Genomic DNA, 144,179 nt, shown 5'->3' with positions numbered 1-144,179 from the left:
CTGACCCCGACGTTTTCCCCTAGGCCCCTCAGACATGACCAGAGAGCCATCAGGCTCTCATTACTCGGCTGAATAATTCAGGGCTGACACTCCATCACTGATCTTTTCACTTGACCTCAGGGGACACCAATCTCTGGGTGTCTGCTTAGAGATCCGGAGGATGCTGGGACCACACAGCTTGAACCCAAGAAGCTGTTTAATGGAGGAGTTCAACCGCCTGTTAAGTGTTTTAACCTTAAACAAACAACTAACAGACCTGTTTGTGCAGTATAACTACACTGGTTTATGGGGTTTCTTGTACATAGAAGCTTCTTTTGGCTACCCCTCACTGAAATGTTTGCATTTTGCGCAAAGCTCACTCTTTATTATTGCACCATGAACACTTTTCTTAACCAGCTATCAAGAAACTTCATGATGGATCCAAATCCTCTTCCTGTCTTCCCTGCCCTCCCTTTCGTTCTTTACTCCCCTCCTTCCTTTGCTTTTAACAGACTGATTCTGCATCCTTTTGACCAATCTTGTGTTGAGTCAGGTGGTAAAAGGGCCACATCAAGCCCTTGCTTTCCTGCAGCACCTGACATGAATTAACATCTCATCAGCATGCAACTACCTTCTGCCCCACAAACAGTGAGTGAACAAGTACATCTCCAGGGTCCTAATGCTTACCTTCAACTAATATAATTTCCCCCCTTTTTTTTTACACAGTATTGCTTTGCTGCTCTGTTTTTGGCACGGTCACTGAGAAATTATAGTTTACATGTGGTTGAAGACAGTAAAACAGAGAAAGTCAGTTGTGAATCCAAAAAGGCTCTTTGAGGTCTGTGTATATTTGAATGAATGGTGAGGAGAACTAATGGACTTAGTCTAAAACGCTCACATACTTAAACATGTCAAATCCTGCTAAACAAACGTCTGCGTTTGCACAGTGTTTTGCGAGACGATGGTGTAAATTTTCTTCCACACCAGTCCGGAGTCATATGACACAAAGAATGGTGTTAAGTCTCTGAGACTCAGAAGTGGTCCAGAACGTGCATAAATATAGAGTTGCCACTGGTACCAACTCTGAGGATAACAAGAAACAATGTGTGCACATTGATAATAGCTCTAGTTCAAACATTTTTCACAGTGTTTATTGCTTAAACTCAACCTCAAGTACTTTTGTTGTATTGTCACATTATAGATTCTTTGCCAGTGTTCAGTATGTGTCTTACCTACTCCTATTTGTGGCCTTTTTCATTCACTGTTTGTTTTAGTTCTTATTTCTGTATAGCTTCAAGAGAGAGAGAGACAACGTACACCTGTACTTTTTGAACGTATGTGTCTAAAACTGAACTTTAACTTGGCTCATGTTTATGCAGTTTGTGTGTATTTATATCTGTTTGTGTCTATTTTTAATGTGTTGTTTTAGCAGTTGGACGTATTGTGTACGGCTATCATGTATGCTGTGTGTGTGTGTGGGTGTGTGTGGGGGTGTGTGTGCATTGTCGACACCCTGGCATGTTTGGCTCCGTCCTTTTAGGCCAGGGCAGGCTGTGACGAGACAAGGAAACCGGGATCCTGTTTCAGCCTGGATGAGGCTATAAGAGAGCAGAGAGCACACTGCACCGTCAGAAAGACAGAAAGACAGACAGACAGACAGACAGACAGACAGAAAGGGGGGGAGAGGGGATCTGATGCAAAACTCCTTAAAACGAATATCGAGAGAATTAAGGGGTGCTAACTGATTTTAGGATATCTAGAAAAATCAAGCTGTCCAAGGACATACATCATTCTCTGAGGCAGAGGAATCTGTCTTCCAGAAGAGGGGGACAGGGACTTGGAGACTGAGCGCTCCTCCTCTTCACCTTGATCTCTGAACTCTGCCCTTGAGGGGAGGGGGCACCCTCTGGGGCCATGCTTGCCGCCCGAAGCAGCGGAGGGGGCGTTGGGCACGGTGGCGTGCCGCACAATGTGCACCGAAAACAATCGGTGGCCTCTCTCAGCGGGACTAAGCGCAGCAACTCCCAGGATGCCAAGCGAGGTTCCTCGGCCGGGAGGCAGGTGGTGCAGCTCCGGCACAAGGCTGTGCTGATCAGAGAGTTGGAGACCAACTGGTACCTGAAAATGTTTGGACTGGGCAAAGAGGAGACAGTGGCGCATAAGACTGGCATGCTCTACAGGTCAGTTAAGCCCTGCGTGAGTGTATGTCTGACAGAGAGCTTAAATACTGCCCATGTGGTCTTACTTAACACACAGCGAACAGATTGAAGGCCTTATGTGGTGTACAGAGCCACTCGTTGATGCACAAAATCATTTGGTTCCACTCACAAGTACAACACAGAGCAACGCTAACAGACGCAGACACATGGAGGCTTCAAGGGCTTTTTGGTTCTCTACACATCATTAACAGTAGGATCAGAAGGTTTGTGAGGGTACATGTCCCCCCGTAGATAATTCAGGTATTTCTGAGCTGGACCATCAGTGCTGTCTGATGACAAGCGGTTCTCTCTCCGTCCTATCATTTCACTCGTGTGTCGCAGGAGTCACGCTGGTCTTAACGACCTCCAGCTTAGCATTGTGTCACCTGATCTGACCATAATGCTAATAGCCAGCATCTGTCTTGTTGCATTAGGCTGTGTTGACATCTTCTACCGCCATGGTGACCAAACACATGGAGGCAGGAGAAAGGTTTTTGACAGCGAGCACCAACAACATTGCGTTTTGAAGTTGACTTTCAGTGTGTCAGCTGTTGGCAGTCTATTTATTTCCATTCTTCTATCTGATCTCTACGTTTTTCCCTCATATAATTCCAGTATTGGGCTCCGACCATGCGACCCCCTCACCATGTCTTAGCTCTCATCGCTCTGCTCTTTTTTTTCCTGTTGCTAAATGCATAATCCGTCCGTGTCCCATTCCAATCATTCAAACCTAAAGCTCCTCATTCATCACTCTATCTCCTCTCCTCTCTTCTTCCCTCGCTCTTCTTATTCTCCAGACTCCCCTGCTGGTTTTTGGCTTTGTTCGTTTGCTAATATAGGAAAACAAAGGAGTGCAGAAGCAAGAGACCAGGATGATAAAGAAGTGAGGACACGTCGTGGCAAGGAAATGTCTACCAAATACTCGTGGATCGGTGTGGGTTGTGGAGCTATAACTCACAAGGATTTCTGTAATCCAGATTTGTTTGTTAATGAATAATGACAAATAACAGAAGCAATGACACTTTTGCCCAGTGATTTTCACAAAAATGTCACAAATGTGAAGGCATACTTACTAATGAGTGCCTCCTTGTTTCCCCTTACACAGGCTTATGATGGGATGTTTAGCATAGGCTTCAAGTATGATGCATAAATCAGTGAGGGTTCTCTGCCTTGTCACTGTGGGCCTTGAGTGTACCCCAGCAGATAAGCACATGCAAAGAGATAATGCACTTGTGGGATTGTAGCCTGCTTGTGTTATTACCACAAACACTATGTCAGGTTATTTAGGAGTCGTCCCGATGACATATTGGTGGCTGCACTGTCCTTATTTACAGACTCATAAAATATGACCAAAAGCGTCTCTTGGACTAAAGGACAGGTGTGTGTGTGTGTGGCGTGAGGATTCTGTGTAGTATGTGTGAGCGTGTTTACTGGGTATATTTCTGAAGTGATGAGCTCAACGGACCAGCAATAAAAAGGACTACACAGTGTGAATCACTGTAAGATTAGCACAACCTTCCTCCTTTCCCTATGGGGAATTGATACCGATCGTTTTCTCCGATCACCAGGACTCTTTTATGATGTACTTGCCAGCTTTGTACTTGAAAGAACAACTAACGACTGGCTCCGACCTAGAAAAGACGCGAGCATGAGCTGAACCCTTCCAAAAGTCCCAGATCTTGTCAATCAGCCAGTTCGTTCTTTACCCACACAAACGTACGTCTGCCAGCTCTCCTCTCTGAGCCCCTGACATGGATGCCAAGCAGCGTGCGATGGCTGGATATCCTCTCTCTCTCATTTAAATCAGAACAATTGCTGCAATTTTTTTTGCTCTCCAGTGATTGTGCATAAAAACTGGGGCAGAATATAACCACTGAAATCCTGGGCTCTATAAATAGCATTTCCTCTCCTTTAAATATGCACTTTTGTTTCCCACAACTGCAAATTAAATGAATGCTAATTTGTTTTTGACAAAGACAGAATATTTAAACAGTATTTTCGCCTGGTTGCAAACAGTGAAAATCTCATTAACAAATTGTGCCCCAACAAAGAAAGGGAACTGAATAAAAATTCCTGTCACAGGAAAATAATAAGACAAACCACCTTGTAAATGTTTCTTTTGCAAGGCATTGTTCATGCATATCATGCTATAATTGTGCTTTTTAGAATCACATTGTGTTTCACACTGTTATGTTGGCCTTGAAGGGTCCACCAATGATTTTGGACAAAGAAATCAAGTAAGACCATGTGATGATACCAGACCATGAGCAACAGATTATGTGAACTATTGTATCAAATACAGCTATATGAGCTGTTATTTTCAGATGATGTTAGTGATAGGCTACCGGTCAGTAACAAGATGCAGCCTCTCTTTGTCCTAATACTGCTGCCTTTATGAGGAAAGTTCATGTGAACGACCCTCTTGTGTTATTCACAAGCTCATAAGTGGAAATTTTCTTTAACATCCAAGTTTACGAGTTGGTGAAGGCAGATGGTAACTTAATATATTGTCTGTGAAGGTTTTCAGTCATCCAGGTCATAGTATATCCAAAATAAAGTTGAGTAACAGCTTTATTTTGGATATAATTTAATACATTGTAATTTAGTTTATAATTTTGTAACATGTCTAATAAAAATGATGATGTTCCCAACACCCACACATAGTCACCCTGTCATTATCTTGCTAAACAGTTTTGGTCTCGGAGACGTCTAGATGCCAACAGTTGCCTTGCAGCGGTGTTCTCACGACTTATAGTTGATCTTACCACTTGAACTCCAAGTGTTTTGTGTACATGACTTTCCATGTCGTGACCACAAGCTCTCAAGTTTTGTTTGAGGGCAGCACGTATCTTTATAAACCCACTTACTCAAACCCATTTTCATAGCGTACAGCAGCTCAGCCAGTGAGCAACAGTATTCCAGGTATAATGGGTTCAAATGATAATAAAAGCCAACAGTATCACTGCCCTTCTCTGAACAGGTACTGGGATTATGTTTCCTCATACACCTTGGCACCGGGTGTGACAAAAGGTGTGGTGACATGATAGTATTACATAGAGAACAAAAACGCATGTTGTGGCAGAGCTTGATGGATGAAGCCCGGAGGTGCCAAGATTAGTTGTTTGATTCATAGAACGGCCTTACTCACATGCAGCTGAAAGTATCCATTCCACAATACACAGGAACACTTTATTCTGATATAGCCTGACAAAAAAAAATAGTGTGTTCTCTTTTTGTTATATCATTAGTGATTGAAAGTATGACTTAAAACCCAAAGATATGAACACACCTGCTCTATTTTAAATGCTATATATAGGCTCCCAGTAAAACTAATGACTGGTTTTAAAATGCTTTGTATAGTCTCTAAATCCATGAAGGGTTTACCTCCTTCCTACCTACATGTTTGACATGCTCACTGTGCTCTGTTTAGAATAAAACTATTATGTATATGTTCCTTTCATCTTTTTTACTCCCTTTATTGCCTTCTTGTAAAACCTTTTAATAAAGTTACTATGTAGTTCTATAAGTTCTGTCACGTGTGATTTTATTTTAAATCACATTTTGTAGACAGGTGAAATTCCATTTAAGTTAAGCTGCACCTGATGTACTATTCATTTATCTGTTACTGTTAATGTATATATTATTATCCCCGCTCTACTCTCACCCCTCAGCATTAATCCAGATTTTCAGTGATAGTAACAATGGGATTTGGTGGAGAATGTAGGCCAACACGCTGGTGTTAAACAGGAGCAGGACAGTCCCTGAGGGCTGGAGACCGATCACTGACATAATTATAGCTGCCACAGAGTCAGACGGCGTAGAAAGAGCTTTATCATTCAAGTAAACAACACAGAGCTGATGGTTGAATACGCTGCGGATTGCTCAGGCGACGTGCATATAGATTATTAAATCCTACCATGTGCTGCACTGCTTGTGAGGTCTCTATCATATTGTGCACACTGGATAATTGTCAAATACAGTATATGCAACCGTTATACAGGGACTTACTCACTGCAGGGAGTATACATGGGGATTGTGGGGGCAGCAAAGTGAAAGAGACAGAAAAAGACGACTAATTAGTCTCAGGAAACAAGAAGCTCATTGTAAAAGCTCTGAATGGAAATTCAATAAAATACTAAGTTAAAGAGGGAGAAAGTATAAGAGGCCAGAGTTATTGTGGCATACTGTAACAAGGACTGAGAGGAAAGTGTGATCTGAGCCTTAGTTTATTTTGTGTAGTTCTCATTAGATCTGCATTCCCCAAACTATCCTCTTTGAATCCATGTGCCTCTCTGCTCTCTCCTCTTCCTGCTCACTCTCTCTGTCTTTTCCTGTTATTCTCGTCAGTGATTCACCTGCCCACTTCCAGAGCAGCTCAAAGGAGAGTGAGTGTTCTGAAACCAAGGAAGTGAGAAACTAACCAAAAGAAAAAAAAAGAAACAAAGCTAAAAAGCAACAAGAATCAAATTCATAGTGTTTGTCATTTGAACTAAGAGCTGTAAAACTTCTCTGAGCTTGAATTAAATGTGCGTGAATGCATGTGGATGGATGTGTATATCCAGAGTCTATAAATACACTGTAAACACAATGTGGCGTTGCATAAGCTCAGATGACATTCCTCCTGCCAGACGGGATCAGTTTTTCCACCGACCCTGCTGGACAACGGACACAGCTGCTGCTCTATCGGCCTCTCTGCCTAATTCCGAGTTTCGGGACGTGAGTGCGCTCGTTGTCATCTTTGCACGGATAGTCTGCCATTGTGACATGTTGTTCCAGGTGCAGAAATACAGTAGATGATAAGAGCTGGCTGTGGGAAAATGTACATGTCCACGTTGTATGTGAATAAAAGCTTAAATATTTTAAATGTGGCAAGTTTTGGGTCAGTTCTGCTTGTATAATTTCTTTTATCAAATGCTTTTCTGATCAGTTTTGACAAGGAAAATATACTGCATGCTGGGCAGTTTTAGTGTTTTTTAAAGTTTAAGAAACAATACACAGTCAGTCAGTTGGCAGACAAGAAAGAAAAGCCAAAGTTTGAGCCTGGGTAAAATTTATGAAGTTTTATTATGATAGAGAGCACGAGCCGAACCTTCAAATCAATGAATCCCAAAGCAGTGGGAGAACCACATTCCACAATCTGTGCGTGTGTGTGTGTTCCTAGAACAAGTGTCTGTGTGGGTGTATCTTAAATTTCCTGATATGGTAGAATGGCATTCCCCATGATTCCCACAATTCACTGGAAGACCAGACGTGATGTCACTGAGCGCTCCCTTGAGTCTGTGTGTGCATGTGTGTGTGCGCGTGGTGCCTTGTTTTTATGAAGTTGTGGGGAATGCTAATGCTGTGGGGCCGTTGTGTGATTGTGGGGCCCTGTTAAAATGGTTAGGGGAAGGGGTTGGGGAATGCTTTATGTCAATGGAACGTCCTCGCAAAGATAGAAAGGAGGGAAAAGAGAGAAAACAGAGGCTTTCCCCTTTTATTTTGTGGCTCACTTCATCACAGAAACGTTGCCCTCAGACTGTGCGCTATTGTGCGTAACATGTTGCTGGCTGCGTGTTACAGTGTGTGTTACAGTGCGTGTTATGGGCAAAAATCCAGAGTACACTTTGTTAATAGTGTGGAAAAAGAGAAGGCAGGGTAAGAAAAGAAGGGCAAAAGAGATAAAAATAGAATAAAAGGAAATGGTACATGGTGAGTTGAGGATGGAGGCTAAAGAAATTACAAAAATGTACAGTAACGAGTGTCTTTGTGGCAGATGAAGGGAATACTAAGATGACATGAAGAAAAGCAAGTAGCAGGAGATGTAAATGCTGGAAGAGAGGCGAGAGGAAATCAGGAGAAAGTGAAAAGGCTTGTGACGGAGGGAATACTGGGAGACAAAGGAGGGATGATGAGAGGAGAGAGGATAAGAGGGAGTTGGAGAAAAAAAGGAAAGAGAGAGAGAGAGTGAGAGAGTGAGAGAGAGAGGGAAGGAGAGGGAGGGAGAGAAAAACGTCCCAGATTCCCATGCCATTTAATAGGGAGCAAAACCAAACTGAGCTTATAATGTAGACTGGCTGAGCAGGGGGCAAAGTGACAGCATGGGTGTGTGTTGTGTGTGAGACAGAGAGAGAGTGAGAGAGAGGAGAGAGGGAGTTATCTGTGCGTGTCTCTCTCTCTTCATGTGTGTATGTATTCAGACAACATATGTGGCACCGCGCATGGAGAGCCACATGTATGGGAAAAGCCTGTTTTTCATGTGTGGACGTGCAGCCTGCAGACAGACTGGACTCAAGTTAAATTGTGGACTCTTCCACTCAGAATGCCTTATTTTTCCATGCTGGATTTTTCTAGACCTCTTCTTTTGTTTTTTAAATAAGAGTGAGATACTTTACGTGGAGCTATATCCAGAGGAATATTTCACGCTTTCATTAAACACTCACACACACACACATTCCTCTGCTCCATGTAGTGCTTGCGTGGGCAAGGGGCCTACCTGGATTACTCAGAGCGTACATGTTTGTGGGACACGCTAGCAGAAGAAGGGAGAGGCTGAAGGAGAGGATAAAGTGAAGAGGAAAGCTGGAAGATGTACCTGTACAAAGCGACGTGCCCGGAGATTCCCAACCCCAAGCAGAAGAGCGCCAGGGGTCAGGGCGGAGGTCAGGGCGGGGTCCAGGCTCAAGGCCTGGCTCAGGGGAGGCTCGGCAGGCAGACGTCCACGGGGACAGTGCCGCGACCCTACCCACCTCTCATGCTGTGGACGGCGAACAAACCCAACAGTGTAGTGGAGCTGAAACAGCTGGAGGGGTTTCTCAACTTCCACTCGTTGTCGCTGCAGGATACAGTGAAGAGTCAGACAGGGATGGTCTACAGGTAACCTTACCTGACTGTGTGTGTGCAAATGTTGACAGACCTATGTTTTTTTATTATGTGCTGCCCTTTATACCTGAGTTGACTATACAAATAGTATGTTCTGTTTCAGTTAGGTGTTGCTGGTAGTTTTTTTCTAAACACAGATTAAGACATTAGACATCAGGCTCGTTCAGCAAAAGTTGTCATGTTCCTGTTATTTTAATTTAAAAACAGAAGTCTGCCCATCACTAACTGGAATAATGAGAACCAACTTAAATCTAATGTGTGGAAAAAAGGGGTCAAAAAAGTTATGGACTCATGATTTCAGAGAGCAGAGAGTGAACACATTCAGTGAGCCTGGCATTAGTCCCACATGCTGCATCTTAGTGTCAACAATTTTAAGGTCACCCTTGTTATATTATGTAAAGCTCACTGCATCATGCGGACTATTGATCTCTCTTTGAAACCCACCAGCAGATAGATTTCTCTCTGAAGGTGTGTATTTCAGCCTGGTGTCTGCATAGGCAGAACTGATCGGATTCTACTAATGATTGACAAATACTTTATTAAACTCAAAAGCACAGGAAAATTAGATGCCCTATGCTAATTTTGTAATGAGTCACTGAAATGTTTTTCAAGTTCTGGTACATACTCGACTGAACCTTATAGTATTTTATGTAGAGACATACACACATGCATACAGATATAACTCATGAGGCAAGACAAAATGTCAACAAACATTAATCTGAGCACAAACTTTCTTCACACATGCACATGTTTTAACAGTTGACATTAGAGTAATTAGAGTAAGTTTCAGTGTCCGTCTAGTGCCTGACAGAAAAGAGGGATTAAATCATCCAACAAATGTTTCATGTTAAACAAAGGTAAAGCAGTTTTATTACTGGGGCGGCGGAAGAATCCGCTGTCATGGGTTCATTGTTTCTCTCGTACTTCGTCATCTGTGACTAAGCGTCATGTTGTTGAGCGGTTTGAGTGAGTGCGACTGGGACATTGTGGCTTGCTCGTCAGCCCTCAGGCTAGACAACAGTGCGTAGCAACACTGCCTGCTCTGGGTTGTTATCTCCAGTAAAATAGTTTCTCTGACAGACTTGTTAATAATCTTTATCCTGGATGCTCTCTGCAAATATTTGATAGCTTGATGTTTAACGACACCAGAGAACATCAGTTTGTTCTCAGTTGCGTTCATCTGCACCAATTTTAGCAATCAGAATCAGGTTACAATGATCTAAAGGCATGTCTTAAAGAAATATGAATGTATTAAGCCATGCGTTGTCTACACTAGTCTACACAATGTGCTTTAAAATTGTGTGTCCATGTAGGTTTTATATTTGGTAAGGCTGCTGATTTAACTTTTCCATGAACTGTATTTTGGTCATTCGAACAGCCCATCGAGTCCCCAAGCTCTCTCATCAGTGATTCCGTGCTAAATTCTCCCCGCATATTTGACTGTATTACACTCAGGGTAATAATAACGTTGCCTAAACTTATTCTGTTGTTGTGTTGGAATAGAAGAAATGGCAGCATAGAGCGTGACTTTTCCATCACACCTCTGTGTCGACCAATGACAGAGAAAGGAGGAGTAGAGAGGAGAGGAGCGATGGCAGTCTGTATCCCTGCTGGATCAACCTGGCTATGGGAGCTCATATGGCCACGCGCTCCTGGCATTTCACCTTGGGACCTTGGCATATTTGTGTCCATGGGCCTGTGCGTGTTGAAAAGTTTTTGGTTGTTGCCATGGCAATTGAATAAAACAGCTGGCTGTCCACATCCTTTTCCAGGTCAGTGTGTATCAGTGGACCAGACCCATGCTGTGCCGTCCATCATCTGGGCACACAAAAATGTTATTTTAGTGGATAGAATATTATTTGTTTTTCCTATAATTCCTAAAAAATAAATCCTGTTCCACAGCTCTAATCATAAAATAACAAAAAACAGCCACAACATTAGTCAAAAAAGTGTTCTCCTTGTTGAGGCTGACTGGCCTTTTCAGTCAGGCTCAAATGTACGGGTAAATATGTGCACTCAAATAGCACTACGATAGCTGTTTCAAATAAATCTAAATTTTTTGAAACCCCTAAGAATGGACACAATTTCACACCAGAACGACACTGATATAGTCCTGGTACACTACCAAACTACGGTCCCAATATGAAGACCAATGTCCTCACTTATTCCTTTCCTTTTCTATTTGGCAATTAATCCTTGGAAAAGCACAAAATCAAGAGTACACACACCACATTTACTATTTCTACACTTTTCCCCCTAACCTCGGCTTCCTTCAAAATTACACAAAGAGCCTAAATGGGAAGAGGAAGAAGAGACCACATGCAGACAAGAGCCTCGGCTTCACAGCTTGCCCTCGCGTACCCTACAATTCATTATTTATGAGTGTGTGGGTCTGATTCTTGGTGTGTGGGTGTGTGTCTTCAGTTGTGAAAGAGCATCTGCGAGGGTTTGTGAGACAGCAAATGCTCCTTCTCATGTGTGCATTCTCACTGTATCGTTATCTATCTGTTGTTCGATTCAGAATACATGCATACAACATTTAAATTGGGCTAATGTGCCGAATGGTGACACTAATCAACTAGTTAGAGCCAGATACTGTCATTGTGTGGCACTCTTTGTGAAGCATGTTAGAGAAAAAATTATCAGCCACAGACTTGATTTAAAAAAGCTTCAGGAACTGATTTTGACAGCCAGTTGGCGCATGTGCCGGCCCTGAACGCCTCACGAGTGAATGAACACACGACAGAGATTCACTGAGGTGCTTCCTTTGGCTCTGTCATTCCCAGACTTTGCTGTATTAGATTTCTTAATCTTCTCACATTGTACTTTGGAGGGTGCAGCTGTTACAGTGTGTTATCAGTCAACACCATCTGCCATTTGTGAATTGCCTCAGTGTGAGGAAATCACTTTATATTTGTAAAATGCTGCATTATGTCTGCTGTGATACAGCGATACTTTCGGTTTTGCAGTTTCTCTATTGGTTTGTTGTAAAAAAAAAAAAGTGCTTTGGTGAAATAATGTTTGTGTTTGAGCTGGTATTTATTACTGTGGGACAGGAACCCTTATTTTTATTTTGTTAACTTAATGAATATTAAGCTGAAACATCTAGTACATCCCCTATTAACCTGAGTAGTTACAGAGGCACTCTGGTGATTTTTAAATACTCACACTGAATTAAAACGGACGTCAATTCAATCAGCCTAATGGGGAAATAGATTAATAAAAAGGTCATGATATTATTGGATACAGAGCAGGGGAACGCTGGGTAAGGGAGTGACATAGAAGGGGCATTCAAACCTTCAGGGGGCACAGGGTCACATTATGAAGCATATGCCATGTGCTCTTGGGTGGAACAGTGTGCCTCTGTGTGTGTGTTGTTGTGTGTGTGTTTGCTTGTATTTATCATCTTATGGGAAAATGAATCTGTTTTCACACAAAAAGTCCCCATTATGTAAATCTGTAAACTTTAGCATGAAGACTTGGTTTACTGTAAGGAAAAGACAAGTAGCAGTCAAGGTCAGGACTGGTCTCCAGGAAATGGATGTATGCCAATATAAAGTCCTCTGAAGCGTGTGTGAGTAAGCAGACAGTCTGGATGTCATGGGTCCTGATAGATGACTGTGGTGTGAAAGTGACAGAGTTACACTTTCCCTTCAGTTGCTTCTCTGCTTCTCTGTCACTCATTTTATTTTTTGTTTCTGCTTGTTTTCCACATTATGTGTGGAAATGTCTTTGTCAGTCACTTCAAATACTGCAAAACAGGTGTCATGGATCTCACTGACAGGAGAAGTAAATAACACTGACCGTCTTGTACGAATGCAGTATTCTGCTGGGAAACTTTTGGACCTGGCATTCGTGTGGATGTTACTAAGACCCAGCAGGGTCAGTAGCACCCACCTAGACCAGACCAGAGGCCCCCACAACATAGCAATGACACTCCTTGATGACAGCAGCCATCCCAGCAGGATGCAGCCTGACACACACACAAAAACGCCTTAGGAACAACTCAAAAAACATGAAGAACAGCACAAGGTGCTGGCCTCCAAATTCACTAGATCCCAAACTAATCTGTGGGATGCACTGGAAAAAGCCTGATCCACAGAGGCCCCTCTCCTCAACCCATAGCAACATTCTGTTGCCAGACACCACAGGACACCCTCAGAAGACCCATGTCCATTCTCTGATGAGTGACAACTGTTTTAGAGGCACAAGGGAGACCTACATTAGGCAGGTAGTAATAATGTTATGCCATATCTGTGTTTAAGCAGCCATGTATTTTATTTATAACCTTGACCTCAGAAAAGTCCAAGCTCACTGATGACTTTATCAGAAATGGTTAAGGTGAAAGGCTTTTTTCTGCAATTTGAAAATATGTCAGAGGAAAATGTCCTCATCTTTCATTATGGACCCCTTTTGAGTTAGTAGTTAGTAAACAGATTGATGTTTTTAGTGGGCGGGGTTTAGCAGGATTATTTATTTAGCATTTGTTAATACGGACTAGCGGCTTCTGTCACCTTGTGTTTGACAGTGGTGGAAGACTCCCCAGAACCACAAGTGTTACTTGAAAAAGTTAACACTAATAAACGGGACCAGATTGGCCCACCCATACTCAGTAACACAATGGATGGAGGATCTGACAGGACTACCTACTGTGCGGTCGGACACTTGGCATAGAAACCAAACGTGTACACTAAAGAGAAAATTAGGACATTTAAATATATACAATATGTTCTGAATGGCCAGAAACAAGACGTAACTTACAAAGATTTAACAGATGAGTTTCGTGTTGTGCCAGACGAAGTTGTGTCTAGCTAGCGGCAAGGCTGGAAAACAAACCTGCATCAGACCTGAGTTATTGTGAACAAACCTAACGGCTACGTCTTGACTGCTAACGGCACTAGCATGACTGGGTAAGTAAACTACATCTCTTATTTCCATATAGTTAACTACAAACGTGTTATATGTGCGATAGATATATAGGCTAATGAATATGCCAACGGAGACTATCACACAGGCTAATGGCTAAGAGGCTAATGTAAATGTTGTTAGCTGTGTATGTTTACAGTAAAATATGAAGTAAATGAAGCTTGCTATCAAGGTATCAGCATAGCTAACGTTAGCTAACTTTCTAGTGGGAGCTAGCAAATGCTATTTTGTGAAGACACACACAAGCATCTCTCAATTTAAAAAGTAAAAGGGTCCATAACGTCACAATTGGCATGTTAATTTAAGAAAAAACTACTTGGATGAGTGTTGCCTTTGACTGAGCTTTGTTTTTTTGATATACCATGACCTGGATGACTGAAAATTTGTAAAAGTGCCAAATTGTTAAGTGGAATTCAGCTTTAGAGTACCACCAAGCCTAGACCACTTTCAATGTCCTCCTGTTGGATCTTAATTTTGCATTTTGCACCTTTCCCCTTATACTACATGACATAAACTCCAGCACGTTATTTGTAGAGGAAGTGAAGCTTTTACGTAACAGCTGAAATTGTGTTTGTTGTAAACTCATCATACTGTTAACTTATCAGTTTTGTTTGAGAAAAAGTGATTAAAATCCAACTCCAAACCCTGTTTCTCTACTGGAGCAGACTGGCTAGTCAGTCACAAGTGCATCCTCTCTGGGCTGGAGCCTTGTGTTTACTGACAGTGTTTAGACTGTTGCCTCTGTCTATGTAAGGAGAAACTGTCCAGGCACGCCACTTTATTTATTATGCTGGCTGACAGAGAGAAAAGGCGCGAGTGAAGTATTGGCGGGCAGTAAGTGGAGATGGACAAAGCTAAAATACAAATAAAAAAGGGATTTTAGAATGAAAAAGAACAAGCTGATACTATAGTTTTGGTCTGGTTAGTGATAAGTCAGTTTTTCTGGATGTGCAGTAATTTGTGTGTGTGCGTCAGTCTGTGTAGTTAGGAAGCTGTAGTTTGTAACCAAGAAAGATTTGGTAAAATTGTGCAGTCAACCAGTGATTCATAAAGCAAAACGCACACACAAAGAACTGACACACACACACACACACACACACACACACACACACACACACACACACACACACACACACACACACAGGCATACAGATAAATGCATGCTGATCCTTTATTCAGGATCATCCTTCCATTGCTCATCCTTTATTCATCTTGGAAAACAAGTGAATATTTAACAGAAGAGGTGGTATCCTTTCTAAATACTTAATTGGCGAGGCACTCACAAAAAAATGTGTGTGTGCGGGCGCATGTTTAGTTGTGCATCACAAAGATTTACATTTCTGTACGGTTTAAAACGTACTTATCGCCGTAACTAAATGACGGGATGTATTTTAAATGCCTATCGTGTTCAATTAAGTTACACATTGCTAAACATTACATTATAATGCATTTAATTTCACTGGAGAACCTAATGTTTTGGCAGGTGAGCGTATATTTATGTTGTTGATATCGCATGTACCCTTGAATTGATAACGGGTTGTCCCATGGCGCTCTCACACACACTTGCACACGTCTCCAGTTCATTAGCCTGGTGTTGAGTGTACTAATGCGAGTTCTTAAAGTAACTCTCATCAATAAATCAAGTCCACGGCTTTAAAAAAAATCAGCTGGACTCTGATCACACGCCGTTTTTTCAGCAAGACACAGAAGCGCACCCATGCACAGACCTCTGGTGTTTCACTTGTGTCAGCACTAGCTGGCTGTGCGAATCGATAGGGCGTCAGATTGCCCTATTGACATGGTCAATTAGTAGAGCGCCGCACAGGAGCTGGCTGCTGTCGGTCAAACAGTCACTGTGGATCACCGTGCTTGGCTGATCAGTCTCTGAAACTCTCTGAGCTTTAAAAACGGTGAGAGCTTTAGAAACGTAATCTGAATTCAGCCTGAGAAAGACAGCCAATCTCTGCTTTTTATACCGCTTTAATGCCTCTGTTACTGGTTGCAGACTGTGAAAATGGGAAAGGTGTCAATGATCCATCGCTTTATTTCTTTCTCCCTGTTGTTTTGTCTCTCCATGTTGGGCTCAAGGTATCACTGCCTTGCTCCTCCCCTCTCTTGGCATTTGTCCATTATTGATGAGGGCTGATAAGCGGTTATTTAGGAGGCGGTGCTCTCCTTGGGTCTCAGGGAGGTTGCTTGAGGATAGCCCTTAATGTAGCTTCAACTTAACTCTCCCACACTGGTTCACGTAAACTGAAAGGATCTCAGCCAAGTCTGACTTTGTTGCTCTTATGCACACCCATCTTTTTACTTTAAATATTATGAAGTGTTGTGCAAGGTGACTCTGTAGCTCTCTTTGGAAAATCAGCCTAAGGTACTACAACTCATAATGATAGTCTGTAAGGTCTGAGCACACTTTTGTGTAACTCAATAAGAAATCCCCACAGGGATTCACTAATAAGTGAGCGTGTCTGCGCCAAGTGTTGGATGTGAGACTGAAAGTCATTTCCTGTTCACCCGTTTTTTTTTAAGATAAGAGCAGCAGTTAAATGTATCATTTGTAATGATGGTGCAGTGCTCAGGAGGGGTAATAGAGGGGTGTGGGTGTGTGCTGAAACCCTAGAGGGGAAACATTTACACGGTGCATGTGGGTGAGCTAGCTCCAGTGGGTTACTTATAGAGAGAAATGAGAGTCTTGGGAGACAGAGGAGGACATCAAAAGAAGGAGGCAGAGAGATACTTGAAGTGTCTTGGTACTTTGTTTTACAGTGTTAGTTGGTGTTGTTACCACAAGGGGGAGCCGTGGACCTGCTGTCATTTTGACAGTAGACATGAAAATACCAGTGTTTTTTATTTGTGTGTTTTTTTCTTGTCTGCAGTAGATTGAGGAGCAGTGAGTGTATGAAATCACTTCTTTTGAAAAGCTGAACATCATCACAAAGAGTATCACCATTGACATAAATGCTGCATTTGTCTGTGTCTACTACACTGCCTGGCCAAAAAAACATATAATGTTGGTGAACCTTGACCTGACCAACTGCAGCAACCCCAGATCATAGCACTGCCCCCACAGGCTTGTACAGTAGGCACTAGGCATGATGGGTGCATCACTTCATCTGCCTCTCTTCTTACCCTGATGCCCCCATCACTGGAACAGGGTAAATCTGGACTCATCAGACCACGTGACCTTCTTCCATTGCTCCAGAGTCCAATCTTTATGCTCCCCAGCAAATTGAAGCCTTTTTTCCTGGTTAGCCTCACTGATTAGTGGTTTTCTTAAGGCTACACAGCTGTTCAGTCCCAGTCCCTTGAGTTCCCTTCACATTGTACGTGTGGAAATGCTCTTACTTTCACTATTAAACATAGCCCTGAGGTCTACTGTTGTTTTTCTTCGATTTGTTTTCATCAGTTGTTTAAGTGGTCACCGATCACGATCAATCAGGGTTTTTTTTCCTACCACATTTCTTACTCGAAGACGCTGGGGAACTAGTCCTTCCAGTTTTTAATAATGCGTTGGACAGTGCTTAACCCAATTTTAGCAGTTCCTTCAATCTCCTTTGATGTTTTCTGTGCTTGATGCATGCCAATGATTTGACCCTTCTCAAACAGACTAACATCTTTTCCACGACCACTGGATGTGTCTTTCAACAGGGTTGTTTAAGAACTGTGAAGCTACTTATTGCATCAGTTGGGGTTAAATAACTTGTTGCCAGCTGAAAGATAGTCGCCCATGCAGTAATTATCCAACAGGAGGCTCATACCTATTTGCTTAGTTAAATCCAGGTAGTGACTTTTTTTTGGCCAGGCAGTGTATTTCCTCTTAGTATTTATTGGCACCCAGTCGCGCAAAAAATCCTCTGATGGCACAGCTGATGGCAGTTAAAAGTTCCAGTGCTCCAAGACCGACTCTGAGTTTGCCAAGAGAGGAGAAAATGTTGGACCAAAGTAAAATGTTCCTTTGAGAGGTGCTGCAGTGCTCGTGCACAGGTGGAATCAGTTGGCGTGTCGCCTACTGTGAATTTCAGAGAGACTTTTAAAGCCATAGCTCAGCAGGGGTCAATAAAGACATCCAAACTAGCTCCTTCAGCAACTACAGCAAGCGCTTATTCCTTCCCTCTCCACTTCTCTCGCTCCCATATTCCCTCACTTCCACTAAACCAAGTTCCTCAGAGCCCCTTTTTATCTTACTTCTCTTGTCACCCTGCTGCCTTTCACTTTCTTTATTTCTCTCTGTGTGCCTTTCTCTCCTCCCTTCTGTCTGTCATTTTGTCCTCTTGTCCTCTACGCTCCCTTGGTTGCGTCATTAGTTTTATCCCTCTATCAGGGCTTTTGCGCAGTCATGCTTCCAATGGACACTCAGTTTTAGTGACACCATATATCTCCAGTTTACAGCTTTAAGCTGATACACTGACGCAGCCAAAGTTTATACTTCCTCGTCTCAGCACTTTTTCTTGTCTTTTTTGTGTGTCTTCCCAGATAGTGATATAAAGGAGTGAGACTTCGGCAGTTTGTGTGTTTGTGTTGAGTGTGTTCTCGGGTGCAGTGCTGTCTTAAGAAAAGCTGTGTGAACTGTAATTTCCCCCAAGGCCTATTGAAAGAGGAGAGGTGAGACATTAAGGGACAAAGAGTGGGGTATGAAAGATTTCTGTCATAACTACAGCACAGTGTAGACCTATTACACACATAGACACGTGCACATACACACTCTGTGGTCTGCAGTCACTGTGTGTCACTGTTTAAATATCGCAGGAACAGGAGAACACTGTGCCCTCAGAGTCACAATACGCTTCAGGTATGAATTCATAACCATAGATGAACACTTAATTGTTTTAGTGGTTTTAGTGCAGCAATGCAGCAAACCAGGGCTGGTAATGCAGCTCCTCACAGCGGATCATTCTATACATTTTCAAACACAATCCAAAATAGTTTAGCTCACTTCCACACCAATCTCCGGATGGATTTAAAAGCATCAGATTTTTTTTCTAGTGCTATTCACTGACTAGTATGGTGTGTCAGTATGGTATCCTGGTTTGTTGTTAAATAGTTTCTGTTTAGTGTGATGGAGTATCTTTTTTAATCGTCATGCGAACCACATTGGATTTTCCCCTGTGTACAGGATGTGTGACAACAGGCTTGAGCCCTATTGTCACACATTGTCTTAACATACAGCATTGTTTAAATGTAACTTGTAACCATGTATGTTTTCATTTGTACAAATTTTATTATTGGATTACTTTGTGGTGATGTGTCACTGTAACATTATAGAAAAATGATTGAATGGCCTCTGCTGGAACAGTACTAATGAAAACAATCTTACCTGTTTCACACTGTCAATAAATCTCATTTGATGACTTGTGTGTTGCGCAGATGATAAATGGCACGAGATGTGCTGCTGAAATTCCCTGTCAGCATACTGGAGTGATGGGGAATCTCTTGACTGTAGATCATACAGCAACAACTGTGTGTTAGCTCTGTGATAGACTGCCGACCTGTCCAGGGTGTACCCTGCCTCTCGCACAATGACAGCTGGGATAGGCCCCAGCCCCCCGTGACCCTCCGGACAACAAGTGATTACAGAAAATTAATCAATGAATGAATATACTGCACTGCACATCACTCTAATGGATGCCTTTTGTTAGTGTCTGGCCTTTGCTGAGCGTCTGTGGTTCTTGTTTTTGAAGTTTGTCCAGTGCTGTTGCCACAGGTTGGACCCCTGTGGGTAGCTTTTCAGACAATTCAGCCCCGGCAGAGTGCGTCGGGAAGAGAGATCACTCTGATTTGCTGTTCAGCTAAGAGAATCACTGAAGGAGAAGAGAAACATAAGAGACAAAGTAAACTAAAGACAAAGTTCTATGGGCACACAAATGCTCATATTGTTTTTTATCTCAGCTGAACATTTATATCACAGAATGAACATGAATATATCTAGAATGCATAAATTGCGGATCAACTGATTAACATGATTCAGAAGAGGCCTGAGTTAGCCCTGCGATAGACTGGCGACCGATGACAGCTGGGATAGGCTCCAGCAGACCCCCGCGACCCTTAACAGGAATAAGCGGGTACAGAAGATGAATGAATGAATGAAAGAAGAGGCCTGAATCGTTAGCTTTTCCCTGTTTCCCTTTTGAATTAAAGACTAGTGCCACCTACTGGTATGGAGAGTTACTCCTTTTACTCAGGTGCGTAATGTATACACAAGGACTGCAACCACGACTATTTTTTCTAAAAACCGATGAATCTTTCAGTCCTTTTCTTTAATGAATGTGTTAAATGTTCTTGAAGTGTTGATTAATCTTTTGATTAACGACTAAAATATAACAGAACGTTTCCTAATACATTTTATTCAAACATATGATGACATATTGATGTTGATGAAAACCCAATTTCACACCTGAAGTTTTACCAATTTATATTATTCAGCAAAAGTTCAGATTTATTCAGTGTAATTCGGAAAGATGTTTTTACGATATTATGTCCTTAATTAGCATAAATGGAGTATTATTTGACTTGAGTGATTTTTATAACCACTACTAAATGTTTCTTACACCCACCAGTGTAATGTTGAAATTAACGTTATTTAGTTTTAGGCTTACAACTTGTTAACACGCTAGGGGTTGTATATACTGTTGGACTAGTTGGTTTGTCGACATCCCTGCTGTGTCATGACACTTTAAGCATCATGCCGACTTGCCACTGATCACGTGACAATAACAACATGCCTCAGAGAAAACAGGTGTGTTTTTGAACCTGGCTTCACTATCCCATCTTACAACGCACTGTGGAATACTATTAAAGGCTATTGGTGGTGCTGAGTGCCAGCCTATTTTTATACAGGCTATACATATTTGCAGCGCACAGTATGTAGCGGATAAGCTGTCTGTTCTCAGCGTATGTATTCAGGTTAAGAATATAGATTTCATTGTTGCAAAGCATTACTTTCTACTGTGTTTATCATCAGCAACTAGCTGGCGGCGACTTGACTTTCAGCACATAACTGTCGACTTTTGAAAAATATGAAGTCGTGCAACCCATAAAACACGCTGGAAGTAGTGCTACCATGCTAGTGATCAGCACTGCGATCAACATCTGCTTTTCAGACTCTAGATGAGTCTTTTTCTCAAAAACAACTGATGAGGATACAACAACTCCCAGGATCTAACCACCAACCAATGATCAGACTAAATCCATTGTAACAGTCCAAATACTCAGCAGCTCAGCTACAGTTGGGAGTAGTTAAAATTTTAGTAACTGTGCAACCACTTCATCTTGTTTTTTGGGGGGTTCTGGCAGTTATGAGCTACTGGTTATATCACTGCCCTCTGAAGTATAAAAGTATGAACAACAACAACAACAAGCGTCTTTTACCGACTGGGCCCCTGTTTAATGGATTTCCTCATTTTTTATGTTTGGGTAAGGGCTTTTTTAATAAGCAATGCGACGCGTTGACATACTCTATCTAAACCAAGGTATTTAGGTAGTCATAGATGACGTTGATGAGTCGTTGCAGCCCTAGTATGTAATATCCTTTTGGTCCTGACGCAGGCATGGAGGTGAGGAGATGTCACAGCTGGTACTACTTTTAGGATGATTTGGTGTGTCAGATACTCACAACTGATCCCATTTTACTGCAATGTAGCGTTACTCTCTAATTAGCTGCACAAGTCCACACTGGTTTGCCAAATACCGATAAACCCAAAAAGGAAGAAGGCAGGCAGCATTAGGTGCAAGTTAGTTGACTCTTAAAGGCGGTCTTTTGGCTCTGTTACGCCCCTCTACAACCCGCTGGCCTTGCAGTGGCAGTTCAGATGTTAATGGTTGGTGCATGGGCTAAATCACCTTAACCAGCCACAGCTGACATTTATTTTTGTGTCTCCACTTTATGTTGCAGCCCTCAAGCTTGGTCGTAACAGCTCAGAGAAGTGTTGTAGATTCAGTGACTGTCTGACATTTTAAACATTGCATCTTGGCCTACTCTTGGTTAGAAAGACATTTCATGCAGCTCAACCAGCCAGTGAGATGTGCTTATCTGCTGGAGCACCATGTTCTACATCTTTATTTTATATAGCAAGCTCTGGGTATATTTTGGTCAGGATTTAACTGTCTCATTATGTGGCAGGTCATTATTTGTTTTTCTCATGTGATAATATTGCAGATTTATCTGTCTTTTAATTCTGTGCATATTTCATGACACCAGGAGGTTACTGATGTTGGAAAAAAAAAGAAAATCCTAGTACAAGTCATTTCTGGAAAACCCAGCTAGTTTTAGCAGCAGATCAGATTTATTCAATGGCAAAGAATTTTGTGTGGACTTTCTTTTCAACTTTAAAGTAACCTCATTGTCCTTTAAGGTTGTCTCACTCTGTTGATTTACAAAGCCATGATAAAGCACCTCTCAGAAGAGCCAAGTTATTTAGCAGGACATAAAAGCTCTTCTTCATGTGATTGCTTCACTTCTCCATTATCTTCAAGTGGTTTCATTACAACACTTTAGCTGAATTGCTTAGACCATAATTATTATTTTCTTTAACTGAGGAAAGAGATGAATCTCAGATGGAGAGCTATCACTTTATAAAGCTCTAGTTCCAAAATCGACAGTAGACACTTAATTTGAAAGATACTGCTTACAGTGCATAATGTGAAAATAAACAATAAAGTGGTAGAATGTAATTTTAGAGCACCAGGTAGCACTCATGCACAGTATGTAATTTTTCCAGCTCACATGAGGGAGATATCAATCAAGTTCAGTATTTAAACATCCTCCACACTAGTCCATTTGCCTGATTTAGCTGAATCTATTTGCAGAAACTGAATATAGAACTGATTATGTTTTCCTTAGTGTACAGTCAGCGCCGGTTACCATGAATCATTGGATTTGTGACTGCTTAGAACGAGGCCTTTACATCTACACAGCTGCTTTGTCCATATTTCTACAGATCTATATCTGTGCTCTGTATTGTTTTTCACCAGATTGAAATGTATAACAAATGAAAAAGGGGTTATTTAGCAAAGAAAGGACCTCCTCACCTGGAAACAGACAAACTGAAAGGGTTTGTGTCAAGTTAATTTAGAAAAAAATTGTGTAAATGCAAAGTAAAAGTCTAAAACTAAGTTAGTATTTATTGACCCTGCCAGTAATGATCATGTAATTAGAATATGAAATGAAACCAGAGGGAGACGCACATTAGACTAGACCCAGGTAAAATCTAATTAACAACATGATGTTACTGAAGTTACTAAAACACTGATATAAGAGTGAATGTTCATGATGAACACATGAAAGCACAATCACAATCACATAGAGACACAAACACATTCACCATATGTTTGATCCTCTCCAAAAGGTTTTACCTGCAGTACATGATGAACAGTTTTCATGAAAAATGAACTTTCTACTTCACTGAACCTCAACCCTTTATAACAGCCTGAATAGAATAGAATTAAATACTCCTGTCTGTGGTTCTCTGCCCTCCAATTTACAGTACATGTTCCTGCTCACCCAACCAGCCGACCACCGAGTCTTTTTCCAACGGTTTTTATATAGCAACGCTGCCGTGCACCAACTTTAATTTAGCAACTGAAAGAGCAACATGACTCTGAGCAGCCAAGTCTCCTGAGGAATCATTTTGAACAATACCACTGTACATGATTTATGTCCAAATCCAGCTGTTAGGGGCATTCATGGGTCCTTTCTTTCCCAGTAACTTGATCTGGGGCCCCAGTCTGACTGGGTGCAGGTTATATTCAGTCTAACAAGGTCTGGATCAGGCGTTGTTCCCTTGGTGCGAGCTGTGATCCAGTCTTAACATCTGAATCAACACAGAAACAAAATGGGGTTTTAGAGGAGAGGATGGCAACATCTTGTTGTTGTTTTTGTCTGTTGTTGCTTGTTAATTGGTGGTTGGAGTGTATTTCAGTTTGTTTGGGAGAACTGCATTTTGAGCCTGTTCCTTTGTGACCATGTGACAACCTCTAGTGCAGAATGTAGTGTGCTTTTTCATTATCATACTGTGACTTGCCTCAGACCACCAATTGGCTGCAATATACAGTACCAATACTGTAGAACATAACAACAATGTATATAAATAGAGCAATGTACTGCAACCCCAGCTACAGCTTCAGTGTTCAGATAGAAAAGGTCATGAAACCTTTAGAGCCCATTTAAAGTCTTGGTGTGCTCTGCTGTACAGTACATAAGGCACTCTGACCTTTGTGTGCACAAGCTAAAAATGCCACACTTCGATGTAAAGAACATAGGATGACTACGTGTTACTTGGTACAGTATGTGCTTTGATATTTTGCTACACTGATTTGCAATTATTTTTTTTTACACAAGTTAACCCAAATGTCACCCTGTATTTCCTTAGTGCATATTTTCAGCCGAGCACTTTCACATGAAAAACACAAGCAGCACAGAAAAAATGTGTGTGTGCATGTGCACGTGTGCATGTGAAAGGGAATGATGGAATAGAAAAGGAAAAGAGACAATGGCCTGCTAGAGAAGTGACAAGAAGGTCACCAATACGATATATTAAGTAAGATTAAGAGCATCCTGGATCAGTACCAGTGCTGCATTCTTGTCGCCTGTTTTCTGCTGTATTTTGTGCAAATTCTTCATTTTTTACTCAGGCTTGCGCAGCGATTCCTCTTAAAGCTCAAAAGAGATGGTGGTGAAGGTATTTACAGTTTATGGAGGTAAAGAGCACTCACTAAATTAAGTATTTTTAGGCTGTATGTGCTCCTACAAGACTGACTTCTTGGCCAATCATCACAAGTGTCTCCCAACATCCTTTGTTGTGACACTATGTGCCATATAGTTCCTACTCTACCGTAACCACATCCTTCATTCCCACAGTTGCTGCCTGGTTGCCATCTGGCATCTTTCTTCTTGGCTGGTGTTATTTTATTGCTGCTTTTTCCCACACACATAACGCCTCCATACTGTTTCCATAGCAATGCTATTACTGAGATGACGGTTTTCTCTTGTTGTTACCGCTCTTGACTATCAAGTGTCCATATCTGGAGACTCTCTAGCAGTCAGGAACATTGCTCTCTGCAACAAATAGCTAATTGTGGTGCAGGTAGTGTAGGCGTTTGAGCTTATTACATGGTACCCGTTGGAGAACCACCTTGCTATCATGCATTTAGGGACAATGGACAAAACTTTACAAAGAAAAGTTTGCCTTACATTTATGTTGTCAGAAATTCTCTATATAAGCACTTTCTAACATTATTTCAGAGACATACTGTAATGCTTAATGACTGATGTGAAGTGTACACTTTTTTTTTTTTTACTTTATAGAGGAATCACAGAGATGAAAACTTTATTTCCTCTATTTTTCTGTCACTTGCTTCATATTAACAGCTGTGACCCTGGATGGATACAGCTATGACCTGAGCTGCAGTGGGAGGAAGTGTGGACAAAGACACACAGATTTATCCCTCAAGACAAACAGCCCAGATGAAGCTTTACCAGAGAAAAACAGTGCTTTGCTCACAGGCCATTTATAATAAGTACATACGCAACATCTGTCCAGTCAAATTAATTTAAATATATGGCTCCATGCACAAGAGATTAGAAGTAAATTCTAATTTATTTACTTTATATACTCTCATTTATTAGTCTGGTGAATATGGAATGAATGCTATAAATTTATAGGACAATTAAAACTTAGCTTTGTTTTTAATTTTACAGATTTGGCAGTTCATTGCTGTCTGTTATAAGCTATACAACTAGTTCATTCAGATTGGCCTAAACGCTTTTCGGAAGTAAATCTTAATGGGAACAGAACAACAGAGTAACTTATGCTGCTCTGATGGAACTGCTGAGCTCGTAGTTATGACATGGGACGTTGTGCACTCAAAACTGTTAACTATTGGCCACAGTTTGGACGTTGGGCTTTAAAGTGGTAACATCATCAGTAACATGTCAAAGCAGCGCTGCTAGGCAGCTGTTGGCATCTATAAACCACAGAGGCTAACCGTCCAGCAAGCTAACGACAGAGTGACAATATGTGGCTATTGGGAACATCATCATCTTCATTAGACATATTAAAAAATTACAAACCCTGAATTACAATGTACTAAGTTATATCCAAAATAGAGCTGAAAACAAGGGCAACAACTTGTAGAGTTTCTGGAATGACTATGATGATTGGCAAAACATCTTCGAGGAACTAGTCGTTCAACTCTACAAGTCCAATGACTGAGAACCTTGAAAGGATGCAGCGTTTGGGAATATCAGTATATTCTTCAGACATATTCTAAAATTACAAAGAAAACTACACTGCTCAAAATTAAAGGAACACTTTGAAAACACATCAGATCTCAATGGGAAAGTCATGCTTAATATCTATACTGATATGGACTGGGTAATGTGGAATAGACCAAAACATAATGTCCCAGAGACACGGTGCCAGGCAGTGAGCACAGGGCCCACAAGAGGACGTCGGGTCCTCAGGCCCCCCTCATGAAGTCTGTTTCTGATTGTTTGGTCATTTACACCAGTGGCCTGCTGGAGGTCATTTTGTAGGCTCTGGCAGTGCTCATCCTGTTCTTCCTTGCACAAAGGAGCAGATACTGGCCGTGCTGATGGGTTAAAGACTTTCTACAGCACTGTCCAGCCCTCCTAGAGTAACTGCCTGTCTCCTGGAATCTCCTCCATGCTCTTGAGACTGTGCTGGGAGACACAGCAAACCTTCTGGCCGTGGCATGTATTGATGTACCATCCTGGAGGAGTTAGACTGCCTGTGCAACCTTTGTAGGGTGCAGGCATCGCCTCACGTTACCAGTAGTGACACTGACCCTAGCCAAATGCAAAACTAGTGAAAAACTGTCAGAAAAGATGTGGAGGGAAAATGGCAGTGGTCTTTACCTATAGAAGCATTCCTGTTTTGGGGGTTGTGTCATTGCTGTCCCTCTAGTGCACCTGTTAATTTCATTAACACATAAGCAGCTGAGACGGATACTCTCCACTACTTAACTGACCAGATCAATATCCCAGCCCAGAAGTTTAATTGACTTGATGCTAGAATCTACTACTCTGTTCCACACACACACACACACATATGTATATATCACTAAATACATGTGCTAACTTACCATCCACCCACAGCATTTCTGAAATGTCAGAAAACATGTCACAACTCGTGAATTTACCAAAAATCTCCACTGACAAGGTTGTGAATACCACAACAACATGGTAAACATGGCCCCATTTGAAGGCAGCATTAACAACAGGCCGAGCTGCTCATTTAATTCAGTGTCCAAACCTGCCACAGACGTTGCTTGGTGATAACATAGAGAACTGTGCATCCTGTTTGCATCAGTCTTCGATGGAGCAATCTGGCAAACCCACCTAATCCAGTAAAAATGACATGATAGTAGCACATATGGAGGATATGATCAACAATACTGGACTATTAGACTAGAGGGTCAAAACAACAGAGTGCTAGAAATCACATGACTTCACCTGAAGTCACCTCTGAAGGAGCAGTGACATGTGACATGCAAATGTACATAGTTTCAAAATAAAGCATTTTCCCATAGAAGGTCAAGTTTTCATTTAGGTCTTTTTTTCCCTCAAACATGCACTCCTGTTTCCATATCACCATTTACAGTGACAAATTTGAAATTCAGATTTTTTTTTTTTAGGCTTTTGTATTTTCAATTACGTAATGATATTCATCCCATACAAGTCCTTATCATGTTTTGCTGTCATCTGCCAGTGGTTTCTTACATTAGTTGTCATTTAATATGATTGTTTTTATATGTATGTCGTTACACAGCAGGAATATAGTCTACACTGTAGCAGCTACTACTGGTGAACTCACACTTTATCGTTTCTTGGACTGTCACTAATGTCACTAATTATAGCATGAAAGGTAATGATTTCTGCATCAGTATATGCTACTGAACTAACCTGTCTGTCCCGCAGCCATCTTGGCGTTAATGATCACACCATAAGTGCTGTAAGACTGTTCAGAATACAGCGACGATGGGAACATGTGGTAGTGATATATAGAGGGTCATGACACTTTGACCCTTCTTCATCAGCTGTCTCAAGTCTAAACTAACTAGCTGTAACATAATACTTCACTGAGAACAATGACAGCCGCTTAATGGATACTCTCAGGATTATGACCCAGTGGTGACCTGTGTGAGTTTGGTTGTAAGTCACTGGATGATACAGACATAGCAACAAAAAAAAGAAAATATCAGAAATGTTACCATGTTCTTAGGGGTGTGATCATATGCGGCAGTATACTTTTTATTACGAGAGAATTCAATTTTAGTTCGTTTTTAATTGAGTTAAGTAGTGTCATCTGCTGTAGTAATTAATCTCATACACTGTTACATAAGCTCCTGCTGTCCTGGAGGAGATGTGGTTTTATTTTCAAGGGTAATGTTGATACTGCGAGTGGAGGTGGCAGCTGCAGACGGCCTGGCATCTTTCCACTACGACACACCTCGGTACTCTGCCACCGGTTCTCTATCAGCTCTGTCTTCACGCTAAGCTGAGTGGGGATACCACTGCTGAGGAGTAAACCTATTAACCCAGCTGTGAGATGTGTCAGTCATCCAGGTTGAAACAAAGGCAACTGGACTGGACATTTACCTTTGTTTTTTGGACTGTTTACCTGGCATTTTGTGATACTGATTCCCAGCACTATAGGCAACAATAGAACAGTGAATGGAAATAAAAACATCTGTGAGTTGTGGGGTGATGTCAAGTGGGCAGTCACAAACTTGATCCACTCCCAAATTTGAGGCAACACGATAAAGGTGACAGCCAATCGGAGCATTGGATCTAGTATAGCCACAAGGAAACACTTTTGGTTCATGCCACCAAATTCATCATGGTGATTGCTGGTGAACCCAGATTGAGTGGTGGGATTTTTCTTTTTCTTTTTAATAGAGAGTGGTGACAGCAAGTAGCTTTAGCTCTTATTTTGGGGTGGGAATTATACAGGGGGGTTACCTTGGTAACCAGAACCTTGAACGTCCATTAGCGTCCAACTGTTAGCTACAGAGTAATTGATGTCGGGCAAATTGAAATGGTTTTATATTTGGACGGGGCTAAAGTAACATGAGGAAGATGGCTTTAAATGATATTCTGCTAAACAAATAGTTTGATGTATTTTATTTTGGGGGCGGGGTATGTTTTTGATTTTATGGTCCTTGTTGTGGTCCATAAAATGAAAAGGTGGTAATTGTTAAATGTTCATTAACCAAACGAAACAGTTTGTATGAATAAAATACAATCATACAGCTCAGTGATGCGTCATTATCCGATTGCAATCCATCCTTAACTCACTGTGTGTCCTCTCACTGTGCACGCTATGGAGGAGAGAATGAGTGATATTCATTTCACTGTGGTTGACATGTGTGATCACTGTAATACGCTTACAGCTATAGCAACCTTGACCCATGATCTGCCCTGGTGCAGTAAAACTCATGCTTTAATGACACGAATGATACGGCTATAAATCCCTCAGAGTAATGTTTGACATTCAGTTACCATCAGCAACGTATTACTCACGATGTCCTGCTAATATTAAAAATCTGCAAAGGAAATGAGATCATGCTCCATTTCCAGCAACACATATGAGCTCTGACCAAGATTATCTGAAGGCTCCCTAATGGTAATATAGCAATGTGCTGATGACTGCAGTATTATTTATTTTCCTTATTTACATTTTAACATTGTTTCCATAATGGTGTTTCAGATATTCTGCAGAATAATGTATGTGTAATAATATTTGCACACGATATGAGGGGAAGAGGCATAGGATATAACTCCATGAATAGATCTTAATACTGATGTGATGTAAATTATCCTGTGTGCTTGAAAGTGTTTTAAAATGCTGCTTCCTGATCTTGAAATATACAGTCCAGTTTGGGATCTAGTGAATTTGGAGGCCAGGTCAACACCTTGTGCTGTTCTTCATGTTTTTTTTAGTTGTTCCTAAAGCGTTTTTTGTGTGTGTGTCTGTGTCAGGCTGCATCCTGCTGGGGATGGCTGCTGCCATCAAGGCAGTTATTTACTTCTCCTGTCAGAGGTTTTAATGTTGAGGCTGATTGGTGTATTATAATCTATTCTATAATATATGCTATATAAATAATATGTAGAATATATCAAAAGAATATTGTTGGCACAATACAAAATCAAACATATAGCTGCCATCATGTTTACTTGGTTCAGCCTCATGCTTACTGCTGGCAGGGAGTTAGGTATGACTGCTTCATGGTGCCATCTGAAAGCGAGATCACTCTCCTGTGACAGGGGTGAAATTGAAATGCTGGCTTTATGCATTTTAATAAATATGATTGACTAATGAAATGTTCATGCTCTCCTCCTTGCCTTGTCACTTTGCCCTTTGACTTGTGATCTCAGTCATGCCTGGAAAGACTGGAGATATGGCATTTAATTAGTTTCAAAACGCACGCACATAACCACGCACGCGTTATGAGTGCTGAGAACATTGCCCGGGAGCGGAAGTTCATCCTTGCGACGAAGTGCAAACTTGACCTTCCCTACGCACTCGCGACCTCTCGTCGCTCGCTCGTTCTTCATGTTGACTTTTAAGACTTTAAAGGCGGGGCCAGTAGCTGATGTCTCTAACTTTCGAACCCTTTTGTACGTCACAAAGTAGATGTTAGAAAAGAAAGAGACTTCTTCTATCCAGTTAAGACAAAAAAAATAAATGTGCGAACCAACATTTAACATTTTAACATGAGCTATTGGTGTGGAATACATTGGTATATATGATCCGTGGAGTTTGCAGCTGCTGTGAACAAGGTCAGCGTTTCTGTGGAATCAGTATCAGTATTCTGCTTCACCTTGTGTTTAGACAAATCTAATCTGTGCTTCAATCAGCTATTTGGTTAGCATTCACTTTGTCTTAAACCATCTGATTTTTTAGGCCTGGTTTTAGAACATATTCATACTGTAAACCAGGGTTATCAAACATACAAATCTGGCTAGCTAGTGGGTCCAATCTGGCCAGCGGGATGAATTTGCAAAGTGCAAAAATGACATAGAAGACACTAACTTCAATTTTTCAATAACTGCTATTCCTAATTTTTACAGTGGATGTTGCACTTTTTAAATAAGTGTTGCAGACATAACATTACACTGAGACCCAGAACTAAACTGTATAGATAGGCAGGAATGCGCAGATATTGCACTTTTTTTTCTTAGTAAATTTAAGGTCTTCATAAAATGTTTTGTAAAAGGATAGTTCATTACATGTAAACATTACCATAGTGTACTTGTACTTCTTTGCACTAAAACAAACGGTCAAAATTTATAGTCTATTATACTGTTATGTTACTGGTCCGGCCCGTTTGAGATCACAGTTTGTACGTTTCTTTTCCTTTACTAGTTTTCTGTTGTTTCTGTTGCATAATCTGCAAGTATAGAACCACAGCAACTGTACGCCCCAAAATCACTTTGCCACACTTTAGGAAATGTTAGGTTCATTCGGGGCATTATTCAACTTATTACTGTCTGCAAATCTCATGGAAAAACAGTGCTTCCAACCTAGTTGTAACACCTGGAGTTGCTTATTAAAGTGCCTGACTCTCCAAGGGGTGGCACTCTGGAAGTTTGGCACTCTGATTAAAATAAGCCTTTGAAACAAGCTCTAACCTCAATATCATTTCATGGTGTTAAACTTTTCCTACGTGGTTTCGTCGACAGTTTGTTCTTTGTTCTACTCAGGCTTTGCTTAGCATGCAGTTCTGGTACTAATATGAGGACACAAGTCAGACCTGACAGCAGCATCATATCTGACTGGTAGCAGCCTCCCTTGCAGCTGCCACTGTAGTTCAGTCCGTGTTAGTTCGAAGGGCCCATCTTATGGGCAGGACATGAGTAGCTTAGAGTCATAAGGAGGCCACACATCACTGATGCTGCTGTGTAGACATGTATCATGACGCTCAAAGCAGAGCCTCAGTCAAAGGGCAGTAGAAAACATTGGTAGTTAACTTTTTTTTTCATACTTAATGTTTCCATCACCTGTAATTATTATAAATTTAATATGTACATAATAAAGTCATACTAAAAGTGTTTTGGTGCAGTCTGGGATGCTGTTAAACCAAGCATAGTGTCATTGCTTTATAAACAAACCACAGACATTTCAGTATAATGAAATAAAATGAAATCTATCTATCTATCTATCTATCTATCTATCTATCTGTGCCTCAGAGCGTAACTTCAGTGGAAAGACACGCTTAGTTTTATATCCTTTATAGGTAGAAAAAATACAAATGCACTAGAAAGCAGCGTCGCTACACTAGCCACTGGCATGTTGTTTTCTTGTCTGAAACACGACAGATGAGGACACGATGTCAGCTTCTGGTCATGACTACTGATAAAGAATCAGACAAAACTCACTGTAACAGTCTAAATACTGAGGCTACTGTCTTAAAGTCTGTATCTTCCTTAAAGTGTTAATCCATGCCGCAGTGGTCGTGTTGCTGTGGTATGCCATTTGGCTTTTATGAAGTTTCTATTTTGTTAGGTCCCCTTTTTAAAGAATCATTTTCAATGTGCCTGATAGTGGAAGCTGTCATTATTGGGTGTGAATGTAAATTGTGTTACTTCACTGTATTACACTCAGTTGATTTGCGCAATTGAAATAATGCAGCCCGATATTTAATTATTTAAATGTAGTTATTTATTTAAATGTATAAATTATTTTGTGAATGTTCGACTCCAACATACACAAACCAGCTAATGTTTATAAAAAAGATTTTATTAATGAATTAATTTTTTAACTTACATGGATAAAATTACTTAAATAAAACAGCTAAACAACCGTCACAGATTTCTGCTTTTTAGTCAGACAGCGACCATCAAAACCATGTAGCATAATTGTAGCTTATGTTTCATTTGCAGCTCAGTGGGCAAAGGACAGGTGCAGTGGTTTGGAACACAACGCAGTGGACGCGTTCTCTTTGTCAGAACAAGAGTGACTTCAAAATTGATTCTGAATTGAATCAAGACGCCGAGAACTCGAGTCAAATCAAATAATGAGATTGCCAAGGATCCCCACCTCCACTATACACGCACTCTCGTAACATGAGGTAGCATCCCGTGGGGATTTCAGGATGCAGTGCGTGGGCTTTTGCTGACAAAGCTCATAACCTAGTATGAACACGACGCACAAATACACACACACAGGTGCAAAAGTAGGACACACTTACTACCTTGCGCTCGGAGTTATGAGTGTGTCATCACTTGCTGCTTACGGGGCAGCTGCTGGGTAAACAAAAAGACAACAGAGATGATAATCAGAAAAATAGTGAAAAGGGCTGAAATAATGTGCAGCCTGACTAATAGATCACAGGAATCGGGGCGTATTTTAAACCTACAAGATATTATTTTTAGCCACAGCCAGCAGATATTGTAAGTCACTCTGACACTTGGTTAGTTAGTTGCTTCTAAAAATTTCACACACGTCTGCAGTACATGTGGCGTTATGGGATACGGCTGCAAAGACTCATACAAACTGACTGCAGTATCAGATTGAGGTTAACTCATCCGGATGAGCAGAGCCAGGGATCCCAAGCTGTAATAGAGTTGCTTTAGTGGTATGTATTTGCAGTCTGACACAGATTCTTTGTTGTCTCGTTGTGCCTTAAGTTCACACACACGAGAGGCCTATCATTAATGTTTTAATCAGAGCAGTGTTGATGTGGTGAATTCCAGCAGCACAACAGTACACTATAAGTGACATTTACATGTTGACTAATGATCTACTCTGACTTCTCAAACTCGGCTGTTATTGGTTGAAGGGTCTGACTCATTTCCACCAGCTCTACATGGTTCTCATTGACCCAACTCGTCCTCCAACCTAAAAGGTCATCTGGGTCATTTGCCCCTCTTCCTTTTACAGTAATGTGATCCATACTGCGGCAAGAGACATGCTACAGATACACTGTTAAGTTTAAACACTAACAGTTTGGTTGGGTTTTTGTAAGGATAATGATTTGAGAACTTTGTCGTCATAGTTATAATAATAAACACAATGTTGGGTTTATTAGTTTTATTTCCTGATGAAAAGACACAATGGAATGGCTCTCAAAACAAGAAATGAACTCCAGCCCTCCATGTTAAAGCCCAATGATTTGTTGTTTGTTGACCCATCGATCCACCCTGACCTCCTCCCTATAATGACATCACCTGACTTGTCTTGTCTGACTGACGCCGTCTAACTCAACTGCTTGAGGTCACTGAACAGTAAAACATTACCGTGCTTTTCACCAAGCTGTGGGAACAAATGGGCCGTGTGTGTGTGTTTTATGGGAGGATAATCCCTGCTGACCTGTCTGACTCAAATGATATAATGTGTAGGTCACAGCAGTGATTCACAGTTTGAATATCAAATTAGTCAGGCCCACAGATGTGATAACCTTCATTTCAACAGGCTCAGTGTGTTTAGATTTTAAACAAGTGTACACCCACTTGCTCGGGATTTTATTCAGCTGCCTTTTTATTTTGACAGTGACTGTTTGGAGACTGATGTGCAGCGCAGTCGCTCTTAACACAGTCACAATTGTGTGTCTGTATCCCCTGTGATGCACTCACTCCATCACACGTCGCACTTTGTGACCGCAGTCCTTTAAAACTCAGCACTTTCCCGCTCCTTATTAGAGGAAAGAAGATTTAAGCCAGCTCCGATTCCATGTGTGGAGTTGGTTGGGATTCTGTGGCTTCCCCAAGGAGCAGGGCGGTATTGATCTGGAATGTGCTGCTTTTCCATTTGGTGTGAGATGGAGCTGAAGATGTGTACATCCTTTTACTAAGTTGAGAGGAATGGTTTAGGTGGAGTCAATTTTTAAACTGAAATGGGTTTGCAGAACAGTGAACTTGCTATATTTGTATGCTGGCATGATACAAAAAAAAATCTACAACTAGCAATAGAAAAAGCACAAAATGAAATACATCCAATCAGGGATACAATTATGTTGCTTTTTTTTTTTTAATGTGTACAAGTTTTTGTAGAGACAGTCTGAAGACAGAGTGGTGTAGATGTCGATGATTAAAGGGCTGATTGCAGGATTAAACAATGGGCCTCTAAGCAGTAGAAATCAAATAACTGAAACACAACAGCCTAAAACAATGCACCATTTCCACATCAATCATAGTCAGATGTAACCAGTTACCTCACCAATCACCTCTGGCCTTGGTTTCCAGGGGCCACTTTGTTACAAGACAATTACTGAGTGATTCCAAAGCCCAATTTAGACAAGCTCAGTTTATCAGGAGGAGTCCCCGTAATGGGGTCAGAATGAATGAATTTATCATGTCACGTTTATAGACAGCGCATGAATTTATATACACACATACATTCATTTTACCTCAGTCATTTCCTCTGTATTGATGACACCACAGTCTCAGAAATGTTCGGTATAACCCCTTGGTTTTGAGGTTACAATAAAATTGACCTCAAGAATTTATTGCTACTGGTCACTGTGTCAATAGCATACAAACTGTCTAGAAGTACAGAAAACACTGAAGGCTTGGTTGTATGTCCACCATTTGCTAATCATCAGACACTACCTGGCATTTAGTTTTATCATCATTGCATATTATTAATAGAAAGAACTGCATTAGTCCATGTGTTTTCTGGATCCAGCTGTACAAGTGTTAAGTGCTCTCATGCACTTAAAGAACAACATACAGTATGTTACTTTTCAGTTCTTTCTGGGTGCTCCAGCTTCCTCCCACTGTCCAAGGACATGCTCATTAGGTTAACTGGTAAATTGGCTGTGGGTGTGCATGTGAGTGTGAATGGTTGTCTGTCTCTCTGTGTTAGCCCTGTGATAGACTGGTGACCTGTCCAGGGTGTACCCCACGTCTCGCCCATTGACAGCTGGGATAGGCTCCAGTGACCCTTCACAGGACAAGCGGTTACAGAAAATGAAGGAAGATGGAATTTACTTACTTAATGATCACTGGCAAGGTGAGAGTGGCTTTCAGGATTGATTAGCTGCTGTAATCTGACATGGCATATTGAATTCTGAAGAACCTGTTTGGTCTGTAGTATTGAATGGGTTTGCTTTGGAGCAGCCTGGTTACCAGCTGCAGTAGAGCGGCGGTATTTAATAGTAAAAGTAATCGTGGGCAGACTTACTGTATTCGAAACTACCTCAATGTCAGCTTCAAGTATGAAAGTCTGTGGAAAGATTTTGTCAACGTGATAGCATCAACATGCTGAAGAGTCCCAGCTGGTGAGGAAGGTCTCTAAGATGGTCCCTAATGTCATTTAATGTGACTTCATAAAGATAAAACCTGTAGAAGATATGCTCGATGTGACACTTCTTCTATTAGATTTGTGCAGATTTATATCTCTCCTGCTGCCTTGAGGTGCCTCAGGGATTTAATGAATTGCAGGATAAGCTTTTATACTTTTATACACAGTATAAAGCAGTTAGTTTTCAGTTTCAAGGTAGCTGCTCTGTGAAGCAGCTGGCACAGTGGTGCTTTGAGGTAAACGCTATGACTGCAATGACAACGATAACATGTTGACATTAGGGAGGTATTTTATGTTCACTATCTTAGAGTATGAGCCCGTTAAAGTAGATTTAGCACTACTTAAAATGTATAGCACTTTTAAACAATATCCAAACCTCAGGAAGGGCACTGACCTGACCGCTAAGCTAGCATACTGTGGAGGCGGGGCTAGAAGGTTAGGGTTTAGGGGGTAGGGGTTACCAGGGTTAGGGTTGCAGGGTTAGAGTTACAGTTAATTCCTTGTCCTTGGCTCTGTGCCTCCTCCTCCTGATTCTGAAAGAAGAGCCACAGGGATAAGCATGCAGTTAGCGTGACATTCCCTTGGCATTCAGAGCCACATCCACTTGTGTGTAAGTTACTATTGGTGCAGTCCTTTTTCTTCTTTTTCCATGCATGTCAACGTGTGACATTTATTTGCATTTAAAGTAAAAGCATCTGCAGAGATGACGGTGATAACCACACTAACAGACCAAACCAGAATGGACTACATCAGTACTGTATAGACACAAACACTATGTATATGTAGATTTTTTTCCTGTGGATTTTCTGAGTCCTGATAATGATATGGTCTGCCTGTTCTAGCCAAACACTTGGATGTATAAACACCGTCGGCAGCGCTGACATTTACACCACATGTGCTCACACTGTGCTCAGCCACTCTGTGTGAGCGCGTGCTTCCATGCGCACCCACAAACACATCTACACACAAATGGAAAAAAAGAGAGTGTTAAGAGACCCTGCAGCAAAATGTTCCATTTACCGCCGCTTGACACCCCTTATAGAATTACTGGAAAGTGCACAACATTAACACCTTACTGCCTGAACACACACACAAATACACACACAAAGCCGGTCGCAATTGGGTGTACTGCAATCAAACACTCGCAGATGCAGTAATTCCCGCTCTTCTCAGGTCTGTCATGCCTGGTCTTTTTTGTCGTTTCCTTTCTCCTGATTCCAAACACTCCACACCTCCCCCATCTCATCCATCCATCCATCCTCCTCTGGTTCACTTTGATTTGTAGCTGCCTATGGGGGTTGTGTGTACAGTGTGTTGAGGGATTTGGGGGGAATATGATGACTTTAGGTCTGCAAATACATACATATTTCTGACTTCCACATACAGTAACTATTTGATGCACAAAATATGTTGGCTTCAGGACAAGATGAGTTTAATCCACCAATTTCAAGGCATGCGATCTCTTTCTGATGGGCTGTGAAAAGGCTTTAGCATAACGATTACTGCTACTATTACATTTATCACTGAGTCCAGTAAACAAGACAGAAAAAGAAGGAAGAAGAAGAAAAGGGAATACCACAGAGAGAATACTGTGTGCAGAGGGAATAAAAGGCAACGGCTTTCCTGTACGGACATTACAGGAGGAAAAGGAGAGAAAGGAACCTTCAAAGATGTGTGACAGGTGAGAAAATAGAATGAAAGGGGGAGTGAGACAGGTAGAGTGGGAGCTAAAGAGAGAGTGACTGAAAGGGAGTGGGAGTAAGTGAGCGAGGGAGGGGGAGAGAGAGGGAGAGAAAGCAGTGTGTTGCACCACATGCCTCTCAGTTCCCTGAAGGTGCGCTGTCGATGCAGAAGCTGCCCCGCTGAGAAAAACAAAAACAACAGGAAGAAGGCAAAAAGAGCTGAGCGTCCACATAACGGATAGAGAGCACATATCGGGGAGCAAGGGAGCCAGAGGCGGAGAGGGGAGAAAGAGGGGGAAACTGGGGCACAAGCACATTAGTGACACACATTAACATCGGCAGCCGGGACGGAGGGAGCGCTGAAGAGGAGAGAGGAGAAGAAGTGACAACACGGGAGAAAGTGCTGATGGCAGAAGTGCTGATGGTGGTGCACCTCTCCCGGACCTGAGAGCGACTCCTTTTGTTTCTGCCTTCCTCTCTTCCCTGTCTCCTCATCCGTTCTCTGACCCTGTCCCCTCCTCCTTCACCCTCCTCTCTCTCTCTCTCTCTCATGCTATCGCTCGCGCTCTCTTCCCACATTCATACCAGGCAGAGCGCAGCGCCTGGGTCGCATCTCTGCCTTCGTTCTCTCTCTTTCCTTCCAGTGCCACTCTCTCCACCTCTTCTGTTTGTCATTCTGCAGCTGAAACCTTGTTAGAAACTAACTGTGCATCAGAAGCTCTGGAGGAGAGAATAACAGCGGGGGAATAAATTGGGGATCCCTCAAAGAAGTGAGGAGTCTCTGTTCTTCTGAGATGAGTGACCTGTTCTTCTGCCCTTCTTCTACTTGAAATGGAAGACTTGATGTGAGCACACACAGAAAAAGAAAAGCTTTTGCAGGTTTTAATTTGCTTCTCAGAGCAAAGTGATGCGCACAGAGACACAGCCTTTGGAAGTGAGCAACTGAAGACTTAATCCACTCAGGGAAGAAAAAGGAACTTCAAAACAAACAGGACACAGTGAACGCGGACTCAAACGAAGACGGGGAATCGAGACTTCAGGTTTCCCTGCCAGCCTCCGTTTCCTCCCCTCCTGTCCCAGCCATAGTTTTTCCTCTGCGTCTCGGACTCCGCTCCCTCGACTGAAGCGCAGCCATGCAGGTGTCCATCGCCTGCACGGACCACAACCTGAAGCGAGGGAATGGGGACCACAGCAAGCAGAGCGCCACCAGCCCCAACGTGGTCAACCAAGCCAGGGCCAAGTTCCGCACCGTGGCCATCATCGCCCGCAGCTTCGGCTCCTTCACGCCGCGCCACATCTCCCTCAAGGAGTCTACGGGGAAACACACGGGCATGAAGTACAGGTGTGTGCGTCAGAGTGTGTGTGCATAATGTGTGGGGTTTAGTGAGTGAAAGGAGAAGATCCCAGGAGAAACCCTCCACATTTAACTGTGCAGCTGTCCAGCTCAGGCTTTTTGTTTGTATTCTCTCACTCATCCACCCGCAACTCATCAGCAAAAATCTTCATTATTCTTTCATTATATTCTTCAGTTTCACTTTTTGATCAGAAATATATTATCCACATCTACACGTGTGCGACTTTAAATGCAACTTTTTTTACTGTTGTTCCTTTCTGGTATTTAAATCTTAAATTTTTCAGGAGATACATAACAAATAAAAGATGATTGGCAACAATTCTATGCTGTTAGTCAGAATTTATTGGGATAAGATAAAGACATTATAAATGATCATATTAACTTTTCACAAAAGGTTTTGGTCCAAGATACTGATCCAGAATGACTTGTTTTACACATGAAGATCTTTACATAATACAGGATTTAGGATACATTTGCTATAGTGTGGTCAGTATGAATGTCTGAAAAATACTGTAATTTACATCTTGACAAATTTCCACCATATCTCCTAGCCATGCTTATATTTGAACCAAGGGAATTTGATCCTTCTTTACGGAAAAACCAAAACTGCTTCTAATCTTCTTCATGATCTACAGTACTAACTAAGGCAGCTACATCTCCCTCCCTCGTGCCTTTCGTTGAAATCATATTGTGTCATTTCATAAAGCCGCTGCCAGCACCATCTGAAGCACCTTCTGCCAAGCCTGTTTTATGTTGTCAGTGAGCTTGGCGCTACACATTTCAAATCTGATCCGCAGTCACCACAATGATCAGTGAGACACAGAAGCTGCTCATTCAAAGTGGATGTCACAATTAAAGGATTTATGAATAGACGCTGTCGGCTGAGTGTTCGCAGGCAGTTCTTACAGGTTCATTATCTGTTCTGTCACTCCTTTTTTCCTCCACCACACTTCATTTTCACCTACTTTGTTTCTCTCACAGTCACAGTCTTAAAACGCTCTCTTTTCCCTCACAAATACAGAAATTATGATGCTTTCAAATGCCATGAATGGAAGATCACTCTCCAGCTTCTCTCCCACACGCAAAAACACTTCTACCTCTCTTCCCTCTGCCTCTCTGTGTGGTTTGGTGAGACAGCTCTGCAGTGTGGGCAGAGTGTCTGAGTCGGATTTGACCTCAGCAGTGCGGCTGCTCAGCTGACTTGTGTTTTTTGACTCTCATAGCCTCGAGCTGTGAATCTTATGTAAAATGTGGTGCCATTAGTTTCTTTCCGAGTCCTGCAGATCATGTTGAAAGCAGACTGGAGCGTGTGTGTGTGTCAAAATGCCTGTGAATGCTGTTACTTTGTGTGTGTGCGTAGAGATGAGACGATGACAAACTGTCTCAGTATCTTCAGCCTGCAGAGTGCCAACTATTTATGATGTTGTGGAGTTAATATTCTTCGAAAACTTCCAGCGTCAAAGCAGATTCTATCAGACCTCAATGTGGCAGCAGTTTTGCTGCAGTAGGTACATTGTGGAGTTGTTCTGGGACTCCTGTTACTTGTCATACTCACTCTGTGGTAAAATTGGTTATTGATGCAAAGTTGTTTTTGCAAGACTTGCAGGCAAATGCATTTTTTATTCAGTCATTTCTATTGCCAGAACGATTTTTCTTCCTCGTTTTTTATTTTTAACCTAGATGAAAGGCGTGAAATAACACATACATCTCAGAAAATTTGTTTTTATGCATCTAGATTTCCTTTGTTTCTGTTTCTCAGCTTCATCTGCTCAAACGCTGCTTTGTGCTATAAATGGAAATATGAGTGTTCTTGACTCCTGAATTGTTGACCATGGCAACACATTAAAAACCTGAATATCAACACAAGATACAGTAGGTAACATCATACAGTATCTTCAACAAAGACTGAACATGCACCCGATGTGAAATAAGGATGTGGCATCTTTTTAGTTTAGTGAAAAATTTATCAGGCAACCCATTAGAAATTGCATCCCGGGCATTGTGATAGGATTATTATGACACCGATCAAGACTAGACTTACATTACATATTGTCTAGACTCTGAAGTTAGTCTAGACAATGTGTAATATAAGCATTCTATGATGCTGCTTGACCAGTAATGGGAGCAGGGAGACAGGTGAGCAGTGTGCATCTTGTGGCTCAGTGCTACTGTACGTCACTGTGCATTGGAAACCACAGATCGAAATATTAGGGAAAGTAAATTCATATGCTTGGACCAAAAATGGAAATTTACAGAGCTGCAACTGGCAGGTGCATTTAAAATCTGGCAGGAAATTGATTCAGTTTTAAAGAACTAAAGGCATCCAAAAACGTCCTTGAAGACTGTCCTTAAACTTCACAGTTTTGGGTTTCTCATAAAGGACCATAGAGTCTGCGTGAATTTCTAAAGTGACGTTGCTTAATCATGACGATGTGTCAGCTCTGCTGGGAAGAACTGATCTGGACGCTGCTTTATGAAGTGAACTTTAGAATATTAACATGCTCATGTCTGTTTGCGGGATGTGTCATGACACGTCCTGACAGGGTTCGATAGGGTATTGACTGATCTGCCTTGAAAGCAGACATGGCTGGCAACGGTTCTGACAATACTTAGATGCCAGTTGTTGGGGCCACTTAAAATAAATTACAGTGACACGTTCTCGTGTGACACATTGCTGTTAATAAGCTGATGGAAGTGGATGGAGAATGTATTTAAACTCTGGCACTGCACCAGCGCTCATGATGATTTGGTGGACAGTAGTGTGTAAATTATTTTGGTCCAGGGAGGTTTTCAAAGGTCATATCATAAATAGCGTTTATGGCATAACTTTATTCAAGTGTTGTAAAGGGAACAGTACTGTATGCTGTCTTACATATGTTTAATGTGTCAGCGTGTTAATGCCACGATGTACGGAGATGTAAACGGAGCCACATGCCAACAGTCATGATGCCATGAGGATGCTAGTGTGTGTGCCAGGATTTTATAGCATTAGTCATACATTTGTCACTACAAGGATACCCACGTGTCAGGGGGGTGTGGATAGTGAAGAGAACAGCAAGACCGAAGTTGCCTGCATGAGCTTTAGTGATTTTAGTTCAAGGGGTTATTTGTCAGAAAGACATTCTCTAACTTCCTTCAGGGTTAGAGAATCCCTCTGTGGATTTTGAGTTCAGGTACAAAGTGAGCTCAAGCGGCAAACCCGAGAGCTGAAAAAGTAGGCTAAAAATGTAAGTTCCCAGAATTCTGATGACAGCTGTACGTTGGGTGAATTTTAATTGCAGGCTTAAGGGTTATGCCTAATTAAGGGCCAGGCCTTTTTGAGTGGCATTTTGCTTGCTGTCTGCCCAGCTGTCACCCACCCGCCTTATCTCCACTCATGCTCCATCTCTTCGCAAATTTTTGGATAACAAAAATAGTTGGGTGGAGTCAGGCATAAACGAGATGACGATGGTCAGAGCTTAGAACAGCGGTCTTTGGACAGATGAAACTCGGATTAACTACGTATATAATACTAACTAATTCATTTCAGAATGAGGTGAAGAAAAATGTATGAAGCAGGCTTAGAATGGCACATGATCTGAAGCATATAACATCGTCTGGTAATGCCAGTGGATGCATGCATGGCTTCCAGCGCCCCCGGGTCACTGGTGTTTATTTCTGATGTGTCTGATTTCACTTGCTGAAGACAAAACTAAAGGCTGAAAGACGGACAAACAACCGCTGAAGACAGCTGGAGTAAGAATCACATTCTTTGGTGACTTTATTTCCCGTAAATGATTCTGGACAAATAATTAAAAATGATTACAAGTAGTATTCATGATTTGGTGAATCAGTCTTGAGCCTCTGAATATAGGAGACTCTGAATATAAATGGTTGTAATTACAACTTCCCTCCAGTTTGTATGTGAATACTCTCAAATTAAAGCTGAGCATCTACACTTTATGCCCATAATCATTATATAACTTCAGTATGATTTGGTAAATAACAAAAATAACAAGAATTGTGTCCAAACACATATGGAGCAAAGTGTGTCCAACTAGAATCAACCCTAGTATATACGGTACACGACACATACACAAATCACTTCTGTACACACTCCCCTCACAACAGCTTCCTCTATAGGATAGCAAACCATATGCTAGAGCAGTCTTAATGTCACTTTGACATTAAATGTTCAGGAGGCAGAGGATGGTGAAAACGACTAACGACAATAGATGAGTTGGAGGAGATGGAGAAAAAAGAGGAGAGAAATGGAAACGAAAACAGACAGAGAGAGCAGATACCAGTGTGTGCGCTAATCACTCCACGCTGCATTGTCTTCTCCTGACAGTAATGCTTTGAGACGGACAGTATGGGACGAGATACAGTCTCTACGCCCTCCCGTATCTCTCTCTCTCTGTGTTTCTTTTTTCTTTTTGTTTCAGGAAGCGAACCCAGGGTTGCACACACCATCTGCTCTGGCACTGCAGTGTAGGTGAAAGCACGGCAACTGAGGATGCGTTGGCTTCTCAGCGTTTAACTTTGTGTGTGTGTGTGTTTTATTTCATATGCTTTTTAGAGCACTGTATAGGCCAATAAACACACGCACAGTGGGTTAGGCTTTTTAACTATTTATCCCTTTCAAACATATTAGAGAAATGGGTCAACCTAGCACCTGGCTCACGCAAAAGAAACATTCATGAATTTCTTTATGGTTTGTAGAGGATAACTGCTGAATGAAATTGGGTGCTCGTAAAATGCACCTTTACATTGTTTTGAACATATAGTTAACCCTCATTTCCATTTAAAGCTGCAGACATTTAAACAGCCTGTCTGGAACTGGGCTAAGTCCAGGGGCTTATAGGCATGGTAAAATGAACCAAAGGTGCAATAGTTCGAGCTGAAACTTCAAAGACACATTCTGGGGCCATAGGAGAGTTACATTAGCTCAACAAAAATAGGTGTAATATGGGACCTTTAAAGCACAACAATCTTCAGGCAGGTGACTACTGACGCAGTGTCTGTGGTGATTTTATTGTAAGTGTTATCATATTCGCTGCTTCAAAACTTTTTTAGTACTTAGCTTATTAGTATATTGCTTGATTTAATGCATTGTTTAGTGGCGCCCTATGCAAGCTTGGCAGAGTAGAAATCGTTTAAATTTTAATAAGTTCTGACCGCTGCAGAGCAGTGGAGCAGTGCAAACCTAGTTTGAGCATGTGTGAAGCGGTGGGGGTGGTGGATGAATTCCTTCACATCTGAATACAGCAATGATCATGCTGCATTAATGGACGCATGCTTTGCGTTTTATTCTGAAAGTGCATCAAAAACAAAAGGTCTATTCCTTCAGCGTGTTGCAAAAACCTCCCGCCGGCGTTGTGACAAGAGCTCATTGAACTGATAACGATTTCTTTTACTTTCAGTCTGAATAGACAACATTTGCATCAGTCACATGGGTGAAGTTGATGCACAAGAGAGAGGAAAATTAAATGAGATGGCTCTCATGAAAGGATTCAAAGGCCTCATTGAGGGGTGACTGTGTACTTATACAGCCTGAGCCACCAGGGTGCAACTTGTCTCTCGTGTCCTCTTTCCTGAATTGCTGTGTGTTGTGATAATGAGCTCTGAATCGGTTCCTAGCTTGGCAGCATTTAAAATGAATTAGCGTTGCGGTGATTGTTGTGTTGTTTCCTTGTTGGGCTTAGGTCTCTGTGCATGCTTTACTGAGACGGAAGAGGAGGAGGAGGAGGAGGAAGAGGAAGAGGAAGAGTAAGAGTAGAGTGTGTGACTAAGATAGGAAGAGTACAAACAGAAAAGCTGAAGAAGACCAGCAGGAGATAGGTGTAATTGATAAAGGGATGCATTAGGATCCTTGACTTGACTGCTTGACCTAATATAAAATCTATTAATAAATCATTAGACACACTCACAGACATGCATGCAGCATCAAAATGCTGTATTTAGTTTACTACGTGCCCTGGTTTCTAACAGGACTCACCATAAGCGCCGTTTTGCTGAAGCACTTTTCAGCCTGACGCTTCTTCTTTGTATAGTCATTTAACAGACATATGTGATTTGTGCAGCTACAATCTGTCTCAGAGGGATATAGAGTGACAAGATGTGCAATAACATAATCTCTGACAATTTAGCTTCCACTATAGCAGCTGTTATTTAACAGTGAAGCGTTTACAATTTGAACATCTTATAAATTGGCTCACTTCATGAGCAGAAAATCTACAGATGATTCTTCCTTTTTCAGTATCTGTAATATTCCCAATCTGACTCATGGCTCGTGGCATTTTATGAACTACTTACCATGTTAAGTCATGGAATATGGTGTGCCAAAAAAAAAAAGAGAGAAAGACAGATATAATGAACAAACCCCAGACTGTAGTTTTTACGGCGTGTTCAAGTGCATTTTTTTTTATTTATTTATTTTTTGATCCACAAGCAGGCGACGTACTCATGACATGCTGGTTAGGTTCATTGGTGAGTCTAAATTGGCCGTAGGTGTGCATGTGAGTGTGAATGGTTGTCTGTCTCTCTGTGTTAGCCTTGTGATAGACTGGAGACCTGTCCAGGGTGTATCCCGCCTCTCGCTCGATGACAGCTGGGATAGGCTCCAGCACCCCCACAAACCTTCACAGGACAAGCGGTTACAGAAGATGAATGAATGAATGAATGAAGCAGGCGACGTGAGGGGACGTCATAGCTGGCCTTCGTTCTTTGATGTTGGTTTGTACCTTTAGGGTTCTCAGGCAGATCCACCCCTTGCTTGGCTACAAGGCCACACAAAAACCAATAGGTGATGTCTCTGCGTCTACATTAGTCCTTCATATGCAGTCTGTCTTGTCCAAATTATGATATTTGGTCATTAACAGTGACACAAATGTCGGTAAGAATTAGGTTTTCTTACTTCTGGCAAAGAATCTGGAAGTTGCGGCTTGACTATGTCTCTCCATACATTTCCTGTCTTTATGCCCCTTTTCATAGGGATTGAGTCAAAGGTCTGTTTTTTTCATGCGTAGAGTAGATTCTGAAGAACATCACAACAGCATTTGACTCCTGTTTTTTTTTTTTTGCCTATAGGACAGCCTGTTAATAGTGGCTGCCATGTGTTTCATAGGTAGCATTTACCTGAAGTGACTCCAGTTGTATGGTTATGTGTGTGGCCCTTTAACAGCAGCTGGCCATGTGTTCTCAGGTCACTGAGTGAGTACACAGGGAACAGGATGGAGCTCTCTTCTGTGTTTTGCAGGGCATGCTACCACTTAACTGTAGCTTAAGTGGAGAGTGAGTAGTTCTGTCTTGGGGCATCAACAGAGCCATGAAGGAGTGTTTCATGTCAATGTTTCACGTCAACACCGAGTCTCATCTCAGGCTTTGACAGACACGCATGTAAACACCATTCTCTCACCATTTTTTGCTATGGATATATAGCTGTGTATATCACATTTTTTTCCCTTCAAGAGAGAGAAAGAGAAGAGAGGGAGGCGGGAAGGTGTTGGGTGGAGTTAAACAATAGTAAATGTGAGGAACAAATGACTGAAACCACTGCAAAAGTAAAACGTAGTCATTGCAGGAAAGAGGGTAGGCATTAAGGAGTATTAAAACAGTTGAAATTCACATTTATTTATATTAGTAGAAAAAAAGATGATGCGCCCATGATGTTGGGAATAAAAAAAAAAACAACAACATAATGTTCAACAAGAAAAAGCAAATTCCTGATGACGACGTTTCGATGTGTTTTGCCGGAGGCTTTGTGAAACTGGGCAAGCTTCTGCAGGAGCTAATTCACACACTGCTAATTTGGCAGAAGAGTGTTGGTGTCAGTTCTGTTACTGTACATTGCCTGGTGAGAGCTTGCGCAGCACAGTGGTGTGAAGGGCCACATTAGCAGCTACAGTAAACGTGTCAATGTGCCATGCCATTCTACGGAGGAGCTGCGAAATGAGAGGAAGGATAATGAATAAAGGAAGGAATTATTTGCCTTCTGGTTGAGATCCAAACCATCAAACAACAAACACACAACGGCCCTGACCACGGCATTATCTGTGCTTGTTGCTATGGTAATCGTGTCCTTGGCTCTGTAGTGGCATCTTTCAATTTGGAACACTTTAAAAGACATGCACGCAAAAAGCAAACATGTTTAAGCCAGACTTGGAGCCAGTGGGCTATACTAAAAAAACAACTGAACTAAAGAGGGACGGGAAGGCCGGGTGATATCATGTGATGGGAAGTGATAGATGAGGTGCAAATGTTAACTAAATAACCAGAAAAGTGACAGTATTAAATGTATTTAATACCCGTTTTCATGTAGCACCATTATACAAATATTATGAGTAGGTTCACTGAGATTAACAGCTAGCGGCGCTAAATTTCCAGTCAGATGCCAATAAACAGATGCAGAAGAAGAAGCTGCAAAAAGATGTCGTAAATAAAAAAAGTCTTCATTTTTGAGGCACGTCTCTTAATTGAGCCTGTGACAAAGTTTACTCTCTTTTCAAAGCTAGAAAAGAAGCACTTGTATTTAGCTCACTCAGAATGATACAAGTGAAAAGAAAAGAGGAGAGAAAGACAGTAAGAGAATGTGTCAAGACTGTGAATGAGGTTAAATCCCTACAGGCTCCTATCATTTTGGACTGTGGACAGAATTACTAACTCACTGGTTGTTATTGGATGTCTGTGAACTGCTGGCGTGCCCTTGAGTGTCCTGTAAGACACTGATAGTGTTATTAATTACAGTGGCAGGTCTGCAGCTAGCGCTCCGTTCAAACCTGTTATCTTATATGCGACAGCAACCGGTAAAAAATTATACCTCTCTGTGCATAGCTTCGACAGTTGACTTTGAAGTTAGTATTTATACACATCATTTAGCCTTGTTATCCGCTCTGATTTAATCAAAATAGCCTACTTGATTTCTGAGGTAAGTGTTTTGCTCTTCTCTTGGATCAAGTGGAGGGTTTTTCAGGTTTGTTTCAAATGGAGAGAGTGGCAGAGGTAATGCAGACAGACATCACACATTTTAATGGAGTCGCTAAGGAGTTTAGCTGTCCATCAGTATACAAGAGAAAGGGGAAAAGAAAGAACGAGAACTAAGAAGGTTATTAGTAATTTGACTTTTTTTAAAACTCATTAGTGCTGGCTGTTTAAACGTTAATCACATAAAGTGTGTTCTTTCAAAATCTGTCCTTCCAAGGAACATTAATTCCTCCCTAAAGCTTTAGGAACTCTGTAACTAATTCTTTGTCACAGAAATACTGTTGCAGTAAACATGAAGACTTCTTAGCAGTTAACTCAAACAGCTCTCCAGGCATTGTTAAAAGAGTCTATATTGGGTTTCTACTGTTTTTAAAGTACATTTACATGCAGAATTTAAGTAATCTGCCTCCTCGCTACCATCCCAACATCTGCAGGGAGTTTGATTGACTTTGGCAGCGAACCAGGATGAATATAAATTTGAAACTGCTAATGAATTAAATGTGCTTCCCTTGTTATTATCGTGGATGAATAATCAGAGGGGCATTAATAAATAATCAGCTGGATTAGATGCTGGTGCTGGATCGATGCTGCTCTCGACTTGATTCCAGCTGAAGACGATTGGCCTATAAAGAAGGTGCCAAGTGTGTGGATCATTTCAGGAATCTCAGAGCAGATGTTTTTAGGCAGGCTGAGCTTGAGCCCACTCTCAAGCCTGTCACTCTCGTGGCTGCAGCGGATGTATGACAAAAAGCAAGCTTTGCTCCCCTTTTTCTTTGGTTGTTGAAAACCTAACATGTTGAAAACGACTTCCAGAAGTCAGAGAGATCGGTGAGAAAGAAACACAGTTCCCTCTTGCTTCCAGCTGAAAGTCTTGTCACCATAATTGCGATGCCAGTGTTGAAACTCCCGGCCCATCAGGCAGACAGTATGTAACAGCTGATACCCTCTAGAGACCTGTCTCTTTCACACTACATCACCTAACAGCTCTTTTACTGGACGTGCCACGAAGAAGTGTGAATGTTGTCCTGCTGGTCTAAAATGTTGGAGGTTGTACATTTGTGCTCAGTGGACCCTGGCAACTTGATAAATACCTTGATGAATCCCTGCGTGGTGCAGTGATTGGAAATATAAATGTGAACACATCACCTGAATATTAAATCTAATGCATAATACAAAATGCGCAAATACGCTAACAAGTGCTTTAAGTAACTCCATCTTCTGTCATTTATGTTGTTTGGTATAAAACATTCATTCATCTTCTGTAACCGCTTGTCCTATGAAGGGTCGCGGGGGGTGCGGGAGCCTATCCCAGCTGTCATGGGGTGAGAGGTGGGGTACATCCTGGACAAATTTCGTTGCTTCTGACCCGCCTAACTCTCATTCACTTGTCAGCCAAAGGATGCCTTCGCAGACACTTTGCCTCCTTTCAGGCCGTGTCCCACCCGCTTATGCCTCTGCGTCCCGCTCGGGGACGACTTTGCCATAGCATGGACCCCTTTATGATCGCTTGCGATCATCTAGTTTTATTTTACTTTTCTTTCTGAAATGGGACAAAATTTATTTAAAGGTTATGAAGTTGTGTTTTACCTTTCAAGGTGTTCATGTCTTATGTGTCCGCTGTAATACAGGAGGAGGAGGAGGCTTTAGACGTGAGTGCAAACAGGTCATCTAGAAGAAGCCAAACAAAGCTCTGTGTCAGGCAGGAAATACAAAGATTTATTCAATACTTGTCCACATTTAAAAAGCCCAGCACAAGGCCTTCTCGCTATGCCTGCATGTCAGGCTTTGGCTGAGAAAGTTTTCAGTATTATAGGTGACCAGAGTCAGGGCCGATGTAATCAAGCCAGGTCAATCTTGGTGAGACACTCTGTTGCCTCTGAACATCTGTTGCTTTTTAATTTGAAGTTTGACAAAGTAAATGCTGTTTTCCGCAACAACACGTCAAAGAAAAGGGATTTGTATTTTTGCTTGAGCTATGCTATTTTGTCTAAAGATGACATAAAATACCTGCCAAAATGAATGTTGTTAGTTACAGTTTGACTAAATTAAATAATTAAAAGTTGACAAAAATGCAATAACTTTTGGTCTCCTAAAAACTATGAAAGATAATACTGACGTCTAATACTAAATCCAAAACGACTGTCAAAATTCACACGGTTTCCAGCCTTTGTTTAAAAATCAGGGATTTGTCACACATCACAATTTCATAGATAGATTTCACTTTATTTATCCCGAGGGAAATTCGTTGTCAAATGGCCTGAGGGACAAACAACCTCCTCAACCTGTCTGTGGAGCAGGACAGAGACAGCCTGTCACTGAATGAGATTTTTACCTTATTACTTATTAAAATAGTAATAATAAAGAAAGAAGAAATTTGCTGGCAACTGATCATCTGCTTGTTCCAAGCTACCGTATGACTGCTTAATGTCAGTTAGCTAATAACATTAGTAACATGACTGATAAGATTACAAAACACAAATTTAACTTGTAGATTACAGCTTTTTGTCACTTTAAAACAGCGTACTTAAATTGTGGAAAGTCAAAGTTAATGCTGCATTTCTGTAAAAAAAAAAAAAAAATGGTGTTACCAAAAAAATGAACACCCGAACAAACGCAGTGGTAAGAACTAACTGAGAGGACAGATATCATTCCTGAGGAAATGTGATTGGATGTGCAGTCAGTTTTATTAGTCTAGTCCATGTCCATTGACTAACATGGAAGGAGCAGAGTTTGTGACCTATAGTGCAGCCAGCCGTTTCAATTTTGAAGAACACGCATGTCATTCATGTTTAAGAACTCAGTGGAAAAACACAGCATATGTGGACTGCCTATGGAATCCCTGTCGCTAGGCAACATCTTCAAGAGCAAACAAATGTGGTCACATGATGCTGCTGCTAGGCAACATCTTCAAGAGCAAACAAATGTGGTCACATGATTGTTGGGTGACATCAGAGACAAAAGAATGCTGTGATTATATGCAGACATCAAAGGCAAACATCAAAGGCAAACATCAAAGGCAAAATAAGAGGGTTTATATAGACGCGATCCACATGTTAACTTCACATTTTTGACGAACGATTGGTGAGACATAACTACCTTTGCGTGACCTCAAAACAGTCTACAACAGACAGCTACAGACCTCGATACAGTCTACAACAGACCTCGATACAGTCTACAACAGACCACGATACAGTCTACAACAGACAGCTACAGACCTCGATACAGTCTACAACAGACCTCGATACAGTCTACAACAGACCTCGATACAGTCTACAACAGACAGCTGCAGACTTCAAAAGTCCAGCGTACGGCTGATTCTACATTGTCCTTGTTACCCGGATCAATGGCCCAAAGAAGCAGCCCAGCACCCAGACAGGAGTCTGCAATGACTCCTCAGGACGATGCCCCACCGCAAATCTTTGCCTTCACTGGGGACAAAACGGAACTCGACTTCGCCGTTGAGCAAATCCGCAATCTGCAGCATGAGCTAAAAACATTTTGCTTGCAGAAAAATGAGCTTGTGTCTGAAAAGGACAAGCTCTACAGTGACTACAGCTCCATCAAGCGTGAGCATGACATGCTGAAGGAACTACTGGAGAAGCAGAAAAACACCGAAGTTGATGAGCTGAAGGACGAGGCATCTTCAAAGATGTTGAACAAGCTCCAGCTTGACCTGAAGAAGGCACTCAGCCAGAAAGACAAAAAAATCCTGAAGCTCCAGAAAGAGAAGGAGAGTTTTCCTGCAATACTCAAAGACAGACTCAAAGAACTGCAGTCGAACAACGCAAAGATAGAGAAAAATAAGAAGGCTCTGGAGCGGCAGAAGAACCAGCTGATGAAGAAAAAGACACAGCTGCTTTCCACTGATGAAGAGCCAGAGAAGAGGAATGACCAAATTAAAGAGCTGGAAGACAAGAACAAAGAACTGGAGGAGAAAGTCAAACAGCTGGAAGAAACTAAGAAAGAAATGTCAGCACTTAGAAGAGAACTGAGGCAGAAGAATATTGACATGGCGCTAGAGATGAAAGAAGTGAAGAACATAAACAAATATGTGGACGAGACGAAGAAAGAAATGGTGAGCAAAGCCAAAGAGCTGGAATACAAGAATAAAGATGCGCATCAAGAGAAGGGAAAACTGGAGAAAAGCCTTCAACATCTGGAGGAGTCTACCAAACAACTGGAGATAAAGAATGAAGAAATGATGGCGACAAATGAAGAGTTGGAGCAGGAGAAGGACGATATGGAGGCGAAAAACAAACACCTGGAGCAAAATAAAGCCATGGTGGAGAGGAAAGAAGAACTGAAACAGAAGTTTAAAGACTTAAAAAGAGGAAAGGAAGAACTGAAGGAGAAAAATAAAGAACTGGAGGAGCAGATGGGAGAACTAGAGGAGAAAAATAAAAACCTGGAGGAGCAGATGAGAGAAGTAGAGGAGAAAAATAAAGAACTGGAGGAGCAGGACAGCGAAATGGAAAAGACAAAGAAAAATCTGTTGCAGAATAGGAACAAAATGCAGGACATAAGCATAACACTGAAAGAGAAGAACCACGATTTGAAACAGGAGAGAAAAGACCTGGAGGAGAAAAATGAGCATCTGAAGGAGAGCATCAAAGAGCTTCAAGAGAAAAATGACGAACTGAAGGTGAAGAATGAAGCTTTAGACCAAGACAAGAAAGACCTGGAGGAGGGGAATCAAGAAACGGAGGAGGAAAATAAAGAGCTGAAGCAGAGGAGTAATGAAATTCAGGAGAGCAATAAAGAACTGAATGAGACTAAGAAAGAACTCATGGAAGAATATAACGAGCTGATGGATGGAGAAATGGAAGAACAATACAAAGATCTGAAGGAAAAGATCAGAGTAATGGAAGAGGAAAAGAGAGAAATGGAGAGGAGAAATGCTACTCTGGAAGAGAGGAATAAAGACCTTGAGGAAAAGGAAGAAATGGAAAGAGAGAAGAAGGAAATTGACTCCACAAAGTCAAAGGAGAAAGAAAAGAAGAAGAAGAAGAAGGGTTTCTGGAGCTGGCTGCGCAGAAAGTTCTGCAACGTGAGAGTGGAAGAGGAGGCTAATGTTGTTTAGGATAGACGTCAGTAGTTCCCTCTACCTCCACCCTCCCTCCACCTTTTTTCTAACCACCTTCTTTTGCCCTTCCCCCATCGTGAGAGTGGTTTAGGGAAGACGTCAGTAGTTCCCTTTACCTACACCATCCCTCCATCTTCCTTCTAACCACCTTCTTTTGCCCTTCCTCCATCTTAATCATCCTCACCTCTCCATCCTCCGGCCTCCTTCCACGACCCATCCACCTTGACCCTCCACTCTCCATCCCTCCATGACCCATCAACTTCAACTCTCCACCCTCCCTGCATGACCCATCCACCTTGATTCTTCACCCTCCCGGCATGACTCCTCCACCTTAACTCTCCTCCCACCCTCCCTGCATGACCCCTCCACCTTGACTCACCACCCTCCATCCCTCCATGACCCATCAACTTCAACTCTCCACCCTCCCTGCATGACCCCTCCACCTTGACTCACCACCCTCCATCCCTCCATGACCCATCAACTTCAACTCTCCACCCTCCCTGCATGACCCCTCCACCTCGACTCAACACCCTCCATCCCTCCATGACCCATCAACTTCAACACTCCACCCTCCCTGCATGACCCCTCCACCTTGACTCACCCCCCTCCCTCCCTCCATGCCCCCCCCCCCACCCACACACAGGTTAATTGGACACTCTAAATTGCCCCCCCCCCCCCCCCCCCCGCCCAAAACACAAACCTTAGGTTAATTGGACACTTTAAATTGCCCCCCACCCCAAAGCACAAACCTTAGGTTAATTGGACACTCTAAATTGCCCCCCACCCCAAAACACAAACCTTAGGTTAATTGGACACTCTAAATTGCCCCCACCCCCCCCCAACTCCAAAACACAAACCTTAGGTTAATTGGACACTCTAAATTGCCCCCCCCCCCCCCCCCCCTATTATTAACCATTAAAAACTATTTCAATAAATGATAAAATACAACTGCAACAAATTCTATTTCTCTTTTCAATGACTCATTAATGTTTATACATTTTATTGTACAATTAGTCTGATGAAGATGAAGGTTATTTTAATTATTGGACAGGATTAATATTGTTTAAGAAAGGTTGTTGTTTCTATACATTCAATATAATAAATATGTTAAAACCAGTTCTACAACAGTTTGGATAAAATTTTGTTATTGAGCAATCTGGAGTTTTTTCTTTAAAGAAAATGAAGGCAAACAAGATTTTCAGGATGCACACACTGTAAAAATGCCCGCGAACATCAAAAAACCTGTTATGATTAAAATGAAAAAATTAGTCGAATCCATTATAAATAGGTGTGTCCTATTTGTCCAGTGTAGTAGTACAGTTGGGCATATGTTTGGATCAGTGGGTCACATGACATGGATACCATTAAGAAAACTACTGAGTTCATCATGAAAAAGTAATAATAATAATGATTTGTCCATAAAAATATTCACATCCGGAGTGAATGTCCGTTCCACATTTATGTTTGATTGTGAATACATGTCTAATGTCTTACTGTGTGGAGAGAGTGACTCTGTATTCTTTGCTAGTTTTAATTTGGGTTTACATGGAATTTGTGGGTTCACTGAAATCTTTAGGTGCTCTCAGCACTTCTGCAGGTATAGTGAAATCATAATAATAATAATCCAAATGTGTGTGGCCCAGAATGCACCCTTGAAAGTTATGAAGCTGCTGTAGCTGAAGGCAGATAAGACATCAGAGGCTTTAAGAGTCTTCTTGTTCACTCTTACTTGCAGATCACTTCAAATGATTTGCCTTCTATTAGGGGTTGAACGACTTCGGATTTTTAAAGTCAACTAATACCGCGTACCCCTTCCAGTTCCACTGCTCACTGCAGGACAGGTGGAGCACTAGAGAGATTATATGTGAGGATAACTACATGGAGGTGAATCACTAGCCCATCATCACATCCATACTTGTGTATATTCTTTAATTAAAGGTTCTTTTACTTACTTCAATGCAAGTCCATCAACATGTGTTTTAAGTGATTCATTTATTAATTGATAGAAGAATAGGCCATTCATTTACAAGATCAATATTTTTAATAGATTAACACAAATATCTATACAGAGATTTGAGTATCAAGTTTATATTTCTGTAGTATTTGCTGAGAGTTTTTTGTCTAATATTTTCGGAGCTTTTTCATCTCCATGCACATACACTTATTACAGTTGAACCACAAATGACATCCTCCAAAATGATCACACAGTTGAATTACCTCCTTTCACAACTTTATAAGGATCATGAAGTGGGATTTAGTGCTAGACTGTTATATTAGAATGCATTAGTTTTGACTAGTGTACCTAATGAACTGGCACATGAGTGTTTTAATTAGGGGTCCATGCAAATAAAATCAACTCCTCCTAGCCCGTTCATAAGACACAAGACATAAGACATAAGGCATGTTTATTAATCCCATGTATGGGAAATTACCATGTCACAGTAGCGCGGAATTTGGCAAAATATATATAGTAAAATGATAACAACTTTGACGGGGAATTACCAATAAACAATACAAATCTGAAAAATATATACAAAAAAAATAACACTATAGCTAAAAATATATAGAGAAAAATAGAAATATAAAGACATTCTGTATATGCAACATGGTGGTGGAAAAAAACTTTACAAATAAATAATTGCTAAAACTTTAAAAAAAAAAACTATAAGATGGTGACTTAGTGGTTCATGCAAGGTAAGGCAGTGCAAAAAAAGCAGATTTATTTGTGCGAAAATGACAGTAAAAACCACAACGAAGCCAAGTCTAACATGTGGGTTATTGTTGACTATTCATCCAATTCTCAGCAAACTTAGCTTGTATCATTTATGGACAAAGACAATGAAAATTCATCAGAAGAACTTTAGCAGGGTTATTGATTACAAATTACAACTAAATTGTTTGGGCAGACTTTATATGGTGATGGACAGAAAGGTAACAGCATCGTTGTCATACGTGTCACCTGAGTGGTGTGGAATTGGTGTAGGACTATCCAACTGCGTGGACAGGTATTTTATTTTTCTCTGTTCTATTTGAAACCCTAACTCAAATTCTGATTCTGAGTCTGGCACCACCAGGTTGAAATTTCTGATGAGAAGAAATGTCGCATTAATATTATTAATTAGGCTGGAGCAGAACTGGCTGTAGATTATTAAATATACAATGCAAATAGAAAGAAAAAGTTTGAAAGTGTATTTATAAAAAAACAATGATAAACCTACAGGTGACTATCAGCCATTGATGGACTGGTTCCAATATAAAGTTCTCTGCTACTATAGTAGATGAGACTGAGGAGCATCTTCTTTACAGAAAAGAATAATTGGAAATGCAGTATCCTTCAAACCATCTTGATCCTGGCTTATCATATAAAGTGCTACAAGAATATTTGAATTAATGAACTTTAATAATTTAGGTAGCCTGCTTGCATAATTGGTAGGAAACAGAAGTACGTATGTGTATTTTTTTGTTTCTATATTAACTTATTATTCAAAATATCTGTATAAAATGAACTGTGATATCAGGGTGAAAAACTTTCCAGCACATCCTCTTTGAAACTGCATTACACCAATCTCTCTTCATGAACTCTTTGTCTTGTGGTAGGTGGGTTCATCTTTGGTGTCTTCACACAATAAATAATACAAATGGATGTACAGACACAAACCTGCCAAGGACTAAAGTGGGTGTGATTGTCAGGTTGTCTGTTTGGTAAAGTAGCAAAAAGATTCAAACGCGGCTGAAGGTCTTGACAGGTGATTATGCTGTGATGATCAGACAGGTGGTTTGTTTTAGACTTGACACAAAGACACAATGAAAGGAGTTTTTGTTGCAAGGAAATATCCAGACAGAAGTGTTGAATAGATCATTTAAACAAATGCATCTTTGACTTGGAAGAATATATATGACTTGTATAATGTTTAATCAACAAAATACATACGTTTTAATTAGAGGATCTGGAGTTTCAAAAGAAGATTTGAAGTAGATTCATCACCATAAAGGAGAATATTATAACCTTAAACAACTTATATAAGGGAATAGAGGGTCTGATGAATGAGCTACAGCTTAGGCTGAAACGGAGGTCACGTTGGACTTTTTCGTTGTCTGTCTTTTTGACTGACAGGGTCATAAAAATCCCGTCATAATCTATTTTTACCCGTCACTTTAATTTTTTTAAATGATGATAATGCAATTCAATAACATTTAATTTTCATTAAAATTTCATTAACTTTAAGTACTTTTTCAGTATTGACAGTATTGACTTTAAATGGTAGGGAAAAAAAAAAAAGTTTGGGCTGCCGACACGTCTTGTCCGTACTCAGACCGGGACTGCTAGCGCTAACAGCTCTTAGACGGTACCGTAGGGTTGAAGTGCTTCGGTGGTATGCTAACTCTTTTATTTTGCACAATTTGCACAAAAACTCATCAGTCCTAGCAACGTGCTTTCATCCGATTCCTCCATTTTGGTAGCCGTTTGCCACATAGACGTATGACATATACATGTCTATGGTTAGCCGAGCTCTGACGTGTGCATCACTATAATCGGTGTACCAGGAAATCGTGCTCTGATAAAAGTTCCGCGATGTTTGGAAAGCAAACTGCGATGAGAGACAAGAGCCAATTAATAAGGTCACTCGCCACCAAATGGTCAGGGGTGTGAATTGCAATCTGTCAAAATGACAGATGGCCTTCAGATTTTTCCGTTACAGTTTAAAAAAACAGTCAATGACAATGTCAATGATTAACTCGACCCCTGGGCTGAAATACACATTAATCTCTTTTATCAGAAAAAAAGCATTTGTGCTAAAAAAATAAAAATAAAAAAAGGGACAAAGGGAGAATATCTGATTCTTTTACTGCCTCTTCTCGATAATCTGTCTTTGCCATGTGTTATGTTACCATCTTTTGTGTTTGACTGAATCGAAGCAATGACACCCTTTTCTCATTTTAACCACCAGTCAGAAACCGTTCTTTCCCTGCTACTATTTGTAGCTGACCTTCTGTCTTTATAATTGTCTCTCTTGCAAATCTAATGCAGAGCTTTTTTTTTCTGCTGAAACGGGTGTTGTGAATCACCTCTGAGTACAAGATTCAGAAACATAACAGCACATGCATTGATCTCTGACATATTTGAATAAAAATATTAACATCCGCCTCAACGAGGACAGTGACGTTGATGCTGCTCGTCTCCTCCACATCATAATTTAACAGGACGGACATTTTGCTGACGCGACAACAGTGGAATTACAGTGTATTACTGTCAGATTGTGGTGCAGCCAGCAATGCAGAGGGCGGTCAGAACAGGATCGAGAGGTAGAAAGTGAGAGAAGGCGTCGGAAAGATTCAGTTTGAGCAAATCCTCAGCGATCTGGTGCACATAACTGTAAATATGTATCTTCTGTGTGATTGTACAGTGTGTGTGTCTATATGTAGTGTGTGTGTGCTTTTCCTTGAGTACTTGTATGAAATATTACAAAACAGACATTGTGACTTCCTAGTTGACGCACAGCTCTCAAACACTGACAGTGAATAGAGATAAATTCATTCCCTTTTTATCCTTCTCTCTCAGCTCTCTCACCTTTCTCCCTCTTTCCTCCCCTCAACAGCGAGCAGCAGCATATAAAGGATAGGTGTTAACAGCGCAGCGTCTGCTTTGCTCAGTGCCTTTGATCCACTTTGTAGAAAATCACCTAACTATGCCCTGAGACTGATGTTATGTTGTCTGAGCGGTAGGCTGACATTTTCATACCCCGTATGAGATGCACTCACATGTAAAATGCAGACATGTTAACACCAACACATTCACTATAATGCACATTATGGTAATGAACTGAATGGGCAGTAGGGGAAACTTACTACACACACACACTTTCCTACATTTTAGAAGATTTTATTGTCTATAGTTTAATGGAAAATAGTTCTTTCTCCATCACTTTGCATTTGTCAAGCCTTTCTTTTTTTACCATCAGTAAATTGAAATTCCCCAGATTAACCAAATTATGTCTTAATTGGTGAACTAATCTGCCAATTAATCTATCATGACAATAACTGTTGAGCCTACTGTGAAACTCCGATAACACGAATCAATCCCATTTTTCAATACTGCCTGTAATACACAGACACACAGTCAATTAAGCCAACTGGGTTTAATTTCCAGCCAATGAACTCCACCAATCAACCCAACTGTCAATAGATGACTTTGGACCAATGAATTCTGGGTACTCTCTGAGGGTATCTACTTGCTGGAGAGCTCCCCTAAGAACTCTATACGTACAAAGGCTTTTTTTTTCTGTTTGCATTTACACCACCAGGACTGTTGAAGTGAGGTAATAACCTGCCTGTGGTTGGCATGTCAACACCACAGTGTCAGCAATGTAATTTTTTTTTTTACAACCCACAGCAACACATACAGGCTTACCTCACTAGAGGTTTCTCTTGTTATGGGAAAGCGCCCATCCTGAAACAGGCCCTTGAAAAAAAGGATTACAGATGCTCTCACTTTCTGCAGTGCAGACACACAGAACAAAGAACAATAAAACAGTTCCTATGTTTCAAGGAATTATTGGTAGGTCTCCCTTGTGCCTCCAAAACAGTTGTGATTAATCAGAGAATGGACATGGGCCTTCTGAGGGTGTCCTCTGGTGTCTGGCAACAGAATGTTGTTAATGGGGGCCTTTGGGTCCTATGGGTTGAAGGGAGGAGCCTCTGTGGATCATCCCACAGATACTTGATCAGTTTGGGATCTAGTGAGTTTGGAGGCCAGGTCAACACTTTGTGCTGTTCTTCATGTTTTTTGAGTTGTTCCTACAGTGTGTGTGTGTGTTTGTCAGGCTGCATTCTGCTGGGGATGGCTGCTGCCATCAAGGAGTGTCATTGCTATGGGGTGGGGGTGCCTGGTCTGGTCTAAGCGGGTGGTACATGTCCAAGTAACATCCACATGAATGTCAGGTCCAAAAGTTTCCCAGCAGAACATTGAATTGTCAGAAGATGGTCAATGTTATTTACTTCATCTGTCAGTGGTCATAATGTTATGCCTGATTGATGTATATGAGGACCACATACTGCCATCTTCATGGAGATGTGAATGACTGCAGAAGCGGCTAGTTAGAGCTAGTCTTGTGTGCATTTTTGTGTGAGAGGATAGAGGTATTGTGGCTGTATTTGAATTTTGTATTGTCCAGTATACAGTATGCTTAGAATATGTGTGTGGATAGTTTACTCTTTTATGATTTCAGAACGCTTAGTGGTGTGCACGCTATAATTTCTGGTCCTTGGTTGGCGAAAATGAGCCCATTTTTCAGATTTTCCCTCTATTTCTCTCACACACACACATTCAGACTCAAACACACTTTCACAGTTACTATCCAGATTGATAAGAGTGATGTTTGAAGAGAGCTGGGGTGAATTATAGGGAGACTGAAATGAGACCGTGTGGGAAGTGTTAAAGACAGGGAGTAATGAGTGAAACATGATGAGAGGACTTCAGTGAACAATGGAGAGAGGTGTATTGACAGGTATTCCATCATACGCTGAGTGAGAAACTCCCTCAGCCAAGACAGTTATACGACTGAGATGGATTTGTTCTCCTTCCGCTCCTCTTTTTTCCACACTTGGTTGTTACTGTGTCAACTTCAAAGCTGACAGAATAAATTCTTCCTGTGGAGATGCCTGACCTCTTATGTTCCCTGTGCTCATCTTCATGCAGTGCACATGGCCCAGCCATAATATTAAACCCAGCAGCAAAGTCGAGTCCCTCTTTGTACCTGCCAATTGACGGACATATCTGTGGTTTCTATTAATCAGTTTTTGTTTTTGGTTGTACTTGGGTTCATTTCTCGTTTACTTCTTTCTGTGCAACAACCTCATTTTTAGTTTTAACCTGCGTCGAGCCCCTTCTTTTGTCCATCCTTGGCTTGGGTTGTGCCAAATGGGACTCGTTCATGATAATCAGACCTATTTGGTTAGTTTAAAGCTTCACTTGTGTGAAGTATGGAGTCTGCTGCAGTCAGCTGCTCCACCTATACCTAAAGGACGAAAAAATATTCCTTTATTGATACTTCATTTGAAAATCTTTTCTGTATTTGACACAATAGTGTGTATACCCGGAGCAGTGGGCTGCCACTTGGGGAGCAATTTGGGTGTTATGAGCTTGCTCAAAGTGCTTAAGGCACGTCGAACATGGACACAAGGGGATGCAATCCTGTGACCCTTCAATCCCAAGCTTCTTCTGTAACCACTAAGCCACAGCTCCATAACCCAAGGGACACTACTATGAAGACAACAACGTCCACATTTTAACCAGAGAAGACAGATGGTTTAAAAGAGGAGTAAAGGAAGCCATCGCTGTCAAAAATGGAAAATCCTTCTCTGAAAACAGGAAGTGGACTGCGATATAATCGGCCATCAATTTACGATACAGTAACTACAAAGTAATTACAAAAAGGTAATTGGAAAGACTGCATTTGCGTACAGCATCCTGTCTTCTGCACTTCAAAGTTGAACTTGTCAACTTGATACTGATGAATGCCCAATATTATGGGAACATTTTCTTGGCTTCTGGTCACCAGCATCTGCCTGAAGATGAGTGTTGAAATAATGAAGTAATAGAACATGCACTGGTGTTTGCAGCCTTACAAATAGCATGCCCAGCATAAAAAAGAAAACATAGAAAAATAAAAATTACTTATCTTGCTGTGTTTAGACAAAATATAGTTGATTCAAAAATTGCTGAAAATCATAAGGCTCCAATTTGGTATTTCTTGGATAATGGCTATTTGTGGATTTACATTTCCATATTCAATACCCCCCATTGTAGAGTTTAAATTAGCTGTTCTCAAGATTATGAAAAAAATAAAAAAATACATTTTTAATGTAAAAATCTGAAATGTAAAAACCTGTGTGTTTTGTGTTTATTCATAGAGAGGGAAGATGAACTGCACTTTAGTCCAAAACGTCCTTGCACTCTTGTTCCTTTTCATTGCTGCATCTTTTCATCTGTGTAGCCCTCCATCATACTTAATCTCCGGATCTGTGTGCTAGTGTGAGTCTACAGAATGCAACGTTATCAGCTTGTGGCCCTTTGAGGAAACATGTGATTACTTCTGCGTGGCAACCCACTCGTTCTCTTGGCTAGCTTTAGTGAATGACCCCCTTCCAGTTCCTCTCCAATTATAGAACATTTCTGTGTTTCCATCCTTTAGTTTACTGGTTTTCCATTAGAGTGGATCAATGTTAGTATGTGTTCGGGGGTGCTGTATACACCATGAGCAAATACATAGAAACTAACACAAAACTAACACGAGCATCATACCAAGATAATGCCAAAAGGTTCAAAGAGAGATAACACAACGTAAACTGAGGATCAGAATACTGGAAAGCTAAGATTGAAAGCAGCACTAAGGATCTGGCAACTGATGGTGGAGAGCTGGGATCACTCGCTGACTGATTACCAGAGTGGAAATAAGTGAGTGGGGAACTGGAAGCACGTGTAGTGTGAGAAGTGATACAGAGCAAATGACTTAATAAGCTCATGAGCAAAAAACTAAAACTGGGATGTTTGCATGTTGGCATGTACGTGAGCATTTTACACCATGATAGCATTGTTCTTGGAGTCAGATTATAATTTAAAATTGCCCACATTCTTTGTAATATTCTTTAAGAGAAAATGAGAAACTAAAACAGCAAAGAGGTCAAGAGAATCCTTGGAGAGATTCCATTTTAATGATGTAATTTTGCTTGTTAAGAAGGATTTGGGGTTCATTAGCCAGCAGGGCACAGCATTATTCTATTTACATTGCCTAGCAAGCATTTTTTATCTGAAGCCTAATTTATCATGGTTACTCCTCAGGAATCTTTTGAAAATATGACATGAACACCTGGCAAGTACAAATAGATTTAGGAACATCAGCCCACATAAAACCTTCAACGAGTATACTAATGAACATCTCTGAGGGAAAATGGTGAATCATTTTGTACCTTGGAACCATAATAAATAAGTTTGTCATAAAAGACAAAGAAGATAGCTTAGTGCGTTTTGATAACACAGTAGAGTGATAATGTGCAACCTGATAATAATAATATTTTATTTGTAAAATTGCTGACTGTGTAATTTTTTAGAAAGTAAAAAAAAGGCCAAAAGCAAGAAAACTCACTGTTTTCTTTTTTTCTAAGAAAGCCAGACTATGTGTGAGGAAAAATATATATTTAAAGCAAACCAGAAAGGATCCTGTCAAAGACTCAGCTATTACTCACACTAAGATTACTTAGATATGTTTACCATTTTCCCATTGACCACCAATGCACATTTTAAATTATAAGACCAACAGTACAATAAGCAAGCAAGCATCTACAGAAAAAGAATTGTTTACGTCAGCAAACATAGGTAGGGGACTATTTCTCTGCATTAATTTTGGTAAGAAGATACATGATATGTGCCTCGATGTGAGAGTTAAGTATAGCTCTTCAGCCTGTCTCCTCTTAAAGGGCTTTTTAATTAATGAACCGTTGCATTTCAACATCAGCACTGGTTTACAGACCAGTAGGCGGCTGAATCCAGCCTCTGCATTCACGTTGCGTCACGAGTAGAGCCCCTAAGCATCTGCTGAAGCTCATCAGGTTTCTTTGGACAATCAGGTAACACACGTCGTCTCCAATTTGCTTGGTTGAGGAATTGCCCACTCATGATGCCACCGTGGTTCCCATTCTAGTTTGACTGGAGACTGGTCCTCTCTTGAAACTAATATTTTAGGCTCTAAACCACACAGGAAGGAGAGTCTTTGGGCCTGTTCAGACCTTGCATTAAGATCGATCTGGAATAGCCGATCACAAGTGGCCAGCCTTAAGTACATGTGTTCAGACAAATAAACCCCAATACCATCTGAGGCACATTTGAAAGGCACTGACTGTTGCTATAAAGGTGATAGGGCTCCTGTAGTGTGGTGCGTGGCCGAGTCAGCTGTAATGCTGTGTTGTGAATAATGCAGAGTGTAGCAAGAATTCCTCAGTGTGTTCAGAATCTACATGAACATATTCAAAGGTCACATGCTTGACTGACTGACGAACGTTCAGTTCTTAATGCTGATATTTTATTATCCAGATCCATCAACTTAAGGTTTGGAAAAAAATTGCAAGGAATCCTATGTGTGGAGACTGAAGAGTGTTTTTGTGTCATTACAGAACATGTCACCCATTTTTACAGGCCCTGTGTTTTCAGTAGTTGCTCCAATGATTTTGTTGTAGCTGTGTCATAAACACGACTACAAAGCATGGACATACTGTACTGTACAGTACTGTTGCATAAGGTTTTCTTTTGAATCTAAGCCTGTCAGTATGCCCCGTGTTTCCTCATGCCTGCTTTGGAAGGAGCTTTGTTTGCCAAACCTGCACATTGGAAATTCAATTGTAGTTCGGCAAAGGTCATCTTGTTACAATTCATTTAAGATTTGCTTGTTTCATTAACCTTTACTAACTCTAAAATTGAATCAAAGAACCGAAGACATTTGTTGATCCCCGAGGGGATTGAGCTGTCAAACATCAGCATCTGGAGCAGAATTTCACTGCTTTGATTGTTGCTGCAGTCTAAATGTCAAACTGTCACACTGTTCATTGTAAAATAATGTCTTCTACTATCAACATCCACAATGCATTCAAACATGACATGTCATAGGAGTATTGCATTGCAATCTGAGTGCTTGAGCACTTGAAAGTCCAGGTGTAAATAAAGACCCCTCCTTGGGTTTCCTGAAGAGCGGATGTGAAGCTCACTCAGGCCGTCAGCATCTTGGCAGTGCCTGACTCCACTGAACTCCAGTCTAATTCAAAAATGGGCAAAGGGGTCGGGCCTGAATGGAACTGAGGTGGGCAGGTGACCCCAGACAACCTGTTACAGCACTAACCTGTCACTCAAAGTTGCCCTGCCCTTGAGCCTTGATATATTTTAACTTTAATCTGTTACATAATTTAAAATGTGACTAGTATACAAAATCACCCTGTACAGTTGAAAAAAGTTTTTAAAATCAGTTTTTGTACCAGGCTGTAAAGATGTTCCAAGTGGCCTTGAAGGCACTGCAGTTTTTGGCCCTTCCCGTGTTGGACGGACTGTGATCTGATTGACCGTACCACTTCCGTAGGTGGTCAGGGATGTATTGTGACTGCACTGAGTACAAGTGTATATGCAACTGCTTTCTAAGTCAACATACAGTCCACAATGTGGGTGACTTAATCACATGTGACCAGCGGGATAGCAGCCAGGCAGCTAACAACCATCAGTTATACACAAAACACACACAAAGCTCAGAAAATACAACGCAGTCCTTAATTATGGAGTTCATTTATTTCTCCTTCTTCTGAATTCATGAAAACTAAATGAGGGTTTGAGCTGGACACAGAGATGCATATTAATACATGGTGTATCAAGTTACAACCACATCTAGCAACAACCTGGCACATTTAAATAACACATCTTGCAATAAAATACATCGCATTCCTTTTCGGTGTCACTGCATAGGTTGAAATTTTTTAAATAAAGCTACAAAGCATCTGACATGATTTATCATTTTGTTTCCTGCTGTTTTAACAAGGGTGTTAAGACCCGCTGTCAAAGAAACACCGTTGTGAGGGACATATACTCTGCTCTTTGAAAGGTGGCATCTGCTATTTTCTTCATGAAAACAAACAGTTTTCTTCTTAGCACCTCTTGGTAGATGATTCATACAGCCTTAATGTGTTCCTGAGAAGACATTCTCAACAATCATTTAAATGATTATTAAAACTCAAAGGTAGGTAGTTTCCTTTTTTTATTAGCACTATAAAACAATGCAGTGTTCGCAGTAATGAGCAATAGTCTGGGCAGTGTATGATTCTTGTTCGGTAGAGCCTTTGGTAGTATATTATTCTTTTTATGGTGCACAGCAGTTTTATGACATTTAATACACAGTTCTTTCAAGTGTGTGCACTTGTACAGTACAGTAATGTGTGCATGTGTAGACATGGGCGTATCTGTCCTTGTATCCATGCTCGTGGTGGGTGCATGTGCGCAGTTGAGTCTATAAAGCAGTAATGTAGAGAAAATCCATCTGAGCATTTCTGGTCTGCTATACTCTGGGATTTATTGATTGTGTTCCACGCACTGCGGCTCCCCAACATACGTGGCCGGAAAATGTGCTGGCCTCGAGTTTTTTTCCGCATCCCATGAGTAAATTTAATTCAGTCCCGCAAATGGGTAGATGTGTCACTGTGTCTGTAAAAGTGTACCAATAGGATCCATTACCGTGTTAGACACCATGTCTCCTTTCATCTGAGTGACGCTTGCATGTGCCTCTTTCATCAGTAATGTCAATGGCTACGTTTACATGGTCAATATTTCTTCATGACTGAAATCATTCTGAACTGAGATTGCAAACTTAACTCTTTAGATGGACGCTAAATGAAATGATCTTAAGATATATGTGTTAATATGCCCCTAAACATCAATCTGAATAGATCTTTTTGGAAAAGTGCAAAGGGACTCCTCCTGCTGTGAGTAATCTGCTGGAATACTGTTTTTTTTCACAACTGTATTGACAAGAATGAATTAATTCAATAGAAGAAAATGTAAAAGACAGATCCTAATTACTACTGAATGTTTTGCTCCCAGCAAGATTCTGTCCCTACCAGAAGCTTGTCATATCACCCGTCCTGTATCACTCATATTAAACAGACTCACATTTCACATTTGGAGCTATTCAGATGTCTTCTGAAGATTGTACTCTTTCAGTTTTACTCAAGAGTAAGGCCACGTGCACACGTACGAAAACGGTCTTTTCCCTCTCCGTTTTCGAGGGCATCGTTTCAAGAAATATCCGCGTCCACACAGATCCGTTTCAGCACGACCGAAAACGCTACTTCATATTCCAGGCCTATAGGTGGCGCTGTTTCAGTTTCAGAAATTCGCCAAAAACGGAGAGGAAGAGGCGGAGCATGCGCACAAATCTTGAGCGCTGTTTACAAATCGCCTTTTTGCTCAGCGTGGTGGCACAGGAGCATGATATTTTGCCCTAGTAACCCTAATGGGCTCAATATCTTCTCCAGCAGGAAAACTAGCATGTAGTCCGCCATTGTTGTTGATGTTGTTATGGGACGTCTCGCGTGAGGTGGAAGGCTGCTCGGGAGTGTGGCGATGACATCATCGTTTTCTCAGTTTCTGTCTGTCTACACATAAACGCAAGAGGTGCGTTTGCGAATTTCTCCACCCTGGGACCCGTTTTCAGAAAAGTGTGTTTTAGGGCTATGCGTTTACAGGATACGTGTGGACGAAAGGCCAAAACGATGAAAAACTTCTGCGTTTCTGCAGAAGTTTTGCAATTGTTAGTGTACAACACTATCACATATCTGTGAGGTGCAAACCTTACTTCAGTATCTGGTGTGATCCCCTGCAGCAATAACAGCAACTGAACATCTGTGATCATTTCCAGCAAGTCATCTAGAACAACTGGGAGGGATTTTAGCCCATTCCTTAGTACAGTAGTGTTGGTGAGTCTCCTGACATGAACTGCTTACTTCAGGTCCTTCCACAACATTTCTATTGTATTAAGGTCAGGACTTTGACTAGACCAATCCACAACAATTATTTTCTTCTTCTTTAACCATTATTTTGTAGAACGACTTGTAGTGTTCTTGGGCTCATTGTCTTGCTGCATGACCCAGTTTCTCTTAAGATGCAGCTCATTGACAGATGTCTTGACATATTCTTTTGGAATTGGTTGGTGTCATTCAGAATTCATTGGCCCATTAATGATGGATGTGAATGTGGCATGTTCCTGACCCAGATGCAGCAAAACAGGCCCAAATGAGGACATTACCATGTTGTGAAGATCAGACTTTGACAAATCCTTGATTTATAAACAAATGGGGCACTGAACAATACCTGAGTCTCATTACATTGGTTGGAAACACTTCTGAACAGGTGGACTCTAATTTGGCTTTGAAATCAACGTATAATCCTAGAGGTGCACTTACTTCTGCACCTCACAGATATGTAATATTGGCTCAATAAAAGTTTCCTCAATAATCATTACTAAAGTCTTATATTCCTGACTCATTTGTTTGATTGGATTTCTTTTTGTGTACTTTCAGGACTTGTGTGAACATCCACTGATGCCATTTTTATGCAGATATTCTAATGGGTGCAGGTAATTTTAAGCGGCACTGTATGTGTTCTGTGAGTCGTGATGCTTTGGTCAAATGATCCAGGCACACGTGCAGGGTTAGTGCGACTGAAACACAGTAACATCAGATGCTGGATCCAAATATATGAATCTGTAATAGAGAAGGTGTTCGCTCACTGCATCTCATTTATTTAATGTAGCACTATGTTTGGCACCTGCCTGATATGGAGCAAGCTTTTTTCATTGGCAATGTAAATCAGAACAATCCCATTACAGAACTTTTGTGTTTTCGAATTCAGACCAATATTGATAAAATCCTATATATGGAGGAAAACATCAGTACATACTGTATTTCTGTGTTTTTATTTTACAACCATTGCCTCACTTATACTGATCAGCATTTCTGGTAGCAAAACATCATTAGCATACATTAGCTGCCTTTTATATGTTACACACCCTGCCTCCCTTTCACCGCCAGCATCTTTTCACGGTTGAACGTAATTACTCGTTGCTAAATTAACAGATTCCGTGTGGACTCTCCCTTATATTTATTCAGTGTCATGCTAGTTTAAAATCTTGCTTCTCTAATGTATCAACCCTGACCCAGTAGATGAAAGAAATGTGTATCAGTCTAAATAATTAATAAGAGGCCCGGGCTCACTGTGGGATAGTTATAGGATCTACATTGTTTCCCCACTATACTCTGCATAGATTAACCATCAGAATGGTGAATAGTAGTGTCAGGTGGTTTGATTGTGTATCTCAATATTATTCTTAGACTTGCAGGCTATCATGCAAATGAGACCCTCTGAAACCAGAAATGAACGAATAGACATGTTATATTTTATGAGCATTGTGTCTGTGTACAGTTTGCTTTAAAATGCCAAAGCTCTCAATCAATTGGAAGGTAAAGTTTAAATTTTTTAATGAATTATTACCAACCTACTTGAAAACAAGCAGTTTTAAAGTGTTAAATAATTTACACAGCAAATAAAGTTACTGATTCGTGATGCAAGGTCTGCTTTCAGGCAGAAAGATGTATGTTGTCAAACACGGATAACTTTTCCATTTTAAATCTTCATATATCTTTTAACAACAACTTTGTGTATGAATATGTTTGTGGGTTCATCTCTGTGTGGCTGATATACGGTGTAAACACAAGTCAGCGTTTTGTGTGATACTCTGTGTGTGTGTGTGTGTGTCTGTGGATTAATCTTTTTTATTGGCAGTGTTCTTAATTGGTATATTTAATAACCCACTGGGATTAGTTGAGCACAGTGTTAATGGACAGAAACATGAACAGCATTACAAAAGTATCTTGTTACTGCTTACTAGCCTGTTTTTGTGTTCAATAAGGAATGCACAGCTGAAAGAGTGCTTCTCAGTTCATGACAGTGGTTATTGATGAAGATTTCATTCCAATTCCACATTTCCATTTCCCAGCTGCTTCTGGGATATGGACCACCAGTCTTCTGGTGTCAAGACCCCTTAGATACAACATCTGTGAGCTGCCTGTTGGCTCAGGTTCTCCCTGTCCTTCTGTCCAGGCTCGCTGGCTCTGTCACAGCAGTTAGTCTCAGAGGAACAGATCAACCTTGTGGTCCACTTCACAATAACAGAAATGCAGGTGGCAGTAAGATACACCACATTAAAATCCCTGACAGGTGAAGTGAATAACAGTGATCCTCCTGTTACAATACAATGTTCTGATGGGAAACCTTTGGCCCTAGCTTTCATGGCAATGTTGCTTGGACATGTACCATCCATCTAAACGTTGTTGCTGACCAGGTAACCTCATAGCAGAAACACTTCCTGGCAGCCATCCCCAGCAATACACTTTTAAAATAAATGATGACCTAACACACCACAAAAACTGCTTAGAAACAGTTCAAAAATCATGACAAATAGCCCAAGGTGCTGACCCAGCCTCCAAACTCCCCAAAGTGATCGAGTATCCAGGGATGCGCTTGAACAAACCCAATCCACAGAGGCTTCCCTCAACCCTAAGGTTCCCTCTATCAATGTTTGCTAATGACACCACAGGGCACCTGCAGAAGGCCTGTGTTCATTTCCACATGAGTCAGAGGGACATGGGAGACCCACACTATATTAGGAAGGTGACTGTAATGTGGCTGATGAATGATATATGTATATATTTGGACATCGGACAGAAAGGTCTGCTGAGTTTCATTTCTGGCTCACTTCCCTGTCTCTTCTCCTGATTTGTACATTTTAATCATGCACCGTGCAAACTCATCACTCTGACTGGCTCAACTCCAGCCTGCTTGTATTAATGAGATGTCTGTTCTTGCTTCTGGCTGTCCTTGAAGCTTAATGTCATCTAATTGTGAGTCCTCTGGTGATCATAAATATCTTTGAATCAGTATTTATGAGTAAAGATGGATACTTGAGGGAATATAAGTCCTGTATGTCCTCTTATACATTTTTTTTTTTTTTTTTCGTGAAAATGTGTTGTCATAGGCTTGTTAATTCCTCATTTATTTACAGAGAACTTCAGGCCGAAAGACATGCTAAGCCATGTTTAAACAGGATTAGACTTTTCTTAGTCTGATGAGTGGGTGTTGCAAGTGGCGTCCTTCATTTAAATCCACTCTGAATCTGCTGTGCTTTTTAAAAGACTGTGAAATACAAAATCCAGAACTGCCTATTTGAGCTCAGCCGACAAATAACACTTAAATGCTTACTAATTGGGCCCAACGTGTAAAATAACACTACATTATGTTTTTGCCATGCACCAGATTGTCTGAGCAGCTGTTCATGTAAGTGGAAGATCAGCCTGCTTCCCATGCAGACTTAGAGTTTCATCCTGTACAAAAGATTCTCCAGAGAATCCAGGCGCGTAGTGATGTAAGTAAGGTCATGTAGTCAATAACAGAGGGGAACTCGCAAAGCTGTAACTTTTCCTTTTTACACCATAGACTGTGTATAAATATGGACAACGTGTCCCCACTTCCTTGCATTGGCCAAACTGACACTATTTTCCCTGGGATACAGGCGCCATCTTGTGACTTTGGAGCCAGAGTCTGTATTATGGTCTGAAAGTGGAGCCTACCTAAAATGACTTACAACAATCCTTGTTTTAAGGATTTAAAAATGTATTTGATGTGTGTTTTAGTGTTTTAGTTTGGCCCATGTCCCATCCACTGACATGGAGGGGGTGGAGCTTATGACCTATACTGCAGCCAGTCACCAGGGGGAGCTCTACTTGCTTTGGCTTCACTTTGAGGAGCTGTTCTGCCGTCTGCCTTTATACAGCCTATGGTTTACACATCTACGTGTAGTACATCTTATAGGAACAAAAGCAGAAACACTGTACACTCAAACTCTTTTGTTTGTGCCCCTACATTGTCCCCTTACATGAGTTAGGTCAATATCACTTGTTCAGCTTCAAACTGTTTGATTAAAATGAGTTTATATGTTTCAGTGTCTGGTCATTATCTCAAATGACCTCTCTCTATTCTGTGTTGCAGTGATTTCAGTAAAAGTAACTGCTGTTCAACATAAGCTGCCACACATAGTACTTGGAGAAACTCGGCCAACGAGGTGCCAAGACACCAGTGCATAGTTGTAGACGCTTAAACCGGTGAACACTGCTACAGCGTTGGCTCTGCATAGATCTCTTGTGGGAGTATACACCAAGCTTTAGAGTACATTCTGATAGTTGCTTAAATCTCCAACGTTCTATATTGATATAATGACAGTACGATGTATTAGTATATTGATATAGCAATGTATTTACTGCAGTAGTAGACCTTACTGACTTTGTCATGTTCATGTTACATCATTTATTTTCACTCTGACTAACGGTCAGTTGGTCAGTCGGTGCATTCGCCTGTCATTCCACCCATCCTATGTTCATCCTTTTTCTTTCCTCAGATCCAGTTCAATAGCATAAAATCCAAAGAGACCTTTTTAAATACAGTCATCAATATGGTGTCGAATCTCATAACAGTTATTGCAAGTCTGCATCACAACTGTAGGCCTTTGATTCTGCGTGTGTGGGTGTAATCGTTGCCAAAGGAGATTGTGGGATCTTCGAAAGAATCTCATTTGGTGCTTGTTCTGTTTTGCCTCCAGGCTCTGAGTCATCTAGGTCCACAGTTGAGGTTCGGGGAAATTAAACCCGAGCTATCTGTTCTCTTGCATGCTATGTAGAATGCATTGATTTTTTTTTTTTTTACTTTTTCTAATGAAGACTACAAACAATGTTGTAATGTTCTGTAACAACGATTTAATGAACATGTGTTGAGCACGTGTTCATCCATGTGTACGGATGTACTTACTCCTGGAGGTGGTCTTGAAATATTTATAAGGTTGAAAAGGTTTAGTTAACATTCAGGCCATCCCTGAGTTTTCTAACTTCTGAATTGGAAAAGATTTCTACAAGACATCTGTAGCTGGAGACAAAAGCATTTTGAACTGTGAAAAAATAAGCTTCAGCTCTTTAAACACAGCTTGCAAAAATAAATGAATTTGTCCTTGTCAGCATTCTGTCTACAGTCTGTCCTCAGTTTGCACTTGCTGCAGATTCCCACAGCAATAATATCAGTTTATACACAATGCCCCTCAAGTATAGTGTTTGGCAGTTTCTTTAAATGCGTCCAATCTGCGTCTCTGAGGGAAAGTTGATTTGTGTGTGTTTTTCTGTGAGAGGCAGTGGAATGTTTTAGGATGATGGATACCTGCTTGTTTTAAGTTGGCAGAGAGTGGCAAAGAAAAAAAAACTAATAGGACTACAGATGACAGAATTACCTGACATAAGGGACTGTAACATTGTAGATCTAGGTTTGTGGATATTGCTTTTCTTTCTCGGATATACAGTATTGGGTTTACATACTGTAGCTCTGGGAAGCAGTCAGGCTGTGGTGCTGAACAGGAAGGCCACTTGACAACAAATACTGGAGATCAGACCCTTTAGCAGAATGATTCAGACCTGAAATGTGAGGATCTCTTTGCCCACGCAGCCACTCTGAGTCACTGCAGGCACACATGGCCTTGTGTTTGAATGTGTCCTGCAACTACTCAGCTGCGACTTGTGCACACAGTTAAAAATGGCATCTAATGGAATCTTCTTAAACACGTTTGCGCTTTTTGCCTGGTGACAGAATGAACTTTAGTGGCGCCATTACATGTGTGCAAAGCCCAGCCCCGAGCTAATCGTGGGTAATTTACATGTTGTGTTTATGCAGATTTGCCTCAAGAGACATATTAAGAGGTATGTGTGTATTTGTCATTATAAGGGGACCACCAGACAGCAATCCTATTGTAAGAGATGAAAGCGGCTCCGGTAATGATCCAATATGACTCCCGGTGGTATATTTTTACTGTGGGGGCTGAATTACAGTACACTGGAATCTCTTTATTATTTTCCACTGCAACGAGCTGGAGTCATGTCCAGATTAGCTTCTGTTATATTAGCTTTCACTTCTCCGTCTGTTTCCAATCAAATTAGGTTCCACAAATCCCAGAGGGACATTTGTCAGTGTTCTTTGTTAAAGGTAATTGTACTGGGGTTAACACATGTTGTGCTTTATGTCTCTCCAAATGATGATTAATGCACGTGGCATTGCTTTGCAGCTTACTTGAGTGGTGACAAATAAAGTAACGCATTTGCATGAACCAGTGCCAAAGCACCAACCGCAAATCTCTCCACGCTCACAATCACTGCTCTTGTCACAGTGTATGTTGCAGCTGCAACTGTGAATGTGTCAGAGGACTGATAAAGAAGGCTGAAAACGTGTTTCATGCCGATCCCATTGGTAGTGTTATCTCACTCTGCTTGCTCGGTGACAGCTTTTAAATTACCCCAGTACACATGCCGCTGCATTTCTCTGCCTGGATGTGGGCTTGAAGAACTCCTCCCGTCACTCCTTCACCACTCCACCCCTCCACCCACTCAGTGTTCAGGCTTTGATAGGCGTGAAATGGCCCCACTGCTGAGATTGCTCCTTAGTTTGTGCAAAATTGTTTAGCATCATATGAACGCATATACAGCCACACGCATACACGTGCAGGCAGAGGAAAATGCTGAACAGCAGAGTATTTGCACCCACATGCCGTATATACAAAAGTATTCTTGTATTTATGAATGCACACATGCATGGCTGGACAGGCATAGTTACACGCAAGGCGCAGATTGCTTTCTTTTTGAGAGGTTTCTCAGGAATACAGCAAACTCCATGTCTATCGGTTATGTTTTTAATTTGTCGTTTAATTACAATAAAAATTTGTAATACGAGACAAAATTGAGTAAGCAGTGAGGATGATTTTGTGATCCTCTCATTTCTAAGAAATGGAAAAAGAAAATATCTGGTCCATCAAATCCTGAGAAGTCGTCATAGGCATGGAGAGTTTCGCCTGCTGATAGAGGACCTGTGTTACCTGCTTCATGATGTCGGTGGTCTAGTTTGCTACAGTGCTGGCAATACTGGAACACAAATATGCAAATACGCAGTTGTTCTTTAGCTTAACATTTTGTTTTTATGGAACCTTCATAGGTGTTGTGTTTGAGGCAAGAGATGAATGACTGACACTTGATTTATTTTTTTCTATTTTCCAACAATGCCTTATTCCATCTCTCAATACGTTCTGACCACTCAGCCCCAAGTTAAATTGATCAGCTGAACAAGTCATTTAACACGAATGCCAAATTAGGCTTTCAAAAAAAAAAAAAAGAATCAAAGAAGCTGTGCTTTGAGACACATTTGTTCTTTATTGAGTATTTAATCTGTGAATGTCTGAGCCCAGGGTCATCACAAATGAAGGAACATGTGTCTCAGTGTGACAATGTGGCTCCTTAATTGGGTTTTTTGGCGTCGAATCTGTGCTCATTTTGTTGTGTTTTGATGAGATTTGTTGACAAGAAGAGAAATACTGAACGTACTGTGACTGTTCTGTAGCTGATTTCACTATGTTAATTTACATGACCCTGTTGCCGTAGTAACACATCTGCTTTTTTTGTATCCCAAACCACGATTCAGTGACGAGACATTAATCAGCACCCGCAGTTTAAGTGTCAGTTCCGCGAGTGAATTCCACGGTCTCTTTCTTCCAAATAACCTTAACGGTGGTGAATAACAGAATCAGAAAAAAGGTCAGGGGAAGGTCACAAAATGCAGGAAGACAGGTGAAAGACAGGCGAGAAGAGGAGTGTCAGCTCATCGCCATATATCAACATCAGCTTTAATCTTGTGCGATCACCTCTCCCCCTTTTGTACTTTTCCCTCCTCTCGCTTTGTCTTGCAGGTGCCAACAAAGTGAAAGAAAACTTTAAGCGGTTATTGATCAATCTATCTTCATCGCTCTCATTTGTCAGCCATAATTATGTTCCAGATTTTAACTGGCACATGATTAATCACCACAGACAAACTTTTATTCACCAGTTTCCCACTGAAGAGCTCTGTTTGATGTATGCCTCCCTGGTGCAGTTCATCACTGTCTTGCTTGCTTTATCTACTTTGATTCTAGTTTTCACTTTTCCCCATCGTTTCCATGCAGTTTACATATTTGCATTAAAAGATGCTCAGACTTCAGAGTTGTGACATCTAATTGGAGATTACAGAATTTTCTCTTCAGTCAATTTTGTTGGGTGAATTAAGTGATATCTCAGCAGATCTGTTTTGCTTTTTAGCTGTTTTTTTTTTTTTTCTTCAACCGACGCCATCTCCAGCTTAATTACTCAGTCAATTAAATATGGAGAGATAATTAGTTCCCACAAGAAGATAATTATCAATAGCTCTCTTTTCCTCTCAGAGAAATCATTAACATTGCAGCGTTTTAACCAGAAGATTGTATGCAAGTGAATCATTACCGTTCGCTTTTGACCAATAAAAATAAATGTATATGCCTGACAAATACAATGGCTTCCCACTGCCTCCTCCTCTCTGCATCCCTGTCACATAAGCAGACCTCTAACAGGACTTGGCACGGTTATTCTTGCGGGTGATGCTGAAGTCAGCAAAGATGTGTCAAGGAAATCAGTGGCTGAAGATGAGGAAGAGAAGAGCGTAAGAAAAACAGCAGCGCCAGCTATGAGACGGAAAGTTAACAGGCTTTAATTTTGAAAGCAGCCCATACTATCTCTGTGGGATTTATTGCCAGCCAAACAGCAACATGAATTGAAGCCCTTGAAAAGCCCTTTAGAGTCGAAAATGTGATCAATATGGATGTAAACGGTCAGTAGAGAAGCTGCAAAGAGTTTTCATGTTTAAAAGATGATGGCATTTAAGTGTGAGCATGAGAACTATGTTGGTTTGTGTGAGAGGAGGAGAGGGAAACAAACATGCTTGGCTACTGTGTCACTATGCACTTTGGTTCACAAACAATGAGAAGACAAAGAGTGCAAGAAACAACTGCATGCACATTCAGTTTCTTCTAAAATAAAACCCCAAACCACTCTGCTACCAACTCTGTAGAAAAGAGGTAAAGACGCCTATAAAGACACTTTACGTGACTGATCACTGAGCCACAGGGTTGACATGAGGTTTCTGTAAAGTGCAGGTCAAATCATTTGTGTGATGAGCTGAATTTGAGCACTCATGTGTAAACCCAGAGTAGTGAGTAATACTGCCAAAAACGGAAACCTCGATTTTTGTGTGTTTTGGGTGATTCACGATTTTAATCTATGCCTGCAATCTTCTCCAGCTGCACCGCCAGCTCTTCTCGTGTTTTGTTGGACAAACAGGGAAATGCTACCTCCACTAAATATTTGCAGCCTGATGTTTATGCTTGTAATCAATAGTTTTCAAGGTCTTTACAAACCCAGGCTTTTTGACTGAGCAGAGTCATGTTTTTTTCCAATATGAAAAGCTTACACTTCTGTAAATTCCCTCCACAGATGCCTTGGCCAATCATATAAGGGGACAGTGGAAAATGAATTAGCTAAAGCTTACTGCTGTTTAGTGGCGGTTTTGGAGCTGTGGGTTGGGAACTAGCATCAGACACACATTTCTCCTGTTCACTGCATTCTTGTGTTTCGGCTGTTGCCACAGATTTTTACAGTGTAACACAGCACGGTGGTCTGTTCCATGTTGGACATTGCAAAACTAAACCATTTTAATGTTTTTTTCTGTGTTATTTCATCGTCTTTGGGAGCTGTGGCTGCCATTATGGTATTTATTCTGTACAAAACTCAGATGTTCCAGCAACAAACTAAACTAAGAATAAAACACATTGAGAAGGAACTCAGGAATCAGTGTGACAAACAATGAGGTTAACTGCTAATGTCTCCATTAAGTGATGCCACACACACACACAGGGAGAGCACATTGCCAGACTTTGGGTCATTACTACAACATTGTAACCTACTTTATCTGGAGCTCAGGTGGCCTAAGGCATGCACCCATGCCTCCCTCTTGTCCTCTCTCTGTCTCTCAGACTGTTTTACACTCGATGGAGAACTGTGTCAGGCGGTCCCTTGTGGCTCATAACTGTTTTTCCACAAACAACGATTTTATTTTCACTTTCAAAACTGTTGCCAGTGTCAGACCAATCCCTCTGGAAGGTATCCGTAAAATCATTATTGTACAAAGTATAATTAGAAATAAATGGGTGACCATTATCTGATTACAAGGACAGCCACTTGTCACATAGTTGTATCAGTTCTCATTAAGATAAGTGTCTAGGGCTTTATTCTTTTATAGAGCAACACATTATGATTCCTGAGTTGCACAGTTGCTTTACTTGTTGTACATTCAAGTGACAAAGGAGAAAAACCTGCCCAGTCTTCATGGCTTCCTGCAGTTATCCACTCCTACCTGAATGAACAATTTTCCAACCTGCCTATGATTCCTCTTACATTTTCAAACAGTCATGTAACATCATCAGTTTGTATCATAAGATTCCACATGTACGCTTTAGTTAGATGTACTGTATATTGTTGTGCTTTCTTGTGATTTCCACTGTTGTACAAACACTATACATTTCAATGACACTATATAACAATATATTTAAATGAATATACAATCATAAGAACAGGTCAGAGTCTGTGTTGCCTCCCAGCCACAGATGTTGTGTTATTGCGACATTAGGGGTTGACTGGTCGACTAGTCGATTAGTCAACTTCACTGCTGTGCCATGACGCTTTAAGCATCATGTTGACTCATTGCAGCGGTTCATCAAGTATGTGGAAATACTTCACTAAAGATGAAGCCCATTCTGCGGTGACTCTCTTGACGGCGTGGATTTCAATAGGTTATACATATCTGCAGCCCACAGTGTTGATAAGTTTGTGTTTATGTTCAGTTCAGTTGTGTTCTATTAGTTGACGTTGTTGTTGTGATTGTAGAGCGTGCTTTTTTTTGTCCTTGATGTCAGTGAATGCACCATGCGAGAGACGGAACTTATGGCAGAGCTGAGAGTTTGCCGAGCGAGAGCCGCATATTAGAAGTGTGGGACTGACAGTGTCGGAGTGGGCTAGAGCCGACAGTAGTCCGTGTTCAAGCTTCAGTAAACTTGCAGAAAAGCCTCCGTAACTTTCTTTATGTGAGACGCTACAGTATGTATTCAGGTCAAGAATATAGATTTCATTGCAAAGCATTACTACTGTGTCCCTAATTTCCCCACGGGGATAAATGAAGTCCTATCTTATCTTTTTATTAGTGACATCATCAACAACTAGTCGACTTCAACTCGACTTTCACCACATATTACTCAACACTCAACACAAGTTTTATGGTATTTGGCTTTAAAGCCTTGTTATCACATTACACTGTTGTGGGGACTGGGCAATAAACTTGAAGACGTGTACTTCCAGACATAACAGTAGGAAACATAAAATAATTGGTCCTGCGGTGAGTTTTTAAAAAAAAAAAAAATAAATTCCAGAGTGGTTAAAAGTGTTAAAAACACAGCAGCTCTTATCTTTTTTTTTTTTTCCATTACACCAAATGAGTTGGATAGTAATAAACCTAATGTGACCGCTTACAGTCTTGTAAAATGCTGTAACTGACAAACCTTTTAGTCCTTACACTGATGATGAGATTAAAACATGGGCAAAATGACAATATGTCAGCTCAGCTCTTAAAAGATGTTTTAGAGTACTACCTCAGTGCCTCTTGGCCAATTACACCCAACTGTCTGGTAAAAAGTAATCTCATTAAAAATGCAGACTCGAAGCATGTAGCCTGTCTCAGCTTCCTGAATACAGCTCTCTTTACTATTGTAGTGGGGGAGGTTGTGGACGAATCAGTGACAGATCTGTGGTGATGACTGTTGACATGCAAGAGAGAGACAGAGAGAGAGAGTGTTTTGGCAGATGAAGAGAGAGGATAATATTGCCACAGTGCCGGGGGTATTAGACAAAGTCATTACTGTCCATCATCAGGCAAATGAAGACATGTTTAAGTGGAGATGAATAGGCTCATTGATGGGGAAGGCTTATTATGGTCGATCTGTTTGGGAAAGCGTCTATGGAGGAGTTCATATTTCAATAAATATTTGATGGGAGAGGGTGGCTGTATTAGCTTGAGTGTGTGTTTAGTGGTGGTGGTTTGGTAATTTATGTGTGGCTCTAAGCTTTTCCTATGAGCAGCCATTTGAAATAAGGAAGAAGATCACTTCCTCACTTCATCTCCCATGTGGGGTAGTCTTAATTTCTTCCACTTTTATTCTTTCGTTCCATCTCATCTATTATCCTCTTCACCTCCATTTCTTCATCCAATCTGTTCTTCAATGCGCAATGAGGGAACATATTGTGTAGGCTCAGCAGTTTGGTGTATGGGCCTACCAAAGTAATCTAAAAAATCCTGTTAGTACTTCAAACAGCAAGAAAGTATACCTAGCTATAAACGCCCAGGCCTTTTAAAAATAGTTCTTTATATCTCTCCTCCCTTTTATATCACAATAAGTGGTGAATTCCTGGGTTTGCAGCTATAGAGACCAGTCAAAATGATTTTGTGATTCTACTCTTTGTTTTAGCAGATTGAGTCATTGTTGTCATTCCTATTGTTTTTTTCTTGAAAGAAATTTGTCTTTGTTTTAGCAGTTAGACACACCAGGACAAATGACTAAGAATGTTCACCAACGTGAGATATGCCGCAGATACTGTAGGTACATGTCCACTATATGTTTTAAAACAAGTAACTTTGGCTATGTTTACACCCGGTCCACACTAGAATAGATAACATTGTTAGAAAGTTCATCTGGATGGAGGTCATTTTAATTTTCACCTCCATAGTTTGCCCAACGTTTTGTTGAACTCTCCATCCACCTTGACCTCCTCCCTATGTAAAGGTCATCAGACATCCTTTTGTGCTCCAATTATAATTTGTCACTTGAAAGTAAACCTACAATGTTTTAGGGGCATTTGCTAAAATGTCTGATCTAGCTACTAGAGGTCACTTGACAGTGAGATACCACTATGGGACATCATTAACTACTTGCACAAATGATGGGAGGACAAACTTTTATGGAGAGTTTGTCAAACCAGACCAACAGACATTAAACTATATACTGCCGCATTTAAGGGTTGTGTGCCAGAGTTCTGCTGTGAAAACAGCTCCAGTTCTAACATAAATCACCCCTCGCTCCAATTGCAATGTTTACATCGATTGGTGGTTGCCTTATCCTTCTTCATAGTGGGCAGTTTTGTGCTTTGTTAGGAGCTTTCTTGTAACTCCAGCCAAGTTTTTCTCTTCAGATCTGAAATAGAGTGCACCTGTATCATCATTTATGGTGGTGGCTGGAAAACAGCAGCATCATCATTAATCGCCAGCACAGGGGCATTCACAGCCTGACTCAGCAGGTCAAGTCTCCATGATCTAAATTCAAAAGATTGTCCCAACTCCTTAACTTTTGGAGTTACTTCATCTTTTCCCTAAGAGAGACACTACTTTTAAAAACCTGCATTCATTTTCAACTGAACTTTTACAGCACATAACTATAGAATGCCTATTCCACAAATATTATAATATTGTATTGCAACATAATCATTTGTTGTAACCTGTTTTAAAGATCATAGAGGATCTAATGCATCCTAAATGATTTTTTTTTAGTGTGACTTGGGATTTATTTCCAATAGAGTATTCTCATATAGAGGTCACATTAACAATGGATAACTTAAGCTTTTTTGAATGGTGAGCAAAAGATTGCTGAGAGCTGTGAATAACGTAGTGTTCAATGATTTAACAGAGCTAAACCTGCAAAGTTGATGCTGTATTGAGAGTATGCTTGGGCTTTAATGTAAAATTGGGTAGAATGAAAATGAGAATTTCAAATACACCTTACAAAGGTGTTAAAATTATATTATTTCATTTGTTCAATGACGACGGCAGGTCCTTATCTACAGAGACTTGCTATGAGTGAATTGGTTTTCTATAAGTCCTCCTAAGAAAACGTGTTGTGCGAAAAAACCATTTATAAGTATTGTATTCAAGGTGCACTATCAACTTTAAGAAATAATGACTGCAGCAAATAAGTAAAGTTTCTAAATAAAAATGATGATGTAGATTTGAATCCCAGATCAATTCTGAAGTATTCTCTCTAGATAAGGAGGAAGTACAAGAGTTCCTCCCACAGGAAAACTGTTCCGTACTGCCTACAAGCTGATGAATTAGAGCAGTGGTTTTAGCTGTGCACCTGCTCAAAACTCAAGTCAGAGTTAAAAGTGCGTGTGTGTCTGTCTGTATGTGTGTGCGTGTGTGTAGTTGTCAGTCCAGTAAAAACTGTCACAGGAAGCTGACAGGACAATAAATGGTCCTCAACCTTGATCGGTCATGGCACGGATACCCACAGCGATGAAACAGACAGGAAGGACAATCACTGCTATAAAACTGTAATCTGAGAGTGGATCTGTGTCTTTCTTGTTGTCAAGTGTAGTACATTCGTTTATAGAACACTACATGCTCTTATTTATATATAGAGACCTACTTTAATGAAACTCAGTGAGATGTAGTGGTGAAAGGCTAAAAAGTGAAATCAGTACCAAAATGAGGCAATCTCAACTTTGCAGCAATACGACTGACACAACGACCATTGGCAGTGAATGAAACAGTTGACTGACATATGACTTAAATGCAGAGTTCCCCAAATGTTTATTACAAGAAAACACTGTGCGTGACTTTGGTTCCACACCATTAATTCATCATGGAATGATGGAATGATGAATTAAGGATCGTCTGATTACTGTAAATACTGACATAATGCATGAATGGACTCAACATATGATTTGTGTGGTCTTAATGACACAGCTAATGAAGCTATTAGAAGAATAAAAAGAAGCATTCAATAATAGTACACCCACACATACACACTCTCAGCCTCACAGATCTCTCTGTCCTGTGTACTCATATCCCGTACTGTTGTATGTCAGGTATTCAGTTGTGTTTTTTAATTTTTTTTCTAGTCTTCAGTGTGTTTTTCTTTTCTCTGCGTATCAACCCTTCTCTCACCGCATCATTGTGTTATTGATAACTCTGGGATTTTCTCCTCCCCGCTCATTGAAACTTCACATCAAAGGGAAAGATAACCATTTCAATTACCTCTCGAGGCTTCCTTCTGAATACAGTACAGCCACAGAACTATCCAGGCATGGCAGGAGATTGACCGTGTCGGATCACCTATCTGGAAACTGAAATTCTGTTTCCTGTCAGGGAGAAATCAGGCAGTGTTGACTGCTGTCAATCTGTCATGTGATTATCTGAGGAAAAACCACATCCAGCCTCTTGTGAAAATGAAAGTTCTGCTCGTTAGTCTCCTCACTGTCAGCTTCATTGACGTCATGCTACATACCCCTTTTTTATCTACTACAGGTTGAAATAAAGATTAATCTGAATTTGTACTGGACTGACATATTCTTATCTTTTTAGTATCGTTCACATGTCACCAAACATGATCTAGAACACCAATCTACACTTTAGCAAAGGCCTGTGTCCACGTACAGGAGATCTGATTCCTTTTTTTTCTCTTTATGCAGGAACCTCGGAAAGTCAGGACTCAGAGTATCATGCTTAGGACTGGGTGAGTAGATTGCGCTCTCACACATCTCAGTATATCTCCATCAGGCTTTATAAGGAAACAACCACTCAAATTAAATACCTAGACTAAATAAGGAACAAGCTGAACAAAACAGAACACATTGAAAATATTTGTTCTGCAACATGTGGTTACTGATGGATGGGATTCACATTTACTCATTTGAATAATTCTCTCTATGTAGAGGGTTGGGGGGAAGCTGGAGCATATGCCAGCTGGCATTGGGTGAGAGGCAGAGTACATCCAGTCTATTACAGAGAGACAAACAACCATTTATGTTCACCTACATGGCTGTGGAATCACCAATTAACCTAACATGCATATCTTTGATATGAATGTGAGAGGAAACCAGAGCACCTGGAGAAAATCCACACAGGGTGAACATGAAAACTCAATGCAGAGAGGCCGGCAGGTTAATACCCAGAACCTTCTTTCTGTGAAGTAACAGTGCTAACGGCTGCTCTACAGTGCTGCCCCAATTTCCCAATGAAGACACCTATTAAAGCTACAATGTGGAACTTTTGTCTCCCCCTTCTGGCAGTCAGAGTAACTACACAAACACGGTCAGCATGCACATATGATGTACTGTATGTCTATGACCATCAGTTCCTTCTCCTCTTTTAAAAGTCTAGCGAGGAAAAGCAACACCAATAGGTATTTGCCCCCATTCTAGATCACTTTCTTGTTTAGACTGTAATCCTTCCTCTGGAAACAGAGTGCGTTTTCATCTGAGGCATCATGAACATTTCTTCTTCATAGGTTCTATTTCCTTCTCCCTGACTAGATGGTGATTTCGTAGAACCTTAAATACATTCACTCCATCAAACTCCAACATGCCACCAGATTTAAAACTCCAGAAAAAAAGAGATTTACCTTAGCTTAATCTTTATATGTAAAAGGCTTGGACGTTAGGTACACAAAGGTTATGCAAACAACATTAAATTCAAAACCGGGCTTGAAACCTAACTATTTAGTACGTGTGTGTGGGTGTGTGGGTATGTGTGTGTGTGTGTGTGTGTTGCCACAACAGTGTAGGTTGCCGGAAAAAGTTCTGTAGTTCTCATACAAGAGAGTCAAACCCACCCCCAAGTCAGATTCAATATTTAGCCGGAGAGTGGGAAAGAGACAAAATACACACACACCCACTCACCCTGTGGTCAACCTTCCCATTTGGTTCCTGTTCTTTCTTGTGTGAGTCCGCAGAAAAAGAAGAAACATACAGATATTTCCTGTTTCTTTTATTAGGAGAACTGCTGGGTAGGACAAACAGAGTTGGACAGATACAATGCAATAGTAGGATATTAAGTTTAGAACACACGTACCCCTGGCACACAGTACTTTTCTTATTTTTCTCCCTATTGTTTCTCGCTGAAAGATTTGGGGGTGGGAACTATATAGATTTATAACATGAAGAGTGGCAACCAGAGCCTGGAACATACACTAGTGACCAACTGCCAGCTGCAAAGCAACAAGCGAATCACTTTATAGGTGTACAGAGATTAAGATTTTAAAGACTAACTCTTCCTGATTTGTTTTGTGGGTGAAGATTGCATCTTATTTGATTGAATGGCTTTCAGTCATTTTATCAACTCATCATTTGGGTACCAGAAAACATTGCTTTATAAAATCATAAAATCGTCTGGTGTTGTATTGTTGTATTCTAACGTTGCTAAAGTTTCAAATTCTATATAATATTAAATTATATTTCCTGTTTGACTTGCAAAATCCAAAAGCTTCAGGCTGTGGGTCTTTCTTTTCCAAGTCTGACTTACAACCAGAATCCTTTATCACATGGATTTTATTAATACAGGACATGAGTCCGGTTTTTGAAATTTCAGAGAAAACCCTATAGATCCTCGCCAGTTCATCAAACATGAAACATTCATTAATTTTTCCTGTCCAAGTTCTTGTGGAAACCCACTGAAACTGCACATACTGATCCAATCGTACTAGCTGCACTCTAGTATAGTTTATGAATAAGTCATATACCTTCCCAAGAGTCCTTCCCCATCCCTAAAATCACGCTTGTTTGGGAAAAAAATGTTAAACATTAATGAATAATTAGAATCAGAATACATAAACATGAACTATTTGATAAATATTGAGGAGGAATAGGGATTGTTGGCTGTTTGGTCCAAGAAATATATATTTAACCAACAGACTGATGTACTACAATGTCAACCACGTTGCTCCAGAACTCATTTTTAAAATCTTGTCAAGAGGTTCTCTAGTATCTCTTTGTATCAGGCCTGGCATGAGATTAAACACTATCCTCACCGTCATCCAAGCACAAAGAAACACCTTCAGGGTGCAGATCAGCACTGTCCTGTAAATCGGATCAAAACTTCTGGTGCTCATGGAACAGATGCTTAGATAGACTGACCTTTAAGATGTTTAATTTAGTTATCTTTGTCAACTTTCGGCTGCACTTTTGACATTCTCTTTTGTCCCTTTTTAAGCCGTTGATTATTTGTCTTATTAGCTGTGGGAAGGTAAGACCTGTGCATCTCGTCATAGCTGCTATAAGTCCCAGAGTCACGTTTAAGCAGTAGCTCTGCTGACTAAGCTTCCTCATATTCACCGAAGGGCTCTTTTGTAATCTCGCATGGAAGCATCCTTGCATGGATTTCAACTTGGCTCCATTTACTATTCTCGTCATATTTTTCAGCTGCTCCCTCTCAACAGGCTAAATTCCAATCAGCACATTTTGCACAAGACACTTGATATTTTTAGGCCTGTGATGCAGGCATCATTTGTGATGCTTGACGTTAAAAAATCACAGAGCAGCTCACTCATGAATCCTGCTTTTATTTACCCTGACTGGCATTTTAAAGAAGACTTGTGCTTAAAAACGTATTTTGCTCATTATCACTTTACTTGAATGAGGCAGACTACTGCCCTCCATGAGGTGGCAGTTTTTTTCTTGGAAAAAAGGAGTTTTTCTTCCCCTTTAACGCAAAGTGCTGCTCAAGGGCAGATTGTTTTTCTCTCTGTAATATTTTCAGGTCTTGACATTTCATAAAGTGTCCCGATGTGACTTATGATTTAGCACAAAAAAAATGAATTGAAGTTTTGTAATTGCATGTTATATTGCATCTAATTGCATATATATATACACACACACATGCAGTATGTTGTGAGGTCAGCAAATCAAATGAAAAAATGTTAAGGCAGGTTAAGGCATCTCTCTGTCATTGTAGCATACTGAATAGTCTGACTTAATGAATATGCATTGTATCATATGAGTGGTCCACATGTTGCTCAGGTTACACTTCAGCTGTAACACAAAAAGTGAAATAAAATAAAATCTTTTCACTGAACCTTAAGAAATGTCCCTACCTTTAAGAGATTTTCCTGCTGTGATTGCTAGATTACATCCAAAGAGGCGTTTTCGTGGCGTGCAGAACTTTTGTTTTTCACGGTGTAATTTCTGTCTCCCGGGACAACTCTGAAGAGCGTAGCCCCAGGTGGTCCACTGTAGACTGAGAGGTCTGACTCAAACTGGCTGAGAAAAGGTCAGCATAATGCCAGCTGCCTGCCACATGCTGCGCCCAGGGCGGACACGGTGCTGGCAGGGGAGAGGCGGAAGAGAGAGGGCAAAGAGCAGGATGCTAAACGGTGTTCCATTGTTTCACTTGAAGGATTAGTGCCAAAATAGCTGAGGACGTAGTGTGTGCAGCTATTATCATTATTCACAAGCCAAGCCGCCCACAGTGCAGCAGACAGAAACAATAACAAAACGCACCTTCAGTAATGGTAAATCGTGACTCAGTCATTTGCTTCCGTTTGTCATTGCTTGCGTGAACCGCAACCAGGAGGAGACGCAACTGTCCCAGAAGTCACACTTTTTACGGAGGCAATCTGCAACTGTATGATGATGCCTCGAGTGGAACACCGCCTCACCAGCTTCATTTACATAATGGTTCAATCAGCCGGAGGCTTCTTTCTCAGAGAAATGTACAGGAATTCTGAACAGTTTCTTGCTGTTCAGAATTCCTGTAGCCGCTCTCCACACTTCAAATAACTGCAGCACGCAGAATGCAGCCACTAATACTAACAGTCAGAGCGGTTTTCAAGCTGTAAATAAAGACCTAAACATTAGATCAAAACAGACTCTTCAGTTTGTGTTGTCATTAAAGAGCATACTGACATCCCGAGGCTGCTTTTAAAACATAGAAACCAGTGTGTGTTTTAGATGACAAATCCAAAAGTTATATAACAATAAAAGCTCAAATTGGCCTTGACATGGAGTGGCTCACTTCACTCTGCAGCTACAGGGAAAGTAATGATTGCTGCTGGATGTAAGGCTTCGAGCAGCATTGCTGAAGTGCTCTAGAAGGCAGGAGAAGTGAAACTTTGATCAATTATACAGTGCCGTGTGGAGAAATTTGAATTCTCATTACAGTGATGGATTACTATTATACCGAATCTACTTTTCAGATCAGTTCACAGATCGTTTTTAAATAGTTGAAAAAAAGTTGAGAAAGAGAATTGTCTGCACTGCAACGTTTTGCACTGCAGACAATTCTCTTTCTTGCCATTTAAATTTAAATTAATGGGCTGGACACTAAGTAAAAGCAGTACGTAATTAGTCAGTGGCTGTGATCCTGAACTTCAATGTAAGTCTTCTTACTAGCCATGTGTGAGTGTGCATTTCCACAAATTATCATCGGAATAGCTTTCACTTTAACTTTTTGCTGTTGGTTTAAAATGTAAATTAGGCTTCATGAGCACTCCTCTCTGTTTCCCTTCATTGTGTTAATGTTCAGTATGCTGGATAGTTTGTAATTTGACGCATTTATCCACCCAAATGTGACTCAGATATTCATATCATATGCACAGTAAACGCGTGTAGCCGATGAGTTATTTGCAGTATTCATTTACAGATTTAGTCTCTTGTGGTGAGCGTGAAAGTAATGAACCTGTGCAGGAAGGTAAATTAAAATTTCCTCCCACACTGTTTATCCCAGAGACAGAGCGCAGTGTGGAAGTGATAAGACGAGATCAGGATCAAGAAAGGGACATACGTGACTCCAGTCCTGGCAGTTTTGTCCTCGTCTCCTTTCTGTCTCTCTAACTCTTTGTCCTCTCTGTCTCTGTTTGTCTAAATGTTTCCTTGTCACAGACAAGATATAGAAAGATTAAATCAAGAGCACTCAGTGATGGAATTTAATAATTTAATTTAGTGCACGAGTCCTAGGCACTGTTTATATTCTTATCCATCCATCACTGAGGCATCTGATTGTCTCAGATTTGTTCTCTAGCGTGGTGCTGAGCCAGTACATGAAGCCAGAATCATCTTTGACTACAAGACGTCCTGTAACAGATGGTAAATGGTAAATGGCCTTGCTTTTATATAGCGCTTTTCTACCTATTGGTACTCAAAGCGCTTTACAGTCATAGACACATCTACCCATTCGTTCACACAAGCACACACACATTCACATACCAGTGCCACGCACTGGGAGCAACTGGGGGTTCAGTGTCTTGCTCAAGGACACTTCGGCATGTGGCACATTCCGGGGATCGAACCGCTAACCCTCTGGTTCGTGGACAACCCGCTCTACCTACTGAGCCACAGCCGCCCCCACAGCTGGTAAGAGCTCCACAGCACACCAAAACTTCACAGAACTGCCCAATCCATGATTTGCTTTCACATAATGAAGGGAGGTAGCATAATCCAGATTCTTAATGTCAATAGAAGTTATATGTTTGGTAATCCTCAGTATAAATTTGCTCTGTTTAGCCACGGGGGCATTTCTGTACGTAACGCACGTGATATAGCAGCTTAATGGTGAAACTAGTGTGTCAGTACCTTTTTTTAAAGCCACAGAGTTAAATCAGTGAGCACAGTGACCTCTGTGATAAAAGCTGACAGGCATGCAGAGGTCTGGAAACACAAGTAAGGATGGAAATAGGCAAATCAATAATAAAGAATACGGGAGTAAGAGGAATCAAAAGAGGACATGAATGAGCATGGTTAATCTTAACTCGAGGGCCCACCTCCTTCATTTACTGGAGCTTTCAAAGTAAATGAGGCCTTTAGTGAATGGAACAGACTGACCTAAATATTGAATGTTAGTCCCATGAGAAAGAGTTTAGAGAAATAGATGCCATTCTGGCTTTCATCTTGTTGTTTCATTTTTCTAAGCCCACTTTTCCCATGTCTTGCTTCCTAAAATACATTTTTGCCCAATTTCCGCTCCACTTTTGATTGTTTTTTTTCCCCCTCGCTGTTGCCGTGGGACCTAGATGCTGGTACAAGCAGATTAACAGGTTGGATAGAGGTTAGCTCTGTGCCACATACTGTGTAATACACCAATCAGGCATAACATTATGACCACTTTCCTATTATTGTGTAGGTCTCCCTTGTGCCTCCAAAACAGTTGTGACTCATCAGAGAATGGACATGGGCCTTCTGAGGGTGTCCTGTGGTGTCTGGTAACAGAATGTTGTTGTGGGGGCCTTTGGGTCCTATGGGTTGAGGGGAGGGGCCTCTGTGGATCATCATACAGATACATCATCAGTTTGGGATCTAGTGAATTTGGAGGCCAGGTCAACACCTTGTGCTGTTTTTTTTATGTTTTTTGAGTTGTTCCTAACATGGAGGTCTGCGCTGGCTCCACTGTGCTGTCAAAACATGCATACCCTGGCTCCAACATTGCCACCCACTTGGTTTGTGTGCATTTGCTAATGTAGAATTCATGATCAGAATTATTGGAAACTTCAGAACTTCCGTGTGAACCCAAAGCTTTTTCTCTGTCTTCTCACACTACTGCCAGCGTTGGGAAGGTTACCTTTGAAGTGTAATAGTTTAACAGGTTAACACACAGATTAATAATTACTCTATTAAAAATCTAATAACCATTTTAATTACATCATCAGAATGATAGAACTTTTTACATGTGATTAACAATTACTTTTCTAACGATTGTTTAGAAAACCATATAGCTATCCTAAAAACATAAAACCAGGAAGTCTAAACCATACACTGTCTTATGTTTTGTTGATATAACCTCAAGGAAATCACATCTGGAACACATATAAATAAAATGGGGTGTGGGGTTGTTTTTTAATTTCAAGAACTTACCTGTAGAGGTTTGCTCTGGTTTGACATTGTACATTTTGACATATGAAGCTTTTGCACAGCTTGGAATCTGAAAAGAATCTGAAAAGTGTCTTGACTGATGGCATGACTACCATGCTTGGCTTGGAGGCCAACCAAAATCAAAAACAAAGCACAAAACGAGAGTCAGCTGCCAAACAAACAGCTCTTGTGTAGACATGGAGTCATCTGCTGATCTGTACCACAGTCTGGAAACATGCCAGAAGTGAAAAAATAAAAAAAATACAATATATTTACTATATTGTATTCTATGTGTTATTCCTTCTCGGTAACAGTTGCATTGATTTTGGAATTTAACTCCGACACCTCTAACTAGTTTCACTCCCAACACTGCATACCACACGATCCAGGCCTATGCTTTTTCCCTGAGTCCTTGCTGCACTAATGCGGAACTACAGATAGATGAGTCCTTAAAACGGTTCTTCCAGAAAATCCTGCAGTCCTGCACCATATAAGACAGCAGGAGGATGGGCCTCTGCATGTGTTGCTGTAGTACTTCTGCAGGAGAGGTACAGAACGTACCAAGATGTGCCATAGTCTGCCTCCGTCAGCTTCCACAGCAGTTTTTTTTCCTCTTACCTGTTTTTAACTCTGACTTGTCCTCCAGTCTCATCTTTTAAATTCATCAAATGTACGTTTTAGCATCCAAATGATGATTTCACATGCTCGCAGTACTTAAAAGATCAGACATCCTTAGCTGTGTGTCACCCTTTTTACCTTCAGTAAAGTAAAAGTTCATGTTACCTTGATAGATTCTTCTCTCTCCTCTATTACAGATGTAGTACGTCACCTTTGATCATCAACAATGCTTTGGATTTACCTTCTGCATTGATGTAATCATGGCAATGTTGTCACAGTGTTCAAAGTTTTAAACAGTACTGTAGCCAGAAGTGTAGACAAGACAGAAACAGAAATAACGGTAGACGAAGGAGGGAAATCAATAAGACCTGATGTACAGGAGACAAAGGCACACAGCAGAACTGAAAATAGGTTCAATGGACGGATGGTGTGTGTGTGAGAGAGAGAGAGAATCAGAGATTTTCTTTGTGTTTGTATTATAAAATATGAGGTGCTGTACCAGATCTTCAAGCTCACACTGCAAAACCATACACATAGAAATTAGTGAAAACCGTAAGTCTACAATGGATTTCTGATCCTCTCAAAAATGACAAGTGCCCTGTTTACAAAGCTTTGTGGGACTCAAAGAGATTTAAGCGAGCTTCTGCAGAACAAAAATGCTTTTATTTAATGATAATGGTACAGAAAGGTGGTGAGTTCTGAGGGACACTTCATAACCAAAGGATCCCGGTTTGATTTCAGCCCGTCTCCTGTTTTGTTATCAGCTATTCAGTGCAGGCCAGGCTACCCAAAAATAATAACTAAACTGGTTTTAACTCTTATAGTTCAAAGATGTGCAGGTGAGAAGGAGATGCAGAAAGTTTTTCATACTCGACTATCATTTGCCTTTGTGTCTCATCTGAATCCTTGGCTACCATATTCAGCTCAGAGATGGACTGCGTCATTTTAGTGGAGCTGGAAATTACTGCAAAAATCCTGCAAAAATTATGACTCAGACTTTCCTTCTGTGGGCAGACAGCTGAAAATGCTGAAAAAAGAGCATTAGGAGGTCAGTTAAACTGAGACAGCGCAGAGAAATGCTTTATATAAATGTGGGCAATATATCACACTGCCTGGCAAAATTCAGGTTAAAAAACTGAGGGAAGAAATCTGACCTCTTGCCGAAACTCCAACTATATATTATCATCCTCATATTCCTAATGTTTTTCTTCCTTTCTTGGGACCATGTCAGTGTCATTTGATCTGTCAGGTTAAGTGTTTGATGTGAGGATGGAGGGCAGAGGTATCACAAAGACAGGAAAATATAAAATTAGAAAACTGTAACTGGGTAGAAAAAAAAGAGGAATGTCAAGAGACAAGGACATTGTAATTTATACCATAGTCAGGGTTAACACTTGATTCTGTCTGTCTGCAGGGTGTCCATTAATTCCTGATATAGGACACCTGCTAAGTACTCTGGTCACCATCGTAAATTAATGTGGTGGCTCAGTTTGTGGGTAACCCTAGCAATTAGGATGAAGTTAAGACCTCCCTTCACAATTTATTACAGCACTACGCAAGCTAACATTTAATCCTTAGGTGCGTCATCCTCTGAACACCACAGGATGGTAACTGTAACACACAAGCTTCAAGAAGTACTGCTCTGCTCACATGGCTTGTCACTTTGCTATTTCAGGCTGCACACCTGACAGATGGTTTATCATTTGTTTGTGAAAGTCTTAGGGTACAATGACATGGCTATATAGGTAGCAAGACTTACTGCTGAACATCATATTTGCGGTCTGCCTACCATACACATTGTCACTGGCTTTGAATCTTGCTAGCATAATGTTAGCTTTCTGGCTGATAGTTGAGCCAAAGAGTTCTACAAGTTGAGTGGACTAGAAAAATATAAATTTGCCTTAAAATGAACTATGAGCTAGTGGTTACAACATGTTGTTACGACATAGGATGTCATGTACAGAGCACAAAATGCTTGGCGTTCAAGCGGTAATGTCAGCTGTAAGTCTGTTGGCGTCAAGAAGCCATGGAGGTCAAAGTGGTCTGTTGGCATCAAGAAATCTACCTGGAGTTGATGGTGTAACTGTTTAGCAAGTCATCGACCTCATGACTTAAGATAGAAAGTCCAAAGGCATAATGAAAAGATGAAGCCATTGCAAATACCAAAATTTTCCTCTGACATATCAAGTTATGTAGAAAACTCCATACAACTAAATTAACATGTAATATTAACTTACCATCCATCTCCTCCATTTCTAAAAAGGTCAGCAAACCTGACAGAATTGGGACCTTTTCAAACGTTGTCATTTACAAGGCTGTGAATACAACAAGAAGTGGCCGTTCATATGAACCTTTCTTGTGAACATCCTAGGTCATCCTAATTTACTGAACTTTAGGATTTGATTGCAAAATGCATGAAAACTTTGACAATATTATGATATGATATGAAGTGGAGACACTGCATGTCAGAGGATTTTGGCCTTCAGGTTTTACATCACATCTGCCATTTCCTGTACCACTGATGTAAATGTAACAGACTCTTAAAGTGTTGAGCTTGCCTGTTGAATTGAACCTTTTTCAGCTTTAGAACAAGGCACTTTTAGGTAATAGATTTACTATTGTTGCGTAGCAACATCAAGTGACTCTTCGAACACTTTCCACCAGCAGCCGCCAGAGAAAAAAAAGGGCTTAAATTTTCCATCAAACAGAAAACTCAGTTGAGTCTTGAAGTGCAGTTGCCTTGACATTAGAGCTTTGCCGGGTTTTGATCCCATGCTGAGCCTTCTGCTCAGACACAAGGCACAGAGCTGCAACTGGACTTCGTCAGCTGTGATTACGGGGATGATTGAGGACACACACACGCACAGACAGACAGACACACACACACAAATGTATACTCTCACAGAAACATTAACAAATACTCACAGGCAATGCTTACATACCTGCTTGCATTAGCCTACTGACCAATAAGGACAAACCATAATGACTGTAGGTGCAGTTGAGGCTTAGTGAAGTTGCCATGGATACAGGTGTTAACTATGTGCAAAAGCAACTTTTTTCCACCAGTGATTGACATTACGGAGTGTCGTTTGTAAGTTAAACCTTTGTGGAGTTGATGGTGTTTCAGTGTATAGAATAATAATAATGAGCTTTACTGCATCATGGCATCCTGTGTGCTCAAATGAGCAGATGGTTAAGTTCCTTTGGTGTGACATGGTGGTCACTGGTGCAGGGGTCGAGATACCGACATATAAAGGATTCAGCTGCAGGATCAAATAGATAGCAGACAGAGGTGGAAACTCTTGTAACCTGATGGGATTTAATGAATATTTAAAAGAAACAGAATGCACAATTGGTAAGAGGGGTTGCATTATTGTCCTCATTACTATTTTAAAGAAAGCACTCACAGAAGGAATGCTAAAAGGCTACAGCCTCTTTTATATTAAAGTAATGTATAAAGGGCTGATCAAGTCAGTTTTATTTATTATAGCCCAAAATAATGCGTCACATTCTGATACCATTATAGTTCATTGTTAATTGTTCCACATTATTTTTTTGTGTAACACAAAATCTTTAACTTGCTAGTCAGATTTTCATATAATCAACTGAAAGTATATTTTATGTATTGGCATGAACTGGGTGTCAGTGGCAACGTTTACTGAAAAAAAAATGCTCTATTAAGTTACCGCTAATGTATAAACAGATATTTGGATATGAATAACAAATAACTGTCACGCAGAACATTTCCTACTGTCACAGTCTCACATTGAAATCATTTAGCTAGCAAAACACGCATTTTATTATGATGTAGTCACAGCAAATGCAATGAGTTTGTGAATAGCACTTCTCAGAGAGGTAGCCAACTCTGTTTATTGCGCCCGGCTGTACACAGACTCAGTGCAGCATAAACTCAGATCCCAGTCATAAGATGGAAAAAAAGACAGTTGCTCAACTTCTTTATTAAAATGACAATAGTTTGTTTTACTGCCCCAGAAGTGTTGGTTACTCATCCAGTACTGAAATCTTTGAGATTGCCACTTTCAGTGGTATCTAACATAGCTTTTCTTTACAACTTCATTTCTGTAGTGGCTACGTTTAACTGGATTTAATTTCTGGAAGGGAAACAGAAGTAACAACTGGAACAGTTATATAATCAATGATTACTGTGACTTAGAAAAGTAATTTGAATGAAAATGATTTGCTTGTTAAAGGTCGATGCTGAAAATGCCCACTAAGCTGTTCTACAATGAATAATTTGAATGGCTTTCCTTTCTCCTTTGTTAATGTCCCAGTGTATCACCTAGTATCATGCACTCTTGTTTGTATCAGGTTTATATGGTGTACCATATGGAAACTATTCGTCTTATCTTCCTCATATCTTGTCAGGCAGCATGGATTTTTCTTGTGGGGTACACATAAGCCTAACTGCATGTTTGCATTTGTTTTTCCATATAAAAACTTGTTCCTTGCTCTGCGTCTGTCTGGCTGAGCAGGGCAGTTTCAGAGAGCTTAAACTGTTTTTGACACAATCTGAATTGGAAGCATTTTCTGCCTCAACAAAACATGCATAATGCACCGAGGGAATGTGCTGAGGATTTAGCGTCTCCTTGGTTAGGGGCGGCTCAGCCTTTTTGTCTGGCTTATCAGCAGTGTTTGCAGGGCAATCGGGGGGGATATAGTCAGATCTACACACACGCTCATTACACACATATGCACACAGTGACAAACGGGGGACACAAGTTTTTCCAGATATGTGTGGCTGTAGCAAACACACATCCTCAGCGCAGACACACTGTGCTAACAGCCACTCAAACAAGGTGATCCTTCAGCACTGAGCAGCAGCTCTGAACGGGACAGATTTTTCTCTTGGGAACTTGACAGCCTCCCTCTACTGGTGTCACAGCCTGAGGATTAGCAGTGTTTACCCCAGGATGTCAAACACACACACACACTGACAGAAAGAAGTGACAGCATAGAAATGTTGCCTGATGTTGAAATATCTCTCCCTCTCTCCACTCCAGGTACGTGGGTGACATTTGGAGGACAGATAACAGACGAGGTATGAAATATTTTCCTTTATCTTACACATGGGATTTGAATGAACATTGGCCATTAATGACATTGATTTTATGACATGTTGTGATTTTGTTATATAAAAGTGACTGAACATGTGTACCTAATGTCCTCTAATGTACTTCTGAAGACACAGTGATGTTTATTTTATACTGTAATAAACCTTTAACATTAATTACAATACTGAATTTAAACCTCTGAGGCTTGCCTCATAAATGTATAACCCTCTGGAGAGGTTCCATTATATGACACATGAAGCCTAGTTTATGCTCAAGGGCCCTTCATCTCCAACTTCATCTTCTGCACTGCAGTAGTTTAAATAAAATTAACCGTTGTTTAACATTTAGTTACTGTTAGTTACACAATCTCAACACATACACAACTGCCAACAAGCATTTTGGAGGTATAATTGTAGAAACACACCAGTATAAACTGTCACAATGATGTTAGGCCTAGGTACAACTGTAAGTAAGCCTTTAGACAAGCTTCCTGTAGCTTCTGTTAATTACAGTTTCATTGTACACTAGTGAAACTACTTTTACATTCTGGATTAACTTCTTGTCTGTCTACCTTGTGTTTTGTGGTTCCTTTTTTGTTTTTTGAAACATATTATTTAGTGAGGTTTGGTTTGAGCATACATTTACAAGTTATTGTACAAATTAGTATGCATAGAATAGAAACTCATGACTTTTTCTAGTCTATGATATGGTACTATAAGATCTTTGAGATATAGTGGAGTTAGACCTTTAAGGGCTTTGGATGTAAAGAGGAGAATTTGAAATTCTATTCTGAATTTTACCAATGAAGAGAAGCTAAAAGTGGATTAATATGATTATTCCACCAAAGCTCTCGCTGCTGAATCAATTGGAGGCTTTTTAAATAGCTATTTAGACAACCAGACAATAATGAATATTATTGAGTCCATAATATTGGCACATGGAACTGAACTAAATAATGAAAGAATTAACTCCTTATATCTAGTTACAGCATCATCAGATAAGCATCTGCTGTAATGACATTTATTTCCAATTGCTGTGTAATCCATTATCCCCATTAACTTATCAGAAAATGATCAGACAAAAGATAATTATGAGTAAATACTATCAAACCTTCAGATTCTATGTTGTACGTCAGGACAACATCTAAGTTGTGATTTAAACAATTGAGTTGATCTGTTTACATTCTGAGAAAAGCCAGTTTAGTCTAATAATGACGTAAATGAAGAGCTAAGTTTCAGACGCTGTAACTTATGCTATGTTCACACTCCAGGGACTAAAGTTACTAAATGGTCAAGCATAGCCAGCTCCACTGTCTGAGCCACAGTAGAGGTGTTGCTCAGGCACTCATTGATGTTGTTGGATGATGTCCTTTTCAAAACTGATGACACATATGACTGACTGATGCGTCATCTAACCACTGAAAAAAGTGGAGGCCAGCTTAACTTTTCTTTGTAGTGCCTCACACTCAACACACTCAACGCCAAGTGTCGGGCATCATTTTGCAGCATCACATGGCCAGCTTCCATTGAAATCACTTCTTCACTGGTTGGAGGGAAGCAACATTGGACATACACAGCAAAACCTCACAGAAATGACCACATACCTCAAAAAATGTTGCTATATTTAACCTTAATCAGACCATACATTTAGCTGGCCAACATGGTGACTTTTGAAAATGGACCACAAAGTCAGGAAGTCCACAGCCAAAAGAAGCTGGCAGCATTTTTGGAAGTATGGCCATCCGTAGACATTTTTATGTTCCCCTGTTTAATTGCTTGTTAAAAAGCTTTGCAATCTGATTTGAGCCTGTGCACAAAACAAATTAAGGCATCATTTTCAATCATTACTCTGTTGGTTTTCACATAAATACCACAAACAACTGAAATTACAAACTCGGAGAACTGAAGCAACTTTTGATGAATTTTGCATTACTGCTGCCTCATTTTATCACGTTGGTTAACCCTGCTTATACAGAACACTGCACAAAACGTCTTGTGGAGAGGAACACCAAAGTAGAGGGACTGAATAGAGTGATTCAGTCATCCGAACGTTCCTGCTTTTTAACTGGATGGTGGTCTCAGTTTACCTTGATCAGACCATACTCATGGCTGGCCAGCCTGCTATCCTCTGACATCTGAGTCATGCTGCGTACCTTTAAGTGTGCATTTTGTGCTCTGGCCGTGTTATTTCAGTCTGCGAAGTCCCAATCAAAGACCGTCTATCTCCTTAACCCTAACCATCCTCCATAAAATGCAAAAAGCTTACAATGTATATCCATGCGCTGAAAATGTGCCCAAAAGTCTGCCAGATCGTATTGCTCTTTCACATTTATTCATGCTTCTAATGAAAGTTTCCTAGATTCTTGAATATAAAAAGTCGTAACCTTTACACAGACTTTAAATGTGGTGATTCACGTTGTTTGGACTCAAAATGTTGTGTTCCATAGAATAGAAAAGGACATACTGACACATTATGTCCCCTTTACATTAATGTTGATGGAGTCTGACATGCTCTGATGTTGCTGCTGGGGTCAGGGCCTTGCTCATCACATAGGCACACACACATATGAACACTCTTAAAGTGACACAAAGGAGAACAGAGCTCCCCCCAGGGGACAGGGAAACAGTAAGCTTATGTAACAGTATTATTTTTCTTACCTTAGGGATTAGTGCCATCAACTCAGACAGTACCCTCAAAGCTTAGCACCCTTTCCCCCCTTATTATTCTGTCTGTCCCCCGTTCAATGTCAGCAGTATCGCTCAAACACTTCAGGCTGGGACTTGAACAGCTGAGATTCACATGGGAAAAGCTGCTTGGCTCATGCAAAGTCTGTTTTATGTATTATATTATTTGGCTGAAAATAATGTTGAAGCTGTCCGTAGAGACGAACAATAGTGAATTCTTGCCATTGAATATAGGAAGAAAAAAGAAGCTTGTTGCTGCGGACAGAGTGTCTCAGTGGACACCACAGCAACAGTACTAACATCACAGGCAGTGCTGTCGGGTTAAAAAGTCCTCTGCTGCCCTCTTCAATGTCATCGTTGTCAAATGTGCCCCAAATATACTGCATGTCCTCTGCAGAGTTCAGCGTCCCTGTCCTCATTAAGGAAAGCACAAACAACTCTGAGACACAGTTACTACATAAAAGCAAAAGTCGAATCGGTTAATATTTGTGAGCAGTGCGAATATTTACATTAGGGAGAAATAAACAGTCTTTAGGTCATTAAATATAATTAAAGTTGTATTATCAAATTGCTATAAAGACTGTTTCACCACATTCTCAGATGAATTGTTTATTCATTTAAAAAGGGGTAACAGTGGATCTATAAATTAAAAAGTGAAGAAGAAGACTGTGTCTCTTGTCTATATCTACCCTGATACAGCGTGTTTGGAGGGGAGGAGGCAGCACAGTCATGAAATCCTCTGTCAAGGTCGTGTGGGTAGCATGTGGGAAGATACCGCGGCCTTGATTCTGGGGTTTGTGAGAGAGAAAACGCTTTTGTTTTTTTGTTTTTTTCTTATGTTTCTTCCCTTGATAGATTTATTTTTTTTTCTGCCAACACAGACAAACAAAGAGAAAGGCCTGAAGCGTAGCCACCCAGGTGTTTCTGCATCTTCACAGTGACTCAGTGTTTGTCTGTAGGAGAGGAGGGTAGAGGTGCATGTGCCCATTTTGTGTGTTCTCGGTTTACAGACAGATTGTTTCTGCAGATTGTGCTTGTTAATCGCACAGAAAGTAAAGTCTGCTCATCTGAAATGTCTAGAAGTCAGATATAGTTGTGAGTAAGCAGAAATGTCTCATCGCCAACACAATCTCTCTGACCTTGCAAATGTCACTTTGAGCTCTTTTCACCAGTGATTGACTTTTTAGTATCTTGTAGTATCTTATGAGACATTTTTAGTTTCTTATGAGACATGAATAAGTAATACTGGGTATTTTGGATGTATGTGAACGTTCACATACATCCTGATTTCATTCAGTTACACAAGATCACCACCTGTTCCCGCATACATTGTCTTTCAGGATAGTCTTGGCGTCTCTTTACCTCCTTCCTCTGTGTCTCATTTGATTTAGATTCTCGTCTATGTTTGAATAAATATTGCCGACATCAAACTGAAACTGAATCCTATCCTCCTCACAGTGGTGCACTGGGTAATATGCCATTCCATTTAACTGACTTCAGTAAATGTCCATGTCACACATGTTAAGAAACAACAGGAAATATGAATGGTGATCCCTTATGAGGATGTATGTGTTAAACAAAAGTTTTTAAATGATTTATATAATTAAAAAAAGTTAAAAAGCTGCACATGTTTTGTGCTAGTGGGCCTGACACAGTATATGCTGTTTGTATTGTATCACTACTCAAATCTGTACAGTGGAGGAGAAGAGCTGGAAGTTAGCATGACTCACAATGAATGGGATATGAGCCAGGCTGAAATAAACCAGATTACTCCTTTAATCTGTTATTTTTAACACTCTCTTTTGTAGATTTCTCTCCTTACATGCACAAAGTTTATTGTATCCTGCAGCATCTCACTGACTTTTTCCTTTATTTTTTTCCCTCTGCAAGAAAATCCCATGACCCCTCGTTCCTTCACTTTATTGAAAATCGCCCTCCAGTGCCCCCAACAGTCGCGACAGAGATTGTTTCCCATCTGCACTCAGCAGAGACCAGTTAGGGAAAGAACATGCTGTTCATTGTCTCTCTCATCCATCTTACCCAAATCTTTCTCTCCTTAAGTGACCTGTTCCTTTCTGTAACCTCTCCATTATCCAGCTCCATCTTTTTTATTCTGCTCTGTTTGCCTTAATGGCAGTCCAGGGCTCAGAGACTGAATGAGCCCTTTTGTAATGTGGACACTGTTCTCTCTGTCCTTAAGTTTCCCCCCTTGCTGTCCGTCCAACTTCCTCTGAAAGCAGCAAATGTATATCTGATAATGATGCTGTTACAATATGACTTCCAGAAAGTCTAGTTTATTTTACTACTAAAATATCATTAATTTAATTTCATAGTAGACAGTGTGCAAGATCAGTATCGATCAACCATGACCAAGCGCCAACCTCTGGGACCTCAAAATGAATCTAATGCCTCAGAACTGGAGGCCTTGAGTGGCAATTTGAGGCTGGTTAACTTTTAAAGCCTGGTGCAATAAAAAAAAAAAAAAAAAAAGGTGTCTGCCGGTAGTAGTCTCCTCTCACTCACTGCAGCCTCCGCTGCGCTGCAGCTGTGCACCAGCGCCACTTACATCAAATCCAGCAGAAGCATCAATGTCAACCAGAGGTGTCAAGTAACGAAGTACAAATACTTCGTTACTGTACTTAAGTAGATTTTTCAGGTATCTGTACTTTACTTGAGTATTTCTTTTTCTGATGACTTTTTACTTTTACTCCCTACATTTGTACACAAATATCTGTACTTTCTACTCCTTACATTTGAAAAACAGGCTCGTTACTTTTTTAACCTCCACGGATGACAAGACGTAAAAGACGTGACATGATCGGACATGATTAGAGCATCGGACTAGAGAAGGAAAGTCGACGATGCGCGTCCTGTGTTCTTCTACTGTTTTGAACAGGCAGCCTGTTGATTAGTTTGAACTCTGCTGCCACCTAGTGACTGGAGGCTGTTTATCAAGCATCAATAAAGACACTAATACTGAAAGTCCACCTGACTCCACTATTTGAGAAGTACTGGTCTGGTGTGGTTTCTGTTGCTATCATTAGCTTTTTGAGGATTTTTTGGAAGCTAGTTTACAACGTTAGCAATGCTATGGAAACACACCTTTTGATAGTATAGCTAACACTAGCTAGCGGTTTAAAAACAACAACTCAGTAACCCTCAATTTATTATTAAAAATTATTCCGGGTGCTCATGCAGGACCTCTGATCAATTAAGTCTAGATTATTCTGCTAGAACTTTTTAATTTTGCAAAATTATCAATGGATGAATTGTTAATGGCAAAATTTTTTACTTTTTACTTAAGTACATGTCAGAGCCTGTACTTTCTTACTTTTACTTGAGTAAAGGAGTTGAATCAGTACTTTTACTTTTACGAGAGTATTTTTTTACACAAGTATCCATACTTTTACTTAAGTACAGAATGTGAGTACTTTTGCCACCTCTGATGTCAACCCAATAAAATGGCAAAAATATACGCAAAGATGTAAATATAATTCATTTTCTCCTCTGATCCTGTCAACCAAGGGTAGCGCTCATAGTTGCTGTCCTAAAAGTTTTCCCGGCTGAGTGAGGCTACCGAGCCCCAGGGCCAGGTGGCGTTTCCTCACAATATCCAGCTTTTCCTTCAAAGTCTGCCGTGAAAATGGCTTTCTGAGAAGATCTTCAACCAAATCAATAGCCTCTCCTCCTTCTGCCACTGTGAGTTCAAAAAATAGCTATCAAAACATTAACAGGGATGATTTGGTTGTGCAGCTCGTAACAAACGAACATGAAATGCGAGCTTGGCTTAGACGGAGCGGCTCTCTGACATTCCAGTCAGAGGACGCGAAAATGCTGACTCTACCGTAGGCCACAGAGAAGGCCTAGTAATACGAACTTGAAATGTGATTGGTTAAAAGAACAGCCTCATTACAATGTATTTCAAGCTTTTGCCTCCTGCAGTTTTAGTTGTGTAGGCCCAGGCAGATTTCTTTGACTCGGGCAACACGTGATGGCAGAGAAGACTTAGCTGGCCCTGACGGCCCACCACTGATATTATTACCAATCCCCTGCCTGCTGTTAATTTCAATGAAAATAATTCCACATATTTGAACTGAAGGCAAAGTAGAGCTTACACAGTTTAAACTATGTCTATAATATTGATTCTTTATATGGAATATCAAGAATTGAGTCACTGTTCAGAGGAACTCATATGAGTATTTTGTTGATTTATCCGGTGCACCCGGACAAAGACACAGCAGTCAGTACTTTCCTTCAAGCCTTGGCAACTAAAACTGCTCTGCTTAAGACTTTATGTATTGTCCTTCTTTGCTGCTTAATGTAAAAATGTGTTATTTTAGGATTTGTGAACTGCTGACATTTCTGTCTAGTGGGGGCAGTCACAGCTTTTGCTAACAGATAATATGACATTACCTCCATATAAGCACTTAATATCTGTAGGGGGTCACTGTTAAAAATTCATTTTAAAATAGTACAGCTAATATTCAGGTGTGGCCCAGCCCCACGTGATAGCTGCTCTCTGACTGGAATAACATTCTAAATCAGCCTTTAATGGCCATTTTATTACCTTTTACTCTTGCTCCTTTTTTTATTATGTATTCTGTCTTTTTTATACGAAGGCTTATTGTCTCTCTCTGTTAAGATGACATCAGAACAGCATAATAAAATTAAAGTTTATTATCACTGGAACATCATCACACTTGGACTCTTACCCGGTTTGTGTTGGGTAGCGGTGGGAAGGTTGAGGAAGGTGGAGATGAACTCTCAGAGGAGAGATTATCTAATTCCTCCAGAAACAACACCTCCGCTGTCTGCCACCACTGAAACAGCAACACACACACACACTCCCACATGCTGTGCACACAAAGGCAGACATTTCATCTCAACACAAACATCCTGTGCACAAACAAACAACACCACACAGCCTCCTTCTGTGTAATAAAAGTCACCACAGGGAAATTGGATCTCTGTCTGATGATTTATGAAGCCTACAAAAATATGGAGGAATATCTGCACATATGCCACACACACACACACACTAATACAAAGCATGAGGACTAATTAACTAAAGAGGAATGTTTTGACACTGCCGTACGTCATGGAGTGATTTTTCACCAGTAATTACACTGTGATCCCACTTGCCCGATAAAATCTATACATACAGAGGCTTACAGTACAACCACACAAGGTTATAGTTATGCTCCGTCAAAATGTCATTCAACTGTATGAGAAATAGGGGGCTGAAGGTGGGATGAAACGCTGGCCGTCATAACGGAGGGTGTAATATTGTTAAATTATTGTTAGAAAGCCATGCATATTAAGACAGTGTATAGAGGAGGGCTTTCATAGAAGAATCAAGAATGCAAAAAAGAAAGTCAAAAGATGAAAACCATCACAACAAAAAATGTAAGCATGTTAGATTGTTACTTTGGAAAGCACCACATTTTAGGGAAAATTGGATTCAGAAGCTGTTTGACAGCCCAACAAGCAGTTCTCACAAAATATTCCATCAACTTAAGTTGAGAGGTTTGGTAACAGCTTTATTTTCAAGTCCTTTCCATTGTTGCACACAATGAGTTTCTTGATTAATGATGCAATGGCTGTATTCAGTAAAAAATGACATGCAGTTCAATTCTGCTTGTTGCTCTGGGGAAGCCCTCTGGCTGAAAAGCAGCAACACTGACGTTTAAATAAAATATGAAGCTGCGTGTCTTTGATGGTGTGTCACAGATTTTGTTCTACATTGATAGTGGTTTTGCTAAAGCTTGGACACTGCAGCTGTGGAAAGACATGAATATTTATGACGAGGATATTGATATGCCAGAATACTACGACTCTCTAATGGCCGACTCCAGCGGGGAGTGCATAAAAAAAGAGAGATTTCCAGTTTTAATAAAACAGAAATGAAAAACAAATGTGTCCACACTGCCCTTTACAGTGTTCCCTTTGTGTGTGTGACCTCTTGCCAGGTTGCAGAGCAGCTAATGACCATCGCCTATGAAAGCGGAGTCAACTTGTTTGACACGGCTGAGGTCTATGCAGGCGGCCGGTGAGTATTATGTTCACGGTTTGTTGGGATTAGGTGCAGATTTCTGGCAAGTGCCTTTATCATTTATATTTAGCCTAAAAGGTTTAATATAAGCTGATAACAGCTCATTTAATGCACAGATATGGACTGTTAGGCAAGTTTTATCATGCATATCCTTAGAACCTTAGAAAAAATAACAGGACTTTTTCACATCAGTTTTTAAATGAATTTGGCATTACATGCTCTACATTTGAGACTGGATACGCAAAAGTACTGGGGCTAGTTTTGGAGAAGTGTAAAGTATGAATATGCAAGCATAATTTTACATTTATCTGTAAGATTATACAAATGGTTTGAATTTTCTTGTTTCTTAAATTGCATTACAGCTCATTGCTGGTAAACAGAGACAGAAAACATTAAAGCAGTCTGACCTGTTGGTGTCATACAAGAATGCAGCTCACCTTAGCAACCTGAAACCTCTTCCAGGGGGTGTTTGGGAAAAGTTGTACAAACAGTTATGTTATTTTGCATTATTCCGTTAGGGACAATAATGTTCAGTTTCCTCCCCCTCTACTAGAATGTAATGTATATCACAGTGGAGAAAAAGAATAACACAAAATCGCTCCACCGTATCGTTACAGGCATCGTTTCAACAAAATTTAGAAGACCCTTTAACTGTATCCAATGAATTGCAGGGCTGCTAATGTGGAGGAAATGTTTATGATTCACACTGCAGTTTAATAATGCCGCCTCATTTATATTGCCTTGCAGGGCTGAAGTCATTCTAGGAAACATTATCAAGAAAAAATGCTGGAGGTAATGGTGACATTAATGTGTGTGATTGCTTGTGTCGGACGTTGAGTGTGTGTGGGTGTGTGCATGTATTATTACAGATGTTTCATGTCAAAGTGAAAAATGATGCCTGCCTTCTTTCGATTTTGTTTATGCTTCATCTAATGAGATTAAATCTCTTACACACACATTGCATCACTGTGTACATACATCTACTGATGCCTAGTCTGGACACATCCTCAGTGATGTACCTGGATTCACTGGGCGTTTCGGGTCTTTCAACTATCATACGCCCTCCTCCAGGTGACCCAGCCGGGGTTGATCAAGTCCCGGCTTGTGTCCAGACGGCTAACTAGCTACCATGACTCCATGGATCTCCTCTTTTAAGCCACAGCCATCTTGAGGCCCTTTCTGCCGCTTCCGTGGTACTGCGGATGGCTCTCCTCCTCCTCTCTCCATCGATGCCTAAGCTGCTAAAGGCTCTGGCCAAGGAACGGGCTGCAAATCCTCTGCAACCAACCTCCACAGGGAAACACCTTGCTCTCCAACCCGCCAGCTGGCAGTCGCTGACCAGTCCTGCATACTTGGAGAGCTTCCTCTCAAAGGCTTCTTCCAAGCGCTCTTCCCACGGGACTGTCAGCTCCAGTAGCACTGCTTGTTTGGTGGACTCAGACCCGAGGACAATGTCTGGTCGCAGGGTGGTAACTGCAATATGACTGGGGAACTTCAGCTGTCTTTGAAGGTCCACCAACAACTGCCAGTCTCTTGCAGACGACAGGATGCCTGCAGATGAAGATCTTCTGGCCGGGGTAGGCTTATCCCCGGCTCTGACAAAGGCAATGGTTTTATTGGAGGGGCGGAACTGTTTAGCCCATGCCAGTCCTGCGGCAATGGCTTCCGCGATGGTCTTAAGGACTTGATCATGCCTCCACCTGTACCGACCCTCTCCAAGTGCCCTTGTACAGCAACTGAGGATATGTTCCAGGGTTCCTCGCTTGGAGCACAGTGGGCATGCTGGTGTCTCTGCTATGCCCCATGTGTGCAGATTTGACGGGCTTGGAAGCACATCATAAACTGCCTGGATGAGGAATTTGATGCGTTGAGGCTCAGCTTTCCAAAGCTCTGCCCAGGTCACTTTCCTCTCAACTGCATTTTCCCATCTTGTCCAAGCTCCCTGTTGCTTCATGCCCACAGCCTTGCAGGTTCTCGTCTCCTCCACTGCTGCTCTCACCTCGTCCTGAACAAGATGTCGCCCTTCCTTCCCCTTGGTGTTCAGTTGGGGAGATGGAAAAGATCCTAGCCCAGCTCGGCCTCGTGTGACCACTCCAACCAAGCTCCTGTGCCGGAGCCTAGCATCTGCCTCTTCAACCGCTTCCTCTGCCCTCCATTTCCTGCCAGTCCTCACTTGGATCCCTGCCTTAGCCACCTTCGGATCACTTGAGTCCCTGTACTGAACCACTTCTCTGGCTCTGGTGACCTTGAATTCCTCCTCCAAGGATTTGAAGGGCATTTGCAGTTTGTTGCTGTTGCCGTAGAGAGCAATGCTGCTCAGACTCTTTGGTAGTCCAAGCCATCTCCGAAGGTAGTTGCTGACCTTCCTCTCCAAGGTCTCAACTGTTGAGATGGGGACGGAATAGACCAGGAGGGGCCACAGAATCCTGGGAAGGATGCCGTGCTGGTATACCCAGGCTTTAAACTTCCCAGGTAGGCCTGACTTGTCCACGGATTTCAGCCAGCCTTCCAACTCAGTGCATAACGACTGGATAGATGTTGTGTCTCTCAGAGAGCAGTCGAAAACCTTGCCTAAGCTCTTGACAGGCTTCTCTGAGATAGATGGAATGGCTGTGCCTGCGATGGTGAACCGGAACTTGTCTTCCACCTTCCCTTTCCTCAGCACCATAGATCTTGATTTGGCGGGTTTGAAACGCATCCGGGCCCACTCCGCCAGCTTTTCAAGTCCCTTCAGAATCCAACGGCAGCCCGGGACTGATTCTGTCGTGACTGTGAGGTCATCCATGAATGCCCTGATGGGTGGTTGCCGTTGTCCGGAGTTCGTGCGGGGCCCTCTGCACTCTGGCTCAGCAGATTTTGTGAGCATGTTCATGGCTAGTGAGAACAGTGTCACAGAAATAGTACACCCTGTGATGATACCGATCTCCACCTTGTGCCAACTGGATGTAATTGCTCCTGAAGAGACTCTCATCCTGAAATTGCTGTAATAATCAGCAATGAGGTCTCTGCATCTGCTGGGTACATGATGTTTCGTCAGAGTGAGCTGGACGAGCTTGTGTGGAATGGAGCCGAATGCATTTGCCAGGTCAAGCCACAGCACTGAAAGGTTACCCTTCTTCTCTCTGGCCTCCCGAATAAGCTGTGTCACCACACCGGTGTGTTCCATACATCCTGAAATTCCTGGAATGCCACCTTTCTGGACAGATGTATCGATGTAGGAGTTCTTTGCCAGGTAGATACACAGCCGCTTGGAAACAGCACTGAAGAAAACCTTTGCCTCAACACACAGCAGGGAGATGATGCGGAACTGGTCTAGCTGAGTGGAGTTTTCTTCCTTTGGGATCCATACCCCTTCAGCCACTCTCCATTGTTCAGGGATCCTTCCCCTTCTCCAGAAGACTCGCAGGATTGACCACAGACGCAGCAGGAGTTTGGGACAGTTCTTGTACACTTTGTATGACGTGCCACTCGGTCCTGGAGCAGAGCTTGCCCTTGCTCTGCGGACAACCTCCCTGACTTCCTTAAGCTGCAGCTCCGACATGTCGAACTGCACTTCTGGTTCAGGGGGGTCTATGAGGATGTTGCACCCTCCCAGCTCCTGCTCTCTTGCGGGGTCGCTGTACGTCTGCTTCAGATGTTGGTCTATGATTTCCTGCGAGGAGGCCAGTTTGCCACTCCGCTTCTGCCCCAGCAAATCCTTCATGAACTTGAAGGGGTTAGCGATAAAAGCAGCACGCTTGCGTGCCCTCTCGCGTCGCCGCCTCCGATGCCACTCTGCGCGGCGGAGAACTCTGATCTTTTTTCGAAGGAAGCACATTAGCTGGGCCAGGCCAGTGCGTTCCTCTTGTCCTGCCGCCTTGTACTGGAACTTCAGCGCTTTCATCTCCTGCCTGATGTTGTGGATCCTTACAGCTCTTTGATTCTTTGAGTAAGTTGTTCCGGAGCTTTTCTTCTCCTCCTCGCCAAACCTTTCTGCTGCAATGCTGACAATGACTGCTGTCATTGCTTGTAGCTTCCCGTCGGCCTCTCCCTTCGCCATTGCCTCCAGAATTTGGTCGACATCGTCGTCAAATTGCTTCCAGAGTGAGGTCATGCTAGCTGCAGGCCATTTGATCCGCCTCCTGTCAGACTTGATGCTCGCGGGATTAGTTTGCAACACATGGAGGTTCCGGGCACTGTGGGGTGACTCCGGGCCTGGCACCTCCTGCGTCTCACCAGGTGTAACACCTGTGCGTTGTGTTGATTCTGCTCCCAACGGGCACTTCATCCTCGCTCGGTGGATCTTCAAGCCATGGATGTTCTTGCAGACCTTGCCGCATGTACACGTCTTGCTCATAGTCGATTGTCCGTTGCCTGGGTTTGTAACCGCTGTGTCCGTCCGACTGGGGTGCTCATCCTCCCCCCCTCTCGGGCACCCCTGGGGGTATTTTTCCATTAAGTTCATCGTAGCTTGGTTGGGTTCCTCCTCTCAGAGGATGCAGATTGGGTTGCCGACCCGTTCTGCCCCGGTTGCCGTCTCTCCGGGCTGTCACTGACTCTCCAGTAGTCACCACACTCTTCATGGTTGTCAACCAGTCTTTCCTGGCTGTCACTGATCTCTCAGGGTATTCGCTGTGTACATACATCTACTGATCACAATGCAGTATAATGAAATAGTTATTGTGTGTCTGCAACCATTTAGTTTTACACAAATTTCAAATATTCTTTTTATGGAATTGAAATATGCTCAGTTTTTTATTAATATTTTATTGTTGATCTGTAAATCGTTTCTACATTGTGTTTTTTTTAGTATAATCTGAAGATCTAGAAGAAGATTATTGCTGCCTTGAAACAGAACTCTTGAGCTTGTGACATGATAATTGGTTTACATTGTATGGCTTTCAAGTGGTAACATAGGCTGTGAGTCATTTTTTAGAGCTAGAAGCTAGAAGCTACCAAACCAACAAGCAGCTAACTTTATGTAGGAAAGAAAAACATACGAAATAGACAAGGCCGTTCTGAATATCAAATTTTGCCCTAGCCAATATATCCACTGAAAAATTAATTTCCATGGTCCCTGCCATTCTTGACAACACGTCACAACTTCTGAACTTAGAGCTTTCATAAAATTTTCACTTTCAAGGTTGTGAAATATGGACCATACACCAATCAGCCACAACATTAAAACCATTGACAGGAGAAGTGAATGTTGACCTGGCCTCCAAATTTCCTAGATCCCAAACTGATCAAGTATCTGTGGGATGATCCACAGAGGCCCCTCCCCTCAACCCATTGGACCCAAAGGCCCCCACTAACAACATTCTGTTACCAGACACCACAGGACACCCTCAGAAGGCCCATGTCCATTCTCTGATGAGTCACAACTGTTTGGGGGCACAAGGGAGACCTACACAATATTAGGAAGGTGGTCATAATATTATGCCTGATCGGATATGGACATTGTAAATAGAAGCCCATAAGACGGCAGCATAAAAATGAGCTAGCTTGGAAGTCCAGCATGACTTCCCCGTCCACAAAATGTTTGCAGCAGAAAGTTGGTCTGGAGTAACTCTTTTGGAAACCCACTATGTCCAGCTATGCAAATCATTTGGGTGGACTTTATGTGGTGAAGGACAGAAGAGGAACGGTAACATAGACATACAGGTCATCTCAGCACCTTGGGGGTGAATTTGTTTATAACAAAATGGATCTGATTAGTTGAGTCTAGCGACATCAAATGATGTAAAATGATGCAGCTGATAACACTGATACAGACTGAACACTTTGAATACAAATATTGATTATTTAATGTATTTGAGGTGAAATCATGATATTTAGTTATTCTTTCGTTCATTTTCTATATCATAAAATGTACATGTAATGTGGGCATACAAACCACATTACAAATTATTATTTCAAATGTAATCTGAAACGAAACGAAAGCAGCAGGAAGTAAGTAATGAAGCCGCTCTCTGTAACATCGTTGGCCACTGTGTGATATGTCAGCATGAAGCAGCTCTTAATGTGGGAACATTTAGCTGCTGGTCTCCTCTCGCTGTGCTGACTCGTTGTTCCATCATTATGCAGCTTAGCGTCATGTACTACGCCGACCGCATTACACCAGTAGACGTTTTGATGCTTGAACAGTTGAGACACAATGAACCTGACATTTCAGTCTCTGAGGTTTCTAAGTGGAGGAGAGAACAGGCGTTGCTGAAAAAATGGGTAACATGACACACAACTCTCAAATAGTTGAAGTGTAACATAGGACTGAACTCTATGACAATTTGCTCATTTAATTAGCAACGCCATAACTATCACTTGATGAAAATAATCTGTCAGGTTTATCCTCTAATGCAGTTGTAACAGAAATGTTGTTTTTCTTGGCCACATTCTGTGAAAGAATGTGTGGAGTATGTGTAGAGTTTAGTGATTTAACAGAGCACCAGATGTGCACCAACAAGGTGTCCTGTAAATCTGTTAAGCAATATGTGCATAGAATATCTACACCTGTTGTTTGTACCACTGATTGGTCTGACAGCCTACTTTTTAGGCTGATGATTGAGAGTTTTGAGGACACAATTTAGCTGCGAGATCAGGGGGAAAAAATCTATGACTGGACCAGATGTGGTAGTGAGTAAAGCTGTGAGCTGTGAGATCACAGAAGGGAGAAGCATGAGATAGTGATATCCACAAAACAAGCTGAAACAGGGGCATCTGGACTTGCTCGACTACCCTCTTCAGTTCTAAAAGACTGGTGGGAAGTTGGGTTTTAAATAGGAATATCCATGGGTGTCGCCCATCAAACCCAAACTCACATGACTGTAGTCTGGTAATGACCTGATACTTACCTGTAATTGTTGTCTGTTCTCGTTCCCCAATAAATGGTACCCCAACGACCCATTATTGGTCAGTGATGCCATCTCAAGGTGTGTATGGGAAGTGTAACTTTTTCAGAAAGTGTTTCCAGATGTTCCTGTTTAAATTCTAACTCCACACCAGTCTTTTAGAACTGAAGAAGCTACTAGGATGAGTGGTGAAATGTCCAGTTGCCCTTGTTTGGACTTGTTTTTTGGGGGAATTCCATGACCTGGATGACTGAGAATCTTCTCAGACACGAGCTAAGGTTGAAATACATTTAGACACTTCAGTTTCAGGGTCCTGGTTGTATTCATGCAGACTCACTCTGCCGTCAAATCGTTGTATTTAGGGTATTCACGAGGTGAGACCATACGAGCAGACCCCTGTTGAGGTATTCACATCCTCAAATTTACAGAAAAGTCCTAGTTCACAAGTTGTGACTTGGTTGCAGAAACGGCTATGGTGGTTGTTAGTTAGTTAGGTCATTTATCTATTATAATTTAGTTGTATAAACTTGTCTTTTTAACTTTATAATTCTGTATGTGTGGGGATAATGTTGATTATACCAGTAGCCTCATCTGTTCATTATGCCTCTATATTTCCTATGTTAAGTTACTTGGTGTTTAGCTTGCTGAACAGTTAGCCCCAGTGGTTTCTAGATAGCAACAGTTGCCTCGTAGCGGTGTTCTCGTGACTTGCAGCTGACATTACCACTTGAATGTCAAGCAGTTTGTGTACGCAACTTCCCATGTCAACTAGTTCCATTTGAAGGCAGCATCACAGTCACATTTTCGAGACTCACTGGAACTCGTGAACAGAGCAGAGCCATCATTAATGTTATTAGTAAAACCTGTGTTTTTTTCTACTGACTGTGACACATCCACCTTCTTCTGTTTTTTTCTGCATCTTTCTTAGGCGATCCAGTTTGGTGATTACGACTAAACTCTACTGGGGAGGGAAGTAAGTTGGAAAACTGTACAATTTCCATGACTAAAAAAATGACATGTCCTGAAAAGAAGATAAATTTATTTTCAGTCTTTCTCATAGAGATGCATTACAGTATGTGTATCCTCCAGGACAATACATGCATTTCTCTTCCTCATATAACATTTGCAAAGATCATTTTTAACATATTAAATCCTGCATTGCGTGTATGAGATAAGATAATCCTTTAATTTATCCCACAGTAATTTTACTCTTTTCTATGCTGCATAGAATAGAGTAAAATTAGTGGTAGAATTATTGCTTCTAGATGTTTTAGGGGATCTTGATGACAATTCAATAATACAAAAAAGTCATCACTCATAGGGACACATTAATTAAAATTATATTTTCCTCCAAGAAGGCAGAAATCAGTTGACAGACATGAGTTTGAAATAGATTTGATCCTTTTTTGCTACATTTAGAACTGAACTGAGAGATGGTTACAGTTTAGCCTCTCAAGAACATATAATGCTTTTCCAACTGTGCTTTTGTGTCCATTTTTCTCTCTTAACAACCTGAGCAACATCATGTCACATACAGTAAAAATCAACGGAAGAACCAATTCCACTGCTGAGTCTGGGATGAAGAAATGCGTTATATAGCGTGCACACACACACACACATACATACACACACACAGAACGCAAAACACAGAGGCTGTGAGGCTCCACAGCAGAGACTGCCCAACTGGCTCTGGTGATAAGGAAGAAGTTATTCTCAAGTTCCTGGGCATTTCTTCCTCCCTGTTAGGAAAACTCTGTCTTCTGTCTCCCTCCCGCAGAGTTTGGATGCATAATGATGCTGAACAGTTTGGAGTGCACTGACCCATTTACAAAAAAACAGCTTGAAAACTACATTGGGATCTTGTGTATATTTTTTTCTCACCCAGCCATTCGTCATAAGTGACTGAAATATTACTTTGATTTTGCTTAGACAGCCCAGACATTTCAGTAAACATTAAAGTCACATTCAGAACCCTTTCTACCATTGAACTTCAATGCTCCAACCTTGTTTGTGAGGTTTCATTTTTAAGACCCACGAGTGAACACAGATACGTTTCTGTTAACAACTGGTTTGTTGCTTGTTTTGGTTTATCCTTTCAGGGCAGAGACGGAGAGAGGACTCTCAAGGAAACACATTATTGAAGGTGAGAGAAGCGAAATACACAAACAACATTGTGTGCAATGTACAACAACTTGAGGCTTCTAATTTGTGCTTGAAATGGTGAAAGCGGAGAGTTTATTGCTGGATCAAACTAGGATTTTATTTAACTAAGCGCGCTTTCTTTCCACCTACGCAGTCACCTTTCACAATGTCAATCACTACATCTCTCCCGTGTCTCTCAGGACTGAAAGGCTCTCTGCAGAGGATGCAGTTGGAGTATGTAGATGTAGTCTTCGCCAACCGCCCAGACAGCAACACTCCCATGGAAGGTGAGTCAGCTTATCAGTATTCAACTACATCTGGAAATATCAAATCAAGCATCACTGACAGTTTGTCCTGAGGTGTCTGACTTCCAGATGTTGGATGCATTGTTATGTTCAGAGATATGCCTTTGTTTTAGTTATCAATCAAGTTATCAATTTAGAGAATGTTGAACAGATTTATTACATAACTGACTGTACAGCCATCGATACAGTTTCACAAGATCATCATGACAGTACTGAGGTGAAGCTCCTCTCAAAGGCCAGCTAGGTATCCAAAGCTCCAGGTTTAGGGTCCATATTAAATTAGTCTTGTTTTGGGTGAAAGAATGCTTTACATGGTTTGTAGTTCTGATTGAGAAATGTTTGAAATTGGGGGTTAGGAGCCTCTCATCTGGCACTGGGCTGTTTCCAGTATCCATTGTGTTACTTTCATGTCATGAGCTCCGGTGCTCTGTAAGGACATTGATTTCCTTAGGGTTTTTACAGTGAGGCCACATGTGAGACCTTTGTCTGAAATAAAGACCTGAAAAGTTTCTGGGATGATCAAATGAGTAACTGGAGGTGGCCACCATGGAGACCAGAGGCAGGATTTTAATCCCTTTTCCTCCTTAGTTTTTAACTGAGCTGTGGCTTGAGCTGTGATTTCTGTCAAGTTTGGCCTTTATTGCTCGAGGCTGGGCTCAGACTACAGGAGTTTGGGGCCAGTTTAAACACGAATTTACCCCTCGCTACGACTGAAGGAGAAATCCGGTCCAGATGTCATGCGGTACAGAGGTTTGGCCCCAAGTGTCTGGGAGGAGTTTACAGATCTAATGGTACATCTCTTAAACTTCTTGCATACTCACCAGGCAGTCTCAATGATTACCTGTCATTTGATATTTAGGATTTAAAATCTGGATAATTACACCAATTCTTTTCACACAAGCCAATGAGAGCTTATGTCGTGTATACAGAGCAGCTGTCACTAATGTGAAGCAGCAGTAAACAGACTAGCCTTCTAGGCTAACACTACTGTTGACATCTTGAAGTCTTCTTAAAAGTTTTCTTGTTTACACTTATTTATCCTTCTGCTTCTTTCTCGGTGCAAATGATTACACATCTACAGTGAGTTCTTTTTGTTTTAGTGTACATTACCACCATCTACAAGACTCTATAGATTAACAGAAAGCTGATGCATCACAGTCTCTGTTTTGTTTACATCAGCTTCCACTGTGATCTACACCTTTATTTATTCGCTGATGTCCAGATAACCTGTTAAGATGCTATAATCATCGAGTGCGTGCATGTGGCAGCCATATCAATAATAAAATGAGACAGAAGCCTTTAGGGATTGTTGCTGAACCTAGACCTGAGCAACTGCAGCAACCCCAGATCATAGCACTGCCCCCACAGGCTTGTACAGTAGACACTAGGCATGATGGGTGCATCACTTCATCTGCCTCTCTTCTTACCCTGATGCTCCCATCACTCTGGAACAGAGTAAACCTGGACTCATCAGACCACATGACCTTCTTCCATTGCTCCAGAGTCCAATCTTTATGCTCCCTAGCAAATTGAAGCCTTTTATTTTTATTTTTTTTTGGGGCAGGCAGTGTATATACTTCATATCCTACTCAATCCAACTCACCAACAGATAACTCCATGTTAATAATGTTAATGCACATTATTGCACCTTATTAATCCTTCCTATATATATATATATATATATATATATATATATATATATATATATATATATATATATATATATATATATATATAATGTATATTTACTTCAACCTCTATTTCTTGTACATTTGTTCATATGCACATTTTGTACATTTTTGCTTATACTATTATTTATTTTACTCATAGTTTATTTTTATTTTATTTATTTTTTTAACTTGTGGGTCTCAAGAGTGTTTTTATGTGCAACTGAGCTACTGTGACCAAACAATTTCACTTGTGCATGAAAAGAGTCTTCCTAAGTCTAGACATTTGAGTCCAGTTTTACTCCTGCAAAATGTGTCTTACAGCACAGCTAAAGTCAGGCAGGCAATCCTATATAATGCATTAGCAAGAAGTTGCTTATTGACATGCATATTAGTAGTGCATTGGTTCCTCATTAGTCATTGTAAATTAATTGTGTACTATTGATTTCAGCAAATACAGTCAATTAACAGTTGTCTTTCTCTCAGTACCTTATTAGTTCCCAACTAATCAATAATGATGTCAATAAGGATGATGCTATGTGAATTAAGCTTTGGTGGTTAGATTATCCTTTATTGTCAAGTAAGTTTACATGTACTCTGCACGCAGTTTTTGTGGTATTTTGGTGCATAACAGTCGCTGATAAGTAATCAGTAATTGACTGTATTCAAAGGATCATCCATATAATTTCTAAAGACCGGTTTTGAAGCTCAGTATGCTGGCCCCGGCTGCTGCCATCATTGCCTGACTGACTCCCAGCCAATTAAAAAGTAGTCATAGAGGTGGAGCGTGAGTGAAGCCGAGGCAGACTGGTGTGAATACCATTTCTACTGCGGAGTTTTCAGGAGGCGTTCTAGACCTTGTTGATGAGAATAGACGCAGACAGGAAGATACTGTACTTGCGGCATAAGGTTTTGGTCTTGATTTCATCATTTGCTGCAATTTTGTAGGATCTGATACTGCACACGCACACAGACGATGTTACCCCAGGTCTTTTTATTTATTTCCATTGACTTGGAATTTCAGCTCACATCTCCCCATGATTAGTTCTTATGTAATTCTGTCCACGGTTAGATACATTGTCCTCCCTGTCTCAAACTTGTTTTTCTCTATCTCTTGTTATACTGTCTTGGACTTGCGGCAGGCTGCATTTAAATGTGAGCACAGCATGCTGCTGAAAACAGAGCGAGGGTGTCAGGAGGGCCGGGTGAAGGATGGAGAGAAAAACAGGAGTTACAAGAGGAAAGAAATTGAATTGTTTACTTGTCTTAACACTGTGTTATTTCCCTTGACAGGATGCTGTTGAGTAAGGCATCTGTGTTTCAGGTTGTTAATTACCCCCTGCCAAACTGAAGGGAAAACCAAAACCTGCCATCTCCAGTCTTTTAGAGTCGTCCTGATTATATATATACGCTTTTTTTTATTATTATTGTGCGTGTGCTTATCTACTTATTAACTCTCCTCCCATCTTCTGTATTTTTATATAATTCTGTTTCTGACTTTCTTCTCTGTCTTGTCTCTGTTTTCTTCAACTTTCTTATCCCACATAATCTGCTGTCTTGCCAAAGTGAAGTACAAGAGTCCTGCCACAGTGAATGATTGCACTATAATTGGAGCGAGTGCAGGGCGATGATGAATAACCTTAATGACAGTCCTAATCTGAGTTTTTGTTGGCCCTGACTGCCGGTGGCTCGCACAGTCAGCAGTGCTGGAGCTAATTGCATCATTAAAAATGCAGCAGCTTGAATGTGATCAGAGGTGCTTTAGTGTGTGAGCTTGTTAGTTTGTCCCCGGAGTCGTTAGAGATGGGTGATGAGCCGTCGGCAGGTAAGAGGTACTTGAGGAGGCGTGTGGCCTCTGCTGAGTTTTGTTTATCAGTTCATCTCAGCCTGGAACAGATTGAAGAAGTTGCTGTTCTTTCAAGGACGGCGTTTATCTCAGATTTTGCCTTTTGATTTTATAAGTCTTTTTTATCATTTTTTTGGACTGTAAACGGGTGCTTTCTCATTGTTTGTTTCATTTTGTCTTTCTTTGGAAGTATGTTTTCTTTCCTATCTCTTCTTGCCACATATAGCTTGACTTTTATTGATTAAGAACATGTTGCTGATCTCTTGAGAAGCCACATTTAATCTTGGAACTCATCAGCTATCCACTGATGACTTTCAGTTGTGTTATGTTTTGGGGTTTCTGGTGGGAGGTATCTGGGCCAAGACTTCGGTCAATGTTTACAGTCCAGCTTGCAAAGTTCCAAACATTCAAGTTGATGTCTAAGATCGAGTCATTTACTCTAAGTAAGCATTTTAAAACCACAAGACTTTATTTAAGGTACTTATTTGAGAAACACAATGTGATAACTTGCTTGCCAATGGGGATGAAAGGGTGTTCCACCTATTTTAAGCTCCACATGGACCTTTTGTCCACCTTCCTAATATTGTGTAGGTCTCCCTTGTGCCTTCAAAAAAGTTGTGACTCATCAGAGAATGGACATGGGCTTTCGTGGGGGCCTTTGGGTCCTATGGGTTGAGGGGAGGGGCCTCTATGTATCATTCCACAGATACTTGATCAGTTTGGGTTCTACTGAATTTGGAGGCCAGGTCAACACCTTGTGCTGTTCTTCGTGTTTTTTGAGTTGCTCCTAAAGGCTGCATCCTGCTGAGGATGGCTGCTGCCATCAAGGACTGTCATTGCTATGAGGTGGGGGTGCCTAGTCTGGTCTAGGTGGGTGCTACATGTCTAAGTAACATCCACATGAAGTTTTCCAGCATAACAATGAATTGTCACAAGATGGTCAGTGTTATTTACTTCCATCTGTCAGTGGTTTTAATGTTGTGGCTGATCAGTGTATATCTGCCACTTACATAAAATTTGTGTCATGTTGATTCTTTCTCTGATGATGTCCTCTAGAGACATACATTAATTCAGATTGGGAATCATGCTAGTATTTTATCTTTTACTGTCACTATATATCACTTAATACATTGCTCAGCATTGATCCAGCTGACTGGTATGGATGTGACATTTCTCTACAGAGATCGTCCGGGCCATGACTTACGTGATAAACCAAGGCATGGCGATGTACTGGGGGACATCACGATGGACGGCCATGGAGATCATGGTAAGCTGCAGAGAGCTTTTAGTGAAATTATTTATGGAGTAACAGTCACTGAAATGAAGCTGAATGAATATTTCTCTTGTTCTGTTAACCTGGTGACACACTGACATAGTTTTTTTCCCACGTTAGAAAATGTAGAACTTGACCAAGATAAACAAAATTGTCTGAAGAGCGAAATAAATGTTTTTAACTATCACACAGCTGGCAGCCAACTGAACACCTGTTATTGAGCTACGGTATGCAGTTTTAAACCTGGCACAGTTGGTTGGATGGGGGAAGAAAATACAGTTTCTGGGAGATGTTTCAAGCCATTTAGTCAGATTGTATTTCACACCCTGTGACAAGAATAACTGATGATAGATGTTTTGCTTGCCAGAAACTAAAGCCTTTCCTTTGTCCTAGAACTGATGATCCACCCAGGAGACTTGGACACACAGCTCATTCATTGTTACAGTAAAGACAAAGAGGGGAAATTGGCCTGTCAGAAACAATCTACCTGCCGTTTCAACTCTTGCCACATTAATTAATATAAACACGCGGCAGAGAGCTATGAAGTAAAAGCATACCTCAAGTGACATTAAAGGACCTTACACCCATCCTCTCATGTTTCTCTCTCGCCTTATCCCTCTCCTTCTAAGCACAGCGCGATGTGTTGACATCCTCTCTCTGTGATCACAGTGAAAGGGAGTAGATATCTTTGGAGAACACAAGCCCAGATGAAAGCTGTGTAATTTAGATAGCATCAATAATGAAGGGGGTTAAACATTGTTCCTCGGCGTACGTGACGAGGCAGAAGTACAGTATACACACACACACGCACATAGAGGCCGGAGGCGCATGTCACGGCTTGCGGCACAGAAGGGCAACGGGTAATTTGTTGAGTGATGGCACCGACATTATACTAGCGTTACACTGAATGGATCCCCCCTCCTACCGTGCTCACATACTGACATTTGTTCCACAGCAGGAAACCTACAAAATAAAAGGGTGTTTACAGAGTTACAGTGTGTGTGTGTGTTTCCTCTGGCTTTCTGGAAGGCCACATGGAGAGAATAGATAAGAAGCATATAGTGTATAAGTTAAATAGAATATGATGCCTCAGATAAGGAATATTGATCTGGTGAATTACTGAGAGCTCTGCATTTGAATGTGTGTCACGTTTCCACAAGCTGATTAACAACCCCCCTTCTTTCATTTCATCCCCGAGCTTATCTCTTCACTATCTGCCGTTCCTACCTTCTCTCGTACATGCTGTCATCCTTTTCGTTTTTCCTTTGTTTCTTGTTTTCTCACCAAAAGAGAAGCTTTTCTTTTTTTATTATGGCAGTACAAATGAATGCAGAGGAGGAAAATAGGTAAGAGGGTAAAATATGGCATTATAACTGACGGTTGCTCTCTGTCTTTTATCTCCAGGAGGCGTATTCAGTGGCAAGGCAGTTTAATCTGATCCCTCCGGTGTGTGAGCAGGCGGAGTATCATCTATTCCAGAGGGAGAAAGTAGAGGTGCAGCTCCCTGAGCTTTACCATAAGATAGGCAAGTGTTCTCTGTGTTTGTGTCTACAACATATTCACTGCAGCAGATTAATCCATCACAGACGGGCCTACTGATTAAAAACCATGTCTCTAGCCACTCGTCCAAGACGTTTGTCCTAACTGTGCTTTAAAAATAATCTCTAATCTCTGTTGCTCATTTCCCACTGAGCTTTAATCATGGTTTCTTTTTTTTATCGTCTTATCACTTTTTCTGGCTCTGCTCTTGCACATCTTTTCACACCTCTCCCTCCGATTTTACTAAACCTCCCTGTGGCAACAGGAGTCGGGGCAATGACATGGTCACCGCTTGCCTGCGGCATCATCACAGGGAAATATGAAAATGGCATTCCTGAATCTTCCAGGGCCTCCATGAAGGTAAGTTGGAGGGTTAACCTCGGCTGTGCTCCCAAAATGAGACGACAATGAATGAGCCATAGACTCAGTTAGTGTCGAATGAAAAATGAGATGTGGTTCATAAAGATTCCTAAAACACAGATTGGGGACTGAAGTTGCTGGAACTGACGCTGCTGGTAAAATTTTAAATTTAAATCTAAATATTACTAGACTTCCTTCATAAAATAAGCACAAACTAAATAACTATTTCTTCACTGTGACATTATTTGTATACAATCTATGAGAGGGGTGTCAAGCATACGGTCCGCAGGACAAATCCCGCCCTCTAGGGGCTCCAGTCAGGCCCGTGGGATAAATGTGCAAAGTGCAAAAATTACATAGACATTAAATTAGTAATAGCAGTCACTTTTTTTGAAAAATTGTAGTTGTAATCTAGGCTCAAACTGTTTTAGTAATAGGCGGTAAAGGCTTCTGCGTCAATTTGACGCCTTAGCTGCGGTGACAGCGTCTATGTCCCCCAGTACTTTAAATGCACCTTAAGAGTTGTGGACGTAACGCAACCCTGAGACCCAGAACTTAACAGCAGAGGGCAGCAATGCGCTTATTTTTCTTAAGAAGTTTCAGGTTGTTCATAAAATCTTTTGTAAAAGGATAGTTCATTAAATGGAGATATTTTCATAATGTACTTCTTTGCACTAAAACAAAGGCAAAAATTTGGAATTGTTGGTATTTATAGTTTATTATGCTATTATGTTACTGGTCCAGCTTACTGAGATCAAAGTGGTCTGTATGTGGCCCCTGAACTAAAATGAGCTTGACGTCCGTGGTCTATAAGCTTTATACGCAGTTCTAAGCAACAGAAAGGTTTTGCACTGCTTTAACTCCTCCTAGATACAAGGTGAGACATGTGGTTTAAAATCAGGATAAAAACTGTAGTTATACTACTACTGTAACCAGGAAGTACTATGTGTGACTGGAAGTCATTGAATGGAGGTCATGTTATGCATCCCCAGCCCATCCCCCCCAGTATATGCTTTTGGCTATGGTACAGCATGTGTTGAAGAAATGGATCAGTACAGGCTGTCTCATTTAAAATAGATGAATAAATGAACACATGTCTGCATCATTTGTGCTAAATCCTCATCAGTCTTTCCAGTCAGTACTTTTAAATTATACAACATGCCTGGAGACCTGTTCACTTCTCCTCCTTTTATGCCCTAATCACATACTTCCAGTTGTACTTTTCCCACTTTGATCTGTCTCTGCTGTCTCCTCCTATCTCCTCCCAGTCCTACCAGTGGCTGAAGGAGAAAATAGTGAGTGAGGATGGAAGAAAGCAGCAGGCTAAGCTGAAAGAGCTCAACCACATTGCGGAGAAGCTGGGATGCACCCTGCCTCAACTGGCTGTGGGTAAGACTTTCCTGTCCTCTAACAATTAGTGTGGAAGCAGCTTAAAGCACGGCCGGCTTTGACGCCATAACTGCCCAGGGCTGTCAAAGTGGAGCCTTTTTAATGCAACCTAATTAGTCATCACCCCTTTTTATATTGCCTGTGTTTACTTTGCGTTTGACTTGAAGATTTCATTTTCTCATATGAACACACATTTTTCAGATCTACTTGCAAAGCAGTACTGTCAGGTTTAGACAACAAATACCTTGATTCTTCTTGGGATATTGATATTGTTATGAGCATCCAGGAAAAGCAAGTTGAGGACAATGCTAGAAGCTCAGTTATATTTGTGGTCAGTTATAAGACATCCACAAACTCCTGCTTCATACTGTCTACAGCGTGGTGTCTAAGAAATGAAGGAGTGAGCTCAGTCCTCCTGGGAACATCCAACCCTGAACAGCTCACTGAAAACCTTGGGGCCATACAGGTAAGAATATACACTGTTTATATATCCTCTATCCTCCTCTTCTATTGATTGCAAGGTTAAAGGGCTGCACCTGGTTTATCTTTGAATGTCTTTAGATGGCCCTGTTTCTTAACATTTTTTCCATTTCCCTCCCCATGTCTCTCAGTTCTTCTTTAAGGCATAATTTCCACTCTATCTTGTGCAGGTCCTTCCTAAGATGACTTCTCATGTGGTGTCAGATATCGACCACATCCTGGGCAACAGACCGTACGGTAAGAAGGACTACCGCTCTTAGACCAGGCTGGTGGATCACCAAGAGGTCAGCTGTACCTACTTACTCAACCATACCGCTACCTTGGACCCTCCGTTCAGTGTTCATGTCCATGGTTCTCTCCTTGGGCCCCACTCAGCTCCAGCCCACCTCAGCCTGGAACAGACAGCCCCGCTAAGTCCAGCGTTGCATACTCTAACTTTGTCTGTTTGAGACTCGTTCCTGCTCAGATCAGCTCTGCCAGGTTCATCTCAGGTGCAGTCCAGCTCAGCCAAGAAACACTTAACAAACTCAGCTTTTTTTGCAGCCTTAAACGCAACTTTATCCGTATGAGTAAAAACTTTGCACCCTCCAACTAACCTACCGCATTTGGCATTGGCCCACACACACGTACTGTAACTATGCAGAGCTTAGAACAGCCCATGTTAAAGTTCAGATTCATTTAAAAGCCGCTTAACTCCCTCCACAGCTCCTCGTTTTAGAGATCTTCAACTACACTTCTGCTTCCACTGGGTAGATAAAGACAGAGCAGCAACGCACAAGTATTTAAAGTAAAAGTGCCTTGCTCATTGGCACCATGGCCCAGTTCAGACCCTTCAGTCACTTGACTGACTGTTTAAAATTGAGGCCTCCATTCACAAGTGATTGAATATGAGCACAAAATTCATATTGGATACATGTTTTATTTATGAGGACTACTGTACTACAGCTGAATGCATCAATGCAAGCACCTTAGACGACGCAGGAATGAGAGGTACCTCCTGAAATTGTACTTGAAGAAGCTCTAGTTGCATGCTGAACACCCCCAGTCAGTTAGGCAGTGCTTTCAATAAATTGCAATGCAGTGCAGCAAACAAAATTACCATAAGAGCTTAAAACTTTAACCTCCGTGTCAGAAGTACACACTCAAGTCGTGGAGTAAAACGCCTTCTCCATGAAATGCGGGATTTGGCAGTGACAAGGTGACCCTTCCCAGAACAATGGGGCTTTATGAATATGAATGAGGAATCAACAAAACCAGTTCCCTTTTAGCTCGGATCAGCTTTCAACTACCTACCAAATGTACCCAACCATATTTAGCACAGTATGACGTAGAAGTCAGGCAGCAGATCCTGAGCGTATTAACCAACAGATGCATGTTTCCATACTATAGTGTGCCTCTTTCTTCTTTTTGACAAAGCACATGAGTAAACGGCAGAAAGGATCAAAAAGACTGCAGGCTACTGTGAGGGACACCTGGTGAAGCAGGGGATTGTTAAAACATCAAGTACACATTGGAGAGTGTGAAGCATGTGTGAAGCCCCCATGTGGTCCTTTTGAGGAAGCGCTGTTTCACAATAACACAGAGGAGAGAAATGTTGATTTAAAAAAAAAAAAAAAAGACTTTCCTCTCTGTTTGCATTCATTATGGAGAGATATGTTTTTGCCTGTGAACTGAACCTGCATCGTTCGATTGCTTGAAAGAACCTCGAGGCGAGGATGAGGACTTATGAATGAGCATATGATGAATCTATGAAATAAAAGAATGGCTCTGCTCTGGTTTGGTCATAATAAGAAATAACTGCAAAAACTGCTTGCTAGCGGCACGATATGACATATAAGCAAGGTACTTGGGATGTGGCAAAGATTACAGTATTTATTCTAGAGTAGATTTATTTTTAAATATTGCTTTTGTTTGACGATGTTACATGTGTATAAAATGTTATGGCATACATTGTAACATAGGCAAAACCATTGAGAAGCCTCTCCTACATGTGAGGACTTTACCGTACTGTATGGCTAATATATAAATAAGATGTAAATAGAGTTATTTTGTTGCTCCTCTGCAGGCGCACTGCATCAGTTGCAGTGTTTGAGTCACTCTTCATCCCATCCTCCTCCTCCTCCTGACACCGTCACAGGATTCATTTCTGACTCCTGAAAGAGACACATTTATAATAATATATTTATTGTTTTTGCATTGTGAAGTCAATTATGAATTCTGTGTTAATAATAGAGGTTTTTAAAAATGAGCTTCTGTTATGAGTCCTGATAATGAGCTTAAATGTTTCTTGACGACTTTACTTGACTTGACGACTCATTATCTCCGACCAGGTGGTTCCGCTCTCAAGAGTTCATGTTTGTCGTCTTTTTTTTTTTTTTTTTTTTGTTCTGTTTCATCTGGAAAACAAGCCATCACTGAGATCAGCAGAAATGTTGGCCAGGTTCCAGCTTAGTCTTTGTGCACATTTGTTGACTTGCAGCACAAACACCTTTTATATTTCAATCAGAGGACGTCTCAGTTGAATTGCAGCCACGCATAGATTTGCCAGAAATTCTGTTCCACATGTCTGGATGAAAGAACAAGAAGCTTGCCCTTGGCTCACCCTTATCTTAAGACTAGTCTTGGATGATGACTAGATTTCAACTTTAGTCATCATTGTATCGGGAACAACTAGACCTATACTAACAAAAAGGATTACCTTTGTTTTGTTTTGTTTTTTAGGTTGAACAGTCAGTGAGCGTTTGCTCCACAGTCGTATCTACCTATTGGCAGAAATGCTTGATTATATGTATTTTAAGTTTGTGTGCAAGTTAACAAGTTGCAAAAGGTTTGAGTCAGGACTGTGGACTGTGGCCACCCGGCAGAGTGCCTTGACTTGAGTCCCGCAACAGGAATTAATTCAGGGATGTCTTTCATCACAAGTTGGTGAATGGAGCTTGGGTGCTGGCCCGTAAAGTAGTGTGAGAATAGAACAATATTTATGCAGATCATAGATGCACATTTCTATCATTAGTTTGCCTAACATGCGCACAAGGAAGTTTATAAAGTGAAGTATACAATTCCTTGATTTGTCATTGTTACTTAGCTCCACTATGGTCTTTCTTTTCTTCCAAGCGTTCACTCGCATAACGATAAATGTGATTCTTTGATGTGGTTAGCATGGTTTCTGCTTGGACCAGATTTGTTTAGAGTCATTCAAACAATTATCAGCTCCAGTGACTCTGCGACAAACTCTACTTTGTTTTACTAGAGAGAAACGAGCAATACAAGAGTCTGCTAGGGATTAGGAAATACCCATACTGTATTAATGAACTCATGCAGTGACAATTATAGGACCAGTGTGGAGGATTTAGTGACACGTAGTGGTGATGTGGCAGATTGCCTGAATACCAGTGTCTCAGCCCTCCCTGCCTAAGCATGGAGGAGAATCTGAGGTGGCCACGACTTCAACTTAAAAACATAGTGTAGAAAGTGCAACATGAAGAACTCATTGGCTTATTAGAGCTGATGAAATACACTGATGAAAATGTAACAATGATTAATCTAGTGTATTTCTGCTAATATAAGTCCTACACACTGGCCCTATAGACAAAATGGACCGTGCTCTGTCTGTTGTCTGAGCCGAGAAAAACTTTTTCTCTGGGAAACAAATCTAAAGGCCAAAATGGAACCAAGCAACAAACAATTCATCTGTGGCTGATTTATAACCTGATGATTCTGTCAATATTATAAAATCCTGCAACATTTACCCAAGATATCCTGTTTTGTAAGAATCCGACTTTACCAGATTAAAGCGGTCAATACCACAGACCAGCATTGTTTTCTGCAACATGTTGATGTGTGGATGGAAAAGACTTGAGGGACATTTAGTTTGTTTTTTTCTTTGTGTGACATAAATCACCCTTGGATTGTTTCCTTTCTGAACAGTGGTTTCTCTGTAAATAATCTATATGAAAGTGTGATTATAAATAAATGCATTGTCAATGGAAACATGAGTGTCTTTGCTGCTTTAGTTCAACCTGACTGATGGAAAATATAACAGGTCGAGTGAATAACACTGATTATCTCGTTATCATGGCGCCTGTCAGTGGGTGGGATATATTAGGCAGTGAGTGAACATTTTGTCCTCAAAGTCGATGTGTTAGAAGCAAGAAAAAATGGGCAAGTGGCAACACTTGAGGGACTTTGAGAAGGGCCAAATTGTGATGGTTTGACGACTGAGTCAGAGCATCTCCATAACGGCAGCTCTTGTGAGGTGTTCCCAGTCTGCATTTGTTCAGAGAAAAGAAAAGCGATGAACCAGGGACACAGCCAAGGCTCATTGATGCCCACAGGGAGCAAAGGCTGGCCTGTGTGATCTGATCCAACAGACGAGATGCTGTAGGTCAAAATGAAAAGTTACTGCTGGGTTCTGACAGAAAGGGGTCAGAATACAGTCTATTGCGGATTATTTTGTATGAGGTTGTGTAGCTGCAGACCAGTTAGGGTGGTATCATGCTTATTTTTCCATCACTTACCTGAGGAACACATGGTACAAGGATGCTCCACAATATTAGGTAGATGGTCATTATGTTACGGCTAATCGAAATAATGCATACATATTTCTTCCTCTGAAAAGTCTGACATGGACAGCACAGAAATCAATGACCGCAACGTGCAGGACAAGTATACCTGGTAGCTTTATTTGTTACAAAAAACAGAATACAACTGGAGAAACATGCTCCAGACATTTGATCATGAATTTCATGAAGTTGAAATGTGACATTTCAATCCCCTTGTAAGCCCAATTCCCTGCTTAAGTGAAAAACAATATCCTGTAAATCTTTGTTTACCCCATATCCTCCCCTCCCACCAGACCCATTCCCACCCCATCGACCCTCATCCCTGCAGCTTTTCCTCCTTTCATTCCTCCTTTACTTGGAGCCTGTGGACAGCAGAGCGATAAGTCCTGACGAGGCACTGATGGACAGGATGTAGTTGCTGGGAAAAGGTGGGTTAAGGTAAAAACATAAATCAAGACAGTGCAGGATGACAACTCACTCAAGACATTAAGCTTAGGAAAATCTAATTTTAAGGGGATTCGTGTGGAACTGTGCAGCATCAGTCTTCCTGGACTAAAACTATATGCTCACTGTGTGTCTGGGAGATCTACAGTGTCTAAAGTGTGTTCATCAGACTCAGGTCTTCCTTTATGATGAAAGCAGAGTAAACGTTAGGAGAGTTGTGCGATGCGTGTTAACTCTTCATATATGTTTTGAAATACGACTGAAAGGATACACAGTGGGGTTGAAGTTCTTGAGCAAGAAGAAGGAGGCGATGATGACGAGGACCAGGAACAGAGTGTTGTTGTAGAAGATGGAGAAGGTGGTGGCCTCGTAGTCAGCGACCTCATTCTTCTTCCACAGGATCCTGGTCATAGGAGAGAAAAAATGAACATGACTCCCGGTCTTCGTCACGTATTGCGATTTAAAAGACTTTATCTTGGCCAACGGGCAATTAAAAAGCTCCTTTTTCTCAAGACTCAATGTGCATTATATAATGTACGGTATGAAGGAGGTAATAACATGGTCATTTGGTAGAGACCCAGGTTGAAGATGAGCAGATAACCCAGTCAGTATTCTCTTTAAAGAAAGATCAACTTAACCAGCATCATGATGTTGAGTGCTCTTTAAAAACAGACGCCAACAGCACACATAGGACTACGACACGATGCAGTCAAGTCAATTTGTTAAAGCTAATAACCTCGGAACCACAACACAATGGCTGTATGAGCGGCTCTTTAAAAACATTAAGTCTTTCACCTCTCGTCTTTCTCCTTGCGGGACATCTTGCGATTGTCCGCCTCAGACAGCTTCCTGGTTACCTCCTTGGAAACGGCGTCCTCACGTTTCTGGGCAACTCTGGAGGATGAGAAGGGTTCACAGCATTAATGGTCAGTGAAAGACTTTGGTCAGACTCAAAGGGAGTAGTGTGAAGAACAGAAGTTAGTTTAAACCGCAATAGACTGACAAAAAGTTTACACGTTAGTTATGCAAAACCGCGTTTCATTTGAGATTAATGTTTGGTTTGAAAGTGTCTGCGGTGAATGCTGCATTACTTGTCTTTCTATATCAGTAATGTGACAAAATAATTGGAACACACAGGAGAGAGACACAGACAGCTGTAAGGGACAAATGAGGAGGAGTGTGTTTATCTTTCTTACTTGTGTTTGAGCACAAATTTGACATTCTTGTAGGCAAAAGCGACCAGGTAGGTGCTGACCAGAGTCATCACAGCGTACAGAACAGCAGACTGAACAAGGTCCATGTGCCAGATCCTCCAAAACAGCCCTAGGAAGACAGAGACACAACACTGATTAGATCAAGGAGCAGAGACTGAGCTGTAGCCAGGTGGTCTGATTTGTATTTATGGTATAGTCTTCTTCTTGTCGTTTCTTCGTGTTTATACCTAATGTGCAGTAAGTTATCTGCAATCTATATCAAATATCGACCTCATTGTAGCATTTAAATCATTACTATTGAGTCTGTTGTCTTATAACGCTCTATTGTCTATCTGAACCATTACGTGGCGTTAAGTTTCAGGCTAGATTCTCCGACAAGCTCCTATTTAGAGCGACTTTTCTCTGTTTTCCTCCTGCAATGAATCACTGTTAGCTAAGCTACTTAGCATCTAGCTAGCGGCTAGTAATACTCACAGATGGGGATGGCAGAGACGATGAGCGCATTTCCGTAGAACAAAGCTGTAGACTTTGCCGACAGGTTTCTGCTGAAGTCCTGGAGGAGAAGGTCTTCTTCTGACTGCTGCTTGTTGCTGCCTTTGGGAGCCATGTCTGCGGACTGACCGGACTGTCTGCTGCTCAGCTCTGGACACAAGGGGACTGACACGTCGGTGTACGAAGCGAAGAGGGACGCGTCAGCATAAACCCGGAAGTACGACTTCTTCTTTGTTCAGACCGTAAATGAGACGCCGCGGCTCAATGCTGCCCTCCGCAGGAAGACGAAGACACTGCATGGGCATCCATGTGTCGTGTTGTTGAAGTTTATTTTAGTACAATGGTTTTTTATTTGTGGTCCTCACAGTAGCAATATACTTTAACATTTTAAAATATTGATAAAATATCGCTTAAGTCTGTAAAGGTTCCCAGTCATCCAGGTCATGGTATATCCAAAGAGCAATCTAAAACAAGGGCAACTGGACTTGCAGAGTTTCTAGAAGCTTCTATTGCCGCTCATACAAGTTGCTTATTCAGCTCTAAAGACTGGTGGGGAGTTTGGGTTTAAATATGAATCTCTGTGAGTGTTGCACATCTGAAAATGGCATGACTATGATCTGTCATATGATTGGTGTTTGAAGGAAACTGTTTAATCCTGTTTTCCTTCCCCAGTGAATAGTCCTGTCAGAAACCATTATTGGCCAGAGACTCCAGTCTCAAGGTGAAAGACCTTGAACCAATAATAGGTTATTAGGGAACCTTTCATCCAGGAAGGAAAACAGGATTCCTCCAGTTATAGCTGGTTCTTAACAAAGTCATGCGATTTTCAGATGGGCAACACCCGCAGACGTTCCTATTACAATGCCAACTCGCCACCAGTCTTTTAGAACTGAAGAAACTCCAAGGATCAGTTGGCCTTGTATCAGCTTGTTTCTGGATACAACTCCTTTTTTAACAATAAGAACTATCAGATTTGGTCTTCCTCCTTTCTGCTTTAATGACAGCAACACTCTTCAAGTAGTTTTTCAAAGCTGTGTTTGGACTCACAATGCTGCTGAAATACAAATGAATCTCCATAAAGGTTCAAACCAGAGGGTCCTACATGCCTCTGAAGAACAGAGAGCTACACAACTACTTCTCCTTAGAATAACAATTTGCCTTCTGGCTCTTTGACTTAGTTCTGTTTTGCAACATCACAGTGCCACTTAGTAAGCCTTGTATTGCTGGAAACTTGAGACACAGCCATGTTTATAACAGGTCAGCAATGGCTGCTGATGAGCTGACTTAAATCCATGTCATCTGAATGTGCTTGAATAGGATATCTAACCTTAAAAGGATTTAACAGAGTCAATGGCACTGCTTCATTTTGACTGATGAAGTAGAAATGGTGCTGAATATGAAAGATTATTCATCGTCTCAGAATGCTTTGGCTCTTGTAATGAAAAAGAGGAGAGGATGCCTCAAAGAAGCATGGGGAAATAATAACATAGTACCATAATACCATCATTTATTAAACAGAGCTCTCAGGGCAATAAAGTGTATCCCAAAAGTTATCTGGTATTTAGTTTAGTTCTTGTTTTACCATATTCAGTTTATTAGTTTTAAAGTTTGATAAACTGTCAGTGCTTCAGCCTGTAACTCAAGGTGAACAAAGAAGAAACTGGAGAAAATACAGCTGTCTCTATGACTGAAACTGTTGATAGTATGTTTTATAGATTGTAACACCTGCAAAGAAAGAAAGAAAGAAAGAAAGAAAGAAAGAAAAGAAAGTAAAAAAGCATATGGTTTTGTCCATGCTGCTATGCTGTATATGCCAAAGAAAATATGAAACATCATCCACGATGTCTTTACTTCTCCATGAATAATTCAGCATGCCACAAATTTTAATACAAAATAAACTTTGCTACATTTTTTTTCTGGTATTTTAAGTCTCACCCTGCTTCCGTAAGGCTGACTATTTGTAGAACTCTTCACAGAGAGCCAGCTACTGCTACATAACTAATCTAGTTGCTGTGTACGTATAAAAGACGTGTTGCTGCAGCCACAAGTACAAGTCTGATTCACATTTTGCCCACTAGAGGTCAATATCTTCATGCCTATAAGAGTTAGTTTACGCCGGCTTCTTAAAGGAGTGCAACAGTAGATCCACAAGTCTTTAATCAGCAGGATTATAAGCAATCAACGAGAGTAAGGTTGTGGCCTCGTAGTGTATATATTACAGAGACAAAAAAGAATTTGATGTTTTAGGATTTCTAAACAGCAGCTACAGAGTGTTGAGAGGTGGATATTATTCGGCGGGGAGATTTCAGCCCTGAAACTGAAGTCTGTGAAGACTGTTTTTTTGGAGGTATAAGTCAAAGTGATCAAAATCTCCTTTAAAATCACAACAGCCAATAAGATCTCAATCTTCATGAACACTTAAGTAAAGTAAAACAGACTTCTCTCTGCCCTGCAGGCCATCTTGGTGCACACGCGTACGCTACTCGGTGTCCTATTTAAAACCCTTCCTCTACTCATCCTCATCTGACAAACATGCCATGGTGTGCATTTGCTGGCACAGATGCACAATCCATTAGTAGAGGGCGCGCATTTGAAAAAGTCCCTTTTCTTCCTTATCTCATCATCCAAGCCCTTCACACGCATGCACGCCGCTGGAGACGTTTAAGGGCAGCATAAAAAAAATAAAAAAAACAGACAGATACTCGGCCAGCACAGTGCTTAACCCCCCGCTGAGATGTTTTCTTTCTTACTCCATGTTTGCAGGAGCGAACAGCATGTGTGACCGAGTGAGCGCGCGGTTATGTGTGTGTGTGTGTGCTGCTGGGATGCGATGCAGACAGGCAGGTTTGCGTGATGTCCCAGTCTTTAAAAGGGGATAGAGCTTAGGGATTAACCGTGCACTTCAGGGGTGCAGGAAGGAGGCAAAGAGGAGGAGCAGGGTGGGTGAGGTGGTGATGCCAAAAGGCTTCCCAACAGAATGCAAGATGGGGCTGGTGATCTGTCTCTCTCTCTCTGTCTCTCTTCCTCTCTGTGTGTAACTGTGTATGCCAGATTACACTGGCTTTGGTAACACCACAGACGTACCCACCATGTGGCACATATACTGAGCAGTCACAGGAACACGCACACACACAGGGGCTCTTCAGGCTAGTCCAAAGGTGCTGGTATTCTTTTAGCTCTCTTCCATTGTACCCTGAGGAGTGTTTATGACAGATCGCCTATCACCATGACAAATTCTTTTTGAGTTATCTTTTCTCACTTGCCTAAAGCTAAGCCCAAGGAGCGCTACAGCTCTTACATCTGCATGCCACTGCATTATATGTATGTGTGACGATACTGTTTTAAAATAGCAGCCATCAGCTTTCCAAGGCAATGAGATCAACATGAAATCATTTTATTATTTTTTTTAAATCAGTATTTGTGACAAACTCACATAAACATGAGCTCAGATACAAACATTTCTTGAATATAAACAATGGATTTAGAAGTGGTGACAGTCCTAAGTCATTTTCCACAGCTTTGGATATAATGGAAGTCCCCCGCCACTGCAAAAATAATTCACAAATGGTATAAAGTATGACCGAGCAGGCGTGTGGTCAGACAACATCCTCTGTCTTCTGACGGATAAAAGAGGAACAGCATTTATTAATCTTTTATCACAGACATGTGGCATGGAAGTTTTTAAGTCGGAGGTTTCAGAGACGGAGTTTATAGGCTTTTTTTCCCCCTCAAAACATTTGGTTTCTAAGTTTCCTTTCAGAGTTGGTTCCAAAGAAACAGAGAGAAATATACAAGGCAGTTTTATTCTGCTAAAATCTCATAATTTACTAAATTACTTTCCCAGAGCTTTTTTTCAAATACGTTTTTATCTCACAAAACATATAATTTAAATCAAATGTGTTGCTAGTGTGTTTTAGTTATTATTTTCTTATATAATGATTTCCAGCAGATGTGCTTTGCGGAGTTAGCAACAAACAGGAATTAAATACATGAAGCTGAAAACAAAAAGCTACGTACTGTCCAAGTTATTATCATGCCTTAAGAACTCCAGAGTTAAAAGTTAAGTGGAAAAGCTCTGTCATCACTGCATCAAGTGCCAGGTTGGTGAAATGATACAGGTGAATGTATATTGTAGGCATATAGGAGACCATCTGACAGTGCTGAGTATACAGCTGAGAGAAAATCTGGAGTCAGCTGTTGTTATCTGCCATCCTAAGCAGTTGACAGTGCTCCACATTTGTTTTTATTTAACAGCCTCTGCTTGAATGCGAAGCGGTTCTCAGTTATGACACAGGATTTGATGTGTCGTGCAAAATATGAATAAACCATGTGAATGCATCGCATTGCTCTCGGGGTCATGCTTTTCCTTGTCTCCAAATTGTGATTGTTTCTTTTTTTATTTTGAAATGCTCTTGTCTTCCCAGAGGCCTAGCTTCCTGCCCTCCTGTTTCTCCTTACTCTCAGGGTTGCCAGATCAGGTGATTTATCTTGCGGGCAAAAATAGAGTTGGTGAACGCATTTTAAATCTGATCAACTGAAACAAAGCCATTTACTATTTTCAAGACACCACGTCTGTGTGTTCTTGTTTTGAGCATGCTGTGGGGGCCAACGTTGTGGGGCCATTTTTCCACTTCGTGAGGGTTAAAAGCTGTTAAGACTTGGTTTTGGGGTAAAATTTACCTAAGGGTTAGACACTTACTTGAGATGGTTAGGCTTAGGGTTAGGGAGTGCATTATGTCACTGCAAAGTCCTTTCATAAATAGAAACACAGGTTATGCATCTTTGTGTGTGTTTGTGTAATCACACTGAATGTGCTCTGCCTGTACAAACACGAAGATGCCTATTGTACTGTCATTGTTCGTCTTGACACGACAAGCACCTGCACTATTAGTGACATGACATCATCGAACGGCTCCATAGTAGCTAGGTGTGAGTAGCAGCATTGGCTGGAGGCTGTGGTTTGTTGCTGTACCATTTCTATGTTTTGACTGCATTGCATTTATGAAAGGCTACGTTACCATCAGCAGTCTGGACGGTTGAACAAAGTATCAGTCTGTGAAACCATCGGCTGTTTCATCAGGCAACACTGTGCTACACACACCTACTGTACTACAGCCTGTGTCTGGTTCATTTTTCTACTTCACTGCAAGCAAGCATTTGGCCTTCCTATTAAATCTAATTGTCTGACTTTTAGGTGCCCCTGCTGCCTGCACCGACTTTTTCTAAGTATAGACTGTTATCATGATTTCTCTTTCTGAGTCATGCTTTTGAGGCCCCCATTGCTTTCACCTGTCGTCAAGCTCACACTTTGAAGCTTTGGTTCCAAGACATTTTTACCCCCATTCAGTAACTCTTTATTGAATGAGATCATTTACTGTCCTGAGATAAAAAAAAAAAAAAGGAGGAAAAAATCAAGGAAAAGCAGACAAACAAGTAAAGGGAATCTAAAAATAGACATCGCTATCATGACTGATAAGAGCTAGCACCCAGCTTCCTAGCATTTAGCTCAGCTGATGCACTTTTAGGCTAACCGCTAAAGGAAATCTGTCACCACCTAACCACTACATCACCAGTCCTCCATAGCGGTGTATTTTTGACTTTTCATGCCACTTTCTGGCGTGCCAGAGCCTTAAAGGTGAGATTTGAGATGTTTCTCAATGCCTGAAGACATCAACATCTACATTCACTCACGCAAACGCACCCTGCCCCCTCGTCCCCCACCCATAATGTCCCCCCCTCTCGCCGACATTTGCTCAAATGGTTGCGTGTGTTTCTCCGCTCCTATCTCCTCCGTGTCCTGTGATTTATGTTTCCCCTTCGGCTCAAAGGCACGGAGGAGAACGTGATACGGCAGAGGTGGTCGAGGAAAGGTGGAGGGCAGAGGGTGGGGTGGGGTGAGGGGATGAGGGGTTGAGGGGTGGGGATCCCTCAGAGAGATGAAGGGAGGAAAAGGAGTGAAATATTTGTCTTTTCAAAGGATGCCAGACATGTGTTTACACTTTCTGCCCACTTTCACCATAAATAGTTTCCTCACCCTCAGGGTTGCGCGCTTGCATGTGAACCAGCATACAATCTCATGAATGTGTGCATGTGTGTGATCAAGGGAAAGAGGTAAGAAAACATTTTAAAGCAATGAAAAGTGTTAATTTATAATTTTCTAAATTTATTTATTTTTTTTTAAGGTGGAGATTTTTTTTGTTGCAGTGCACAAATGCACACACAATCACACACAAGTGCTCTCCATATGTGATTGATTATACATTTACGAGAGCCTGCACTGCTCAATTAAGTGAATTTTCTTTTAAAAAGTCTCAACATCTGACAATTGTGACAGGATTTCTTTTGTTCCAATGCAGTTATGGCTCATTGGAAAATGCTTTTCATCATTCCTCATCATTTCAAGAGAATTCCATGAAACTCCAAGACGCCGGAGGCAGATTCATTTATAAAATTCAAGAGGGAAAAAAATGGTATTTTCTTGTCTGATGCATTTATCTTTTTTTCTTGTCCGATGCATTTATCTTTTGGTGCGTGCATATGTTTCCGAGTTGATAACGACAGTGATGTTGTGTGAGTCATACGATAGGTGGAACTGCGGTCAGATAAACATTATTTATCAGGTCAGCTAGACCCAGGCGTTCAGATTCACACAGGCTTGGCTTTCCTTGGCAGAGTTATGATGACCCTCCAGGCAGAACTCAGTCCCAAAACAAATGCTCACTGGGTTTCATTCCTTCACTCCAATGAAGCCCAGATTTCACAGTGTACTCACAGAGAGACAGATAGATAAGATGGTACCGCTCTCTTTTAAGGTGGGGATACGGATGGTGGTCGCCTATTTGCGAAGATGTTAGAATGAATTTTGTGGGAATTCATTCGCTTAAGCAAACCGAACAATGAGAACACTTTGCACAGTACGTTGTGTGTCTGTGTGCGTGCGTGTGTGTGTGTGCCAATGTGAGACACAAAGTCTAACCTGCTGCCAACTTGGTTTTTCTTAGAAGCAGAGAGGGAGCAGAAGATGTTGACATTTTGGCAGAGGAGGGAAGCTGCTGTTCCATCTGCATCTGAAAGGTCACTGCGGTGGGTTTTAGAGCACAGCGTGTGTGTGACTGTGTGTCTGTGTGTGTGTCCCCACGGCTGCCAAAAGCAATGTGTTTCATGTGAGTGTCTTTCTCATCAATTCTGTGTGAAAAGAGCAGAGGAGAGCTATAAACAAAGATGCTGGAAGTGTTGGGCATAGCACAAACAGAATAGTAGGAATCCACCCCCCTCCTCTCACCCTGACGCACACATACATTCACACACACACATTCCTGCTTTGAAGATGTTTATAGAAACTATAAAACAGCCTAGAAAATACTCTCTTACTGATTGAGTTAACCCCAACCATAATCCAGGAGGGACAGGACTTTAAAATGACAATCATGACATTCATAACATTGAATTATATAAAGTCAGGTTTTAGGTTCTCTCTCGTTTTAGCTTTAATTTGGTCTCCACTGACTAATGTTTGTCTGTTTGGTTGTTAAATGCTCCAATATGTTCACCATCTACAGGGTAACTGCTTACTTTTCCTATCTGCCTTTTGGTGCTTAGCAGATTGCATACAGGCGGTTTAGAAGAGCATTTCAGTGAAAACAGATGCCCGCTGTGGCTGAAAATGATCAATGAGAGCGGGAAGCATGAAACAGAACCGTAAAGATGTGGGCAGTAATACCAAAACAACGAGCTGAAAGATCCTAAAAGGCTCCATAAAGCAAAGGGAAAACTGGGTAGTTAATAGTTGTCAGCGGTTTCGTCCGCATTAAGTGTGTACAGTTGTGTCATGTTCCAGACTGTGCCTCCTCCTTGTCCCCAACGTGCGTCTCTGTTTTCCCCTCCCTAGTGTTTCTTGTTTGTTCTGTGTGCTTGTCTGGGCGGGGTTCAGTTGACTCACCCATGTGCACACCTGAGGCTCGCCAATCTATATATATATACTCTTGCTCTTGAGTTCATTCTGTGCTAGATTATTCTGTCAAACAAGAACGTTTGTGTAAGTGATTTGTCTTGTTGTGCCTTATGACCTAAGACTGCTCTACCTGCGTTGAATGTTTTTCTACACCAGCCACAAATTGTTATGTCTGCAATCTACACCGTACCAGCCCTGCCCTCAGTGACGACCACTGGCACTCATCTGCAGCCTTTAACCTTAATGACCATTCAGTAAAACCTTTTCTCACTGAATGAATTGAATGTGCTTTGGAGATCTTCTTTTGTGTCCATCAGATTACCTTTACAATTTGATTCTCTGTTAACATAGAAATATTGATTAGTGCAGCTTTGAGGCCCAGAAACACAAAGCTTCTATCAAGAAACTGGCAGCAAAGAAAGCTGACAACAGCAATGCCACCCTAGTGGGTCAACACCTTACACTTGAATAGACCAGAAACACAACAGCCAACTGCCACCTGACATGTCACGTGCCTGCATGACAGGAAATAAATCTCCATACTAGTAGGTGGCAGTCATTCAAAGGGAAAAAAGGGATGGGTCCTCCTAGCTTCACACCTGGTATTAGCTGCAAAGCATACAGACCTATCCTCTGTTTAATCATCATTATCATTTGGACTATTTATGACCACAAAGCTGTGAATATTTCTGTAAAGTTCAGATGAGATGAAGATCAAAAATGAGAAGCGCTAGAAGATTTAATGCACTCTGACGCAGGTTCAGTAATCCTCAATCTGCCTAAAAGCCAACCACAGGAGTCCACATTGTGAAAATCTAGGGCCACAGGTGCTCACTGGTGGCCTGACAATGGGCAACGGCTGGCTGTCTGCTTTGTGTCTTAAAGCCCTTAGGCTGGTCACAAACAGGCAGCTTGGTTTTATTTAAAAACAACAGCCAAGTTCGTATATAATTTTCTGCACACAACCTCAGAGTACCTAAGTGCTGCTAGACAATAAGCAAACGTTGACAATGAGCAGAGATGCTAGCTGTTTTCTCTTAGGACCTAAAATGGACACATTAGCGAAGGCAATGGATAACCAACACAGTTGTGAGGGCAACTGCTGGTGAGTTGTATCAAATGACGGGATGGGTTGTGGCTCATAAGCACAAACCTGCTGCAGGGATGTGTCGGGAATGCTTTCTTTGGAAATAATATTTCAACTGTCTCCTCTAAGAACTTGTTCATGTGTGCCAAAGGAGGTTGACGGGAAGTGGATCCACTGTTGTGCAAGCAGCTGTGAGGAGTTATGGCCAAAGTATGTCCACTGCCTGTCAGAGTGGCGTCTGCCCTGGTACATAGTCAAATGAATGCTTGATGGCCTGGTTAAATGGCATCCAGACCAAGTGTGTAGCTTCATATTTATATTGAACAACGCGTCATTTAACAAGAGATGAGCATTTCACACTCTCAGAGGTAATATGTAAATAGAAAAGAGCTTAGCTGATAAACTTAGCCAGTTTTATAGACCTGTAAAAGGCAAATATAACCCATGTACTGTATGCGTGTGAAAAGCCACGAGTTTAGACATACTTTAGACACTTAGGGTAAGTTTGCACTCTTGGCATCAAGTCAAGCTCTTTCAAGCTGGGTGTCAGATGTGCTGTTTATGATGCTCATGGATGAGATAAGAGAATCTCTGCTGTTTGCAGACAATGTTGACCTTTGGGTCTCGCTGCATGCACCACTGGGACATTTTACTGTTTCCAAATGTGAGAGTGTGAAATATGTGAGACTGTTTGCTTAGTGTCCAAAGGTTGTGTTGAGGTGGAGAGTAAAGAATCAAAATAAAACAGTTTTGGTGAAAGGAATTATCTTATCCTAATAAAGAATTTTTCAGTCGAGTTTTAAATTAGGTACAGACGCTGCTTTGTGTGATGTGTTTAAATGTGTACAATGCACCATATGGGGATCATGAGCGATCAGACATGTGGCTGGAGAACATTTGTGAGATAACAGGAATTCTTCTTGGATACTAAGTGTGTCTGAACTCATACTCCATATAAAAAAGCAGGATCAAAGCTGAATGAACAATGCCAAAACCATCTTTTTTCTTTTTCTTTTTTTTTTTTGGTCTACAAAAAGATTTCAGTGTTCACCTCAGTCACCTTTTAAAATTAAGTTGTAACTGTAAGATGTGTGACAAAAAACATTCACACTATTGTGTAGTAGTTTTTGTGATCACTGTCCATTCCAGACATGCTGACACACAAGAAAAGGGGTTATTATCTAACAGTTACAGGAATTATAAGAGGTTCCTGCAGCCAGGTACTGTTCTATTATCTACCCAACTGTATATTTTCAGTGCAGCCTTGTGGTGGACAGTTCATCCAATATGGACATTTTAAAACATAAATTTTTCTTTTGTGACATGCAACTGACAAAAAACTGTTTGAATGCGCATTTACCACACACCACCAGTAGCTAACATGTGTGTCAAGCATGCATCGTGTGCCGAGGCCACTAATGGCATGGTAATAGAAAACATATTTGCATGCTATTCTGCATACGTGTATGCATGTTAGGCTGTGAATATTAAAGCACTTTGTTTGCTGGTGTGCCTGCCACTTTGATCATACGTTCAAGGTGCATGTGTGAATCAGAGTTAACGTCCAATTCCCTGTGAGGGGTTGACACATTTGCGTGTAAGAGTTTCAATGTGGGCTACTGGTTGGCAGGAGGCGAGGTCTTATGAGAAGAGTCTGTGCGTGTTCGCATGTGAGCATGTAGGAAGAAGGCAGTAAGCATGTTAGTGAATCGGATGCTAAATGAGGAGTGGACAAAGCAGGCGGTAAGAGTGCGTGGAGTGGTGTGTGTGTGTGTGTTTACATGTGTGAAGAGCAGTCCTAATTAAATGTGAAAGCCCTCCAAGTCACCTCTGCCCTCCCTTGTCTCTCTCTCACACACACGTCCAAATGTATTCCCCCTTATTCCCTTTATCACACATATAAAACAGACATCCACGCATGACTCGAGTTAACATGGAAGCGTTAGCGTGGAAAGAGGTGGGTCACGGCCCCTCTCTGTCTTTTCTATCCTGCGAGGCAAGGCTTGCTGATGCTGATAGTACAGCTGGCAGTCCGGGAGCCTCCAGACACACACACACGCATGCATGCAGACAAAGGCACGCGAGACAGTCGGTCATGAAGCTGCTGGCATGAAGGATAGACACCATGGCCTGACACCAGAAAAGCAGACAGCCTCGCTGACATGCACTGGGGAGCATAACCGGGATAACAATGGCGTGTTTCACTGTGACTGCGTGCGAGCCTGTGTGTGTGAAGACATTGTAGGTTTAGGCAATATTGTGAGACAAAAGCATGCTTCAGAGTGTGTTTGTGCAAAGGGATAAAATAACTTTCTTTGTGGGTATTTGTGTAAGAAAATTTTAACAGTTTTACTGCTAAATCTCCACAGTAACTTGAGCCTCAACCCGCTGTACAGCTGTACAGCTCGAATCTACTGGACTGCTACCATCTCTTGTTCAGCTTTCCATTGCCGATTTGTTGAGTGAAACCAAAACAATGAGCTTGGCATGAAAACCCTGCAGACCACTCATTGGTGAAAGAGAATTGTCATTAAAACTGTTACTTCCTGTAACATCAAACATTTACTTGATGAAGGATTTACAAAAATAATGGCATCCTGCAAAAGCATGCCACTGACAGAGTACAACTGTTTGATTGCAGATAAGTGTGAAATGATTTTTGTCCATTTTCTCCTTGTTTGCATCATATTAAAGTTGATGTCATGGCAGTTCCGTCCTCTGCAGTATCATCATCTATAGAAATAACTGATACCAAAAGAGAGTGATGTCTGAAAAAGAGAATAGAGTCCAGCAGCATGGTGCGCTGGAAATGTGGTTTTAGCAACTACATCTAGGCATGGTAGACCTGGTCTACATGTTAACATGACTTGTCATCTTCAAAATCAAAATTCTAAAGCAACTGTGTAAAGAATTGATACCATTCATTCTACGTCATGATATGGGGCTGCATGTCATGTGAGAAAAATAGTCATCCACAACTATGAGATTACTGTGTAGAAGCAGCTCCTGGATCTGGATGATATGAAGATATTGCAATATCTGCCAAGCACATCATCTGAGGTATCAATGGATTTTTTTTTTTTTCACTTTTCTCTTGCAACAATGGAACTGTTTGAAAATAGAATAAAGCGTGGTCTAACTTATCTTAAACAGTTTCATTTCACATAATTCCCCAGCCATAGCAATAATACTAGCACTAAATAACTCCACAGCCCACTGCTGGAATGCAGTCATGTTTCCCACTGGCCTCACCCACACACCCCTGCTTTACACTTTGCGATGGGATGATGTGATGAAAATAAAATTCACCTTTTAATATTCAAAACAGAGAGAGAGAATCAAATCTGACCTTGCCTGCTGTGAAGGGTGTTTTTTTTTTTACATTTTTACATTTTTACAAACATCTTTGTTACAATACTTATAGGAAAATGATTTTGGGCTGCAGTACCATGAATGGACAACAAATGATCAGCAGAGAGGTGTAGCACGAGTGTACTAACCACAATAATACATTCATAGCGTGCTATAGCGTGAGCCTTTCAACATGTTGTTATGCATGTAGCCATCAAGTGCGTATTTAATGTACATATGAAGTCAATCAACTTCACAGAATTTGCTAAAGGGTCATCAACAATATGTGACAAACAGCACAAATGTGAACATTCATTCATTCATTCATCTTCTGTAGCCACTTGTCCTCTGCAGGGTCGTGGGGGACTGGAGCCTATCCCAGCTGTCACTGGACGAGAGGCAGGGTACACCAGTCTATCGCAGGGCTAAATGTGAACATATCCACAGAGCATCAGGAGACTAAGGGGAGGTCACTGTTGCATTTCTCCTGAATGTCACCTTGAATGTTAAAGAGTTAAAGCTAAGAGCAAAGCTCCTCATTGTCATAAACTACTGCTTTCAAAGGGATTGTCTTAAATTAAGTCAAATGGAAATGTTAAAAAGTCCGCCAGCTTGCCTTGCCTATAAGTTAGATCTATTAGTCAAGTAGCTGTAGTTCTAGTAGCTTTAAAATCCTCACTTGATTGTGTAGGTCAAGCCAACACAACAGATGGAAAGTGGCAAGAAATGCGAGGCTGATTTTGTCTTCCTCTGTGTGAAAAGTTTCGTTTTTAAAATGATGACGAATTTCAGTAAATCTGCCACCAATATCAAAGTGAACCATACGAGAATGGATAGCGTGACAGGCGTAGCAACGGGAACCAAAGAGGTGTGAATTAATAAACTGTCAATATGGAACTCTTCCTTTGAGTCATGATCAGTTCAGTGAGCAAATCAGTCACATGCAATCATACTGAAATTATGCAGGTTTTAAGGAGATGAAGGTAAAGGGAAAACAGGCCAATAAAGAGAAGAAAAGAGACTAATGTGCGTTTTGTGTTCCTTGTGAAGTCTTTTTGAATTGACTGGGATGTGTTTCCTGTTTCCTGATCTAACTGATTTTGTATGTGTGTGTTTCCGTGACCTGTGTGGGAGGGTGCTGTGGGATCCGTTTTCAAGAAAGCTCAAAAGTTTTTACACATGGTGGCTTTATCTCCCACACGTAGGCAGCACAGACACACATACACACACACACACACACACACACACATACATCCAGCACGCTCGCAGCTGTGTTCCAGATGGGTCAGCAATCCTCCGGTGAATCATACAATCTCTATGACTTAACCGCTGCACAAAGACAGTAGCAGGCCGCACATTTTCCATATTACCACCTCCTCCCTACCGCTGCACCAACTCCCACCCCTATCTGTTAGCTCCCTCTGTCACGTTTACTCTCCTCTATCTGCTCGGCTGTTTAGTGTTTTCTTTGTCCGCCTCCATATCTCCCTCACTCTGGTTTCTATTTAGGTCTCCTCTGTGGTTTATTCCACCTCACCATGTCTGTTAATGTGTTTCCAGCATTGTGTCATCCTGTTACTTCAGCAGCCAAAAGTATTGGGTAACATAATTTCCTTTCTAACTTATTTTTTAAGTTCATAATCTACTGGCAGCTCTAATCTTATTAAAAAGAAACAACTTCCGTCAATGTTGCTGTTAACGTTGCATCCTGTGTTTTGCTGCTCAGTAGTTGTCCCGTTTTAAAATATTAGTTCAGTATATCAGGTTTCATCCATCCAGAGTTTGACGATCAGAAACATTCTCATGTTTGTATAGTTAATGTGAGGAGGACGTTTGGGTTATCTTATAATAAAGACTGGAAACAGAAAAACAGAACTTACAAAATTCATCAGAACCTTGGATTGTGAAATCAACAAGCTGCTATTTCACGGGCCTGTCTGTAAAAGTTTTTCTGGGCGTACCGAAACAATAATGACAAGAATGACAGTTCAAGAAACAGTCCCTCGCTTTTCATGAGGGATGTAATTCAAGTGTATTCAGTCCAGCAGAGAAAGAAAAAATGCATGTAGGCTATTCAGGTAATTTCATTTATTCAGATAAATACTCAACATTCAACAGTGGAATCCTGGCAGTCATTCTTACTGTAATAGTTCATGCACTCATCACATAAGATAACTTGTCAAGTAAAGATGCACAAAAAAGTTAATCAAGTGCAACATAATTAACTTAAATTAACCAAATTGGGGTGATTTAAACAGAAGAAATGCTCAAAAAAAGTTTTGCCTTTCTCACTATTTGGCTTC

The 144,179-nt window shown here is 41.1% G+C and overlaps 3 protein-coding genes across 4 annotated transcripts; 2 read left to right on the top strand and 1 right to left on the bottom strand.

The window, feature by feature from the left end:
• Window positions 1-38,786: 38,786 nt before the first annotated feature.
• kcnab1a (potassium voltage-gated channel subfamily A regulatory beta subunit 1a) lies at window positions 38,787-123,207 on the top strand. Of its 2 annotated transcripts, XM_084558591.1 has the most exons (14): window positions 38,787-39,253; window positions 83,376-83,419; window positions 96,161-96,198; window positions 104,865-104,944; window positions 105,695-105,739; window positions 112,703-112,747; window positions 113,874-113,917; window positions 114,117-114,203; window positions 118,916-119,001; window positions 120,412-120,532; window positions 120,812-120,906; window positions 122,175-122,295; window positions 122,673-122,761; window positions 122,946-123,207. In XM_084558591.1, the coding sequence occupies exons 1-14, from the start codon at window positions 39,045-39,047 to the stop codon at window positions 123,033-123,035; spliced, it is 1,194 nt and encodes a 397-aa protein (XP_084414717.1). In that variant the 5' UTR covers window positions 38,787-39,044; the 3' UTR covers window positions 123,036-123,207. The 2 variants fall into 2 exon arrangements, with proteins under 2 accessions (XP_084414717.1, XP_084414718.1); XM_084558592.1 differs by lacking the exon at window positions 114,117-114,203.
• On the top strand, window positions 51,457-53,306 carry LOC311498526 (uncharacterized protein; the record flags this gene model as incomplete). Its single annotated transcript, XM_084559155.1, has 1 exon — window positions 51,457-53,306. The coding sequence occupies exon 1, from the start codon at window positions 51,570-51,572 to the stop codon at window positions 53,304-53,306; it is 1,737 nt and encodes a 578-aa protein (XP_084415281.1). The 5' UTR covers window positions 51,457-51,569.
• Window positions 123,208-127,430: 4,223 nt separating the features above from the next.
• On the bottom strand, window positions 127,431-129,712 carry ssr3 (signal sequence receptor, gamma). Its single transcript, XM_084558590.1, has 5 exons — window positions 129,470-129,712; window positions 128,978-129,104; window positions 128,577-128,675; window positions 128,053-128,184; window positions 127,431-127,755 (listed from the first exon to the last, which is right to left on the bottom strand). The coding sequence occupies exons 1-5, from the start codon at window positions 129,600-129,602 to the stop codon at window positions 127,689-127,691; spliced, it is 558 nt and encodes a 185-aa protein (XP_084414716.1). The 5' UTR covers window positions 129,603-129,712; the 3' UTR covers window positions 127,431-127,688.
• Window positions 129,713-144,179: the final 14,467 nt, after the last annotated feature.

This window comes from Chelon labrosus, assembly GCF_963514085.1.
Source record: "Chelon labrosus genome assembly, chromosome: 13".
NCBI lineage: Eukaryota > Metazoa > Chordata > Actinopteri > Mugiliformes > Mugilidae > Chelon > Chelon labrosus.
The sequence above is the reverse complement of the archived record's forward strand: the minus strand, read 5'-3'. Positions and strand labels throughout refer to the sequence as shown.

Bases quoted from the DNA above. Each gene is read 5' to 3' on its own strand.
- ssr3 (XM_084558590.1), bottom strand. From the start codon at position 129,602: ATGGCTCCCAAAGGCAGCAACAAGCAGCAGTCAGAAGAAGACCTTCTC. The intron at 129,105-129,469 runs GTGAGTATTACT...CTGTCTTCCTAG, and splicing joins CGTCTCTGCCATCCCCATCT to GGCTGTTTTGGAGGATCTGG. The intron at 128,185-128,576 runs GTGAAAGACTTA...TCCTATGACCAG, and splicing joins CGCAAGGAGAAAGACGAGAG to GATCCTGTGGAAGAAGAATG.
- kcnab1a (XM_084558591.1), top strand. From the start codon at position 39,045: ATGCAGGTGTCCATCGCCTGCACGGACCACAACCTGAAGCGAGGGAAT. The intron at 104,945-105,694 runs GTGAGTATTATG...ATTGCCTTGCAG, and splicing joins GAGGTCTATGCAGGCGGCCG to GGCTGAAGTCATTCTAGGAA. The intron at 120,907-122,174 runs GTAAGTTGGAGG...ATCTCCTCCCAG, and splicing joins CTTCCAGGGCCTCCATGAAG to TCCTACCAGTGGCTGAAGGA.